Source organism: Durio zibethinus, chromosome 18 (genome assembly GCF_047325235.1).
Source record: "Durio zibethinus cultivar Kanyao isolate XHJ-2024 chromosome 18, ASM4732523v1, whole genome shotgun sequence".
Classification (NCBI taxonomy): Eukaryota; Viridiplantae; Streptophyta; class Magnoliopsida; order Malvales; family Malvaceae; genus Durio; species Durio zibethinus.
In genome coordinates, this window is record NC_143179.1 from 20731692 (window position 1) to 20875870 (window position 144179).

A 144179-nucleotide genomic window follows, 5' to 3' on the forward strand; every position below is an offset into this window, starting at 1 on the left:
ACTGGCCCCTGGATATTCACATGGGGAGTGAGTTGGCCTTAAACGTCTCCATACTCCATTTTACTCTTTTGTTCACATGCTCGGCTTTCTTTGCTTCCTCTCCCTTAGAGCACAAGTGCGGTGCATAATTAGAGGAGGCATTGGAAAAAGGTATGTTTGTTTGAGCATCTGATCGAACCTAAGTAAACAAAACAAAATGCGGTTTTGACCAAAGAAAATTTTGAGGGGGAGGGGCGGTCTTCCACCCAGCAAAACGTTTCTTTTCATGATCTTGCTCCCTTACTCCGTACCCTGGCTGCCCTAGTCAATATTTTCCCCTTCCACAATGATTATTAAACAAAATTTCGTGCGATACAAATTTGCTTGGTTGTGTGGTAGAGGTTGGCAACTTGTTCTGTCAATGACTCAATGGTGTACAAAATGTGTATTTCAATGAATTTTTCGTGAATAAATAATTACCACTTCAGTCAACAAAGGAATACTATTGTCATGTTCTTTTTTTTTTTCCTTATATTTTTGAGAACTTATTAGTTGGTTTTGCAACAGAGACTGGAAAAGCTGACGAAACGGAGAAAAAGGCTGTCAAATATTCCTTCACATTCTCTTTGTGCTGAAGAAGACATCCGGGCTTTTTACTTGCTCTTTAATGGCTTTGACCCTCTCTCTCTCTATCTCCTTCTTTTTAGAGTAATGTAGCATTTTAACTGCAACAGTTACGTTTCTCCACATTCATCCATAGAAGTTAGGTTTTTGAGCTTCTATAAAGTGCTCAGTTAATGAAATGGAAAAGAAGAAGAAGCATCAAAAACTTGCCACTACTTCTATTCAAGAACCTAAATCAAATGGCCTCTTGGTAAGTGACCATTTTCTTCTTTTCGATTGTTCTTAAAAGGGATTGTCTTGTTTTACTTGTTCTTTGTATTTAAAGATGGCGTCTTTTATTAGCTAAAAGCTTATTGATTGATAGGTTATTATTCTGGGGCTTAATTTTCTTTCCTTTTATTTTGTTGTGTTCTCAATGTGTTCTGATTGAAGCAAAACGAGAGTATTGCTAAGCCGGGGCACTACTTTTTTTTCCTTGTTTTAGATGACGAGAACAAGAAAAAAAATCTCAGTTTCAAAGTGTTGTCTTATTGTTTTGGATCATAAGAACAAGACTTTTCAGTTTAGCATATTGGAGTGAGAATTCGTGCATATTCTGTATGCTTTTGTTGCTATTGTTTGATTTCAAATCTTAGGCGATAGTGTTGAACAGGTAAAGCTGTAATAGTTGCATAATATTGACTGTATTATGTTTAGGTAAATTACAATGGAAATTAAATGTTATGAGCAATGACCAGTTCCTCTCATCCCTTGTAGCCAGCCATCCATTTCAATTCCGCAGCTGATGGATGGCTGTGATGAGATGAGTGAGGTTGGTGAGTGTGCATGCTGTGTTCCAATTTTAATGAGGTGAACTGGTCATGAACAGGGCAAGGAAGAACAAAATCAATCCAACGAGGCACTTGCTGCAAAGTATACCAAAACTGGTAGCCCTTCAGCAGAAAATCTTTCTCCCTTAAATGAGCAATATTCACATATTCTTCAATGGCAATATACCACTCAACAGACTGCAGAGCAGTCGTCCTTGAATACAAGACCATGTGCACCAAGCCAATCAACTCTTCCTATTCTTGTAAGCCGATGGCAGCAAGTAGCACCATTGCAGCCAAATTCCCCTAATCTTCCAGTCCAGCAGGGCCAACCCACAGTGCATTTAGCCCAATCGACCGCACCCTTTTGGCTGCCACAGGGTCCAAGTTATCATTTTCCCGGAGTAAGTGTGCCTGCTATATTTCAGCCATTTACTTCCATTGCAACAGGTGATGCTAGCTGGCAAGCTTCTGCTATAATTGGAGGAACCACCCCAAGAAGCCAACATCAAGTTCCAAATCTCTGTTACCATTTTGGCCCATACCCAGGTTTTTCAGGTAGGATTTCAACGAAGTACTTTAGTAAGGCAAGCCAAAGTTCTTTCTGATTGATGCATATTTATCGTCTTGCATCAAACTATGTGATTATTGTTAGTGCAAATTGATTTATGACATCTCACTTAATTGAAAACTGATTATCATTGACTTGTGCGGTGTTCTAATTTATGTAGCGTAGTTTCTAAATTAATCTTCAAGTTGTTGCTAAATGCGGGATAAATTAAGAGGCCATGGTTGAGTTTTCAAGTTAACAGGTCCTTGGGATCCCTCTTCTTGGTGGGCTCATGGTCAACAATCTCAGCCATCTTTCAACAATACTTTCCCAGGAGCTTATGGCTACTTTTCTTCAGCACCTCCACCAATGCCTAATTGGTCAGCAACCTTTGGAGAGTCCTCTCAAAGAGGAATTATCCGGCCAATGGCAAAACTTTCTCAGAAGCATCAACAACTTTGGGAAGCTCAAGTAGTAGTGTTTTCTTCACCTAATCTATTTTTTGGTATTGTTTCCACTCTTCTAACCATGATTTTCTGATTCCATATGCAGTCAATTGAGAATGTTCAGCTATGGAGTATAATTGGTCAGTTGCAATCAGAAATAGCCGATTACAAGAGTCGCTTAACAAAGCTTGAAGCTGAAGTTTCATCTGCGAAACTATCTGTGGAAGAACCTTCTGCTCAAGTTATTCGAACTGGCTTATCTAGAGCAGCAACAAAGAGAGGGAGACCTAAGAGGTCAGTTGCTTCAGTTGATGTGTCGGCTTCTCCTGATGAGTCTAATCCTCGAGCAAGAGTTAGAAAGCCTGCAGCAAGTAAAGTTCAACCTGAGGCTAGAGTTCTTGTTTTTGAGAAAGTTGTTCTGAACAAGTTGGAAAAAACAGCTCAGTCTACTTTGAGTGCCCAGAAAGATAATGGCGAGAAGATCCCATTTGCCATTACAAATAGTAGTGTTAACTTGGAAGTTAATGGAAGCAATTTATCAATGCCTGCATCACACAACCAAGTTCAACAGGAAGGTCCTGGCATCCAAATTTGTGGGGTTGATAATAATTCCTCTTTAGAAATTAAAAGTAATGGTGACAAGGTAGATAACTGTAAAGCCGCCATTCCTGGTCTGTCTCAGAAACTTAAAGAAAGCAACAAGGGTGTTTCAGTTACACACATGGGAGGGACAAATGGTGAAACTTTTACTTGGCCTGCTAGTGTCCATCCAGAAGAGCCACGGAGAAATATATATAATAGTATCTCCCAAAATTTCTATGATAATGGCTGTGTAATCAGACAAGCAGGAAAACTCATCCCTGGATGGAGTTTTGTAAATGAAGAGGATGATGCTTCAGTGGAGCTTGACGATGCTGCAGTAGCCTCAGAAAAGGATGAAAATAAAGAGGAAATGGGAGATTATGTTATCTCAGGAGCTGAAGAAATCGCTCAAATGAAAGATGAGGGTGCTTACAAGATGGATACTGCAGTAGGAATCAACACCAAGGATCTGCCTTAATATAATAACTGGTGATCGATTCTTGTTTGACATGAAGTGTAGTCGATGGTGGATGATTCTGCTCAATTGGGCCAACAATTTCTTTTTTGGATTGACATTTAAGAGAGGTTTGCCCAAAATTTTGTAGGAGAGCAGGCCAGGGTTTAGTTCACTCACAAATTTTTTATGTAAATTACTTTTTTTATTCTATAATTTAACTAAAGTTGTTTGGTAAGATGGAAAGAGAAAGGATGGATAATGGCGGGTGCAAAAGTGAAAAAAGAAAATAGTTTTTATTAGTGTTTAGTAAGAGAGGAAAATGCGAGGAAATAAAATAAAAAGGTCATTTTCTATCCTTTTAAATAGATTTGACAATTCAATTGTTTGTACCGAATTTATATTATATCAAATATATGTAAAATATAAAAAATTATCGTGTCAAATACGTATCAAAATATTAAATATTAAATATATTTTATTATTTTAATTAAATTTATATATAAGTTTTATTAAAATTTTAAATTATTTTTTTAAATTATTTTCATATCTTATCATTATATTATATCTAAAATTATCAGGCTAGCTTTAAGCTTCTCAATCTCTCTTTTTCATTTCATTTCATTTCATTTCATTTCATTTCATTTCTTGACAATCCAAACAAGGGACTTATTACGCTTCTCATCTCTTCATTTCATTTCTTTAATTCTTTTATCCTCTTACCTGTACTAAACCAGGAATCAGCCAAAAATTTGCCCCCAATCTTATCAGAGCATAACACGAAGACAAGAAATGTCCAAATCAGGCCCAACCGTGGTTCAACCGAGACCCATAAAATAATCTGTTGACCCCATTTAACCATTTTTGTATGGATTATAAATGGGCCAACCAACAGGCCTGGACTTTAGAAATTTTTTTGAAGTAAACTACATATTTTTTTTAATTTAAAGAATTACTATAAAAATCAAAATTAAAATATTAATTATATATGTGTAACCGTAAAATGAAAAGCTAAAATATTTGAGATTTTTTGAGGTTAAATTTTACCATTTGAATTAAGCCTCAAACACATCTCTAAATCCTTTAGTTTCATAGCATTGCTGGCTAAAAAGTTTAGAGTTTAGGTCATTAATTAATAACTTTAATCATATTTAAAATAAGAAAGAAAAAGTTTGAACTCTTTAACATATATACTAATAATCAAGAACAAGAATCCAAAATTTTAAATACCTTAATTCAATTGGTTCATATAATTATAGTGATAACGTATAAATCTGTGAATTTATCGCTAGATATGGATTAGAAGAGTCGCCACCAATCTTTTTTTTACCTAAGTATGATTGGTCATCTAATCGAATATGATATACGAAACCAAAATTTAAATTCAAGAGTATGATTACGTGTGAGGAATGTTATAGTACATTTACAACACCCATCCAAATGATAATACTAGTTTGATCTTAAATTATTCAAGTTTAAAAAATATTTATGTTTTACAAAAATATTTAATATTGAGAATTAATCTTAAAATTGTCCATATATTTTGGTAACAATCTAGAATAATTTTCTCACATCAAGAATATTCATGAAAACTAGTGTCCCACTCTGAAAGAGCTTTGTCTTCGAATTTATTGAAGTATTTTACTCAAAAAAATCAGTAAGTCTCTCAATAGTTTAGTAAGATTTACTTTGAGACAGATTTTTTAATAGTTTGGTGAGATTTTATTTGAAAATATTTATAAAAATTTTGTTTTTTAAAAAATTTATTAAGTCTTCCAATAACTTGAAAATACTTAATTTAAAAAGTAATCCTCAAATCGTTTAGAGGATAAAATTATTTTTTTATTTTATTTTTTATTATTTTTTTAAACTGATTTATGAAATTTTTTAATAGTTTGGTGGATTTCATAAACCTATTTGAAAAGATTTTTTTTATTCTTTTATATTTGTTTTATTTTTGTTGAGTTTTTAAATTTATTTGAAAGGATTTTTTTTGTTTATTATTATTATTATTATTTAATAATAATAAAAATTTATAAAATACTTAGTAAAAATAAACAATTAATAAAAATCAATAAAAGAAATTAAAAATAAGATACATTAAAAATAATAAAATAAATAAAATCAAAATATAAAATAAAAATGGAAAAGAAAAACCTGCAATTTGGATCAAGTTAGAGCGCAGGTCGACATGCGAGTCAACAAGTCAACGCACAGATCATGGGTTATCAAAACGATATCATTTTGGGTCAGTATAAAAGTCAAGCTCAGCGTTTTAGACCTCTAACACCATCTGCTCTCTCTTTCTACCCTAATTTTTTCTAACCTCTCTCTAAAACAATCCTTAAAAATTCAACCGAAATTTGGGTTTATCACTGATTTTTGAAAAATTGGTCAAAATCTGATTAGAAAATTCAAATTTCTATTAGAAAATTCATCAAAAATTTTAAAGCTCTTTAAAAAATCTAAAAAACTTAGAAAAACAAAAAAAAAGCCCAAAATTTTCAAAAAAACCTAAACCCTTACAGAAATCCCAAAATCCTAATCTTTATTCTCTAGAATAGAAATCCAAAACCCAAATCTTTTCTAGAAATTTCAAACCAAACCTAGAATTCCCAAACCAAAATCTCATAAACCTAACTCCCAGAAAACTTTTCCAACAAATTTAAATACCAAGTCCTTCCTTGTCAAAATCCACCATGTCTATTCCTTTGATCTTTAGTTCGATTTATAGGCAATTTTAAGATAGATTTTAGGAAATGGACAGAACCAATCTAGGCTCAAATTCTGAGATTGGGTTTTGTCCAAACCCCAATTTAGGCTATGTTTCAACAATTTATCCGATTTAAAATCAAAAAATCCTTGATTATGAATTAAAGCCTTTGATCATGTGGATTAAGTTCCTTTTGATCCATATTTTAGTTCCCATGTTCAATCGTAGATTAGAAGAAAAAAAAAAAAGAAAATAAATAATAATAATAATAATAAAAAAATAATCATATACAATAATATATCAGACTATATATAAAATTATGAAATAATTAAAACCGACTTCAATCAACCCCGGACATAGATGGATGTTTACAATTATCTTTTAAAAAAATATTTAATGGATTTAAAATTTAAATCATAATATTTTTAATCCCTTCCTCTGTCAAAAAAAAAAAATCATCTTTAGGTGGAGAAAAGCATATTTAGTATATCAAAAGTAAACAAAGAATGAAATTAATCCTACCTAAAGTTTGAATAAGGCAAAGCCTTGGATTCCAATGTTCAACATATTAAATTCATGGACCCAAATGTATATATCAATCCTCCTTAATTAACCACTCCCATCTCATCTGCAAAAACTAAACTATAAAATGTGGATGAAATTTTCCTTTTATTTTTTTTTATAAAATTTATAAAGCTGATTCATTTATATCACTTTCAGAAATGTAGAAATGAATAAAATTGTGTCATGTTCTGGTGCGACCATTTCTAGTCTTATGCATGGTGGGTTATTATTAAAATTAAAAATTAAAAATAAAAATCAATCTATTAGGGGACAATTAAAAATTATTGTAGGTAAGGAAAAAGAAAAATTATATCACTTGGGGGAATCAAAGTCAGGTTACTTGTTATTTGAATGGACAGGTGACCGAAAACTTATATCTTTAAGTAGCTATCATGAAAAAGCTGGTTTCCATTTCACTGTCTCAGAATTAATCATATGCTTGCAATATTTTGATTCTGTTCTTGTTTTTTTAATCATTCATTGCATTTTATCTATCATGTTCTTATCAACCATAGTTTTAACTTCAACTTCAAGTTCATGTATACTATATATTGTTTTAATTTAAAGAATACTTGATGCTTTCACATTCACATTTGGAGACATAATCTTAGTTGTAAGAAAACTTATCAGGCTTAACAAAAACAGCTCAAATGATAGTGATTTCTGAGACATACATACATATATATATATATATATATATATATCTTAAATTTGAATCATATCTAATATTTTTTTGTTTCACAAAAACAATGTTTTTTATCCTTTTGTTGTTCGGTGGAGGTGATAAAAATACCATCCCAACTGAAGGAATGGGGTGGAAAATTTATGCAATTCCAACCTTGCAAATCCAAATTTTATTTGAGCCATTAATTGAATGCAGATGCAATTGCGGGGTGATGACTGATGAGGCTTTTATATCTATATATATCTATATACATATATATATATATATGTATGTATGTATATAAGCCGAAAACAACATTGTCAACGAGGCTTCCACGTGACTTCCCCATTTTTCTCCGCCATGAAACTTCCATTTGTTTACTCCCTTACGTAATCCATCCCTTGCCACCCATGAGATGAGAGACGTTAACATTTCCCCTCCCCTCTCCCTATTTTTAGTCAAAACTGTTTTGTCTTTCTTTCCCGATTCTCTGATCAATCTCCTTTAAACACGCCCTTCAAAAACATCCAAAAAGAAGAAAAAAGAATCCAACACAAAAGACCTATCGATTTCTTCAGCTTAATTTCCAATGGCTGCAACAGCAACAACAACCCAAAGCCAACCTCCAAACCCTTTACTAAAAGCACCCAAAGGACCAACAAGATCAAAGCTTGTTTGTTTCTCTTTTGCTGCATATTCCAAAGCCCTTATCGACCATCTTAAATCTCTTGATATTCCGATTCTTCCAGGCTTAACTGACAAAGAATTCTCCTCCATTGAATCAACTTTCCACTTCACTTTCCCTCCTGACCTCCGCTCTATCCTCCAAGAAGGCCTCCCCGTCGACCCTTCATTCCCAAATTGGCGATCTTCTTCTTCTCAACAACTTAACATTCTCCTTAACCTTCCTTTATTGTCTCTTCCCAAGAACATTACGTTACACAACTTTTGGTCTGATTCTTGGGGGCCTAAACCTTCAAATTCCAATGAAGCCGTGGCTTTGGTTAAAAACTTGCTACAAAATGCGCCGCTTCTTGTTCCTATATATAGAAACTGTTATATCCCTTCGACCCCAAACATGGCGGGAAACCCTATTTTTTACGTTGATGGAGAGGAAGTTAGAATATTGAGCTTTGACATTACTAGGTTTTTTCAAGAAGTTGAATTCTTGAGAAGAGGTGGGGTTTTTAAGCCTTTCATGAGGAGGAAAACCAATAACAACAACGTGCCAGCTTGGGCGGCGACCGCGGCGCGGAGGATTGAGTTTTGGACGGACGTGGCGGAGAGAGGGGGGAGAGTGGGGGCGCGTGGGGTCACGCGGGGGTGGTGGAGTAGGGGTGAGGCGGAGGAGGACTTGGGGTTAGGGGGATGTTTGGAGGAAGTGTTTTGGAGATTAAGAGAGGGAGGGTGGAGAGAGGAGGAAGTTAGGGAGATGATGATGATGGACGGCTGCGATCATAACGACAACAAGGAAAAGAGTGGGACCCAATTGGTGATGGTCGGAGAGGATGCGGAGTGGAACGTGAGGGTTTTGTCTGTCGTGTTATTACGTGCGGGATGGAGTAGGGAAGATGTTGTGTACTCGCTAGATCTCTGTGATGTTATTGATGAAGACGATGATAAGGGTGATGTTATGTAGATAAAGACGATGACGAGGGTGATGTTATGTAGAAGAAAAGCCTTGTTTGGAACTTCAACGCTCAAGTAGTTGTTGTATTAAGGATGATGATCATCAAAAGAGGAGTATCAACGGTCAATTCAAGTGCACACACTTGAAGTGTGATTCAGATTTTCTTATAATGTTCATTTTAAAAAATTTAATTTATTTTGTAAATTATTTTTTTACATATATATATAAAGCATTAAATACAAAAAAAAAAAGCTTTAGTATATATTTTCGTATTTTATATTTAAAAAATAAAATTTTTATTTTGATATCCAAAATTTCATTCTTTTAAATATTTTTATATTTTAAAATTTAAACTACAGCATTAATTAAATTAATTACATGATATTAATACATAATAAATTCTTGGCACAAAGTATAAATGTTCATTTATTATTATATCGTTCATTTTTCATTTCAATATTTAAATAAAAAATTCAAAAAAAATTGAAAATATATATTTTTAATTAAAATTTTTAAAAAATAAAAAAAGAAAGGAAAAGAATAGAGAAAGGAGGAAGGAAATAGGAGAGCGAGAGAGGAAAAAAGGCAAAGGAAAAGGTAAGGACGATGTTGTTGGTCTGCTTAGGATCGAATTGGGTTGTCCTGCCCCGAATCTAATGGATCAGTGTCAATCAGTGATGTCACTAGGGACGGCAATCAAATTCATCCCTAACGGTTTTTGATTCGATTCGATTTTATGAGATTGATTTTTTTTTTTTTGAAATTTAGGTTTTTGATCGGGTTGGATTTGGGTTTGTCTAAAACCCGATTCGACCCGATATTATATAAAAAATTATTTTTAATTAATTATTTAATTTTTTATTTATATATATATTTATATAATGACATTTTTAATTATTTATATTTTAAAAAATAATATTTTATTAATTTCGAGTCAAGTTAGATTTGGGTATAAAAAAACAAAAAATATTTCGAATAAAATCGAATTCGAATTTAATAAAGCATAAAATCGGATCGGATTCGAGACGAGCAAAATTCACCTCAAACCCGACCCATGCCAATCCTAGATGTCATCCTTTGCCGTTCTCTCTCCTCTTTATCTATTCGTTTCCTCTTTCACCTTTTTTTTTCTTTTTTCTTTATTATTATTTTTTAAAAATTCATATTTTATTTTTTAACCGAAAGTAATAATATAATTATCAACAAACTTGATAAAATAAAAGTTAAAATATTAAAATGAATTTTTTTTCAAATATCATATGATAAAAAGTATATAATACAAAAACCATTTTAAATATTAATCCATCAATAAAAAAAGTAGATACATAATATATTTGGTCAATTTTGCCTTTATATATAAGTTAATAAACGGTCAATGGTCCTCTTTTATCTGCAAAAGCTGAATATTTTGAAATTAATGCTATTATCAGGAATTTAAAGGGGCAATAATTAAGGATATTGGAAACATAATACATTCTTAATTTATCGTTTATTTCGATAAAGAGGATCTAAGATTTTCTTCTTTTTTTTTTTTTGAAAGGAGGATATAATTTGTTAATAAAATACTAAATTTTTAGTTATAATAATTAAAATTTAATTTCTTATAACCTCAAATGTTTAGTTCCGAACAATCTCAAATTAGTTTGTTCAAATTTTACCTCTCATTCAATTTGATCCAATATGATTATTATGTCACTCCTTTTGCCTTCAATCGTTCTGACGATAATTGTTTTCATTGTTTTATACTTTACAACAAGTTTTAACTTCATTTTTCAATTTTTTTATATTTAACATTATAAAAAATTAATTATTATTATTATTATAATTAAAAATTCATCATTTTATCATTAAATCAAATTATTATTAAAATTTTTTAAAATTCACAATAATCAATTCAATTGATTATCATTTTTTTTATAAAATTAAAGGTGCTGTGATTGTGAGTCTTAACTCATTAAAAAAATGAAAAGAGCTTTCATTGAAAGTTGTGCTTACTAGTTAAGGTGTTATTTGAATGAACAGTAAATTTGATTAGGATAAAATTAAAAATAATAATAAAAGTTATTATAATTACGATCGAAAAAAATTATTATAGTTATGATTGAAAGAAATTTTTAATAAAAAATTAATTTTAACTTAATTTTACTATAATTTATATTTAAATTTAATTGAAAGAATGATAAATTTTATCATACCGCATAAAAAATACGATAAAATTTAAACAAGACTAAGTATCTACCAAATGAAGCTAATAAATTCAATGCGTTAAGAAACCCAACCCTTTCACTTTCTTTGTAGAATTGAACTCAATACAAAACCATTGTCATCAAATTGCATTTGTCTTGGCCCTTTCAAGGCTTCAATTCAAGACATAATTTGGTTTGAAATTGAGGGGTCTACGGACTATAGGAACATTGAATAAACCCATGTACATGGCCAAACCAAGACCCCCAAAAAATGACTCGTTCTTTCCCCATAAAAGGTTCAAATTTTTGGACGTCACTGACTTTGACGGTGATTTTGAAGCTTGGCATATTAGACAACGGTCCAAGATGTGCATAATTTTTGAGATTGTGTTAGGTGGGCTTGTGGAAAAAATTTGGGTCTTTTCCTTGGATGGAAGTTTGAAGCCGTAACTGAAATTTTTGGTTCAATGTGTTTGGAAAATAAGTCGATTTTCTTCATCTCTTTGATTTGGTAGTCAAATGGACGAGCATTACAAGATTGTCTGATAAAGCATTGACTTGAATATGTAATTGGGCTTTGTTTATTAGTCCCGTTGGATTTTATCATATTTTTTATGCGATGTGATAAAATGTAACATATTTTTAATATCCCTTCAAGCATTTTTATCGTATTTTTGGTACGGTATGATAAGGCTGTCATACTCATCCATTAAGCTTGGGCTCAAGAAATAAATGACAGATAGGAAAATTTTAGGCAATTCTCAAATTCAAAAGTGTAGCGTCAGCAGAAACAGCAGGATTTTTTTTTTTGCTTATGCATATGCTTTAAGTTGACAAACAAGTTCTAAATCTGTTATATGTATTATGTTTTGAGTCAACGCTAGCAGAACTCTTAACTCGGTTGTAACCTCTTTATGAGAAAGGTACTTGCCTTTTCTTTTTGTGGTTGAATTAAGCGTGTTGTTATCAAGCCTGATTAAAATGAGTAGAAAGATAAGAGATCTCCAGAAAAAAAAATAAAAATAAAAAAAGAGTGCCGTTTGCAAGGTTCTGATTATTTACAACAAGCACAGCTCCCGTTCAATTTTGCTGTTATTATTGTCATTTCACCATTATGTTAACAAAATTGAACTATTCTTTTTAATTATTGTAGGTAAACAGTTTATTTTTGGTGCTGGAGAAAATAATTCTGTGTGCAAATTTGTGTTTGTATCATTAAATATGTCTTTGTTTACAAGAATCCGTTTCCCATTAAAACCGTTAGGCTTAAGTCACAACATGATTTGCATCTATCCTCACGATAGCTCTCTACCCTAAAGAGCATTTGGTTTAGAAAAATCCAAAAAATTTTCTTTAAAATTTTGATTGTGAATGTTTGATTCTCACATTTAATTTAAGATTATTCAGTTTCTGAAATAAATATCATTTCTAACAATACTAAAAAATTTTGAAATAAAAAATTCAGTACTTCTCCTTATAATATTTTATGATTTCAAACAAAAAATTACTTAAATTTTATATTTGATTTGAATAAAAAAATATTTTTTATGTTATCTTTTTAAAAAAATAACATTTAACAATGAAATTAAAATTCGACATTTGAAATGAATAAAATGCAATAGTTGTTTTTTTAATTTATATTTCATATTTCTATTACTGTAATTTTTTTAAAGGTACGTGATAATTATTCTATAAGTATGGTTTCTTTTTTTAAAAAATTGCAGTAATTTATAATTATTACATCTGTGTATTTTACCAATTGAAGTACTCTTTTTATCACAAACCCTATAACTGCCTTAATCTTAACTGCAACTATATCTCCAGCACCACCAACATTGCTGATGAGCAACGATACAAAGATGACTGAACCATCAATCGTAAATTGAACGCCTCCTTTCCTACACTTGACTCTGTTTAAACCAAGCAATAAAATATTCTTTTAAGATGAGAAGCTTAAAGTAGGTTATATAAAAGAAAGGAAGAGTTTGTACCTTCGATACTGAACAGGCATGTTGCCAGCCTTCCAAATGGCGATCTTCTCAAAAGCCTCAATGGGAAGCACGAAGTGCTCGTTGGAAGGATTACAACGGCCTCCACCATCCGCTGTAAACCCATAATTGGGAGCACAGAAGTTGGTGGCTGTAACAATGATAGAGGTCTATGCACCACCGCAGGTCATCCACGCGCCTTAGCTCGAAGCATGCGCCACTGATCTGCCCACGCTCAAACAGGGCCTCGGTTAAAAAGATCAATTAGCGCGTTTATTTTATTTTAAAATAAACGCAATAATAGTTTCTGATAATTTTTTTAAAGATGTTAATGATTAATTATTACATTTTAAAAGAAAAAAACAATAATTGACTTAAGTTATTTTTTAAAACAAGATGTTTATTTGTTTATTGTGCAGTAATTGATTATTATAATATTTTTAATATAATTAATTATTACATTTATTTAAAAAATGACATAGTAATTGTTCATTATTATTTTAAAAAACATCAATTATTGTATTTTATTATATAAATACACTAATTGTACAATTTAAATTTTTTAAAAGATATTAAATACTATCTTCCTTTGAAGATAAACACAATAATTGATCACTATTTCATTTTATTTATTTTTTATAATTGGCAACTTGAATACTATATTATTTGTCAATTATTTTTTTTTAACAAAATGTTGTATTTGTTATGTTGTCAAAAATATTATGATAAAAATATATGATTTAATAAGCTTAGATTCACCCCAACCAAATATAAGAATTTGAAAAAAGAATGTCATGAAAATCATACTTTTCTCCGAAGATCACACTTTTTTAAATATCACATTTTCTTTCAAAATTTAATATTTTGCATATCAAACATCTTCTAAGAGGAAAGTTTAGCAAACTAAGGAAAGCAATTTAATTACACTTGAATTCATTAACTTCACATGATTGTAGTCTTTTAAAATTTTGGTGTATGCTTTTCGTGATTGACAACAAAGCATGCCATAACATTCACATAATCAGTATGATGGTATAGGTCTTCTGTCATGCATGTGTCTACATATCAAATGAAAAAGTTACAATTCAAAAATTATTATCTACTTTAATGTCATAATTATTTTATTACCAATTCTTAAGCTTATATTAAGTTACTTGTTTTTTTAAGGAAAATCTTCGGCTAGATAGCCTGCACCTGATGTATGGTGCTCAAAACACTGTATGTTAACCCTGTGGTTCCAATTGCAGTTTGGGTCCTAAGGTAAGTTGAGTCACTTGAACACCCTTACACTGATGACTGAAGATTAATGAGTCTTTTGTCTTTGATAAAAAGCTTTACATTATGAAGCAAATGTGGGAATTTTACATGTCTTGAAATATTTAATGCTAAATCCCTCATCTTCACCTTTTTTTTTTCACTAACCTCATAATTACTGCACAAGAAAAATCATTTTTTTACCCTTATCTTTAACAACCAGATTATAAACCTTTCATCCCAAATGTAGATTTTGAACCCATTTTTCCTATACAAAATCTTCTCATTGAAATCAAATAGTTAATAGCTCAAAAGACTCTTGAAAGTCATGCTAGAGACCTCATTTTCAAGTACCAAGCAATACTTATTGTGAAAAGAGGTGATTATGGTATCGGACCTATTGGATTATATCCAAAATATCTTTTTCTTTATCTTTTCCAAATACCTCACACAGCCAGATTGTTCAAAGAAGCACTTATTCTTTTATGGTATCTATGTTAAGTTTACACCATTACTATTAAGTTTGGCTCATTTGACCTTACTTGGGCTATCCATGTTCTCACCAATATAGAGTACCTAGAACCAGAAGACATTGCACTTGAAAAATTCTTACAATGGTTCAACATATTGAATAATTGGTTTAACTTCACCACAAGCCTTCTACAACACTATCATATCATTTTCATGTTTTATAGACCTTGTCAGATTCATCAAGATGGCTCAGTCAACTTTTAAGAACACTCAAATATCTACGTAGGTAACCCATATTCCTTGTACAAATCTATATTCTTATACTCTGATGAATACAAACTTTTCCTTAAAAGGCTCTACAAAGTAAATCATATGTCAATTCTGAAAAACTTTATTCTTTTCAAAAGAGAATCATTGTGGTGGTATCTCTCATAATACATCTAAGAATTACACTTCGATCTTGACAAATGGATTCTTGAACATCTTTTTAACATTTGGTGGAGTGATCTATCTTGGAGACTTGTGAATTTTGATATCCTAGACCCTGCAGACCTAGCTCAACTCCTAACAAACCCATATTGGTAAAATCCATGAGAGTTTTAAAAAATCAAAAAAAGATTTGAACATAAAATGTATAGCCAATTATTCCAAAATGATGACCGAGACCTAGTAGACCTGAAAAAAGAGTTATTTCAATGGGTAGACAATTATTTATCCATCTAGTACCTTGAAGATTTTTCAAATAAATAATAGCACAATGCTGAAGCCATAAGAAACCTCTTGTTCTAATCAACAGTATGTATAATTATGGGTGATGCTATTAAAGATGCTTTTTAGACTCTTCCAAAGACTCAAAGACAAGATGATGGTACATCAAGTTTTACTTTTGTCAACATTAACTTTTGTGCCAACTTTATAACTACTTTAGGTCGCATAAAGTCTACTTTATTAAAGCTACTTTAATAAAACAAAAAGAATCTTACCTTTATTTTATTAAAGCTATTTTATTAAAATTATTTTAAGTCTAGTCGATTGCTTAGTCATGAACCTTATGTAATTGTTATAGGTCTTATTTAGTTACTATTTACTTACTTTTTCATTATATAAATTTGTAACTTCTTTTTCGAGAAGGTAGAGTCACCCAACTTCTTCAAAAAGTTTTCTTTTATAAGAAAACCTCTTTTATAAAATATATTTGGCTAAAACCTCTCATTTCATTTTGTAATTCCTTCTTCCTTCTTCAGTTGTTAGGTTTAAAATCAGAAATAGTTTTCTATATCATGGTTTACAGTGATACAAGTTAAGTATGCTCTGTAATTATCATAGTATTATGGATCATCAACATTAAAAAGCCTTGTAGAGTTGTCAAACAGACCATTAATCTAATAGTTGTTTGATAAATTTGTTAGAATTATTACATTTTTTTCGCTATGGTAGGTATAACCTAGAATTTAACTTCCATTTGCATCCAAACACTAATAGTCTAATTTAGTTTAAGTATGTCAACTAAGGATATTCAAGCATTGTTTAACTATAAGCAGTAAAAAAAATAAAAGATTTTATTTTTTATTATGAGATTGCCAAGGTAATATATGGCACGCAATATAGGTGACCAATCTAAAAATGAGAATTGGATAACTTTGAGTGTTAGCCTAGGCATCAAAGTCCTATAAATATAGTGTATTTATCCTCTTAACTTCATAAGTCCATCCTCAAACACTTTCCTTCAATGTTTTTCTAATAGTTTATCAATGGTAGGATTGGCAAGCAAGGGCCACTTTAGGACTCAAATATGGATGAATCAAAGAACAGATGCTCGGTAAGTTGCTTTCTTTAAACATTGATCTGGCCTTTTTAAAAAGGCCAGCGTTGTTTTTTCTTCTAGTGGTAAGGTCTTTTTTTTTTGCCATCTTGGTGTTGACATTATTATAAGTTCACTTGCTAAATGTAAGAAGCTTGATTTTGATGAAATCCACCATGCTGAGGTTAATCAAAAGGCCACTCTTCATTAGCTTAACAAATAGTATTCTGATCTACTTGAAAAACTCAAAGTTAAAAAAATTCGAGGTGAATGACTCAAATAGATATGGATGGAAAGCCAAAGCTAGAGCCAAAGCTTAGTGGATAGACCACTTGATAAACTCAACTTGAAAGAGCTTCTAACACTAAAGTTAATGATAAAGGAGTTTAAAAATAAGTTTAAAAAAATTTAAGCATTAACTTTCAATCAAACCTGCTGCTTTAACTCCAATATCAATTGAAACAAGTAATATATCTTTTAGTGGTTCCACCAAGGGTGATTCTTCTATTGATCCTCATGACTATGATATTGGTTACGAACATTGATTTTCCCCTAATCATTTAGTTTTCAGAGGGTTTGTCTGAGGTGTCTTACCAAATGTGCTTTAATTTTGTGACTTGTTCTAGTCATTCCTCACTATTTTGAGCATGTTGGACTGAGGAATGGAAACAGAATAAATTGAAAATCAATAATAACAAATTGGTTTCTCCTATGTATACCATTTTTTAAATGACAGTAGAATGCGTGATAATACGATATCTTTTTTTTTATTTTTTATTTTTTTATGCTTCAATTCATTAAACTTTAGCTTTGTGATAGCATGAGAATCCATGATTGTTTCATACACAATCCTAAGTTTCAAATAGCATTCTCTTAACGGAATAGTAGTTGTTATTTAGCGGTAATGGCACCCTTTGCCATCATTTTTTACCGTAATAGGGGTGTGCAGTGTGAATTACAGATGTAACGGCTTTTAGCGACTATAAATAGTGGCATAACAAAAAATAATGGTTGTAACGGGTCACTAAAACTGCTGTTGTTGTTTTTATTTTCTGCTCTATACCAAAACAAAAAAAATCCACTCCATATTTAGTCAATTCAATCAAAATTAAATTAATTTAAATTGTAATCAATCAAAAAGATAGAATTGATTCAAGGTAACTAAAAATTACCATTTTTTTTCATATGTTTTAACATTTTAGTTGGGGATGGTCGTGAGAGAGAGCTTTGTTATGGCTTCCATGGGTGTTGGCTTCAGGTCAATTATCATCTCCAATCTTTACTTTTGAAAAATATAGATATGCGAGACTTTATGGTTGAAAAGCTTGAAAAAGAGATTGTGATGATATGAAATAAGCATTAGGGTGATTTGGCTAGGTTGGGTCATGGTGGTTCTGTTGGGGAAGAAAAGTGAAAATAACCAAGAGAAAAACAAAGAAGGGTGAGGAAATGGGCATATGGAAGGTTGCTTATCGATGATACAAAATCAAAAGTGGTTTTTTACTTCTATTGTTTAGGTGAAAATCTAAAGAGAGAAAGACAAATAGATGGTGAATATTGGTATTTTAATAAAAATTTTTTGATAATTTAAATGAAAATTAAAAGATAATTGAGTTGTTAATTATTTTAAGAGTTTAAGAAAGCAAATTTGGGAAAATAGGAAAATTTGAGAAGTTATCATTTTTTGGTTTTAAAAGTTAAAATTAATTTTTTATTTTTTCTTTTCTTGGATAAAAATTTTGAGAAAGAAAAAAAAATTTTAGGAGGGAAAGACACATGATTTGTGAGAAATGGAAATTTGAGAAATTTTTTTGAATATTTGAGAGGAAATATACATAATAAATAATGGATTTTATTTTCATAAATTTAGTATATGTTTTATTCTCATTTAAAAAAATTAATCTTAAATGATTAAAATTTGATATTACTTATGTTATTTTAATTGGTTTTATATTTTTTGTATTTGATTTAAGTTAGATTGACAAATATCTTGTTAATTAATATATTAAAACTTTCAGTTATCATTTTTCTAGTTAATTTAAAATTAATGAGCTTAATTTTATATACTTAAAAAAATAATTTCACATATGAAACTATTTTTTTAATCTCATGTATTTACATTTGTCATGATCATAAAATTCATGAATATGCATATTGAACACTTTTAAATATGCATATTGCCAAGTTATGTTATAAAAAATAATAATTTATTTTATCATATAAGTAAAGAAATTAAAATGTCATGAATTATTTTAGATAGCATAAAATAAGAGTTTTCATGAATAAAATTATTATTTAATCAAGTTTGGTGAGTCGTGCAAAAATAAAAAAAATTCACGATCGTAGTAAACGTAATGATCACTATTTTATTCGTTATATTCGCAACCGTAATAATTATTACGAAATTAAAAATTGACTATAACTGTAATTTGAATCTCTTACACGATCCTAATTCATCAAATAGAGTTTATCTTAATATACACACTCGAGGCAGACACAATAATGCTAGTTTGGCAGGGTAATGTCCGTATGAAATACTTGAGTTACATTAAAAAAAAAAAAGAATGGTGAGAAACAGTTATTGTTTACAAATTTTAAGGGATGAAATTTCCCTTTTTACTGAATTAGCTTGTAGTGAAAGACAGATTTGCAATGACTTTTCAGTGTTTGTTAAAAATGCATGCTGATTATCAACTTTAGTAGTTTGAAGTTAAAAATGTGAGGTTTGCATCTTGTTCTCATGCCAATTCATGATTTTTTTTTTTATTCAATTGCCCCCTTTATTTCACAAAAGTTAACTTCAATTTAAGTACTAATTGATTTTTTTTATTTGAGAAAAGAGATTTGAAAATCTTGCATCAATCAATTAAATCAAATGTTTGGGATGTTAATAATAGTTTTTAATAATTTAATATAATTATAAAGTTCTCCTATTAAAAGAAATTGTTTAATTGTTATTATAATTTTTATTAATGCATGTAATTTTATAAAAAATAAAATAAAATAAAAATTCTATTAACTTAAAAAAAAAATTAAAACTGAGAATTCTAAAAAGAGATAATAAATTTATTTCCTAATATGATCAGATTTTTAATATTTATCTCCTATTTATATTAGGGGAAAAAAGTTTATGTTTTTTTTGATGATTTTTATAATTTGTTAAAAAAACGAAAGTAAATAAGGGATAGGATCAAGAGCACGCACTTCGCACGTGCTAAACCCTTATCTTCTCATCGCTGACAATATAAGAAGAGTATAAAATGGGGTTTCCACTCTCATTTCATCAGAGAAAAAATCGAAGAAATATGGCGATGGCGAGCGTGAGATCTGGTCTCTTCCGAACCGCCCTTCGCGGTGGCTCTCGTCCTTCTGCTCCTCCCAAGCGAGGCTTCGCTTCCTCATCTTATAACGACGATGCTCGTACGCGAGTTTTTCTCTTTTTTGTTTTCCTTTTAACAAAAGTTCAACTTTTTTTTATCTGAGTTGAATAAGCTCTCTTTATTCATCTATTGATTGCTTATATTTTGATTTTTTCCTTTGTTTGGTGTTTTAGGGTTTATGTTTAGTTTACCCTTGAGATTTTGATGGAATCCGTGTTAGAAATAGAATAAGTAAAATAGATTTTAGATTATCAAAAAAATTGAAATATTTTGACTTCAGAAATAAATTTTTATAGTTAAAAATCCGATCAGCTAAAAAAAAAGGGACCTAATTATTCCTTTTAACATGAATTTATAATTTCTTTCTCAGATGAAACGGCAAAATGGGAGAAGATAACATATTTAGGCATTGCTAGCTGTACTGTTTTAGCGATTTATAACCTATCAAAGGGTCATCCCCACCATGAAGAGCCTCCTGTGAGCTTACTTTCTTTATTTTCAATTTTGATTATTTGTTTATTTTTTGTAAATACTTTTGTTATTAGTTATTGCTATGTTTTACATTTTACATTCACATTTAAAAGACGCATTATTTTTTATAGCTGATTGTCGGATTCTTTGTGTTGTTGGATGTTTGCAGCCGTTCCCATATTTGCACATTCGCAACAAGGAGTTCCCGTGGGGTATGTTATCCTAATTATTATTGGTTTCAATTTATTTAGGCTCTTTTTGAATGGTGTTTTTGGTATTTAGATTTTTCTGTTTAGGTTCTATGGGGTCTTTCCATGGCAATTTAATAACATATCTGGAATTTCTTTTCCTTTTCCTCCATTTGCTTAAAAGTCCTAGAATGGAAGGAATTCTAGACAATTTTAGAGAATTTAGGGTCTGTTTGGAGCCAGAACCAAATGGAATTTTGTTGGATTTGATTAATTGGAAATAAATTCAATTCATTTTTGTTCAAATCATTTGCTTTTGAAAGCATCCAAACACTATCTTAGGTAACTTTTATGGAGACTTAAGAACCAGCAGCTCATATTGACGTTGTGCGTGATAAGTAATATGGAAATGTGTCAACTGCCAACCAATTATGTTCCCTTTTTTAACTCAACTTGGTTACTGAAAATAATCAGTTTTCTATGTTCTACTTCCACCCATAAAAAATGGCTTTTTTTTTTTTTTTTCCTGGTCGTTCTCTCTCTCTCTCGCTTGTTCTTTGCAGTTCTATACTAGATTAGAAGTGAAAATGATGTTATTCAATTTTTACCTCCTAGTTTATTTAGATTATACTTTACAAATTACAACACAAGTTGAAAATTTTCTCAAATATCAAAGGCCAGGAGAAATTCCCTTTCAGCATATTTTACATTCGATGCTTTTAGATATATTACACATCTTTTTAAATAGTCTTTTCATGCCTAGGTCCTAATAAATTGCTAAGACTTCCATCCAACATAAGGCCTGATTTAAAAGTCATTTAAATTCAATCGTATAACAATTATATCAGTGGGTTTCTCTCGTTTTATATTGTTTTAACCTACCTAAGGATTTTGTAAACAACAGAGTTCAAGTTTTTGCTTTGTTCCGATATGTCTTTTAAAATTTCATAAATTATTAATTGATGTTTTTCTTTCCTTTTTCAAGATAATAGAAAGTTTAATTACTGTTACTTGCTGGTTGGAGAGTTTGACAATCATATTGCATATTACTGTAAAAGAATCACACTAGTTCTTATTCGTAAAATCGTTTGCCTAGGCCATTGCATATTTATAATAATTGGAGATTTTTTTAGCCTTGTTGTTGTCATCAACTGCTGGTGTGGGGTTGTCCCTCTGTAAGTGCATTTTGAATCTCAGAAAATATATTAGCATGTATTGTTATTTTTGTGATTGATGAACCTATTTAAAAGAAACATGCTGATGAGTGATCAATGAATGTAGTTATATGGTGTAATGTTATCATTTCTAATATGTAATTATGCTTTTCAATATTGGAAGTGAATGTCTGTTTGTTCAAGGACGGTATAAATTAAGTTTATCATTCGCATTTATTTATATTGGTTGATTCAATCCTTTTATCCTGGTATTTAGGTCCAGATGGTCTGTTTGAGGTGAAGCATCACTAGGACAACAGATGGCCTGTTGGACACATTTCTTTCCGAGTTTAGCCCATTTTCTTCATTGTTACACAGATCAATCAGATAACTGTGGATCTTTTCTTGGATGTTGATTTTAGCACTTCCATTTTGCTTTCTGGATTTCAAGACTTGCATTGCAAGTTCATCAGGCTTTCTGTATGGTTGTGCCCATACTCTACTTTTTTGAAATAAAATTGATGAATAATTCATTGTTTTCTTTACACCTCACTTTCTTAGTTTTTGTGTTGAGGCTCACATAAACTATTGGGAAACAAAATTTTCCTTTTCAACCCCATTTGATACATCAAATAACCATATCTGCCAAAAGGGGTTGTATGTTTCAGGTTTTGACCCATTTTTTTATTCATTGGGAAGATTGAATCTCTTTCAATTTTAGCTGCTAATTACTTTGTTAACCTAAATTATTGGTGACAATAAAATGGGATGTCGGGGTGTTGGTGGATGATGTTGGCATAATTTGCAAAGGCCCTTGCAAAGTTGGCAATGTAGTCGGGCTGCTTTTAGGGAATACGAAAGAGTGGAGCTTCAGGAGAATTGGAGAGTTGAAACTACCTATCAAGAAAGGAGGATAAAACGAAAAGAAAAAGATTGAAAATAAAACACTACCCATTGAGAGATGGGATATTGTTAGGATCATGATAAAATCATTCGAGACCGTTCTTATTTAAGGGATAAGTGTTGGATGGAAGGTCTTTTCATAAGCAATAATGTTGCTACAAATTTTATTTCACTGGCGAATTTAGCGACTGGCATGTGAAAACATTGAAATTGTAGCACTTGCTACACCAATTATTAATTGTCAAGTCATTTTAAGGAAGAGGTTTGACAAGTCTTTTATAAAATTATATGCATGTAACATTGCTTTTCTATCCAAGTTTTGTTTGTCAATATGAGATATTAAGATGAAAGTGAAAGACGAAGTTATATTGAAACTAAAGCAACTAATTTTGATTACCAATCGACCATTACACCACGGGAGGGAGGAATATAGAATGTAAGCTTGAGATATTCATCAACAGCCATAACCAAGGGGTTTTATGAATCCGAGCGGATGTTGGGATGTCAAAGATTAAGGTTGAGAATTGGTTTTCATATAGATTATGTGCTTTGCCAACCCCACTGGTCCTTGCAAGTTACACATTTATGGATTCGGAAAAAAAGAGGCTGACAGCCCTATTTCAGTATGATGATTTATGCAGCAACTAGACACATTTGCAGAAAAACTTGAGGATTTTCTATTGCTAAGACCTTCATTTTTGCGAGACAGTGGAACACAATTTAAAACTACATATGAGGCTTATGAAAACTTGGAACGTCGATCATCGTAAATACAAATCTGCAAGTACAAAAATAATATTTTTTAACAGTAATATCACAATAAAGCACAAGAAGTAGCCAAGAACTTACAATTACCTGATTATCTCGGGAAGAAGAAAACAAAAATTTAATGACAGTAATTGTCATGTACTGAACAATAAACCATTAGGGATTTCACTCTGCGGCTGCATTCTCACCGTTATTCCCCTCAATTCTGGTATCCGGTAAAGTCCTCAAATCCGCTTGATATTCTTTCACTTCTTCAGGAGTTGAAAAATTAGAAGAAACATTGGGATTATTCTGGCTTGCATCACTGTTTTCATCTGTATTTAACGATGCATCTGATGAATTTGAAGATGCAACTGATTCTTTTTGGTCTGAATTTACATCGTAATTAGCACTTCCATTGTTGTCGGTGTAGCTCTGTGGAGCGTTATTGTTCTCATTCGAATTTCCATTGTTGTCGCTGTAGCTCTGAGCAGCATTATTGTTCTCATTCTGACCTGCATTTTCATAATTGTAGGTCTGACGGGCATTTTTCTCATTCTGACTTGTGGATTCACTGCTGTTGGTGTTGCTCTTAACAGCATCGTTGTTCTCATTCTGACTTGCATTCTCATTGTTGTCGTTGTAGTTCTGAGAAGCATTATTCTCAATCTGACCCAAATTTTCATTGTTGTTATAGCTCTGAGCAGCAGCATTGTTCTCATTCTGACCTGCATTTTCATTGTTGTTGTTGTTGTTGATGTTGCTCTGGGCAGTACTTTCATTTTCATTGGAATTATTATCCTTTTGAGAAACATCTTCATTTGCGTTTGCATTGTTGTTGGCATTGCTCTGATTGTCAGCGCTGCTGTCTTTCCCACCTGCATTTGTGTCATTGTTGGTGTCACCACTATCATTCTCATTCTGACCTGCGCCAGCATTATCATTTGTGCTTAACAACAGAACATTTTCTTGTGTCCCCTGTCCACCAGAAATTTTGTTGGATTCCTCGCTGTGAACTGTGTTATCATTTTGGCTTGTAATTGAAGGTGCAGAATTGCTGTCTGATCCTGTCCATGCATTGAAGTTCTCAGTCTGTCCATTTGACTCAACAGATACAGAGTTAGTAGAACCTCCGTTAACTCCATCCACGTTCTTAGTTGATGTTGGAGTTGCATTTGAATCCGATTGCTCGTCATTGCCACCCAAGTCAGATTTCTCAGATTGTAGAACTATATCATTTTCATTCTTAGTTGTATTGGGTGTTGTATCTGTCCCATCCCCGTGCCCATTTGATTCTGTAGCTATAATGAAACCAGGATGGGAATCTTCTTTCGACTCAGCCTGAGTGCTCTCATTACCACTCTCTTGATTGTTTTCAGTTGTTTCATTTTCTTGCACATTTGAATCATCATGATGGACATTGGCTGCTTCAGAGTTATCTGTTTTGCTCTTTTGGTCAAATTCATTGTTATCTATGTTTTCCAACTGCTCTGACTCATTGGAATTTTCTGAACCGCTCGTTTCATTCTCAACTGCTTCATGTTGGATATCGTGGACTACTTCACTGGAAGCATCATCCCCCTTGTAATGTTCCTCTCTGGCTTCTGCATTATTCATGTCCATTCCATCCTGAACCTGATCACCTGAACTACCGGAATTCTCTATGTCACCTTCACTCTCTTCTGTCTCTTTCTCGTTGCTTTCCATTTTATTACTCTCTTCCCCAATCTGTTCATTTTCCTTTTCTTGACTCTCCTCCGTGTTTTCTTTCTCTTCATTATTGGCCTCTTGTGTCTCCTCAGTAGCCTTATTTTCACTGTCCTCGGGGCTGAGTTCACTCTCCTTGTTTTCGCTGTCCTCTTTGCTCTCTTCATTTTCTTTTTCTTTGCTCTCTTCTATCTCCTTCTCTTCACTGTCGTTGTTCCTACTTTCTTCATCAATTGAAATTTCTCTGCGCTCAGTTTCCTCCTCAGGTTTCTCATTATCATGCCCATGAATTGCATCGTCTCCTTCATTTTCAGTTTCGTCAGCCTTGTTCTCTTCGTCTGCATTCTTGCTTTCTTCCTCTTTGTGCCTTGCATCCTTAACAGTTGTTTCCTCCGCTTGAGGAAGGTCCTTTCTCCCCATCTTTATGACTTCATTTCCAGATTTCTGGTACGCCGCTTTCTTGTCATTGGAGTGCCTAACTTGGTAAAGCAGCCAGATGCAAACACCAACCAGAAGACATATTTGTAAAACATGCTTTACCTTGAAACCTTTGGATCTTTGGTTCCTACGAGGTGAAAGCCTGAACATGATGAACGTCCTTCAACTAACCTACCGGAAAAAACACCACCAAACATCAGAGTTCTTCAAGACACGTATAATCATTTATAATACTACAATATTTCATCAAAAAGAAGTTTGTGTTAAAGCAGCAACAGCATCACATGACAGAATGAATGTGAAAAGTCAAACAGACAATGTTTCGATTGTTCAAAGAAAATATAAGCAACGAAAATCCAGGTCATCCCATGAACTAAAGCTCAGATAGTAGTTTATCATGAACAAAACACAAAATTCGCAAGCTTGCATAAGTCATTAATGAAAAAAGCATAGATATTCAATTCAACTTTCCACTTATCATAAGAGAATATGGTTGAACACACTAACAAGAACAATTACAGCAAATCTAATCCAAAGGAAACATAAAGACATCAATGAGATCAAACCTTCAAACTAACAAAAACAAAGATCAGTGCATCAACGACACCAGAATCCAGTGCTCATTTAAAGCTTTAACCAAGACATAAAAATAAAATCTTTTGTCTTTTTACGGTAAAAACACACATAAAGTACGTTAAAAAGACGTGAAATGAAGAGACAAAGATGAAAAATATTACAACTTTGAAAAACTCCACCATTTGGCTCATTGAATCACTATAATAAAGTCCAATGAAAACCATTCATGTTTTTACTCCAGGTAGAAAAGAAATAAAATGCAGGATCAAAAAGCATTATAATCTGAAACAGATCAACCCTTTTATATTTCAAAGCAAACCCACTTTGAACACTTCAAAATTAAATTCAAAAGGCTTTGATATGGACTTACCCAGAATCCAAATGATCACAAAGAAACTAACAAAGGAAACTTCTTTTAAAAGTGGGAATTCCGAAAATGGTATTATTTCCAGGAATTTGCACAAAAGTAAGAAGAAAAAAGAAAACAAAAATACTTGATTTCAAGATTAAAAGCTATGGCATCGGTGCCAAAATGAGATTGGATCTGGAAATGGAAAAGCAGTGTTTCGATCACCATGTATATTGCGCTCCTGGGAACTCGTACTCTTTGTCTTCACTCTCTTAATGGCGCGTGAACATAACGACTGAATTACGTCGTTTTAAAGGAGTTGTCCGCTTCAGCGCTGTCGTTTTGTAAAAGAACTAAACATTGGTAGTTGGTAAGTATTATAACTAAACATCATTAAACCAAATTATTCAGACTTATTTCCTTAGAGCAGATACTTGCCACGTGGCATACGAGATCTTAAAAGTCGGCTATCGATAGCTTATCAAAACCGATCTTTACCCTAATTTGTTATTTTTCTACTTTGCTTCCCTGTAACGCCGATAAAAAGGGGAAAGTCCCTAGAAGAAAAGGAAAAAAAAATGGCCTCGAAGCTTCTTCGTCAAACCCTAACGAAAACCAAACCAACCAATGTCATCCGCCGCTTCTCCACAGCGGCTGCCATAGCTTCCCCTTCAGAGTATGAGGACCCAACAGGAATCACAATGAAAGGCGTGAAAATTGCGGGCCGTCCGCTTTACCTCGACATGCAAGCGACTTCCCCAGTGGACCCTAGGGTTTTAGATTCGATGCTACCGTATTACCTTTCCCGTTACGGAAACCCTCACTCCCGTACTCATCTCTACGGTTGGGAATCGGAAACCGCCGTCGAAACCGCCCGTGCACAAGTTGCCACACTTATCGGAGCTTCCCCGAAAGAAATCATCTTCACTTCTGGCGCCACCGAATCGAACAACATCTCAATCAAAGGCGTCATGCATTTTTACAAAGACAAGAAGCGCCACGTTATCACGACCCAAACGGAGCACAAATGCGTTCTGGATTCCTGCCGGCACCTTCAACAGGAAGGTTTTGAGGTAACTTATTTGCCTGTTGGGTCTGATGGGCTTATTGATTTGGATAGATTAAGAAAAGAAATCCGGCCCGATACTGGGTTAGTTTCTGTTATGACGGTCAATAATGAAATTGGGGTGGTTCAACCGATTGAGGAAATTGGTAAAATTTGTAAAGAATTTAATGTCCCTTTTCATACTGACGCTGCACAAGCTTTAGCGAAGATTAAGATTGACGTAGACAAATGGAATGTTAGTTTAATGAGTTTAAGTGGGCATAAAATTTATGGACCTAAAGGAGTTGGGGCTTTGTATATGAGAAGGCGGCCACGGATTAGAGTTGAGCCGCAAATGAATGGAGGTGGGCAAGAGAGAGGGATAAGGAGTGGGACTGTGCCTACTCCACTTGTTGTTGGGATGGGAGCGGCGTGTGAGTTGGCGTTGAAGGAAATGGAGTATGATGAGAAGAGGATTAAACGTTTGCAAGAGAGGTTGTTGAATGGGATTAGGGAGAAGATTGATGGGGTGGTGGTGAATGGAAGTATGGATAGGAGGTATGTTGGAAATTTGAACTTGTCGTTTGCATATGTGGAAGGGGAGAGTTTGTTAATGGGGCTGAAAGAAGTGGCAGTATCTAGTGGGAGTGCTTGTACTAGTGCAAGTTTGGAGCCTTCATATGTGTTGAGAGCATTGGGTGTGGATGAGGATATGGCACATACCTCAATTAGGTTTGGGATTGGGAGGTTTACTACTGAGGAGGAGATTGACAGGGCAGTTGAGCTTACCGTGAAACAGGTTGAGAAATTGAGGGAAATGAGTCCGCTTTATGAGATGGTGAAGGAAGGGATTGATATTAAGCAGATTCATTGGGCACAACATTGATCAAGTTTTGAACATGGTTGAGGCTGTTTTGATATGGATTGCATGTCAAAGGAATATTGGCCTCTGGCTAAAGCTGCTTAAGAAGAGCTGGGATCGTGTCACTTTATCCTGGTTTTCTTTTGTCATCCTTGTAAGCCTTGTGAGCTGTCATAGTTAATTTATATGGTTAGCAGATGGATCATCTATTGGGCTGGTGTTAGAGTAAAACATACTCAAACTCTTTAAACATAGGCATATCCTAATTTGATAATAGGAATAATAAGAGATGCTTCTGCTATAGTAACAAAATTGTTTTTTTTTCATGTTTTATTACCTCTGAGCTCACTTGTGTTGATTACAAAATACTCATTACTTATAATTATACTCCAATTCTGCTAGCAATGAAACTTTTGCAAAGTCTCAGATCAAAGCATTGTACAGTGGCTTATCAGTCCTCATAACTGAAGACCAAAATTGTAAGTGCAAATCATTTTACATTGGATTTATTCATTCGAGGTTTTGCAACAGTGCCTACTGTTTTGAATACATCAAAAAGGTTTTGGTTGTTTTACATTTTCCCCTTTTCCTTGACAAGTAGGTAATTTGGTCTCGCTATTGATGAATGCTGCCTCTTGTTAACCATGTTTGGTAGTTTTATTGAATTAAATTGTGGGGTAGGGTGCACAATGCTTGTATTTTAATGGTCTCATGCCACTATAGCTTGATAGTGGTCTCTAGAATGAAGAGTATGCCTGGATCATGATTGTCATTCACCCAATAATGTTGTGTTTTTAGATTGAGGAGTGTAACTTGGAGTGCATTTTCTGAGCTGATTGGGAGAACTGGGGAGACAACATGAACCCTGTTTCTTGAAATGTGCATAGAAGGCACTTGGTTGAATCACACTTTTAGTTTTCCCTATTTAGTAATGCATTAAGATCAGCTAATGTCATATTAGAACTGCCTCCCCTCGGTCCTTTAGGTTTAATGGTTGTCAATGCTGCAAGTTGTTGATGATGATTCATGCTTATAAGGCTCAAAAATTTCGTGAATTTGGCTTGTTGAGCTCCTTCCCTAGTGTATTAGTGTTTATGCTTGTTTTGAGCCTATGGATAAATTTTCAAGAAAAGATATGTTATGTATGCTTCCATATATGATGCGACCTGATCATTGATGACAATGAGTCAATGATGATGCAGTTGGTTTTCGGCTTTTATAGATTCTGAGTTGTGGAAACCTCCTTTTCTGAATATTAGCTGTTTGGATTGCTTTAGAGGACATAGACTTCTGTTTGAAAAATAAAAAAGTTTCTCAAAATGGGCAAGGTTCAGAGCCCAGTTCATCCTATCCTTGTCATTTGAGCTAACCTCAAGTGGCGGTTTATCACAAACTCTGCTTTTGAAGCAAACATAAGCCATTGTTAAACGTTGTTAATGAAGCTTCTAACTGGTTCCAAACTATGCTGACTGTTATAAATCTAATAAAGTCTGGTAAAGTACTTCACTGGGGGGGGGGGGGGGGCAAACAAAGGATTGTTTAGGCTGGTTCAGTCACAATCGCTATAATGAGGTAGATATTTAGTAATTTAGCCATAGCCAAGTACCTGACAATGCTAGTTGTTGATCTTCAGTAATACCTCGTTCCTTTATGTTCCGCGAGCAAGCTCTCCTTGTGGCTTCATGAAAGTCTGTTTGATCATCAGCTTCCTCGGCTGCAAGTTTGGAGAAATGCAAAGGCAGGGACCAAAGGTTCTGGCCCAGCAAATCATTGTGGCTATAGACAAGACTGGTTTAAGTGTATTCACCTGGGAGCTTAAGTGAATGTAGTAGTATTTGAGTTAATTATAATTTCGGTACCTAAATTTTGAGAAAACGTACAAATTAATACTTAAAAAAATAAAATATATAATTTACGTCTTAAATTTTTAAGTGATATATAATTTGTATTTTAAGTTTTTAAATAATGCAACATATTAATTTAGACTTTAATTTTGCTAACTAATACATGCAATATTCGATAAATGTTATCAAGTAATATATTCATTATGCATATTATTAATATTTATTTTAATATAAATTAAAAAATATTTTTTAAAATCGATTAATTATTTTTTATCATGGGATATCCACGTGAAGCCAAAGAGAAAAATATTTACTTTTTTACCTTCAGCTTTGTATCTCACTAGGGTTGTGCTTAAAATCAAGAGAAAAAGACGGGAAAAGTAGCAAGTTCTCAGGCAAATTATGAAATTGTGACTACAAACCATTATGATGAAAAACAGAATAATAGAAGGAAGCCAATGAGGCTTCCAAATAAGCAAATTTGGACACTTGGAAGTTTGGAAAGCAAAATGTGCAAAATGGGATAACAAAACAAGAATGGGGTTTCAGTGAATGAATGAAAGCATAACATAAGCGGTATACTAATTTTGCTACCGAATGATCTTATGAAACTCTTTATGGTTACTACGTATAATAATTTCTTTATTCAATGTATTGAAAATCATCAATAAAGTTGTCAATTATTGTATTACATAAGGATAATATTATGAATGATTCTAAATTATAATAAAAAATTTAATATGATACTTCAACTTAAAATTTTTTTAAATAATATTTAAATTATAAATTTATTAATTAATATGATAGTTAGAGTATTGTTTGTTTATTATATGTTATCATTTAGAATTAGATACATTAGAATGAATATCATATTAATTAATAAATTTATAGTTCAAATATCATATTAAAAATTTTTAAAATTCAAATATTATATTAAATATTTTATTATAATTCAAAAATAATTCATAACATTAACCCTATTTAACACAATATTATTACTATATTAACTAACCTTAAAAGAATGCCTAAAGACACTTGTCACATCCTAAATGTATTTCCCCAAATTAATGATGTCTATCATAAAATGCAAGGGGCTTATATACGGTGTGTTCTATTGATTATGAATTGATCAAATTATAATCATATTGCTCCATTTTAATTATTAATCAAATAACATTAATAGCGTTTATAAATAAAAAGATAAAAATAATTTTAATAAAATTTAAAAATTATTATTATTATTATTGTAGTGCAACTGATACACTTCTCAATGACTCGCTGGTGTGGGCTTGGCCGCAGTTTCTTTTGGCGTATGAAATGCGACGAAAATGTTATATAATATCTTTCATTTTCGAGACTTATTTTTGTATAGTTTTACATTGTGGTATACTATTTTTTTTATCAAAAAAATTATAAATATTAAAATTCAAATCATAAATTTGTTAAATATTATTTTTAAAAATTTGAATTTTATTTTTGAATTATTATTATTTATCGTTTGTGTTAGATTACGATGATTTTATATTTGATATAATAAAAAATCATAAATTTAAAATTATAATAATCCTCTTTAATTTCATAAACTTTTCCAAATCTATATTAAAGTTTGAACTCCAAAATTTCATTTCGGCAATGTCAATTTTTAGTTAATAGTTGAAACGTCCTCTTAGAAGTAGGAATCACATTACTGAATTTCACTCTCACCTCATAATCATGCACGTGAAATGGTATTACAATCTCATTAAAATTGATTAAAATAGTTTCCTGTTGGGAAAATTTTTGGTTAAAATAATTTGATTATCATTTTATCTAAACAGAGAAGTTGAAGTTAGATTTTCTTTTTCCTCTAACAATAATTTTTTTTTTTTAAGAAAAGAATGTATATGATACGTTGGTTCTGAAAAGCCCATTATCGAAGTTGGTTTTCAAAGTGAAAAGAAAGGAATTAAAAAGAAAGTTGAAGTTGAAATCCAAGTTGCGAATGGCCTTTCTTAGTGAGATTGAAACCTTGAAATGATAATGGATAATCCTCTCCAATATATGGACCACTTACAGAGACCCTAGGCTATATGTTTTAGGTGTAACTTTCTAATTTAAGGACTTGGGTCCCTAGCCTTGCCCCAACCATAGTTGTTCACGATAGAATTAACATCCATAGCATTAGAAAGGAAATCATATATCATATATCATATATAATATTATATTATAAGATATATGATTATCAAAAAAAAATTATTGATGTGGACCTTGTTTATATGGATAGTTTTTCTTTTTGACACGTACAAAAATTTCTGAAACTTTTTTTTATAACGATAATAGGATTTTTTTAATTTTAAACTATTTATCAAGAAATATATATTTGAAAGTTTATTTAGTTATGAAAAATTTTCAAAATTTAAATAGAAGACCAATTCATATATATATAATAAAATTTTATCATATTATCTATAATTAACTCTCTATTATTTTTTACAGCAATTGTTGTTCTAATTTTAACAATATCATTTTACAATAAGTTTTGATTTTAAATATTCAAGTGTTGATTTCACATTATCAACATTTCTTTCAACCAATTTAAGTTTAAAATAATTGAATATATAAAATTATCCATTTAAAATAAAAAGTAAACTATAATATAAATTTGAAATTTTAAAATTTAAAATTTAATCTTATTTAATTCATATTTCATTAGTTATGTAGATGTATCTCTTTTTTTTTTATTTTTAAAATCTTAAAATTAGATATTTTTACTTGCATAAATTCTTTTTATATTCTTTTATTTTTTAACATTTTAAAATTTAAAAAGATAAATATCACTTATTATATTTTTTAAATTCAAAATATATTTATCAATTTGAAGATTGTCTATGCACTTTAATTATCATGCAGTAAATCTATAAATAGTTTGTGCCACACCATTATTATTTTTTCAATTTACAACTTTTCTTTGAAAATACTTTTATAATTTTATTCTAATAAAAAAACTATTTATTTCAATTTATTTGTCTTTTAATACTCATTTACTATTTTTTTTCTTTCATATTTTGTTTAGGAGTTTTGATCAATTATCATAGAGAGATGGTATGTTTATAGATGTTTATTAAAATTCTTTTGTTTTCCAAAAAAAAAATTTATATTAAAATATAACTTTTTTTGAATATTGAAATAAAGATATTATTCATATAAAAGAGGTTGTTATAGCCAAGCTACAAAATCGTAAGATCCATGCATTCTCATCTTAGCTAGAAAATCTGCAAAATAATTAGTTTCTCTAAAAACATGTACGAAAGTGATGCTATATCAAAAGATAACTTACTAGATTATAATCCATGTGATGCATGAAATAATTTTATTTATTTAATATAAATAAGTATATATATATAAATTAATTTTTTTAAAAAAATTATATATATATACAAATTATTTTTTTTCAAAATTATAGTCAAATCTTTAAAACTCATAACATATATAAAATTTATATATATTGACTTGTCATTAAAAAATAAAATTTCTAAAAACAACAAGAAAAAAATTATGTCTTTCATTTGGATTTTTAAAAAAAATTATATTTATACACTTGTAAGATTATATTAAATAAAAATAAATTATGCTTTTCTTTAAAAAATTAAATATATTATTTAATGATAAATTAAATAATAAAAGAAATATTATCATACTTTCATATTTTATCTTTTAATACTCATTTACTATTTTTTTTTCTTTCATATTTTGTTTAGGAGTTTTGATCAATTATCATAGAGAGATGGTATGTTTATAGATGTTTATTAAAATTCTTTTGTTTTCCAAAAAAAAAATTTATATTAAAATATAACTTTTTTTGAATATTGAAATAAAGATATTTTTCATATAAAAGAGGTCGTTATAGCCAAGTTACAAAATCGTAAGATCCTTGCATTCTCATCTTAGCTAGAGAATCTGTAAAATAATTAGTTTATCTAAAAACATGTACGAAAGTGATGCTATATCAAAAGATAACTTACTAGATTATAATCCATGTGATGCATGAAATAATTTTATTTATTTAATATAAATATGTATATATATAAAATAAATTTTTTTAAAAAAATTATATATATATATATATATACAAATTATTTTTTTTCAAAATTATATTCAAATCTTTAAAACTCATAACATATATAAAATTTATATATATTGACTTGTCATTAAAAAATAAAATTTCTAAAAACAGTAAGAAAAAAATTATGTCTTTCATTTGGATTTTTTTAAAAAAATTATATTTATACACTTGTAAGATTATATCAAATAAAAATAAATTATGCTTTTCTTTAAAAAATAAAAATATATTATTTAATGATAAATTAAATAATAAAAGAAATATTATCATACTTTCACTTTAATAATCTTGACAAATTATTATGCAAAATATGAAAAATGTTAGAAAATATGTGAAAAAAGAAAAAATAAAATGAAAAAAATATTATTTTTCATAAGAATAAAACTGTAATAACAATAAAATATATCTTAGAAAAAAATTATAAACAAAAAGAATACAATAGTAATAAAATATACTTTGGAAAAAAGTTATTTAAAAAATTAAAAAAATTGATGTATAACACATTACATTTTTAGTTTTAAATTTGTAAAAGAATTCTTTAGTGGCAATTAGGATTAAATTGATAATTTTTAAATTAATTTTTTAAAATTTAAAATGGATATAGTAAGTGATAAAGATAATATTAAATTTTTTGCATTTATTTGAAATATAAATTTGATAATTAGAGTGTAATTGGATATAATTATTTCGATGTTCTTATTATTTAAAAATTTAAGATGCCATTTTTTTTTAAATTTCAAAATCTTATATAAAGTTACTTGAATTTTTAATATCTTATGTAAATTTTTTAAAAATATAATTTTTTAAATCAAGATAAAAAAGATTGATGAAAGATTTAGATAAACTTAATTTTTATAATTTTTAAATATGTTTGAAAGATTTTGATAATTAAATAATTTTTTAAATAAAATTATTTGATAAACAACTAAAATTATTTATTAAAAAAAATCCATATTTCATATTTTTAATTTTAGAAAATATATCTTTAAATTGATTTGATTTTCAATTATAATTTGAATAATTTTGATATTTGAATAAATTTAAAATTATCTAATTTGTAATTAAAAAAACTATCTTATTCTTTTAAAAAACTATCTCATGTGTCATTTAAGAGAGTTATTCACATAAGCACCCATGTGACAAACTTGTTTATGTATGTTATTATATAATATATATATATATATATATATATATTAGGATATATTTTTCTTAAAATTGTATATATATTTTTTAAATTCTTGGTGATTTTTTCCTAATTTTAACTTATTATCTAGAAATATATATATATTTTACTTTTCATTCTTTCATATATTTTAGAAGTAATTTTGTTTTGTTATAAATTAGTTCTTTAGATCATACAATTTGGCTATGATAAAATAAGTACTATTATTTCCAGAGAAAAAAACTCATTTTTTTTTATTTGTAAATAATTATTTTGAGTCAATTGATAAGGTACCAATGATAAAAATGTTATGTTCTTTGATTTTATTTTAAGATATATGACTCAAGAGATAGTCAATTTAATTGTATATATATTATTACCATTGGTGTAGATTTATGGTTATATACTTTCAATATTTTTAAGAATACTATAAGATAATTCATAAATCAGATAGTTTTATTTACCATTTTATATGTTTTTTTTTTCATTTTTATCACGTAAAAATATTTTTATACTTTACATATTTATTCAACCTTTTTAAATAATTCGTAATTCATGAATCAAACACTTTAATTTTTTTTCATTTTATACCATGAATGAAACGGATTATATATATATATATATATGCATTGTTTAAATAAAAACTTTAGGATCAAGATATGATAAATTATTAGTTTACAAATAAAAGATTAAAATATATTTTTTATTAAGATAATATAAAAATTAGAATAAATTAAAAAAAATTAAAAATATAAAAAATATAAAAAAATGTGTTAAAAAGCCAGTTAATTAGATAAAAAGAAAGAAAAGGATTTCCCCCCCCACCCCATAATGCTCGAGAAGTTGCTAATTTTCAAATAAATGATATTTGAAGAATTAGGTTAAAATTTTTAAGTACTTTCAAGAAAATTTTCTATACATATTCCTAGATTTCCTGGTTGTATTTCCTTTAACTTTTACAAAAGAACTATAAGAAGTTTTGAATGAAAAACTTCACTTAGCAGTTGTCGTACTGGTTTTGAGACCATCAGACATAAAAAGAGTTTTAAAATCGAAAAAAATAAAAAAAGAGTCACCACCAATCTTTGTTAAGGTGTGATTGATCACCCAAAAGTTTATCTTTTTAATAAAACTATAAAAACGGGTTTAAAATTTATCAAAAAGATAAATTTCGATCTACCAAAAAATCAGATTGGGTCAGGGAGTCGGTTACGTGTGAAAAAATATTAGTACCCCCACAATGTCCATAAATTGGTACCATTTAATTACACGTTATTTTCGGTGTTGGATAAAAATTGTTTTAATTTGAAATTTAACAATAATTCCCTTCATTTGAAAAAATAAAATTTTTTCTAAAATTTTTATTTAGAAATATTGAAAAAACCTTTAAGTTAAAAAATTATCTTAAAATTTTCCAACATTTAGGCAGAATTTAAAATAACTTTTTTCACTTAAGATTTAACACAATAATCCTTAAAATGAAATAACACTCTTTATAAAAAATTATTGGTGACTCTCCAACATCTAGGTAGAGTACTAAGAATTATTTCTTTCAAAATGTTATTTTTATTTTATTTTAAAATATTTTATCACCAAGTAATAAATAAAAATTAAAGACAGAATAATGTAAATAATTACTGATAACAACATGCTAACGTATGTATGTCAATGAATGTTATGTAAAATGAAATGCAATTTAAAAGTTAGATTCTTAAGTATAATGAGGTCACCCTGACTCTCCAACATCTAGACAGAGTTTAGGTACGACTGTTTATATTTAAGATTTCAATTTTTTTTATTATACTTTTTATTTATTAATTTTATTATTAATGCGAATTAAGAAATCGTGTGAAAAGACTTAATGAAGTAAAATTTTCTAAATACCCTATCATCTATGTGGCATTCAGGAACAAATTGCTTCAAATAGAATTTTCACACGTATCTTTAGGATTTTTAAGAGGTTTTAAGTAAGGGCTTAGGTAGAGGTTTTGAAGGTTTTTGGTTTTAAGGTTTAGAGGGTTTTAAAGCTTGAATTTTAGGATATGGAAGGTTTAGGGTTTTGATTTTAGAGTTTGGATGTTAAAGATTTTAGAGTTTGGATGTTAAAGATTTTAGATTTTGGGGTTTGGATTTAAGGGATTTTGGATTTTTAGAGGTTTCAGATTTTAGGATTTTGGATTTTAGAAGATTTTAGATTTTAGGGGTTTTAGAAATCTAGGATTTTGAAAATCAAAAATTAGTGTTTAAGGTTTCATTTTTAAGAAAATACGAACATTTCTAAAAATCTTCAACATCTAGGCAGATTTTCGAAGCAGGTTCGATTTTAATAATTTTTAAAAATTAATTTAAAATTTTCTTATATTTATTTTTTATGAAAATTTATTAAAAATAATTTTTCAACATCTAAGCGAAATTATTTTTTAGAAAAAATATTTTTTATTCCCTTCAACATTTAGGCAGAAAAAATAATAATAATAATAAATATTTTTTTGAACATTTTTAATATATATTTTTAATCGTTTTCATTTTTATTATTATTAAAATAATGAGACATTTATTCTAACAAATTTAAAAATTTATCATGCAAAAATAAATAAAACAAACTCAAAATAACAAAAATAATAATATAAAAAATTCAAAAATAAAAAAAAGCCTTTTTTTCCCTGAATCGGACTGGTCAATGACCCGATCAACGTTGGTCTGGACCGGTTGGACCAGTTCGACGATTCAATCTGTGGTTCAGGCAGTCCAGTGGTTCAGACCGGTTCACTAGCGGTTCGTCTGGATCGGTCAGCAGCTGTTGGAAGAGCGGGTCCACAGGTCGGGTTGCACGGATCTCGGGTTAGATCCGAGTCAACGCGCGGATCCTCCTTGGCCTAAAATGGCGTCATTTTGACCCTATGCCCAAAACGATGTTGTTTTGCTTTTAATGTTTTTTATAAAAATTAGATTTTTTTTCAGCTTACTTTTCTGTTTCCACACAAAAAATTTTTTTTCATAGTTTTGGGTTTTCTCCGGCCCCCATCGAAATCCGATCGCCAGACTGCTGCGTCGACCGCTGCTTGGGCCACTGCCGGTGGTGGTTGTCGGTGATCAAAAATTTTGAAATCTTTTTAAAAGCTCCTTTCGACGTAATCTTTCCAGATCTAGTCTCCTCTTCACTGAAAAACGGTCCCGATCGATATAGATCGGGTTCAAAATTTTTTGTTCTTTTTAAAAAAAAAAAAACTCAAACTAATAACCTTTCTTTTTTGTTGCAGGTATCTCCTCGGTGCTGGGTTCATCGTCGATTCGATGAGGACTATGGTTTCTGTTTTATGATTTTTTTGTGTTGATTTTTACGGTTTTGTTTGTTTTTCTGTTTGGGTATTTGAGGGGTTTGAGTTTTTTTTCGTTTGAGAGGTTGTTGGTATGGGTGTGTATTTTTTTGGCGTTCTGGTGAGGGGATATCCGAGCATTTTCAGCTTTCGAAAAGAGTGGTCCGAGAGAGCTAAGGAGAAGAAGTTGAGAATTTTTAAGGAGCTTCAAATAGGGGGATAGATGGTGGTCGTAGGCGTGGTAGGGTAGCTGTCTGGTCTGGTGGTTGGACAGGGGGCTGGTTAGGGGTTGTAGGGTGGCTAGTCGGGGGTGACAGCAGCACCAGCCACCCTACTTTCTTTTTTTTTTAATTTTTTAATTTAATTTTTTTATTTATAATTAATAATTATTTTTTAAAATTATTATTATTAAAATTATTAATATTATACTAAAATGAAAATAATAGACTTGGACAAAATCGATGTCTACAGCTGCCCCTCTTTGCACATACTGAGAATCAAGAATAAGGCAAAAACAAAGACAATGATTTTATCCGAAAGTAAATCGTGATTTTTTTTTAAAAAAAAACACAAAACGATTGGAATGACACCGTAAGTCAAAAAATAATGAGAGATAACATCGCGAATCAAATTTATGTCCGGAGGTCTTACAAATCATACCCGGAGGTCTTACAGAATTGACTGGGATAACATCGCAAATTGAAAAATAAAGAATCGATCGGGATAACATCGCGAATTGAATTTATGCCCAGAGATCTTAGACATCATGCCTGGAGGTCTTGCAGAATTATGTCTGGAGGTCTTACAGAATTGACTGGGATAACACTATAAGTCAAAAATAAAGAATCGATCGAGATAACATCGCTAATTGAAATTATGCCCAGAGGTCTTAAAAATCATGCCAGTGATCTTATAGAATTGACTAGGATAACACAATAAGTCGAAAGATAAAGAATCGATCGAGATAACATCGCGAATCGAATTTATGTCAGGAGGTCTTACAGAATCGACTGAGATAACACCGCAAGTTAAAAAATAAAGAATCGATCGGGATAACACCGCGAATCAAATTTATGCTCAGAGGTCTTAGAAATCATGCTTGGAGGTCTTACAGAATCGACTAGGATAATACTGCAAGTCAAAAAATAATGAATCGATCGAGATAACATCGTAAATCGAAATTATACTCGGAGGTCTTAAGAATCATGCCTGGAGATTTTACAGAATCAACTGGGATGACACCGAAAGTTAAAAAATAAAGAATCAATCGGGATAATACCGTGAATCAAAATTATGCCCAAAGGTCTTACAGAATTGACTGGGATAACACCACAAGTCGAAAGATAAAGAATCGATCGGGATAACATCGTAAATCAAAATTATACCCGAAAGTCTTGAAAGTTATGCCCAGAGGTCTTAGATATTCTGTCCGGAGGTCTTACAAATTTTAAAATCTTTGAATGCTCCTCATAATCAGAGGCAATGAAACTTTAAAATTTAAAAATCTTTTAATCTTAAAAGTCGTACGTAGAGGCTTTTAGAGATTATGCCCGGAGGTCTTAAAAATTTCAAAATCTTTGAATGCTCCTCATAATCAGAGGCAATAAAACTTTAAAATTTTAAAAATCTTTTAAAATATGGCTTTCGCCTTATTAGAGATTTTTGAGACTTTAAAGGTCTTTTCTAAAGAAGGTTCTCTCTAAATAGAGGTTTTAAAATCTTGATTGAAATTGGTTCCTCTTAAACAGAGGCTTTGAAATCTTGATTGAGAACGGTTCTTTTTAAACAGAGACTTTAAAACTTTAAAAACATGCCCCTTTTTTTGTTTTTAATACTTACAAAGTTGATAAATGCAAACATGATACAAATATCTATTCTCATCAAATGATGCTAATAGAAATGTCGATGCAAATATCAATGCCAACGTAAGAATGCAAATGCTTGATACATTTGACTTTTTCATAATGCAAATGACAATGTCCTTTTCATGTAAAAGCCCCTACAAATACCTTTTCTTAGGATGCAGATGCCATGATGCAAATGTAAATTCTTCTTATGGTGTGAATGCAAATGCGAAAGCAAATGATGTAAATAAAAATATCTTTCTTGTGATGCAGATGCAAGCGATACAGATGCAAATACAAAGACTCTTCTTATCTTTTTTTTTTTAAAAAAATTTTGTTTAAATTTTTATTATTTAATTTTCACCCCAATAAATGATCTCAGTATTATGTATAAAATACTCAAATAATCTTTAAAAATTTTAAAAGTGATAAAAATTACCCCACATAAAGTATCTTTGTAATTGAATGAAAAAATTTAAAACTCAAGACTTTTGAATCTCTTGAAAATTGATGATTACTATTTGGAAGGCTCATGGGTGAGGTAATTGACAATTCAATTTTTTTTCTGATGGTATATCTCATGTAAAGCTTGGCAAGGTTGCAAGGATTTCTCTTAGGCTCACAAAAGAGAAAATTTTTTTAAAATACTTCTTTTATTGAAAACGTGATACTCTAATGTGAGTCAAAACTAGCCATTACTTTTCAAACAAGATTTGAGAAGAAGATAATGTTGATTTTTCTTTTTAGGAAAGGTCTTTAATGGGTACTAGTCCTTCAAAAGGCTTTGCATCAAGACCTTTTATTTCGGATAGAACGTTGGAACTCTAAAATTTATTATGAGGTCTCAAAAATGACTTTAGCTCTAAACTGCCTTTTTGGGGTTTTCACCTTAGAGCTATATTTTTTTTTTATCAATGAAGACCTCAACAAGTATATACAAATTCAAGGATATTGCTCTTCAATCCAAGTATCCACATTTGATCAAAATAGACTTTTCAGGAAGTGTAATGTAGGCTGAGATTAGGGGTTCTGAAAGAATGGATAAATAGGCTCAAAATATGTTATTCAGGGTGATTAGGCCAAGGATCCTAATGAGCATTCTCTGACTTTCTTCTTTTGCTCCCTTTTTTTGAAACATTTGGATTTAATCTCAGTAACTTTACTCATCCTCTTTTTTTTTTTGGCCTTGAATTCCCATTTTCAAGGTACATATTTTTTTTATTTGATTTTTTTTCGAATTCTAACTGAAGCTTTAAATTCTTATCTCTAAGGTTTTTTAAAAATACTTAACTTCATTTTTGGCTGTTCACTTTCTTGAATCTAAAAATTTCAATTGAAGCCTTGTTGACTTTTTACCCCAGACTTTCACCTCCGAATGGCATGTTAGATGCTTTCAATATCGGATACTTTTCTTGAAGTTAATCTTGAATGTATCCTAATTTTTTCTCCTAATGTAAAAAATGATCATTGGCTAGGGTTTATTTTAGAATAAAAAATTTAATAGGCTCAAATGGGTAGCAAATGAATAATTTTTATGTATGAGAAGGATAGAGAAAGATGATCATTAATCATTTTAAATATGATCACTTGATTGGAAGAGCAAATCATTGAAGATGTCCTTTTTTTATTTTTTATTTTTTTTATGCCCCATTCTTTTTTACCCAAGGTTCTAATGACGATTAAGTCGTATAAGATCGATCGCATAGTTCAAAAAGGCTCTTTAGGCTTCAAAAGTTTTTGGCATTTTCTTGGTGAAAGAAAGAGAAAAGGTAGAAATGGACTCTTTTTTTTTTTTCTTTTTCTTAATGTGCCTTAAGACATGAACAAAGGTTATTTAAGAAAAAACCTCAAGCATTTTTGTATCTATGGTCATAGCAAAATTTTGACACACATTGAATTATCAATTAAAAAATTTGAAAGAGTATCTAATTTTTAAAATTCAAAACAAACTTTCAAAATTAATCTCTTTTGTTCTTTGCCCAAAAAAAATTATTGGCTCTTTAAGGTCTGAACTTAAATTCACATTCCCTGAAAGGTTATGGTTGATGAGTTCAATCATTTAAGTGATTAGGGTCATGAAAGTATTTGAAAAGGTGTGAAAGTATGTGATGAGCTTTTTCTTAATAGTAATCACCATTTCCCTTAAGAATCATTCTAGCTTTATTGCAAAAGAAAACTTTTTTTTCTTTTTTTTTTAAAGTTACTTATATGAGACTTTTATTCAAATAAATTCATAAAGAGAAAATTTCATGAAAAAGATCTAAAGTATTCAAATCTTCCAAAATAAGTTAAATAACTCCTAGAGACACAATGCATATGTCATACATATATAGTAAAAAAAAAATCATCATATCCTGATTTTTAAAACTTGACACCTCCTTCTTCATCTAATTTCTCATATTGGACAATTGAATGGAGTCAACAACTTTCATTGTTCTATTACCTCCAGAGTCAGAATACCATTCTTGATAAGATCTTCAACCTTTTCTTTCAATTGCCTGTATTTTTCAGTTGAACGGCTAATTATCCCCATATGATAATCACACTTGTCATTGGGATTGTAACTCCTTGTTGATGAATTTGATATTATTTTTAGAGGCACAAGAGTGAGATATCGACCTTCTATTAGCAAAGGTAAAATGTGAGAAATAAGGATGGATAATTTCTCTTGATCATTCCTTGGTCTCTTCTGATTTTTTGTCAGTCGGGTGGTGGATTCAAATGTAGAAACAAGATCATGAATGACCATTTAAGGATGAGAATTTACTTGAAAGCCCAAATGCTGGCTTGGTTGGCAAATATATGAGTTTGAGAGATATGACTTATGACAGGGTGATGAGGTTGATAAGCAAGATAAAGATTGTACGGGATAAAACTATTAGGTAGATGCCCTTCCATTGTCACTGCTTGCACCTCTTCTTTATTCTTTTGTGATGTACTTTTCTTTTCAACATCTGTCATTTCTTTTAACTTAATTTTACTACTTTTGATTGCATTTTCTATAATTTCACCAAAAATCACCATGTCCAAAAATTTTTTAGAAACATTTCTAATCATTTTTCCTCAAAAGTTGGATAAAGGCATAATCACAATCATTATTTTTTTTACAAGCTTTTTTAGACATCCAATTATTAAAAGTAGACAGATGCATCAATTCATAAAAAATTAGGCCAAAAGAAGTTTTCATTCATTCTCAAAAGTACCAAGTTTACACATCACGAACCATTCTAGGGTTTAGGCAAAAAAATGCTAGACCTATTCTTACTCCCTCTTGTTTCGCCTAAGAAATCCAAAAATAGTTGACTCTGATTATCGAGAAGGACAATCAAAAACTTTTTATTTATCATCTTAGCCAACTTTACTATTACCTATAGCACTACCTGCTATCTGAACATGGATCAGTGAAAGGTTCTTATGAATAACTGGCTTCATCTTCACATTAAAACTCAGATATCTGACTTTCATCAATCCCTGCACCCTATGTTTCAAAGCTATGTAGTCTTTCAGAGAATGACCCACAACACCAAAATGGTATTCACATTGGGCATTAGGGTTATACTATTTAGAAAAAAGTGGTTTGCGAGGTTCAGTAGGGATAGAGATAATGAGGTAGTTTTCTAGAAGTAGTGGGTATAACTCTGTGTAGGACATGAGTGTTAGATCAATAAGGGCATTTTCTTATAGTGTTGCTAGAGTTTTTTTATCCTATAGTTAGTTTGCTTTACTAAAAAGGCACTGATATAGTTGGTCTTGAGGTAAATTAAAAAATTTTAGGTTGAAGATTAGGCTGATAAAGTGGTGATTGGATAGCATATTGAACAAGCGATTGTGAAATATGAGGTGAGGGACATGAATTCAAGTGTGAAATTTTTGAAGGTTGCATGACACTTAGGGGTTTAATTCTAGGTGCTTGAAAAAGATGTTGAAAGTAGTCATAAGAAAGATTTAGGTACGAGTTAGGATTTGAGATAATTGGTGATGGTTGTTTGAAGCCAGGTGACTCCTTATTGGAAATCAAACTCTTAAGCTCAGTCATTTGTGTGGTTAGTTCACCCATTTCTCTCTTGAGTTTGCCTAAACTTCGATCACTATTCAAATCATCTAATGCCTTAGTTTGTTCTGAAAAAATGCTAAGACTAACATGAGCCGATTGATCTTAACTTGATGGAATCGAAAGTGACAACGATCCTTGAGGAGGAACAAACTCAACTCCACCATCACCTTTAACCATTTCTATTAATTGAACCATCTGTTGTTTCATCTTTCGAAGTTCAAGCTATAACTTTTCTTGATTCAACTCCAAAGCACTAATCTTTGCTTCCTATTGATCTCTCATTTTTGCCATTCTAATTTCTACCATGACAAACATTTTATTTCGAGACTTAGACCAAAAATTCTAGACTATTACCCTTATTGAATGAATATCACAAAAACAAAGACACACAAAGTATGTTTACATAAATATGATAGCTAAAAAATGTCATGCAATGCATATATGCCTATGACAATGGATTTTTATATAAATAAAAATTTTCATCAACCATGAATGTGTATGCAAAGAATATAGTGTTATACTACAGGGATAGTAGGATATGAAATGCAATGTACGTTTCATACGACCTTATTATTCATGAATCTATATGCATGAAATGTAATGACATATTTACATGAATGGTGAGATGTATTCTAATCACTAATGCAACATACTTGTATGAAATACACGAACTTACTGTATGTATGATATATGTATGTATGAAATGCAATACATGTATTGTGCTGGCTTAATAAAGTAAACACTACCTTAAGATAGTAACGAGATAGAATGTATGCACTACTTATCAAGAAGTGCATAAGATGCATGTGCATGAAGTAAAATGCATGTGCTACCTATTGATATGGATAGGATGGAATGCACGTATTATCTTATTATAATACGCATGATATGAGATACATGTATGATGTATGAAATGTGAAAGATGAAATAAAATATGATATTTTTTTGTTTTGAAAAGGAAAAAAAAAAAATAAGGCTTGAAAATTAGTCTTTATTCGGCCAATAAACAAAGAATTTAAGAAAAATCCTTAATCTTTGAAAATGTTCTTTTACCTTTTTTTTTAATGATTGACCTAAAATAAATACCACATATTCAAATATAATGCACACAATCAAAATAAAATAAAATAAAATGACTCAAGAATTCAAAACAAATAATAAGAGAAATAATATAATAACCATACGGCAAAATAATATAACGTATAATGTCTTAATTTTTGGTAATTTTCTAAAAAGGTGGCATGGCTCTATCCTAAGTAGGCTTCCTATGGCTCACGATATGCTGGGTTAGGATTTATATGTCTAAAGGTTCTCAGACTATTCCTTACATCATCACCTATTATAGACTAGTAAGGTTTTCTGATCCTCGCCCATTATGGGTTATTAACGGAAAGGGTTCAATCTGAGTGAAAGTGTTTTGCTAGCAAATGCGGAGGTTATCACCTCACGAGAGCGTAACTACTTCACTTCCTCCTAAAAAGGATGGAGCCTGAGTATAGAGCTCATGTATGCGAGTGAATATACAAAGTATGTGCAAAATAATGTATTGATCAAAATAAGATGAATAAATCATAACCAAAAACAAAATCAAAATGAAGTAATAACTAACACATAATTTATTTTATTTATTAACATGAATGTTTTCAAAAAATAAAATAAAAGAAATTAAATTAAATATCAAATAAAATCAATTAAATCCAACCATTATCAATAGTGCATAATTAAAATTTTGGCCTGACTCTCAAACAAGTCCTCAGCGGAGTCGCTAAGCTGTTGTAACGATTTTGGGACCGTCAAACGTAAAAGAAGTTTTAAAATTGAGAAAAATAAAAGGGGAGTCACCATCAATCTTTGTTAGGGAGTGATTGACCACCCAAAAGTTTATCTTTTTAATAAAACTATAAAAACAAGTTTAAAGTTTATCAAAAAGATAAATTTCGATCTACGAAAAAACTAGATTGGGTCCGAGAGTCGGTTATGTGTGGAGAAAGATTAGCACCCTCACAACGCCCATAAATTGGTACCATTTAATTACATGGTATTTTCGGTATTGGATAAAAATTATTTTAATTTGAAATTTAACAATAATTCCTTTCATTTGAAAAAATAAAATTTTTTCTAAAATTTTTATTTAGAAATATTGAGAAAATCTTTAAGTTAAAGAATTATCTTAAAATTCTCCAACATCTAGGCAGAATTTAAAATAACTCTTTTCGCTTAAGATTTAACACAACAATCCTTAAAATGAAATAACACTCTTTATAGAAAATTGTTGGTGACTCTCCAACATCTAGGTAGAGTACCAAGAATTATTTCTTTCAGAATGTTATTTTTATTTTATTTTAAAATATTTTATCACCAAGTAGTAAATAAAAATTAAAGACAGAATAGTGTAAATAATTACTGATAATAACATGCTAACGTATGTATGCCAATGAATGTTATGTAAAATGAAATGTAATTTAAAAATTGGATTCTTAAGTATAATGAGGTCACCCTGACTCTCCAACATTTAGGCAAAGTTTAGGTGTGACTGTTTGTATTTAAGATCCCAATTTTTTTATTATACTTTTTATTTATTAATTTTATTATTAATACGAATTAAGAAATCATGTGAAAAGACTTAAAGAAGTAAAATTTTCTAAATACCCCATTATCTAGGCGGCATTCGAGAACAAATTACTTCAAATGAAATTTTCACACGTGTCCTTAAGATTTTTAGAAGGTTTTGAGTAAGGGCTTGAGTAGAGGTTTTGAAGGTTTTTGGTTTTAAGGTTTAAAGGGTTTTAAAACTTGAATTTTAGGATATGGAAGGTTTAGGGTTTTGATTTTAGAGTTTGGATTTTAGAGATTTTGGATTTTTAGGGGTTTCAAATTTTAGGATTTTGGATTTTAGTGATTTTAGAAACCTAAGATTTTGAAAATTAAGAATAGTGTTTAAGGTTTCATTTTTAAGAAAATACGAAATCTCTAAAAATTTCCAACATCTAGGCGGATTTTCGAAGCAAGTTTGATTTTAATAATTTTTGAAAATTAATTTAAAAATTTCTTATATTTATTTTTTATGAAAATTTATTAATAATAATTTTTTAACATCTGAGCGGAATTATTTTTTAGAAAAATATTTTTTATTCCCTCCAACATCTAGGCAGGGAAAATAATAATAATAATAATAATAATAATAATAATAATAAAAAAAAAAAAAATTTTTGAACATTTTTAATATATATTTTTAATCGTTTTCATTATTATTATTATTAAAATAATGAGACATTTATTCTAATAAATTTAGAAATTTATCATGCAAGAATAAATAAAACAAACTCAAAATAACAAAAATAATAATATAAAAAAATTAAAAAAAATTTTTTTTTTACCTGAACTGGACTGGTCAACGGTCCGGTCAACGCTGGTATGGACCGGTTGGACTTATTCGGTGATTCAATCTATGGTTCTGACAGTCCAGTGGTTCAGACCGGTTCACTGGCGGTTTGTTTGGACTGGTCAGTAGCTATTGGAAGAACGAGTCCACGGGTCGGATTGCACGGATCTCGGGTCAACATGAGAATCTTCGATCGGATCCAGGTCAACGCGCGGATCCTCTTTGGCCTAAAACGACGTTGTTTTGGTCCTATACTCAAAACGACGTTGCTTTTAATGTTTTCTGTAAAAGTTAGATTTTTTTTCAGTTCACTTTTCTGTTTCCACACAAAAAATTTTTTTTCGGAGTTCTGGGTTCTCTCCTGGCCCCTTTGAAATCCAACCACCAAACTGCCGCGCCGGTCGCCACCTGGGCCACCGTCGGTGGTGGTCGTCGGTGATCAAAAATTTTGAAATCCTCTTAAAAGCTAATTTCGACGTGATCTTTCCAGATCTGATCTTCTCTTCGTTGAAAACGACCCCGATCGACGTAGATCGGGATTCAAAGTTTTTTGTTCTTTTTTTTTTAAAAAAAAAAACTCAAACTAATAACCTTTCTTTTTTGTTGTAGGTATCTCCTCGGTGCTGGGTTCTTTGTCGATTCGATCAGGACTGTGGTTTCTGTTTTATGATTTTTTTGTGTTGATTTTTGTGGTTCTGTTTATTTTTTTGTTTGGGTATTTGGGGGGTTGTTTGGGTTTTTTTTCGTCTGAGAGGTTGTTGGTAAGGGTGTGTGTTTTTTTGGAGTTCTGGTGAAGGGATATCCGAGCGTTTTCAACTTTCGAAAAGGGTGGTCCGAGAGAGCTAAAGGGAAGAAGTTTTGAGTTTTTAAAGAGCTTCAAATAAGGGGATAGATGGTGGTCATAGGCGTGATAGGGTGGCTGTTTAGTCTGATGGTTGGACAGAGGGCTGGTCAAGGGCTGGTCAGAAGGTTGTAGGGTACAGTAGCGCCAACCACCATACTTTCTATTTTTCTCTTTTTTATTTTTTATTTTTATTTATAATTTATAATTATTTTTTAAAATTATTATTATTATTATTATTATTATTATTATTATTATTATTAAAATTATTAATATTATATTAAAATAAAAATAATAGATCCGAATAAAATTGATGTCCACGTCACCATGAAGGTGTTAGAGTTCATGAGTTGGCTGGAGGCTGTAAGTGAGTTCTTAATTGGTGTTTTTTCAATGGCCAAAACGGTTATAGGCCAATGATTGTTTTCAAACTAAAAGAAGAAAGAGAGACTGAAAAAGAAGCAAACATACGTCCTAAATGATTGGCCAATTTTTTTAGGCAAAAGTCTTCGTATGCATGTAAGACTAAGAGATGTTTGAGCGATCTCTTTCAGGGCTTATGCATGCCTGCCTACACGTGCAATTGCCATGCAACATTAAATGAGACTTAGCCACTGTTATTCTTACTCATCCATAACGAATGATGAGGAAGAAAATTATTATTTTGGGAACTACAACTTAATTTGTTTAATAAAAGAAATAAAGTGTTTAAATCTACGAGCTTCTTCCATTATTTTCTTGTTGGATAATGCCATTGATCTGCTTGAGAGCCTCTCAAACAGACCCCACTAATTATTTCGTATGAATTTTATGATTATATGATTACTATAATTATTTGAATTAAGATGAAGGGCATTTACTATTACTTGAATTTGAAATTATGACACTAAAGTTTTGTATGTAATCATTATCAGAACGGTCCAAATTATGTGATAGCGATTGAAAAGGGAAGATGAGAACCTTAATTGCCATTACCTGCCTCTAAGATACGTCTTATTGTTGTTGCTTTGTCAATGCCAGCATGCTCAATTACCGGCAAAAAGCAAAGACATTAAACCTTCTGTACAACCCAAGGTTTTATTTCGAAATTAATAATTGAGCCAACTTTTGCATAATTAATCAAGTGATGGTTAGATCCATTGCATTATTGGCGCAGAACTGGCCAAACCTAATTTGCATTGTCGGTTTGGAAGAGATGAATGATATTTTTGTGCCATCAAATTTATTGTCTTTCAAAATCAGAAACGAAGATATTTAAGAAAAATTAAAATTAATCCAAATAGAGAAAAAAGTAAGAAAAGCTTGTTTGAGATGATTTGGACATATGAAATATAAGTTTATCTATGCAACAATCAAGAGAAATGAACTTTTGAATTTAAGAAAGATAAAAACTTCTAGAGATAAATCACAAAAAACGTAGATAAAAATAATAAAAAATGATAATAAAATTAAATAAGTAGATAAAAATATTATTTTTGATAGAAATAAGTAATGTAAAAAAATTTAAAACTATGATCTAATATAAATTTTTTTTTTCCTTTCATACCTTTGATACTGAATTTATGGTATATAAAATTTAATTTATTGTTGTTGTTATCAAGTTTATTATCTTTATCTTGGTATGTATTTTTTCCTCTTATTTTACTTCATAAGCATTTGTTGAGCCTAGGTATATAACTTGCAACTTCGTAACCTTGGACATTGCTTTTAAAAAAAAAGCATCGTACAAGAGAGAAGATCGATAATGAATGATATTAATTAGCTTGATTTTCAAATTATACCTGAGTTTTTTAATTTTTATATGATATGTTGATAGAGTGTTAAACATTTAATTTTAATAATTAAACTTTAATTTTTATAACCTCAAACACAAAAAAAATAGATTATATAAGATATGAAAATCCGATGGCTCTTTTATTTAAAAAAAAAAAAAGAAAAGAAAAGCTGCCTAGCTTTAAATTAGAAACCTAATTTTGAAGAACTAGTTCATGTTTTAAGTTTTTTTTTATTTTTAAATCAGTAATGTACAATCCTGCAAATTAAGTTTACTCATATTAATTATTCATAATTTTAATCAAGCAGAAAGAGCCAAATTTATTTGTCGTCCTATCTTCTGTAATTAGGAAATCGCTACTTCATTGTAAGGACTGAATTATCATCACTAGGAGTAGATGAAAGTAATAATAATAAAAATTAATAAATGACCAATGTTCTTTTACCACGTGACGGTATTGGGTAAGGTTTTCTCACCTTTGCAACATGCACATTAATTGAGGTCCCCCACTATTTACAAACCACAGTCCATGGTTACCGTTCCAAGGCCTGCTTCAAATCAAAACCCTCCACGTTATAAGTTAAGTTCTACTAGTTTGGGCTCCGAAATCAACAAAAATGGTGAGTGGAGGTCGAAAACACGTGGCATCCAGCGTTTGGTGAATCATAGTATTCTTCCAATTCAAATTATGGAAAGGAGAGAAAGCAAAGAATGATCGCTTTGTCCCGTAGATTTTATTAAGTTCCATATCATTTAGACGGAGGATGAAATTTATTTTGATTGAGTTTAAAAATAATAATAATAATTATTATAATTATGATTAAAAATTTTATTATAATTATGGTTAAAAAATTTATATTAAAATTAATATTTAAATTTAATTAATAATAATTAAAATTTAATTACATTTTATAAAAGGTATAATTGTGCCAAAATATAAATAAAGTATTTCATTATTTATTTTAAACTTAATTTAGTCTCATGGACAAAGATTCGAGATATCATTTTATAATTGAATTTTCGTAATTGTTACGCCATAAAAATTTCTCTCCTGCCACTATTAAATGAATTCTCAATCAATCAAGTTTTTCTCAATTCGGTGCAAAATGTTTTTCAACAAAAAAATCACTATAAACAGTGCTATATTTAAAAGACAACTCAAAATTATCCTAGTACTAATTGAATGGAATTCAATTTGCCACGTGTTAGATATTAAAATTTTTAATGTAATTTGAATTATCAATTGCATCTTCAGATTTTGTTTAGAAGCTAGCATTTATGTGCAAACCAAGTCCAGCCCTTGTCCACCTCCAAAACTTGGTGGCGGGGTCTGAACTGAGCGGATCAGACCAATCGGCCGTTCAATATCAATCACCATCTCTCGGCTGGCAATAGCTTTATAAGTCCATGGCTGGTTGACCAAAATTTTTAGGCACAGCTTGGTATAGTACAGTGCTAATTGTCTAGACTTTGTCGGGTTCATGTCCAAATCAATTTCATAAATGAAATTTCGAAGCATAAGTTATGAAGAATTAGAGATCAGGTTCCCAGAGGAAAAAATAGAAACAGTTAAGTTGGGTAGGGCCTAATGACTGCTTGCAATTAGCTGGATCGAAAGCTCAAGCTGGTGATGGCACGTTTCATTTGAATGCAGCAGTCTACATAAACCTTCTCTCTTTAATCTGCCGCCTATATATGTACGCAATACACTCACATTTCATCTCTAAATCAAACTTAAAACATGACCATGGCTTTAAGGAATGCTTTTCTTTTGCTGTTCTCTTGTATTCTTGCAATTTCCTTCTCTGTTTGGGCGCGACCAGCCACTTTCCTTGAAGATTTTAGAATCACTTGGTCTGATTCACATATTAGGCAAATTGATGGAGGGAGGACCATCCAACTTGTTCTAGACCAAAACTCAGGTTACCCTTTTGTGGGGTCACTTATTATTTTAAGTAAAACTCTTTTATAGAAATTAAACCTTAAATTAGATAATTATGATTAACTTTGTTATTCAAATTTTTTTCAGGATGTGGATTTGCTTCCAAAAGGCAGTATTTGTTCGGACGTGTCAGCATAAAGATCAAGCTCATCCCTGGTGACTCTGCAGGAACAGTCACCGCCTTTTATGTATAATACATAATCTTCAATACTTCACTTCTCCATTTTCAAATACTGAAAATAATTAATTCTTTAACGGTACTAATGCAGCAGTTTTTTCGGACTGCAGATGAATTCTGATACAGATACTGTAAGAGATGAACTAGATTTCGAGTTCTTGGGAAACCGTAGTGGGCAGCCTTACACTGTCCAAACCAATATCTATGCTCATGGAAAGGGTGACAGGGAACAAAGGGTTAACCTTTGGTTTGATCCTGCTGCAGATTTCCATACTTACACAATCATGTGGAACCATCATCATATTGTGTAAGTTCAATAGCTGTAGAAATCAGAAACATAGCCGACACTTGTACATGGTCATGAGATGAGAGGAGGAAAGCGAGAGATAGAAAAAAAATCTTTCAAATCAGTAAAAGTTATATCAACTTTTTATCAGACACTATAAAGTTCTATACATAAGGTCAAGCATGATCAATTTGGGATGACTTTAATTTAAGATATACAAGTATTAGTTGTGTTAAATTGACAAATGGTTATTAATTATTTGGTTGGTGTTTTTTACAGGTTCTATGTTGATGAAGTGCCCATCAGAGTTTACAAGAACAATGAAGCTAGAAATATCCCATATCCAAAATTGCAGCCTATGGGAGTGTATTCAACACTGTGGGAAGCCGATGATTGGGCCACAAGAGGAGGCCTGGAGAAAATTGATTGGAGTAAAGCTCCTTTCTTAGCTTACTACAAGGACTTTGACATTGAAGGATGTCCGGTGCCAGGGCCAGCAAACTGTGTCTCAAACCCGGGGAACTGGTGGGAAGGCACTGCTTATCAAGCCCTCAATGCCATGGAAGCTAGAAGATACAGGTGGGTTCGTATGAACCACATGATCTACGATTACTGCACCGACAAGTCCCGATACCCAGTTACCCCACCGGAGTGCATGGCTGGAATCTGAATGCTATCCAAAGTTTCCATATCCAACCCATCAAGTGTCCAGAATATTGATATACCATACGTTTCATGTCATAGACGTACATGCCTCGCTTTGTACGATAGCGATATGTATGTTGTAAGAGAGCCATGCAAAAATTGGGGTTATAAAGGGTAATTAGTTATCCTTGTGTGCATATAATTGTGAAGTGAAAGGTGTTGATTCGTGGAATAGGCAAAGTCAATTTCTATTTGTAGACATGTATTTGTCTGTATTTGGTGCATATTATTTTGTGCCCAATAAAAGCTTTCGTCAAAATGATAATTTATTAATTTAACTTTAATTTTTTTTATTATTATAGAATCTCTTTTTTTATATATCTAAAATTGTTCGACATTAAATCTTTATCATTAAATTAAGATTTCAAGACAACAATCAGACGAATTTTTATTAATTTAATAATCTTAATTCAAATTCCGACAATTTCAAATGAAAAACATTTCACCTATCTCAATTTTCTGGCCAAAGGCAAAAATCTTACTGGTTTTCCAAAAAAAAAAAAAGGTTGGTTTATTTTTCGGGTACACTTCTGTAAAGGGTATCCAGCAAACACCACCAATGATGATGCAAAACAACAAAATGGATTTATCGGAATGAAATGACAGAACGCCTGGAAATTCAATGGTTTTTGAATATTTGCTTCGAATTGATTTGTAAATGGTCCCCCTTTCTCCGATGTATTGTTTTCACTTGAATGTTTGGCCAGTTTTTGATTCATTTGGTCAAGGAAATGCTTAAAAGCAGGTTCTTGATTAAGAATGTGATTCACGGTCCCAGGGTGAAGGATTAGTCGTCGGTTCATCCTTATCTTGGTCCATATTATTTGTTTCGAAGGTCCTTCATTTCTACGTGAGGTCGAGGTTATGGTCTTTCTTTTTTTCATTATTCGGAAAAGATGGAATTTCATGCTCGAAACAGCTAGCCAAAGCTGTAGCTGCTGATAAAGTTTTGCATTAATGACACATTGATCAGGAAAATACTTAAATGAAATTTCTTATTTGAAATAATTAAATAAAAATTAAAATTAAAAATCAAAATAAATAGGTTAAAAGATCTCACCATATAGATAAAGTATACAATTTTTTTAAAAAATTTTAAATAAATTTTGATATATACTTTTAAATAAACATTTAAGAAAAAATTGAATAAAATTTTTATCGTTGAATAAATATCGATCAAATTTGAATTATAAACAATATTTTTGATAATTTTTTTACATATTATTAATTTTCACATTAAACTCTATCAATATATTGATTTAAATTTTTTATTAAAGATTTTATTAAATCATTTTTAGAAAAAAATTTTATAAATTTTACCTAAAAAACTTCATGTAAATTTTGCCCCATGAATTGAGAACAAGAACGAAAACGTGAACATCCAGTGCCATTGGCTTAATTTTTTTGGTGACTTAATTTCATAGTTTGATGCCCTGCATTTTGGTCATTCAATCAAGGAGTTGTAATCCATGTGAGCTGCTAACATCCATAAATAAATAAACAACTTGTGCAGAGCCAACTATCTTCATTTTTTAGGTGTATTTACTAGGATTTACAAGTCTAGGGCTTAACAGGCATAAATCATGATACGACCCCAATCAAATGCCACGGGGCAGCAAATTAAAACTAGAGAGCAGGTACCATCTTGTGAAGCAGCAGCATAGCAGCAATATCTTCTGCAACTCCATTCCATTCAATCAGATTTTAACATGCTTTCAAAAAAATAAAGTGCGGAGATGGAAATTGTTCTCCAAAACATGACTCAATTCCCATAAAAGAATCCCCACTGTGAATTAGTCATATGAATCTTGATTTCGCTGCCTAAGCTTGGGATCTTTGATTAGAACTAATAAGATTTCTAATTCTTTGTGCTATTGATTTTGACTGCAACTGGCTCTGAACAGCACGGGTAATGCCCAAAATGAACATTGAATGATCTGCAACACAAGCATTCACAACCATAAATCAAGGAGGCAAGTTGCCAAGGAAAAAAAAGAGAAACCCCATGGTAAACATGGTACGATATGAGATGAAAAAGACCCCTAGTGCTAGTTTCGCCTTTCAACACCATTGAAGATCAATTTCTGCTAAATTTTTTCCAGAAAGTAATTGCAGATAATCTCATGCATCAAAATGTTGGGACAAATTCAGAAAATTTCTTGGGAAACTTGTTTGTGTGTTTGGAAGAGTGAGAACATATAATAACATCATACGAATCTACTTATCAGATAATCAAAATGTGGGGAATGCAAAGCCAATCTGGTTTACAATGTATGAAAAGATTGCATTTTGAATCATATAACTGAAAGAGATATTTATAAAATGTCACAAAAATAACAACCAAAAATGTTCCATGTCATCAGCTTATCAAACCTTAACACCATTCAACCTAATGGGTGAAATTAGCTGCAACAATTTATAGGGCAATTTTGTGGATAATGTATTTGTGCCTTTAAAAGCTTGGTAAACATTGCAGATGCATCCAAATCCCAGAGACACCCACATTACATCCAATCTATATTGCCCCTTCAACTTTCATGCAGGTCCCTTCTGATTAGAGGTAGTGCTACAGTACCGAGATGAAACTGAAGAATATGAAGTCAGTAACAGACTAACAGTGGGTCCTACCTCTAGGCAAGGGCACTAGGTGTACTAGATCAATGAGACATAAACAAGGACATGAAAAAGGATCAGAGTGACCCAACTTGTTTCCAGGATTGATCATTCAAGTAGATGGTTAGCCCTACGCCAGAAGCAGGAAATGCCACAAGCATACAATTTTCAACTGATCACAACATATAGTACATAGGAAATAAAGTTATACTGTGGCATGAACTAGATTGAAAGATACAAGCACAATAAGAGCTCAACATACTGCCTTGTCATTGTGATAGAGAGCAACCAGTCCACTACGCACATGCTGTGGAAAGCCTTACTGCAACTTTTATTCTCACTAGTTTAATCAGTTGCACTTCCACTATTAGATCCAAGCTCATCACCAACATGAACATTTTAGAGTTAAGTCTATAAACAATAGTTGAGAAGCATCTAAAGCATTACCAATGGAGAGATACTGAGCATAAGAGATTCCACATTCAATTAGATGATTGTTCTTCTCTTCATCAGGGGGCCTTGGCAGTTGGGTCTCCAGAAGACACTAAAGATTTTCCAATAAGGGTTTATTCCTCATTCTATACAATCAGACTAAGTAAATATAAAATAAGTACATCATATTAAATACACTTTTTATCAAAAGAATAACTGCTTTATAAGAGGTTCAGTAATTCTATAATTACAGTCCTTAGAGGGACAGAAAAGGAATAGCTCACTCTTTCCTTAAAACACAAGAAATATAAATTACTACAATGGAATGAAGCCTATTCCTCATCCACAATGATTTATAAGGTCCCATCCTCTTAATATCAAAATTAGCTGAAGCCTTCAAGAATCTAATTGAGCCATAGTTTGTACTAGATAAGGAATTAACCAATTGCATGCAGAAAATTAAGCAAGTATATCTGTATTTTTTTTCCTCCTCTCTTAACCACACCTTATTTAACAAGTGTGAAAGTTAAAATCTAAGATGAGACTCAAGGGCATACCATTTACTGCTATTTCTTTTCCATGTCTTTCTCAAAGAGTTCAAAATAGTACCTGAACCCATAAAACGACACCAACTACAACTTGAAAATTCATTACTCATACATACAAAAAGCAACCTGCTAGCAGCTTTTAATATAAATTCGTATGAATTCTTACTCCGGAAATGATCTAGGGTCATTGATATTAATGGACAACATGACGATGCTATCATTTCCTGAGAAGCAAATAATTGAACACATATGAAGGCGTTGAATAATAACAGAAGGGGAAAGAACAAATTAATATACATAAGACGTTGTGCGATGAAGTAATGGCTCACGTATGTAAATTGGGTGACAAGACATGGCACGAAATGTGTGCTTTGAATCAACAACCCAAAGAGACCTGTCAATCTCATCCAAAGTAGACCAGAATCCTTGAAGCTTCCCTAGATGCTGGATACAAAGTGAAAACTCCCAAGTACTACCAAAGAGTAAAATATGCCATTGCACAACAAAGAGATTTTAAGTTCAATGGAACTATATGGCGTTCAGAACTGTTGAAACAAATACTCCTTGAAACTGTTCTACCAAGTTTTTCAGTCTTGAGTTCGTTGACCATTCTAAATTGAAGTATAGGAGACGTCCTGAGGACAGAACAAAGTATAAAAGACATCTAGGCCTTCATTGGAAGAATTAGGACCAAAAAAGATAGGAGACAAACTGCTGAAACCATTGGTGGAACTCTAGGATAGGCTATATCCAACTGAATTTCGCTAATATGCACACTTCCCTTCTTATCTCTAGCACCAAAAAGGATAAGCAACTACTAATAAATAGGATAGAGCATGAAATATAAAAGGAGAGCTAGATCAATGCTTACAATAACAATATTGACAAATATATTGAAGTTCCAAAGATAGGAATACATTGTCAAGTTGAGAAATATATCCAAGACTTCAATATAGTGGCCGGTGTGTCAAGAATATATTAAAGATACAAAAATACATGATTATAACATGTACAACTATGGAGGAGTACAAAACAGCTAGCAATTGATATTGTAAGAATAATTAAAGACATCAGCTACATATATATTGCAGGTTCATTACGTAACATTGGATTATCATCAACATGTTAAGATAATCAAGATACTATTGGTTTCCGGAAAAATGAAAGATACTTACAAAACATGAAAGCTCAGGAAAGTTAGATAGATCTCCTCGCAACCTCACCAAATACTCCCATCCAACCTGTTCTCTCTGTAAATCAAACCAAACCAATAAAATCCTTTACGTTAGAATGAATAAAAGGGAAAAAAAAATGTTTTAAGTGACCTCTGAGTATACTGCGTGCTAAATGAGGACGACTTTGCCAACTCTCTACATCTAGCCTGTTCATTAACTTCCTGTAAGCAGAAAAAGGATGCATAAATTTGAAGCACAAATTTTTAACAAAATTAAAAAAAAAAGTCATTTCTAAACAACCAAAATATAAAAAATATTGTTTCTACATCTTGTTTATTAAATAAATAAAGTGTAAAACCACAACGTATAAGACCCCAAATTCGTTCAGACATTTTCACAAACAATTTGTCAGAAATTGTGAAGATGGAGTAACGCACGCCGAACTAAGAAAAAGCTGAAAGAAAATGAAATTACCATTTACCCCTTTCTCTAGAAAGAAGAAATGGAAAACGCTGCTTTATTTTTTTGGCTAAGGTGCTGAAATGATGACGAGCACTTAAGCAGCGTTTGTCGCGGCGGTTTCAGGCGTTTCCGCTTGTCTGTTTGGCACCGTTACGTTCAGTTTGTTTTGGGCGGGAAAGGAAGTATTAGATTACTACTACACCATTTTTCTTCAGAAAGGTGCGTCTTACATTTTAAAATATGCATATAGTATCGAGCCATGGCCCAAGTTTTAAAGTGCTCATTTGTCGAGCTAGCCCACGCAACCATGAGACCTCCATCGTCCCACTCAACCCCGTTTGAGGGAAAAACGTAGAATTGGGCCACTCAACCTTGTGCTTCTTCTTCCTATGCCCAAACTCAATCCAGTGGTATTTACCTTCTATTAGTAGTAGTTTATTAGATGCATTTTAAAATTGGAGAAAATGCATATACATATATATATATATATATATATAGACACACACACACACAATAGAAAGCAGAAATTAAACAAGGCAATTAAGACATAATCAGAAATGGAGTGAGAAAAAGGAAAGAGAGAGTGGAGCAGCACATGAATGGGACTTTTAGAGCTTGTTGGTCATAATTAAGCGATTACGTCTAGATAATTAAATGGCAGTCAAAAGATTTTATCAGCTTGATTATTGGTTCTTTCTAAAAGCCATGTTTGATTTTTGACGCGAATCATGCTAGAAATCTCCACCAAATCTAATTGCCTTTTAGCATACTTTTTCGAAGTTTTTTTTTTCTTCTGCGATGCAAAGTTTCCTTTTTACATTGGGCCAAAAAGTTTGAAAAAAAAAAAGAAAAGAAAAAAAAATTCATTCTTACATCACTTTTTTGTTTGTTTAATTTTATTTGTAATGGGGATTGGGTTTTTTTATATATATATAAAAGAAGTTGTAGAATAAAAATTAAAAAATATTACAAATATTGAGATTTTAATTTCAAATCTGCTTAATATCATTTATTAAATATAGTTTCATGAAATAACTAACCTAATTCCTGGATCCAGTTGTAGTGAAAGACTGATTCAAGGTATATATTAGTTAGATTAGTTTCTTTTTTTCTTTCTTTATTCTGTGTTGGTTCAGGTCTTGGCAAGGTGAGTCTTGGGGCCATCCAAATGTTATTCATAAATGATTAGGTTTCCCTTTGGATGATGGCATTGATATCAAACATGGCAAAGCTACAGTTCCCCACCTGTCTTTTGGCTGTTCATGTGTTTGATGGGGTTTAGCTCGTTGAACTAAACTTTACAGGCCTCACGTTCATGACTTGATTAGGAATGCTCACATGCCATGCTGATCTCTTTTTTTTTTTTTCTTTTATTTTGATTTTCTCATTTTGCTCAGTGCATTTTTTCCATTCTTAATGTAAATGCAAGAAATTTTGGGTTAGGTTTGAATGACTGAGTTTCTCTGGTTTACTTCTTTTACGGGTTATATAGACCAAGGAATTTTCATTGACAGTTGACGCAATAATTGGAAATAGCTAAAGAATACAAAACATGAAAATCAAGACAGTTGACACAGTAAATGGATCTGGGATGTTACATTGTAATGAGTTTGTTGCGATATGTTAATGATATTAAAATTTTAATTTTAATGATTAAATTCAATTATTTAATATCTGATGGATTTAAAATATAAACATATTGTGTATAGATAATAATAAAAAATTTAACAAAGAAAATGTTCACTTATATGAATTGAAGAGAGAACTAACGCTGCCCAAAACATCATAGAAGAAGAGAGATCAGTTCCTAAAAATACCATGATGACTACTACCAATAAAAAGATATGCCAAAGCCAAGCATAATTCTTCGAACTTTTTAACCTATAGAGAAACTACTGTATAACTTTATTTTTAAGTATAATTAGATTAAAACCTTATTAAACTTTACCAAATAAATAAGTTAAAGCAGATTCTTCATGTCTGACGAAAGGCAACAAATCACATGTTACTGATATCATTGGGTTTGATTTCGCATCTTAGATTTATTTAAGTAGGGCATCATTGTTGAAGCAGAATGGACCTTCCCCGATTTCCTTTTGACTTTGCTGTGCAATCTTATACGCCATAAATGGGAATTTGACTAAGTTTGGCACTAAGTCATTTTAGCCTTCAATTATATTTTTGCTTGTTACTCCTAGTCTCTTAAGTCGGCTCTTTCCCCTACTTGAAAGAGCCGATCAATCCCACTTGTAATCACGGATGAGTCAGGTCAGGTCTATAGTTCAATCAATAATCATGAGCTAATCCCCTGCCTAACCCTAATCAAAATCTGCCCCCATAATCCAAGACCAACTACCAAGTTTGTTTACGGTTAAAGCCTAGTATTGTGTTTATCATTTGGCACCCATTTTTTCCAAGCTTATCAACCTAACTAAATATAAATAATTTGATCTTGAAAATATCTTTTTTTTTTAAATGGCTCACGAAAGCTTGAATGGTGCAGGCGAGAAATTGACTCAAGCTATCCATAATTGGAGGGGGCATGGCATTTAAAAACAAAAATATATGTAGGCCAAACTATGGCATAAAAAAAGCTTCATGGACCGACAAAATCGCGAACACAAGACACATGTCTTTTGGTGTTGCTTTTTTTAGGGACAATTAGGTTATGTACACACGTAATGCAAATCTTTAATCATTTAAAAGAGAAGATTATTAATTAAATATATATTATTACTATTAGAATTGAGAAAAATTTTATTATGTGTCAAATTTTCCCACTCTAGAATTTGCTCTTTCCCCCTCTTGTTTTATTTATTACCCAAGACAAGAAACAATTCTTTCTTTGAAAGAGCCAAAAGGAGTAGTAATAAAGTTAACAATCAAATGAACAATTATTTTAATGTTTGAAGTTCTAAAGAGGGTTGAAGAGTTCATACAACGATGATGGCGGCGGTAAAAAATTGGTGATGTCAGTGATGATGAAAACGAGAACGAGGGAGCCGAGAGAGTAGTTTCCTGGAAAGTCGAACCCCATGAATCAGTACCTTCTACTTGATCAATTGATGAAACCTATGATACGTTCCATTATTGCAAAGTGAAATATCTAGCTTTTGGGGCCCATCTAATAGAAAGAGTCTGACTGTCTGACTCCTATGAAAAATCTCCATAATGAGATTGTGAGGAACAAAAAAAAAAGAAGAAAGGCGGTTTGATCCATTGGGACATCAAGTAGGGTATGACACATCAGGTCGCTTACACAGAGACCATCTCACGGGACCATCGCTGGCAAGCCGCCTTGCCTCCAATTTTTCTTTTGGGTTTTAGGGTTTTTCAACTGAATCATCCATTTCTTTTAGGAAGGTAATTAAGTGGATTTTTTTAAATATTTAAATTCGAATACAAATTTATTCAATATTTATAATATCTAAATTTATTTAAACATTATTTAAATTTAGTATTATTATTATTAGAATTTAAATTCAATCCATTTAAATAAATAATATTTTTTAAATATCTAAAAATATTATTAAAATATTTTATTATTAAATTTTTTTATCAAAATATAAAATAAATTGAAAATGACCATTTGATTAAAAAATCAATAATTAAATTAATTTATTTTTCTTTAAAAATAATTAAATTAATTAAAATATTTTCACTAACCAATCATAACTAAACTAACTTATATCATATCGGTTTAATCATTCAATTAAGTAAGAAAAATTCCAAAAACCACAATCTTTCTACCACTTTCACCAACCATATTTAATATATGAAAACTTATAGGATATGCAATGAAACTGTATTGCACCTATAAATTATATTTTATTATCTAATTTGAAAGTGTCAATCAAAGATAATTATATATAAATCAATCCAACAAAACAAAAAAAAAAATTTAATCTAGAAGCATTAATATCCAAGTAAACAAAATCCATCTTTCTTCTCTTTTTACGAGCCTTTTTCCATCATTATCAAAACCACCATGCTTCCTTTGAATAAGGTCATCATGATAATCTCCTCCACCTGTTTTCCAAGCTTGGATCCCTTATATTCAAGGATGCTACTTCACCAATCTCCTCCAACATCTCATTTCTAGTCATATCTATATCATACTTATTGATCTCTTTTTGGACAATGTAATTTTTGGGTGTACTACGAAACAACTCACATGATTATTCAAATCTATAGTTATTTCACGGAAAGCTAATCTGGTTTGGACCATGATCGATCATGGTGGAAATTTACTAAAAAGGAAAGTTTAAATCTCTAGAAGAAAACAAAAGTGCAAATGCAGAACAATGGTGGGAGTTAGGAATTGAGGTTTTTAGATTTGGTGGCGAATGAGAATTGGGGATTTTAGATTTTATATTGGGGTCGGGATATGGTTTCTAGTGGTTAAATTTTCTTTTAGACGAGGATAAAATTACAACTATGCCAAAAACTTATTAAAAGAAATCGATTAATTTAATTGTCAATTTTAAAAATCGAAATTGACCAATTCAATTAATTTAATTTATAAAAAAACTTGAATAAAATTAAAACTAATTAAATTGAATCAAGTTAATCAAAATACAATCGATTTCGTTCATTAAATTGGTTGAAATTAATTTTTACTCGCTCTTAAAATAAACAAAAATTTAATTTAAAATTTAATTTCATTATTAATTAATAACAAATCAAGGTCACTTGCTAAAGTTCAAAACATTTCACATAAAAATTTATATATTTTATATATGTAAACGGATAATAAATTCATATACAGAATTTGGACATTTGTTACTATTAATTAAAATTTAAACAGATTTAGATATTAGACACTATTAATATCATTTCCAAATATATCATGGATATAATAAATTATCTATCCAAATCCATTAATCATCTATTTATAACTATTTAAATCCAATATAAATAGATAAATAATAATAATAAATATTCATTTATTTACTATACATTCCAATTGCTAATTCCTTTCTTTGTCAGTCTACATGCCTCTCACCACTAGAAGTGAGAAAAAAAAATGGAGAAAACCAAAAACTAATTTGAACTCATAGTATTTAGTTTTGTTTGAATCGATTTTTTTTGTTTAATTCGGATTAAATTTAAATATTAAATATATGTATTAAATTTAGATTGAGAAGTGAAAAACAAAAAAAAAAGAATTAAATTACATATTTTTATTAGTTTTTATACATTTTTTAAATTTTTATAAAATAAAATAATTAATTTATACCTTAAATCTATTTAAATATATTAAAAATTATATTAAAATATTATATGAAAAAAAAATTAAAATTTAAAAATAAATGAACTAAATCGAATTGATAAAATTTAATTTGAATTGAATCATATACGTAGACACCATTTTATTTATTTATTTTTTATTATTTTTTCTTTTTCTCTTTTCCTTTTCATTTTCTTTCTTTTTCTGACAGCGACTCTGACAACTTCCTACAGCTGCGTTGCCAGCAACCCTGATAGCTACCGACAGTCGTTCTGACAGCCGGTGGCTGCCCTAATCCTAGGCCACCAAAATCTTAGATTTTCTAAGATTTTGGTCTTCTTTTTACTTTATAAATAGAGCAATGAAACCGGTGATAAAGGAGAGGGAAAAGAAAAAAGCCCAAAACCCTGCAAAAAAAAAAAAGAGTAGACCCAAAAAAAAATGTTTCCAGAATAAATAAAAAAAATTTTCTACCAAAAAAAAAATCGAAATAAAAAACACACAGTCCTCTCCGTAAAGAGGAACATCAACGCCAAGCCCCTGTAACAAAAAAACAAAAAAAACTCAATTTTGGTTTGTCAAAAAAAAAAGAAGAGAAAAAATTGAAACTTTGAGCTCCGATCTACGTCGATCAGGGTTGTTCCTGATGAAAAGGAAATCTGATCCAAAAAGGGCACATCGAGGAGAACATTTTGGTATATTTTAAATTTTTTTACGTCGACAATGGCTGTCAATGATAGACGACCTACACAACGACTGACGATCGATCGATCGATCTAGAGAGAGAAGATAGGGAAAGGGGTAGAAAGAGAAAGAAAAAGAAAAAATGAAAAGAAAAATTTTTTTTTGGCCTTTATAGAAGTCTGAAAGCCAAAACGATATTGTTTCATTAAACGACCAAACAATGTCATTTTGACTGAGAAGGATCCGTGTGCCTGACTTGACCGATCTAATTGTACCAGATTTACCCTCAAACCAAATCAGATCGGTCTGAACCGTTGGACCCAATTAGATCGTCGAACGAGCTGAATCGACGTTGACCGGACCGTTGATCGATTCAATTTAGGTGATTTTTTTTAATTTTTTAAATATTATTTTTGTTATTTTAAATTTTTGTTATTAATATTTATGCTTGTTAAAATGTTTAAATTTGCTAGAATAATTTTTTTAAATAAATAATGAAATATATATTAAAAATTTGTGATAATTTTGTTATTTTTAAATAAATCTTAATAATTATACAAAATAATAAAAAATAAGAAAAAAAAATTTTTATCCTACAATAAGATTCAAAGATACTTCGAGTAGTGATACCTATGAAATCTATATGTGAGAATATTTTTTTTAAATACTACCAATGTATTGGAGTATTTATAAAAAGTTTTCAATACAATAAAAATTTTCTTTTCTTTAATAAAATAATAAAAATTAATTAATAAATTAAGAATAAGTAATAAAAATGAGAAAAAAAGAAATTTTATCCAATGATGGGATTCTAAAAATATTTCGAGTAGAGATACTTTAAGAAATCTCTATGTGAGAAGATTTTTTTTAAAATATTACTAGTGTATTAGAATATTTATAGAAAATTTTCAATATAATAAAATTTTCATTTTCTTCAAAGTTTTAAATGAAAAAATTAATAATAATTAATAAAATTTCTAAATAAAAAATAAAATATGTGTATTAACGTATTATCATTTGTATTGCATGCATTGCATAGTTCTTTTGCAAAAAATAAATTTGAGCCTCCGAGAATGAGATTCTAAGGTATTTTGAGAAGCAATGTCTAAGAAATCTCTAGATGAAAAAAAGTTCTTCTAATGTTACTAACGTACTGAAACATTTTAAGAATTATTTCAATAAAAAGGTTCTAATTTATTTTTATTGAATAAAAATAAAACAATAAATAATAAATAAAAAAATCAAGAAAATTATTTTTTAAACACCGAAAATGGGACTATTTTTTATCAAAATCAAAGGACAACACGTAGTTAATTAGTACTATTTTAAACGAGTACTGTGGGGGTGCTAATCTTTCCCTACACGTAATCGACTCTCGAACCAGACTGTTACGCAGACCCTAAAATTATCCTTTTAATAAATTTTAATTAACTTTAAGATTTCATTAAAAGGATATGTTTTAATAAGTGGTCAATCGCACATAGCTAAAAAAGATTGGTGACGACTCTCATTTTTTATTTCGTTTCCAAATTAGTCAAGCGGACATAAAACTGTTACGACAACTTGACGACTCCGCTGGAGAAACTATTTGTTTTCGAGAGTAAGGCCAAAATTAATTATTTGTTATCCTTAAATTTTGATTTAAATAGTCCTAATTTGTTTCTTAGATTTTTATTTTTTGTTTTCAATAAAAAAGAGTTAAAAAAAAGTAAAATAAATCGAAGACAAAAAAAAAAAATTCACACATGTTTCTTTTACTATGCCTCTTATTCTTTATTTTTCTATATATATTACCCTTAATAAATTAGGATACATTTGCACACATAATGACACGCTGTATCTCATGCATGAGCTCTATCATCAGGCTCTATCTCTTATAGGAGAAAGTAAAGTACCTATGCCCTCGTGAGGTGATAATCTTCGTAATAGCAAGCGAAATACTTTCACTCAAATTGAACTATTTTCGTTCGTAGCCTATAATAGGTGAGGATCGAGGTGCCTTATTAGTCTAACATGAACAATAGTAAAGAACAATTTGAGAACCTTTAGACGCATGTCAACCTGAGCTAAACATGTAATAATCTATAGAAAGCTAACCTTAGGTAGAGCCTTGCCCACCTTTTTGTAAAAAGTACCTAAGTCTAAAACATGTAGGAATAAAAGTTGTGTGTAAAAAAAAAACACAAACAAAAAAAAATCTCTTAAAATTTTTTTCAATATCAAACCACATCCTCACACTAACTCAATTTTATTTTCCTTTCTTTTTTTTTTTACATAAATCATATCATACAATTTTTACATCGAGGTATTTGTTCTAGGACATCTTTCTCTCAAGAAATTCTTCATAGATCCCATAAAACTATAGATTTGCTCAAATCTCATGAATCAATGAAAGTTTTTAGTGCTAGAATTTGTCTAAAGCAAATATCTCTCACTTGCATTCATGCATCATGTGCATCATTTTTTTAAAAAAATTAAAAATTAAAAAAATTAAATTTTCAACACATGACATTCTGATTTTAAAAATTTATGATAATAAAGGTTCAAAAACAGCTCGTCCCCCAAAAATTTTGACTCAACTTACCTGTTATTCATACAACATTAGAGCTCAAACAAGAATCATAAAACAAGAATAGGCTAGTCGATTTGAGAGGATGGAAAAGGCTCAAGAAGAACTAAAAGGGGATATTGATAAGATAATGGACATGCTTAAGAAACTTGATAAAGAAAAAGCGATGGAAAAAAATCTCAGCTTTCAAGAGCAATTACCAAACATGATGGATTTTATTTGTTCTCCAGGATATGAGCCACGACCAACCCAACTTTTTCAAAGAACCAGAATGCAAATTCTTACTCCTTGAGGATATTTTAATCTTTACCCAAGAATGACATCCACACCTGCTCTAAGATAATTTCAAAATTTTATCAATCATGTTATGATAAAAAAATCACCCGAGCCAATCTTGGTTCTTAATTTGGATTGTCCTAAGGAGAGAAAAAAAATAAGGATAAAGAAACTTAAGAAAGTAGAATATATCAGTACCTGAGAAAAGATAAAGTTATTAGAAGAAAGGCTTAAGACCATAGAAAAAATGGATTTTTATGGCTCCAGGATGTCATCGACCTTTGTTTAGTCCCAAATGTGGTCATTTCACTAAAATTTAAAGTCCTTGAATTTGAAAAATATGATGACATAAAATACCCAATGACTCATGTCATCATGTATTGTCATAAGATGGTGACACATGCTCGTGATGAGAAGCTATTAATGTATATATTTCAAAATAACCTTACGAGATCTGTAGTCATATGGTATGTTCAACTAGACAAGACTCATATTCATTCTTGGTAAGAGCTCACAAGAGTATTCCTTATATAATATTGATAAGAATCTAGCTTCAGATCGTCTATCTTTATAAAATATGAAAAAAAAAGTAACAGAAAGCTTCAAAGAGTATGCACAAAGATAGAGATATACGATTATACAAGTACAACCTTTTCTCACTGAGAAATAGATAGCTGTCTTATTTGTGAATACTCTGAAAGTACTATACTATGAGAAACTAATAGACAATGCAACCAAAAATTTTACAAACATAGTGATATCTGATGAAATTATTAAAAACATCATAAATAATGGCAAGCTCGATGTATGAGAGACAAGTAAAGCAAAAAAAGATGAAGTCTTAAAAAAAATAAAGCTCAAGCAGTGAACTACATGAGGTAACAATTTAGAGGTTTCACTTCATACCCTACATCAGTGTACCAAATCTATTACCCTTTCATAAACAATGTTACATCTATCATTTATCCTTATCAATCATATCAGTCACTCCAATAACCAGCTTATCCATCTTATTTTCAGTCATCTTTTCAAATACCTACTAAATCAGAACAAAGATCCAATCTAAGTAGTGGTTCAAAAGCCTCAAGAAATACTAAAGAAAGAATCATTTTTTACTCTATTCCTATATCTTACATAAAATTATTACCCTAACTTATCCAAAATTAGCTTTTAGAGCTTGTACGTCTAGAACCACTTCAACCCTTTACCCAAAATGGTATGATCGTAATACAAAATGTGATTACCATAGTGAAAATCAGGGTCACTTGATAGAAAATTATTTTGCATTGAAATATAAGGTTAGAGATCTCATTAAAGTTGAAAAAATAAAATTTAAAACTAACGGTGATCATTATGTCCTTGATATATTGGAAAAGAGGTGAATCGGGGGTGTTAAAGCATTGATATGAATAATTTGGATGCAATGGATAGATGAAGAATTAGAGAATGGTTATGTGAGTTTTCTGAAAAAATGATGGTTTGTTGGGTGTTGCAAAGAGATGGATTGATTCAAAAAATGTGTCGCTTTTATTTTTTTTTTCATTTTTGTATTAGACATGTGTATGAATTTCAGAACTTGTATGAAAATTGAATCTGAATGCTAATTGAGAGAGTTTTTTTTTTCTTTTTTTTTTATCTTAAGTTTTTTAAAAAATAAAAATAAAAATCTTTTCTCTTCGTAATAAAAGTCTCAAAAAATTGGTGGTCGTTATTATGAATCTACCAATAAAATATTCTTGTGCCCTTTTCATGTCCTAAAATCACTTGAAAAACCTTTATGTTCCAAAGGATACAAGTTTGAACTTTGTGATACTCTTGTCAAGGTAACAAATACTGAAATGATAAATTTAGAAAAACCTTTTGAGTTTCTTGAAAATCAAACAAATATGATGCTTTTTTTTATCTAGATATTGGTGAATTGATAGGTGTCAAGAACATGCTTCAAACAAAAATCATTCAGATAACCACAAATATACAAATGCGCCTTTTTATCTAGGGGCATGTTGACAGAAAAGAATGATTTTCAATTACCATAAAATTATCAAGTTCATGCCACTATCCAATTTGGTGATGATGTGCACAATTAAGACTTAAATAAACCCTTTCAACTTGATTTTTATTGTCACATAAACTCTGTTGACTTACCAAGATAGGATAAAAATTTGTTGTCATATGAGTTGTGAAAAAAAAATAACAACAAAAAATAAAAATATTGATGGTTACATCGTGCACTATGGATATTCAAACGATCCCAAAAAAAGAAACAAAAAAGAAAGAAAAAAGATAGGTGATAAAAATAAATTTTAAGTTTTTCAGGGAATCACTCTTCAGTACAAGTGATCAAGCTTGAGATGACAAATCGTCATTTTTTTCATCCTTTCATAAACAAAAATTATCCATTTGCTATCCCTTTGAGCCTAGTTAATTCTTCTTAAATGAACCTTGATCAATGATCACTTTTCACATTAAGAGAAAAAAACAAAGAAAGATTCATATGATGAAGTCATTCTTCGATAATAAAGGAAGAATGCCTTAAGTTGTAAGGGCAGATCTCAAACAAATTGAGTTTTGAACATATGCAAAAAAAAGCAAAAGTGAAAGCAAAAAAAAGTGAAGAAAGAAAAAGGAAAAAAGAATAAGATGACCAGATGTTATGACTGAAGAAACAAAAAGGAAGAATGTCCAAAAAAAAATCCTTCACATGAAATGATCTTTAGTCTGATCAACTTCAAGCACAAGTTTTGGCCTATTTATCCATTCCTTCAGAACCTCGAACCCTGGCCTATGTTACATACCTTGAAAAGTTTATTTTGATCAAACATGGACATTTGAACTGAAGAATTTGTTCCTTGCAGAATCTTTATGACCAATTGCACTTTTGTCTATTTTCTTTACAAGATTTTTTTCTTTCACAAGAGTACTTGAATGTACGATGAAATAGTAAAAAAAAAAAATAAAGAGAAAAATGAAAAATAAAGCTCTATGGTGAAAACAAAAAAAAAGGTACAGTCTAGAGCAAGAATGAGATTGCAACATGAAAGTTCATTGCAACTAATGATTGAGATAAAAAATCTTGGCATTTCCTAATATGACCTTGAATTTACTACAACTAGTCTTGACATATATTAAAATACCATATTGTGATATTAAAAAGGTGTTAAATCTGATTTAACCACAAAAGAACCTTAAAAAAAAATTATTGTTAAGCTTGGATAAAAATTCAATTTTTCATATCAAGTTGCAGACCTTAATTTGACAATTAATCATCCAAGCCATTTGAAAAGATGAAATTGCCATTCTGTTCAGATATCTGTATAATAATGATCACCATTTTTTAGAAACTTAAGAGTCACATTATTTCATAAAGGTTGACTAAGGTAATTTTTTGTAAGAATTTTGTTATTAAAATAAAATGTTTTTAAGAAAAAGGAAAAAAAATTTTTGAGGAAAATAAATGGCATTATGGGAAACACTTTTTAATACAAAAATATGTTTAATCAGTTAAGTTTCACCACATTTCGATGCTTTATTTTTTTCATTTCATTTTCACCAAGTTCAAGTTAATTATATGCATGTTTGATTTGAAGATGAAAAATAGAAAGAAAAGATGAGAAATCCAAATTGTGAAGAAAGAAAGTAAAAATTAATGAAAAATGAGCAATAAAGAAAAGGATTTGCAATTGAAATGAGATGAATGATTCGAGTTTGAAAGAAAAAGAACTTTGAAAAATTTAAGAAAAGAAGATTTTGGGCAGTTGCATATCTTGACTTGGCTATTTTTTAAAAGAAAATTTTGAGCATTTGAATCTTTGGACTTTGTATTTACATCATTAGCTTGTCTAACATTGATAAAAAAGTATGTATTAGTATTTTTGGAAAAGACATTTGCATTTTATGTGCATCTTCTAAAAAAAGATATTTTCTTCTCATGAACATCATTTAAGAAAAGACATTTGCATTTCATTTGCATCATAATGGTGTTCACTAATTTTGGAAACATTAAAAAAGAAAAAGAAAAAAAAAGGGTAAAAACATATTCCAAAGATCAAAAATTTCAATAAGATGGCATAAGATGAGAGCTTTAAGACCAATCTAGCTGACAAAAAAGTTGTTAACTCAATAAAATTGGCAACATTCAAGAAAAATATTGTGATAAATTGCTTTCAAAGTTCTCGGTGGTGATATCCGAGTAATAAATATGAATTTCATTTTTTCAATGGTGATATCCGAGTGTTAAAACTTCAATTGCATGTTTTCGATGGTGATATTTAAATTTTTTTCGATGGTGATATCCGAAGTCATTTGAATATCTTCGGTGATAATATCCGAGTGATAAGGTTTGATTTACATTTTTTCGATAATGATATTCGAGTTTTCTTCGATGGCGATATCCGAAGTCATTTGCATATTTTCGGTGGTAATATCCGAGTGATAAGATTTGATTTACATTTTTTTGATAGTGATATTCGAGTTTCTTTGGTGGCGATATTCGAAGTAATTTACATATTCTTAATGGTGATATCTGAGTGTTAAGGTTTGATTTGCATTTTCTTGGTGGTGATATCCAAGTGTTAAAGCTTTAATTACATTTTTTTATGGTGATATTCAAATTTCCTTCGGTGGCGATATCCGAAGTCATTTGCATATTCTCGGTGGTGATATTCGAGTATTAAGGTTTAATTTACATTTTTTTAGTGGTGATATTCAAGTGTTAAAGCTTCAATTGTATTTTTTCGATAGTGATATTCGAGTTTCATTCGATGACGATATCCGAAGTCATTTGCATATTCTTAGTGTTGATATCCGAGTGTTAAGATTTGATTTACATTTTCTCAGTAGTGATATCCGAGTGTTAAAGCTTCAATTACATTTTTTCCATAGTGATATTCGAGGTTTCTTCGGTGGTGATATCCGAAGTCATTTGCATATTCTCGATGGTGATATCCGAGTGTTAAGGTTTGATTTGTATTTTCTCGATGGTAATATTTGAATGTTAAAGCTTCAATTGCATTTTCTCAATGGTGATATTTAAGTTTCCTTCGATGGTGATATCCGAAGCCATTTACATATTCTCGATAATGATATTCATGTGTTAAAAGTTGATTTTCATATCCTTCGATGGTGATATTCGAGTTTCTTTCGGTGGCGATATCCGAAGTCATTACATATTCTCAGTGGTGATATCCAAGTGTTAAGGTTTGATTTACATTTTTCTCGATGATGATATCCGAATGTTAAAAAATCATTTATATTTTCTTTGGTGGCGATATCCAAAGTTATTAACATCTTCTCGATGGTGATATTCGAAGTTATTTTTGGTGATTTAATTTTTTTTGAACCTCTACCTAGGACAGCTTTTTTCAAGATAAGATTTTAAAGTTGTTGAGCCTCTGCTGAGATGAGCTTTTTCAAGATAAAAATTTTTAAAGTTATTGAGCCTTTGTTGAGAGGAGCTTTTTTTAAGATGAATTTTTAAAGTTGTTGAGCCTCTGCTTAGAAAAACCTTTTTCAAGATGAATTTTAAAGTTGTTGAGCCTCTGTTAAGATGAGCTTTTTTCAAGATAAATTTTTAAAGTTGTTGAGCCTCTACTTAGATGAGTCTTTTTTAAGATGAATTTTAAAGTTGTTGAACCTCTGCTGAAATGAGCTTTTTCAAGATGAAAATTTTTAAAGTTGTTGAGCATCTGCTTAGAGGAACCTTTTCAAGATGAATTTTAAAGTTGTTGAGCCTCTATTGAGATGAACTTTTTTCAAGATAAATTTTTAAAGTTGTTGAGCCTCTGCTTAGAGGAGCTTTTTTTCAAGATCATTTTTTAAAGTTATTAAATCTCTGATTTGAGGAGCTTCTTAATTTAAAAAAAAAATAGTTTTATGTACAATGTTTCTTTTTTTCGAATAAAATGATTGTCTAATTATCTTTGTCTTATTCTTGATTCTCAAAAATAGGCAAAAAGGGACAGCTATAGACATCATTTTATTTATTTATTTATTATTATTTTTTTTTTTTTCTTTTTTTTCTTTTTCTGACAGCGACTCTGACAGTCGCCTACAGTTGCGCTGCTAGCAACCCTAACAGCCATCGACAACCGTTCTGACAGTCGGTGGCAGCCCTAATCCTAGGCCACCAAAACCCTAGATTTTTTAAGATTTTGGCCTTTTTTGCTCTATAAATAAAGCAATGAAACTGTTGAAAAATGAGAGGGAAAAGAAAAAAGCCCAGAAACCCTGCAAAAAAAAAAAAGAAGTGACCCAAAAAAAATGTTTCCAGAATAAAAAAAATTCTTTCTATAAAAAAAAAATCAAAACAAAAAAACACACAGTCTTCCCCATAGGGAGGAACCATAAACGCCAAGCCCCTACAATAAAATACAAAAAAAAAAATCAATTTTGGTTTGTCAAAAAAAAAGAGAGAAAAGATTGAAACTTTGAGCCCCAATCTACGTCGATCAGGGCTGTTCCCTTTAAAAATGTGATCGGATCCAGAAAGAGCGCATCGAGAAGAACATTGTGGTATATTTTAGGATTTTTTGATGCCGACAACGACGACCGATGACTGATAACAAGCGATTAACACGAAGACTGACAATATACCGATTGATCTAGAAAGAAAAGCTCTTTGAGAGGGAGAAGGGTAGAGAGAGAAAGAAGAAAAAATGGGAAATTTTTTTTTTTTTTTTTTTTGCTTTTACAGTAGTTTGAAAGCCAAAACGATGTCATTTTGACTCAGAAGGATCCGCGCGTCAGCCACAACCCAACCTGAGGTTCGCGCGCCCAACTTGACCAGTCTAATTGAACCAGACCTACCCCTAAATCAAATCAGATTGGTCCAAACCACTGGACTTGATCAGACAGTCGAACGAGCTAAACCGGCGTTGATCGGTTCGGTCTAGGTTTTTTTTTTTGAAATTTTGAAATATTATTTTTGTTATTTTAAATTTTATTATTAATATTTATGTTTGTTAAAATGTTTAAATTTGCTAGAATAATTTTTTAAATAAATAATGAAATATATAGTAAAATTTTGTGATAATTTTGTTATTTTTAAATAAATCTTAATAATAATACAAAATAATAAAAAATAAGAAAAAAAAAATTTTATCCGACGATGAGATTCAAAGGTATTCCGAGTAGTGATACCTACGAAATCTCTAAGTAATACCTACAAAATCTTTAGATGAGAACATTTTTTTTAAATACTACCAGTATATTAAAGTATTTATAAAAATTTTAAATACAATAAAAATTTTCTTTTCTTTAATAAAATAATAAAAATTAATTGAATAAGTAATAAAAATGAAAAAAAAAATTTATCTAATGATGGGATTCTAAAAGTATTTCAAGTAGAAATGTTTTAAGAAATTCTTATGTGATAAGATTTTTTTTAAATATTATCAGTGTATTGAAATATTTATAAAAAATCTTTAATATAATAAAATTTTCATTTTCTTCAAAGTTTTAAATGAACAGATTAGTAATAATTAATAAAATTTCTAAATAAAAAATAAAATATGTGTATTAACATATTATCATTTGTATTGTATTCATTACATAGTTTTTTTACGAAAAATAAATTTGAGCCTCTGAAAATGAGATTCTAAGTATTCCAAGAAACGATGCCTAAGAAATCTCTAAATGAGAAAAAGTTCTTCTAATATTATCAACGTATTGAAACATTTTAAGAATTATTTCAATAAAAAAGTTCTAATTTATTTTTCTTGAATAAAAATGAAACAATAAATAATAAATAAAAACTCAAGAAAATTATTTTTCAAACATTGAAAATAGAACTGTTTTTTATCAAAATCAAAGGATAATACGTAGTTAATTGGTACCGTTTTAAACGGACGCTTTAAGGGTGCCAATTATTCCCCACATGTAATAGACTCTTGAACCCAAACTATTATGCAGACCCTAAAATTATCTTTTTAATAAATTTTAATTAACTTTAAGATTTCATTAAAATGATATATTTTAATAGGTAATCAATCGCACCTAATAAAAAAAAGATTTGTGGTGACTTTTATTTTTTATTTCGTTTTCAAATTAATCAGATGAATACAAAACCGTTACGACAATATAAAAATTTATTCAAATTCGAATCAAATTTTAAAAATTTATAATTTTATATATTATTCAAAATTAAACTAAAATAAATCTAATCTAAATTATTATCACCTCTATTTACAGCTTTTTTTATTTTTTTTTTTGTCTACTGAAATCAGAGACAGATACACGTGAGCTAACCTCCTTCTCCCCACACCCTTTCCCTCTCTCACTTAATCATAAGCTCGAACTGATTTATCATGACCCCAATTTCTTCTTCATTTGAGACACCCAAAAAGGTGGACATTGTGGGATGAGCAGACCCATTTGTACTATGCATTCAAGAATTACAGTCTTACTATTTGGTACTGCTGATTTATTCCAACAAAGACAGATAAATAGATATTAATTTGATTATTGATCTTCAATTATTCCAACAAAGAAGTTTCGGAGCAAGTGCCATGTACAATATACAAGGTTGATTTCAACCAACACGTCCAACAAGATTTCTAACTTTTTCATTTGAAAAAAGCTCGAGAAGAAAGTCAATGTGAACACCATTATTTTTCGTCTATTTTTTTAAGAACTTTCAACAAATATGAGGACAAATTCTTTTAGACAGTCAAATTGAAAAATAAAAGGGTCAAAGCAATGTTGTCATCCTTGTTCATCCATATCCATATAATCAAAGGTAACAATAAAAATTTATGGAGAAATTATCAAAACAAGAAGGCTACCGTCAAACATGGAATAACAGTACTAATCCCTTTATAGATACATTATCTTTCTAATGATTTACAAACATATATTTATATATATTTAAAAAAAAGATGAGGAGATTGATCAGTATATAATTATACTATTTTTTCTACAAATTAATTAATTTAATTAATTTTAATTCACTGCAAGCCTTTTTAACCAAAAATAGAGGGGTTGAGGGGTTGTGGGTCTAATTTTTTTTTTCCTTTCTTTTGCTTGCTAAGTTCTAATAAATTACTTTATCAACATGCTGCAGAAGGATTGGTGAAGGGATTATAGAAATGAGGCTTTGAAGCCATTGAAAATGGGTTCTTGGAATTGCCATCGCCAACGCCGCCAATCTTTTCACAAGATGGGCACAGGGTGAGAGTAGCTGCTGGCATGTGCATGTAAAAGAGTTGTCCCATCTTCAGTGCTCTGAATTCTTGAAGTTCCTTTTGCAGTCTCTTGTTTTCATCTTTCAGCGTCTCACAATACTTCTTCAAGAACTCACAGTCCACCTCAGTTTGCTTAAGCTTTGTCCTGTCAAGAAGAAAGCAGAAATTTTCATGATTTGTTGGATATTTAAAAAGTAAAAGGCAAAAAATTTCTAGACATAACAATGAAGCTTGGATTAATTAATTCACCTGGCTCGCCTGTTCTGAAACCATACTTCAACTTGTCTAGGCCTCAGGTTTAATTGCCTTGCTAAAGCTAGCTTTTGCTTCTGTTGGGCGTTGGCATCAAATAAAACAAAAGATTGATTAGTTTATTACTATAACATAACAAATAATCAAGAAAGAGGCGACAGCTTACAGGATTGGGAGTGTTACGATGTTTGAAGCTGTCCTCGAGGAGAGCAGATTGTTCTTTGGTGAGTCTGAGTTTTTTTTTAGCATTAACTCCGTCTTCATCTTCACCACTAACTGTAGAAGAATTCTTCTCTACCTCTAATTCTTCGCTGCTAAGGTCTCTTTCCCTCTTAACCATACCACTAGAAAACGAAGAAACAGCACTATGAGAAGCTTGAAGATTCAAAAAATCACAGGTGGCAGGTTCCTCATGGTGATGTTGATAACCGCCTTTGTTCACATCAATCTTTTTGCTAGCAGCAGTAACGTGGTAACTGTCACCAGAAAGCCCCAACGTTAGCAACGGTTCAAAACTTGTTGCTGCCATGGTTGTTTGTTCAAACTTGAGACATGATGACTTCTTGGGCGTTTGATAATTATTTGCCTTGGATGGGATTTCCAGGGTCGACGAGAAGCCTAACCCAAGAACAAGGCTTGTATTACATGCATCATCAAGATCCATCAAGCTGAAATTTTGTTTACCAATGGAGTTGGACGGGTTCTTTTGTTATGAAATTAGAGATGAAGCAAATGAAGGGAAAGAGGGGGAGAGAGAGAGAGAGCGAAGGGAAAATAGAAAGGGGGGAGTGGCTTGAAAGATAATATGGTGGTGCAAAGGGGTCTTAAGACTCTTTTTAGAGGGGGGACTGGGGGAGGGAGTTGGGTGGGTGGGTCATGGGTGGCTATGATTACTAATCGAGGTTTGGTTTTTTTTTTTTTTTAATTTATCATGGTCATGAAATTATAGAGATGATTATTATTTTATAATAAAACATAATTAAATTATTCAATTAAAAAATATATTTATTAATAAATAAATAAACTTTTATAATACAAATTATATAAAAAAATTTAAATTAAAAAATAAAATTAATTTATTAAATTTATAATCAAAAATAAAAAATTACATTATTTATAAAATACTTAAAAAAATAAATTATTTTTGGACTTATTAAAATAGATATTCATTTTAAAATATAAAATTTATAATATATAATAATTATAATTTTAAAAATAAAATTTCAATTTACATATTAAATGAATAATATTAATTACTATTAATTTTATATATGACTCTCACTTGATAAAAATTTTTTACCTTTTGAATAAAACTTAAATCATTTTCTAATATAATGATTTGATTATTTTTAATGATCTAAAACCACCATTACATAAAATTATAGAGTGTTTATTAAATATAATAATCTAATTATTATATATAAATTATCATAAAATTTTTAAAGTGATCTTCCCTTACCTTATATCAGCTAAAAGAATGAAATGAGTAGGGAAACGAATATGGAAATGCGAGAACTATGAAAGCTTCTCTTTGTCTTCCCTTTGATGTGGTGAGTTTGTTTGGGGCCTAATGCCCCCCTCTCCTATACATTTTATTTGTATAAAGTACTTCCCAATAATCTTTCAGGCTACACTGACTAGAAATTAGGTCACCCATTAAACATGATTAGAACTCAAAAATAATACAAAACAAAACAAAACGTGCAAATAACACGAGATCAAGCTTTTGTTAGTTGTTACTAGCTAACCCCAAGAAAAAAAAAAAAACATTAATTAAAACATAATAATGATAGGAATTTTGCTTTCATTCGGGGACTTTGATGGTCCCCTGGAGCCCTGGACCCGTCATCTATCAGGAAAGTGTGGTGCACTTGTTTCCACGAAATATTTGGTATTTTTTAAAATTAATTTTCAGCTGATCAAATTTGAAACTGGATCAAAAAGTTGTAGTTGTGTTTGGAAAGGAATTCTGTTGTCTGATTAGTCAGTTCGATTATGCTTTTTCTCTGGTGATGATCTTCGGATTAGGCTGTTTTTAATATTTTTCTTTTTTGGAAAACTAGAAGGAAATAGTCAACCTAACAACCAAATGACACTTTAGTTTAATGACATGCTATTACCCACAATGGAAAAAATTAAGGTGAAGATTTTTTTTTTTTTAAATTAGAGTATTAAGTAATCTTTGAATGGGTGAAACAACATAGACCATATTATTAATTTATCATGCTTGGATTGAGCTAGTCAACAAAAAGAAATTCATAGAAAAAAAAATAAAGGGAGACAGGAAAAATAACAGTTGAATTTTTAAGTCTCAAATTGGTTTGTGTACAAATCTTGAATGAAATAAATTTTTGAAAAAAAAAAAAACATTATGGGGCTTTCTTTTTTATAAGATACAAAACTATGTAAAAAAGGTCTATTTTGGTCATAAATCCTAATTTGAAGTCATGGTGAATCGAATTGATGAGAGTTTCAATATTCTTTAGTATCCTAATGATGAAGATGTGAATTCAAAAAAAAAAAAAAAACTTGGGTATAAAAATGATTCTAGAAAAAAGAAGAATTAATAGGCACATTTTCCTATTGAATTAATGAAAAAAAAAAAAAAAAACTAATAGCATGATAGACTTCATAAAGGCAGCTTTGTTTGCTGAACCTTTTTCTTGTTAAGCTACCTAAAGATGAATTTTCGTAGGGATTAGAAGGGTTGACAGTAATGGTGTAGTTGACATTTGCCATTCATCTTCTTTTCATCCATGGGCTTAGGCCCCTGCCTAGGTTTTTCTTTTTCCTTTTTTTTTTTTAAACTAAAAATGAAATTCGAAATCAAAATCTTCAATTTAGAATCCTTTTTCAATATCATTAAATTAGCATATCATTTAATTAATAGTTCATTGATCAGACCCTTATCTCTTTAGGTATGCTTTTCCCTACATTATTTGAACATATTACATTAATCATGATGTATTGTTCAAAACTAACTAAAAGAAAATAAAATTAAAAGAGAATTTTTTATAGGGAAATCTATTTGTATTTACGTTCAAATTAGACGAACAAAGAGTTTATTTTTACCATTTAAACCTAAATGTTAATATTTTATCCCAAGATCCAAACATAAGAATTTTAAATTATTCGAAATATCAAGTTTTAACTATTCATTTGTCCCCTTAAAGCTCTACTTAATCGGTATTAGTATATGGATGGTTGGATCATGAATGGCACTCTTTTTTTAAGGAAAAACAAAAAAGATTAAGAACACATGCAGGTAAACACAACAAACATAATTTTACATGAAATCAATCTTTGAGGCGTCAATGATCACAATGGGAATAATTTACAAAAAGAAAATCTTATACATGGGCTGAATTTTTAAATTCCAAAAACACTATCAAATGATTCATATATGTTTTATATATTAGGGTATATTAAAAAATTAATAATTTTATACACAAAGTATAGTAAAAAATTAATAATTAAATAAACATGTAAGATTATTATAATTATATACAGTTTAAAATTTCAAGATTGGCATATGTTTTTTAATAAAATATGTGGTTGACAATATAGGAAATGCAAATAATAAAAAAAATTATTTCGTATTTCATAATAAAATTTTAAAAAATAGACCAATGAAAATAAAATTAAAGGGTTAACCATATCATAATAAGGTATATTTAAAATAATTTATAAATTAATTTAATATAAAAAGACATTGGAGGGCCTTCTAATTTTATTTTAGAATTTAAAATTTTCAGTGTTAGTGATTATGTACAAAATAATAATCCAACAACAAATCTCAACTTTTTAAAAAAAAAGATAAAGAAATGGAAAAGGAGAGTGGGAACAAAACCCGATTTTATAAAGTAAAAGATATGTGAAATGGGATTTTGGAAAATGTGGTTTATGGAAAGCAAATTTGTTTAAAGGTTGAGTTATTTGTTTAAGTTTTAAATTTATTTAAAATTTGAGAGAGTTTAAATAAAAAATTAAAATTTGTTAAATAATTTAGATATAATTTTTAAATTTGTTTAAATTTTGAGTCGAATCTTAAATGAAATATTTAAAGTTTAAATTTGATTTGATTTGATTTGAATTCATATATATAAAATTTTTTATTTTTATATATACATGAATTATAAATAAATTAATTCACACATATAAAAAAATTAAAAATAAATATTATGTATATTTTCTTAAACTTACCTTTTTATTTTTAATTTATATGTATATATGAATTATATATTGTTCTACTAAACTTAATTTAATCACATTTTTATATATATGAATTCACATATAATTCTATTAATTTTTATACATATGAATTAAATATGATCCTATTAAACTTAATTTAATTATATTTTTAAATTTTTATTATATAAATTAAATTTAATAAATAAGTTTAAATTTTACTTTTTTAATTTAAATCAAATTTAAAAAAATTTTAAATTTTAAAATAAATTCAATTTAAATAAATATATAAATTATTAATAATAAATATCAACCCGACCATATCCTCCCATAAGCACTTTTAATGTAAAGATTGAGTCAGTGTCAGATTATTATTATTAACCATTATTTTTGGACCCAAGCCAAGTAGATAGACATTGACTTTGACACAGTCCAAAAAAAAAAAATGTAAACAATTATCTATCTAATTTATTAATTAGTTAACCAATTAATTAAATGTGATACCTTCACGGTCCTATCCCAACCCCAACCTTCACTTTTGCAGAGAGATTTAAAGGACAGGTGGGGGCCACCAATGATTTGGTACGATGTGGCAATGATGAGGTAAGAATTTGGGATTTTTTTCCTTTGCATTTGTTAAAGTTTAAAGTTTGTTAAAGTTTATTTGAAATTATTAAATTTAAAATTAATTAAAATTTTTAATATTTTATCAATTAGTTAACATATCTCAACATTCCTATTGAGTCACATAAAAAATAACGAAAATTTTTTTCCCATGTTTAGCTCTCATGTTTAAGCCCACCATTGAATTCCAGTCAATTCTCACGTTTAAAATAATTTTGTATGTTTTTGAAATTATAAAAAAGATAAATGTAATTTAATTTTATGAGATTTTTTTAAATTTACCTTTATCTTTTTTTTTTTAATATTGATCTATATTTGTCAATAAAATTTTGGCTTTAATTATGTTATAATTCATTAAATTAACTATTAAATAATTATAATTTAATTGTGATGTGATAATTAATTATATAATATAATATTTAATTACAAACATAATTTTAAAAAAAAATTAATCGATGTTTCCAGCAGCCTAAAAGCTCAAAGTCCACTAAACACGTGATCCACGTGATCCACATTGTACTAGAGTCACAAAAAAGATAGCTGTCATAATTTACTTTATCCCCCTAAAGTGTTCAAAAGATTATAATTGCTTGTTTAGATGTAATTAAAGTGGTTAGAAGTTTAGAAATTGTACTTTTTTTTTAATTAATGCGAATGGGGATTTATATATCATCTCCCACTAACCTTTATTAGTGTATGCCAATAATTCTAATATGAATGATGTATGTCTTAATTAATTAATATTAGTATGATTTTAACACAAAATGAAAAATAAATTTGAAGATTTAATTAAGAGGTTTTTATGAGTTGAATTAGGTTAGATTAAGTTTGATTGACTATGTTAAATGTTAAGTTTGATTTGGGTTCATTTAAATTTGTTTATATATTAAAAATAAAAAAATGCTTTTTTATTAATACAATATCATTTTAAACTTGATCAAATTTTGAAAAATCATATTTAAAGTTCAAACCCAACTAGATTTTAATATATTTCATAAAAGAAAAAATTTAATTTGTTTCACTTTTCTTGCATCATTGTCTATGGAAATTTTATTTATACAAGGGTATTGATTATTTCCTTTTATATAGTTCAATTTCTACTAGACTTTCATGTGTACTTAGCATCATTTTTACAACATAGAACCTTAATATTTGGAATCTAAAGTGTCTTCTCTCTTGAGCCAAAAATGTCATTGTCCTCTACATGCACATGAACTTTTTAAGTGAGATTGTGGTTGCAATGGTTTAACCTTTCCCCTCCTTTTGCATCCAGTTGAGGCAGGGACCATTCCTAAGGTGGACATATTGCAACTACGATGTGTGAAGCTTCCTTCATGTACTAAGTTCCCAATTTTTGGTTGGATAATTGGATTCCACCTAACCTTGGTAAAGAAATAAAGAGATAGAACCAACAAAATGCATGCCAATAACACAAATTCAACATGATAATTTTATTTTATATTTCAATTTGTGATAGAGTAATATATCAATTAAACGAATGATTTGCCATCAATAATGTCATTATTATTATACTATTTTTGGATTGTAAACTTTCTCTTAATTTCTTGCCCCCACTAATTTATGCCAAAGGTTTTCAAGCTTCTTGTTCGTATGAACCATGAACTTGAAAAAGCAGAGGGCGGCACGCGAAGGGCTAGATAAAGACAAAAGCATGCCCATGTGAGCTTTGAACCCCCCACTCCCCATCTAATCCTCTTGCCATTCAAGGCAAACTTAAAACTTATTTAAGGAGATTATCAAATTGCCCCATAAATACATTTTATATCAACTAATTATCTTCTAGTTCTTGTTAAAGTCAATGCACTTGATTAAAATGAAGATGAGTGGCCTTATCTTCTTTTTTTTTTTTGGTTTAAAGGGGGAGGCAAAGCCCTATTTCAAGGAGAGAGGGAGAGAGGTTTAGTTGGAAACCAAACTTTTATGTCTTCTTAAAGGATTTTTTGTCCAAAAGTGGCTTTATCTTTTTTCTATAATGTTTCAAAACTAAATTGAATATCAAGATCATGCTTTCATATTGTGTAGTTGTTTGGGAGATTTCCATTAATGACATGATTTCATTTTACCTCAGTTAAAAAGAATTTCTTATGTAATTTTTATTAGGGTTAATATCATCAATAATCCTTAAATTACAGTGAGATGTTTAATGAATATCTAATTTTAAAAATTTTTAATATAGTATATAAATTATAATCTGTTAACTAATGTAATAATATAGCACATATCTCTAATGTGGTTAATTTTAAAAGATGATATGCGATAAATAAATAATTATCTAAGTACTACATTAGTTAATAAATTTATAATTTAAGTATTATATTACAAATTTTTTAAATTTAAATATCACATTAAATATTCTATTATAATTTATGAATCATTTATAACATTTAACCTTTTTCATTGTTATGAAAGATTTTATTTTTTATTCAATATTAGGGAGTTGTATTAATGCTTAACAACTGACATTTCATTTTGCCTTAGCCCGCCTTGAATTTCACCATATAGATCTTACTTATCAAGTTTTTCAAGATTATATATATATATATATATATATATTTTGGGTTAATTAACACTTCTAATCTAAACTTTTTTTTGGGTTATTTTGAAACCCAAAGTTTGCCCCTTGAGTTGTTTATCTCTCTAGGCCCAGCCCATAATCCAACCCAGTTTGTCACAAACTAATGATATGAAAACACGATATTGTCAATCACATGAAAGAATAGAACTGACAGACCACGCTCTTCCCTGCTCCCGCAAGCACCTGAACATAACCTCACCCACCTCCAAGCTTTGCAACTCCACACGCAACAAACCGTAATGTAGTTGAGTTTGTCCGACAAAACTCGACCGCAGAAATGGCAAGTCCCACAGTCTCCTTCCTCCTCCTCATCATCACCGTCCTTCTACTATCCCCTTCATCATCCCTCACATCACAGCCGTCCAATGTCTCTCCCTCCAATAAACTCCCGCGCTTCCTCGGCAAACACTCGCATCCAATCAAAACCAACCACCAACAATACTATTACGAAACCTGGTACTTCTCCCAACCGCTGGACCGCTTCAGCTTCTCGGATCTCCCGAGGTTCCGGCAACGTTACCTTATCAACACCGAACACTGGTGGGCGCGTCCCGACTCGGTCCAATTTTCCTGTATTGCGGTAACGAAGGTGACATCGAATGGTTCGCAGTCAACATAGGTTTTTTCTGGGACATTGGCCCTCTATTCGGTGCCATGGTTCTGTTTCCTGAGGTAAATTAAACTCAAATATTAAGTTTCCCTTTTGTTGTTAGGCTCTGTTTGGTTGAAACTAATTAAATGTAATGGTAATGGAATATTGCCAGCATCGGTATTATGAGTAGTCAATGCCGTATGGAAGTAAAGAAGAGGCTTGTAAAAATGCCACTACTCTTTCATATATCACAACAGAGCAAGCGCTTGGTCATTTCGCAGTTTTAATTACTGATTTGAAGAGGAACTTGTCTGCTGAAGGGTGTCCGGTTGTTTTATTTGGCGGCTCCAATGGAGGGAGTAAGCCCATGATTTTTTTTTTCAAAGAAATATTTAATTTGGTGTCTTGGGTGTTTCTGAAATGGTGTTATTGCTATAGAAATTGGTTTTTGATAATGTGATTGATCTTTATGGCATTAATGAAACAGTGTTGGCGGCATGGATGAGGCTGAAATATCCTCACATTGCCATTGGGGAGGTTGCTTCATCAGCACCAATTCTCCAGTTTGAGGATATTGTGCCACCAGAATCATTTTATAATATTGTCTCTAACTCATTCAAGGTTTACAATGATGTTCTAAATTATTTTGTCTTTGTTAATTTTTGTTTATAGTGAAGTCTCTATTGCAACACTGGGCACTTTTTTTTGGGCTTCCGATATAGCGGGAAAGCAGTAGCTGCTTTGACACTATAAAACAATCATGGATGCGCTGACATTTGAGGGTCTGAGAAAGGATAGCCTTCAGCAAGTGTCCAAAACTTTTCGCTTGTGTAGGTGAGGACAATGGAAGAAATTTTTATATGTGCATGTTGCTGTAATAGATTATAGCATGATTCAACAGGGGCATATCTATATATTTATATATTTGATTTAGTTTGAAACTCTTGGCAGGGAACTTAAGAGTGTCCAAGACCTTAAAAACTGGTTGGATTCTGCTTTTAGTTCTTTGGTGACGGTTAATTATCCATATCCTTCAAGCTTTTTAATGCCTTTACCTGGACACCCCATAAGAGAGGTTAGTTGGGATTGTTATGACTTGAAACTTTTATCATGGCTTGCATAAAATCATGTATAATATTGTTGCTACTTGATTTTGATTACTAATATTTTATTTTTTAAAAATTTTCTGAAGTTGTTAAAATTGAGGATAAGTCAAAATTGGTGATAAGATTAATTTAGTGAAAGTTATATTACGAAATATGTGATAAGACTGTTTTAGTAAAGGTTATTTTACGAAACAGCTATTCATGGAGCAACTTTTTTACAGAATTGCTGTTTACGGAACAACTATTCAAGAAACAACTCCTTCACGGAACAACACTTTCATGGAACACCTGTTCTCGGAACAACTTCCTTAAAGAACAAGACTAACACCTTTACTGAAAACTCTTGAAACACAAGCTGTTTTACTAAGAGTTATTCCACAAAAGACACTTCACCGAATGTTATTTTACCGAAAGAAGAAGTGAAAATAATCCTTAAATATGGCAGGGATTTTGGGTTAATTCCACTATTGAGATGTTTTGGAGAACTTGACTTGACGGATCAAATATGGAGATAGTTAAGAGATTTTCACTTAACTTTTCCTTGAAATATGAGTGCTTATCCATTTTCTTTAGAATATATAGTGAACTTCTATATTCATTATGTCTATTACCAAAAAGCTAATTAAACTTCCATTAAACAATACATTAATACCTTTTGTAATGGTCAATTCTTTCATTATTTGCCATTATTTCTATTCAATACTTAATATATGTAACTCCTATTCTTAAAACCTATAAATAGAAATTGCCACAATACATTGAAGGACTTTTGGGGGGACTTTGACAGATTTCCCACAACTTTCTCTCAAACTCTCTCTATAGTCCGCTCTTCCTAAATCCTTCTTTGAGCTTTATTCTCTTCTCTGCTCAGCTTTAATTCATCACCTACCACCACTTGCTTTTGCACTCAATACTTCAGGATCTGTTCCAATCTTCCTCTTCGTCGTCTCCCGGCACATCCTGTTTTACTTGTATGCAATGCCTCCTCACCTTAACAAAAAACTTATTTACAATTTGGCGACTCCACTAAGGAGGAGTGATTGCATTAAGCAAAACAATTTTTTATCTTGCTTTGCTTGAAAAAATGGAGGATTCTATTGGAAATCCAAATGTCAGACCCCTGCCTACATCTAAGAACTGATGAAGATGATTCAAACTTCCTAAGAGAGGATGAAAAAGTTGAAAGAGACTATCTCCCAACTTACATCTTTCAATGCCACAACCTTTTAAGTCCAAATTACTATTGATCAGAATAGAAACACTTCTGACGGAGTTATCCCTTCTGTGAATGGCAATGGAGAAAACACTTCAAATGTGCCAAATCTTGGTTTTAATGAAAATCTTGGTGTGAACAACACCTTAGTTGCCGGTACTTCCATTGTAACTTTTCCTTCGACCACAACTCAGGGTTTTGTCACAAAAGAAGAACTTTAGAAGTTGCTTGAAGAGAAGAACAAAAGTTTGAACTTTTCTAAATTTGATCTTAAGCTACCTTATCCTACTAGAATGGCTGCTAAGCCATATCCCAAGGACTATACTAGTCCTAAGTTTAAGCAATTCATTGGCAAGACTGGAAATGCTCTTGTACATGTAATGAAGTTTGTGGAAACTCTTGGTGTAGCTGGATTAGATGATGATTTGAAGTTGAAAGAATTCTCTAAATCTCTTATTGAAAATCGTACACCTGGTTTGTTAATCTTACCCTTGGCTTTGTTGAATCTTGGAGTCAAATGTGTAGAATGTTTGAGGAAAATTTTTTCTCTAACCAAGAAAAGGTTACTCTGATTAACTTGGGAAGAGAACATCAAAAGTCATGGAATGATCTTATGGAAGACATTCAACGTTTCAGGGAAAGAGTGTTAGGTATTCAAGATTCTCATGATGAGAAGGAACTAGTGAAAGTATGTATCCAAGATGAGTATAGGGTGCGCTTGGAGAATCTACCTCTTCCAACCTTTGCAACTTTGGTTGAAGTTGCAAGAAGAACCAATAATATGGTTCTTAGGCAATGATGAGTCAGTTGTTTCACTAGAAGGAATACTCTTACAGTGATGCAATTCAAGGAGGAGCAAGAGAAAGGAAGGGACTTTCTTGTCCTAATATGCGCCCTAGAAGAGATAATCAAATAATAAGACAAGATAATGATATTGAATCTCTACCATTCTCAGTACCAATTGAGAGAGTGAAGGCACATTTTCAAGAATGGATTAGGGATGAAAATGTGAATCTACCCTATGTTTCACAACCACCAACAGTAGAAGAAAAGTCCAACCCAAGGTATTGTGACTATCATCGAATAGTTGGTCATCCACTTGCTGAACGTAGAAATTTTTGTAGAATATTCCATCAAAGGGTGCAAGCAAGAGAAGTGCTAATTGGAAACAATGGAGTTCAGAATAATCTACTTCCAACTCATCATAATCCTCGAGGGCATGTGAATGCAATAATTTATGCTAACTATGAAGATCCTTCTTCTCTTTAGAGAGTTTGATATATTAGTTATTCAGTTGAAAACTATCAAGTTTCAAACATTTTTACATTTGTTAGCACATTTTCCATCGTAGTAACAAGGAGGAGGTACTAGAATAGTTCTGATCCAACCAAGTAGAGAAGTTGATTCCTTGAAAGAGAGTATTGAGTTAAACTCCTCTTATTTAGGTAAAAGAGACATCACCTTGGATGAAAAGGCAAGAAGAGAAAGATGCTCTTTGATTTGGGTTTAGAGTTAAACTCCCTGGAATCAGGTAGAGAACCTATCTCTTTTCGCTAAACTATTTTAAAAGTTTTCTTGAATTGTACATGAGATTAATCTTCAAAATCAAATTAAGATACAAAGTTGATATGGCCGTTGTGTTGAATCCACTTTTATTGGCTTCAATTTAATAGTTCATGCTTTGAATCAAATTAATCTCCTTGGTATTAAGTTGAAAAAAAAATTATCTTTTTAAATACATGGCGGAGTTTGATCTTTTTCTTTCTGGGTTGAGAATTCACCTCATTTGTATGAAATTGAGAATCACTTCTAGGCTGCTGTTTGATCACTCATTATTTGGCCGCTACTCTGTTGTTCATATTTACCATCAAATAAACCTCTTTAGTACCAAGTTGAGAATTATCTCCAAATTGAAAATTGTTCTTTGGCTGCAGTTATATCTCCTATTCTTTGGCCGCAGCTTTATTGTTTATACTTGCTATCAAATGAGCTTTATTTATATCAAGTTGAGAATTATCTCTTTCTTATAAATTGAGAATATAATTATTGGTTGCAGCTTTATCGCATATTTCTTGGCCTTAATCTCTTAAGTACTACGATGAAAATTATATGAAAATCTTTTGACCGCAGCTTTAATGCTTTTTAAAAGAACTGAATTAATCTCCTGAACAATGAGTTAAGACATACTCTCTTCTTAATGTAAAGTTGAGAAAAAATCTCCTTGATCACATATAAGTAAAAATGAAGAATAATTACTAGCAATGGAAAAACAAAAAAGGATGTCCATATCAATAAAACAACAAGTGTTCAAGCAACACTAAGATAGAAAACTTAAAAAAAAAAAAAAGATGTTGAAGTAAAGAAACAACAAAAGAATATCTAATTGACTATGTAGATCCATGGAGAAGAGTTAGTCTTGCTTAATTGAGAAATAGCTTACAATTTCTTCTATAACTTAGTCTGAAGATCTCTCTGCAGCTTTAATTCTTTTTGAAGTGGGGCAATCTTTTTTGTAATCTCTTCCGATTGCACTTCTACTTTAGTTTTCTCAACTCCTACAAGAAGAAAAGCTTTGGCTTTAGACATACATGTGTTCATACACCCAAGTCTGAATCCAGCTTTCAAGGCATCATCCATATATTGTAACATTAATCACAGTTTTTCTGAAAAAATATTAGACAATGGAGCATTTGTAATCAACAACTTTTTGCAAAACATCCAAAGTGCAAGAGATAAAATTTTTATTTTTAATGCGAGAATGCCTTTTTCTTTCTTTTTAGGTTTTCGCAAATGATGGAAACCTTAGACATATAAGCTTTATTAACTCTTGTTGCTAATATTTTCATTTGCTGTGTTATTGCACTCTTTGCATGATATTGCTGTTATTTTGGAACTTGGTTTTCTTTTGGGATACACTTGGCTGTTGTCCCTGATCTTGTTTGAATAAATATAATTAAATTGTAGGTATGCTGAAAGATTGATGGTTCTCCTGACTGGTCTAGCATTCTGGAGAGTAATTTCAATGGAGTAAGCATTTACTACAATTATACTGGAGATCTTGACTGTTTTCAACTTGATGATAATCCTCATGCCATGGATGCGTGGAACTGGCAGGTATTGGAATGATATTAGTTTTTACTCCTATATGAGTTTTATATATCTCCAGAGCATCATATAGTTATGCATTAATGCTGATTGTTTTTGTCATTTCTGGTTCTTTCTTTAGGTGTGCACTGAGATAGTTATACCAATGTCTAGTGATAGCAATACAAGCATGTATCCAACGTATGACTGGGATTACTCTGCTTACCAAGAAGAGTGCAGGAGGGATTTCCAGGTGACACCAAGGCCTAGATGGATAACAACCGAATTTGGTGGACATGTAATAGAAAGATATATTACTATATGTTGGCTAGTTCCTTCAATTTACATGGTTTATCTTGTGCTGCCTTAAATGACTGATTATATGTTGATATGAAGAATAATGAATAGGCCTTTGTTGTTATATGAAGGATATCGAGCATGTATTGAAATTCTTTGGAAGCAACATCATATTCTCAAGTGGTCTATCGGATCCTTGGAGTGGTGGCAGGTGAGCTTCTTATATTGATTTTTATCAAAGTTTTAGTCATGTAGTTTCTGATGAATGTTGATATTATTCTTTGCAGTGTTTTGAAGAATATATCTAAAACAATTTTTGCTCTTGTTACGGAAGAAGGTAATCCTTTCTGAAGTGATCTTTTACTTCATCTTTTGATGAGTGTAATAAATTGGGATATAAGGTAGCTGATCAGCTGGTATCTTGAATGAATAAGAGGTCATCTATAACACTATCCAATCAATTAATGAAGGCCCTGAATGGCTAATTGACTCACTTTATGGATTCTTTTTCTCATTTCTGCTACGGATGGGCCTCCTCTACGGTCTACATATAGTCTTTAGCTGTAGTTCAGACCTGACATTTTGTTGGCCTTTTGTCTTGTCCTCATTGATCCTTTGTCTTCAATATAAATTCTGTCTCAAATTATAGCATGATCCTAAGATTTTTCACATGTAAGTAAATCTTCAATTGTTGCTGCTTCTAACTTCCATTAATGCAGTTCTTTTTAGTTTTTAACTTAATTTTATAATTTGTTAATCTCAATGTCCTAATTTGAAGGCAACAAATCTAGCAAGCATAAGATCAGATCACGCAAAGAATCTTACACATTTTCAGTTATAGCTTTCCTTTTCCTTTTGTTTAACAACTAAGACAACCAATCCATGAACACACAACAGCAACCTAAGTTTATGAATTTATGAACCCTTTCTTTTGGCCCTGTGCTTTGTTCTGTGGTGGACATTCAAGCATCATATCTACCTAGTCTAACAATTATAATCATGGAGTAATTAGTACAAAGCTTCAGTTTGATCTTATAAGATTTAGGAATAGTCTATTGATCAATACCTATCTGATGGATTTCCCACCGAATCCACTTTTCTAAATTTTCATGAGTATGTTTTGTCTTGACATCAAGTAAATGAAGGTTCCTGCTCTTGTTTATTTTAAGTTTTAGTTTTGAGCATCTTCAATGATAATTCATTGATTCTTGCTTGCTTATAAGCCAAATGAGATTGATGTGGAGGCTAGAATTAGTTTAGATAACATGATTTAGCATTAGTTATCTGCTAGCAGATGAATTGTTAATTATTATAGCTCTTGACAGAACACTTTTTAATGCTGTTAATAGCACAATTACAGGAAGGCAGTACATGTGGAATACAGTTAGGGACATTAACTGATGCAATGTTTTAACAAGTTGTGTGTTCTGTGTTTGACAAAAAAAGGGATTCTAACAGATTTTACTAATGCAATGTTTCAGGTGCTCATCACATAGATTTGCGTGCCTCCACGACTGAGGACCCTGATTGGTTAGTGGAACAGAGGCCAACTGAGATCAAGCTGATCGAAGGTTGGCTGGATAACCACCGTAAGAAATTGAAAGCAACCTTCAACATGTAGATGTGAAAGATTGTTGGGGCATCGAAGTCATTGTAAATAACTGTGTAAATAGCTTCCAAGTTCTGCTGCTTCTGCACATTTTTTCCATTTGCAATTGCCTAATAAACTTTTTCCCGTAACCTCTTCTGTTGGTTAATCTCACTCATGCAATGATGCACGCGCATGGAAGGAAAACTGATACTTTCTCAAAGCCATGAAATGTTGTATGTTTTATCATTATGATAGATCAATCTTGACAGAAGCAGCGTTGGCATTCCTTTTTGGGTGTATTGCAAAATAGCATTAGTCAGTAGTATATACTTGGAAGGGATCAATTTGCCTTACAGCAATTAAAGATGTGAACAGCTTTAACTAACTCGGGTCTTGTTGTAATGCTTCTCCATCCTCTCTGTGTTTGTGTGTGTGGGTTTGTTTAATGTTTAGTAGTTGGTTTCTGATATTTCTAGTTTCAGCGGCAGGTGTGATAGGTTATGTGTTGGTTTATGGGTTATATGACGACAAAATCAGATAGATTTTGCTCAGTTTTTTTTTTTTGGCACGTAGCCAGAGAATAAGATAATTTGGAGAAAAAAAAAAGAGATTGGAAAGGTTGAAATTTAAATTTTAAATATATTAGATGTAATCTCTTAAAATAAAAAGTATGAATAATAATTAAATTTAAAATTTAAATAATTGAATTAAGTTTTGAAGTTTAGTAACAAGTGTTTAAAAATAGATTTTATTTATTTATTCAAAAGAAAAAAATTTACTCGATAAACGGTTGATTATTCATTTATACAATAAAATTGTGAGACGTTATTGACCATTTAAGAGAATTTTTTTATGTAAAATAAAAAAAATAGTTGGTTAGAAATAAACAACAATAATTCAATTCTGTTTTTTCAAATAACACTGAAATCTTCGTAAAAAAAAAAAAAGAAAATTATTAACATAAGTTGGGCCCACTGGCGGCTGGGTAGACTTCTACAGTGGGCCCAGTCATGGTGAGTAATTGTCTTAATGAGTCAGTTCTAATCCTAAAACCGAATGTTAAGTAGAATCCATTGGTGCTATTATTTTTTATTTTATTTTATAATATCCTTTTCGATAGTCATATTTCATTGTTTTCGGTTGTAATTATATTTATAATTTTATTTCAAAAACAAAAAAGTAGTCCAATTAAATTTTAATTATTTTAAGAGCAAAGTCTGATTTAGTTTAAATTAGATAAGTGCTCTCACTTTGCTTCATGGACATAACTAAAATATAATCTTCATATATAATTGTTTTTAATAATAGTAATATCATAAAATTTAAATTTTAAAGTGAAGAAAAATATAAAATAATAATTTATACTATTCAAAGTATTTAATATATGCATATATACACTATAATTTTCAAAAATAATTTATTTATCATATGATTGATTTACAAATGATAGATTTGAAACTTTACAACCTTTACCTTGTACATTTGAGGCAATTGAATATATAAAAATCAATAAAAAATTTATCAAATAGAAACAAATATTTTTATTTTTCTCAAGCTACTTGCTTTTTAACAATCTAAATTATAATATATATGCTTCAAATCTTTTTTCATGAATAATTCACAAAAAACACTTTTTTTATGTAAATTAAAAAATCATTTTCTTTATATTTATAACCCATTAATTCTTACAAAACAATATTATTTCTTAAAAATTGATAAAAAATAAAACCATATACTATCATTTTTAAACAAAGATCGTAATCTAAATTATTCACCAACGATTCAATGACCTGAAACAATTAACTTTTAATATTAAGTATTTGCTTAATATTTCTTACAACTAAAAATTTAATTTTTTATGAATCAATTAATTTCTTATCGATTCAGTTATTTTTAATTATTAAAAATAAGTAAATCATTTTAATTATATTTTTAAAAGAATTCAATTATAAATAATTTTTGATTTTTTAAAAATCATATCCATCTATCATTGTCTTTACATTTTTATTATTTTCCAAACTTAAACATTGAAACACAGAAACTTATAACCTAATTGACTGACAAATGGCGTGTAATTAAAATTTAACTGATCCAGTTGTCCTTCCCAAATTTGCTTGGGAACAACTTCGATAGTATGTATTGATGTGAGGCAGATAGAGTCAGCCCTCTTCTGCAGCCTGCAACACAAATACAAAGAGAAAAGGAAGAGAGAGAAAGAGAAAGAAACGAAAATTAGCTTTGTAGCAGAGAGAAAAAAGAGAAAGAGAAAATGGGGAGTACTGCCGTCCTAGCTGGTCTTCAGCCATATTACCTTCTTTGCCCTTCTCGCTCTTCCTTCTCCTCCTCCTCCTCCGTCGCCGCCGCTACATTTCTACCTCTTTCCTCTTCTCATCGCACGTGTCTCTCTCAGCCGCAAATTCTCAAGGTAACTTCACTTTTCTATTCTTTCCTTTTCTTCTTCTTCTTCTCAGTTGCGTATTTGATTTTGCTTATTTTGCTACGCGTTTCTTTTGCAGTTACAGAATCAAGTTTTAGCTCCTGCTTCCTGTCACAATATTAATCAAATTAGCTCTCCTTTTAGGAGTGCTGCTGTGTTATCCGATTCTTATAGGTGCGTGCTCTTTGTTTTCTTTATATGATCAAATTGCATTTGATTTGTTCAGTTTCATTGCACTTTATTTACTTTTTTTTTTTTTGTCATTTAGGCTCCTTTTGGATACTTCTTTGCTTTTGCATTTTTTTTTTTAATAAAAGTTTTAATTTTGATATAAAGTGAAAGAAAGGTTCGCATTAGCAGGTGTAGGTATCATTAATTATGATATTGTTAAATTTCATCCGTTACTTCTCTTATTTGCTTAAAAAAGTTCTCTGCCTGTGGGTGTCATTATGATATTGTTAAATTTCATCCGTTACTCTGCTTCTTTCAATCCTAAATGGTAATTTTTTTTTCTTCTGTGCATGTGACTTCACTGTGTTGAATGCAGCGCTGAAGCATCTGAGTTAGCTGATATAGAGTGGGACAATCTTGGATTTGGGTTTATTCCTACTGATTATATGTATATGATGAAGTGTACGCAAGGTGGAAACTTCTCTAAAGGTGAATTACAACGGTTTGGAAATATTGAATTAAGCCCCTCATCTGGGGTCTTAAATTATGGACAGGTCAGATTTTTTAATTTTCATGCCTGAATTTTATCTTCAGCTTTTGCTTAGATTTCATTTTGCTACTTGGCCATTACAGTTAAATGATGCTTGCTGTTCAGTATACATGCATCTATTCTTATTTGCATATGCTTACAAATTAAGTTTGTCATATACCTACATTATGTAACATGACCTCCTTCACCACCTTCCCGCTAAAAGAGACAAAGGAAGAGAGATTTCATGATGCGTGATATCTAAGCATATTGCTCTAAGATGATTTGCTGTTAGAACCCCATTTAACTTTTCTACATAAAACTTATTTTTAATTTGTCTTTAGGCATCGTGATGTAGTAGTTCTTTTTTCTCTCTCCCATCATCATTTTATTGTTTGTCTATAGGGATTATTTGAAGGTCTCAAAGCCTACAGGAAAGAAGATGGTAATGTTCTTCTTTTTCGTCCTGAGGAAAATGCTCTTCGAATGAGGCTGGGTGCAGAGAGGATGTGCATGCTGTCACCCACTGTTGAGCAGTTTGTGGAAGCTGTAAAGGAAACTGTCCTGGCAAACAAACGTTGGGTAACTATTAACCTTGATTGGAAGGATGAGTTTGGTTACCATTTGACTTTACCCGTTTTATGAGTAAATTATTAATTTCTGATTTCAGGTTCCCCCACCAGGTAAAGGGTCCTTGTACATCAGGCCATTGCTCATGGGGAGTGGAGCTGTCCTTGGTCTTGCACCTGCTCCTGAGTACACCTTTCTTATTTTTGTCTCACCTGTGGGAAACTATTTTAAGGTTCATTATCTTCATTGTTTGATTTTAATCATGCATAAGCTTAAACATGCTTCCTTTTCTTTGGCCATGCAAGAGGGATACATTAGCTATATAATTTGTTATAGGTTTAAAGTTATGTCTTTATACATAACCTTGGAGGAAAATATTAGGCATGACTTTGTATGCAAAATAACTTTATCCTGAAAGCAATACAACACATTCGAATTGAAAAACGAATTGCTATTTTATGTGAAATATTTTCCTACATGTGTGTATCCTCGTTGAGCCAGAGACTGGTTTACTATAAACTGTCATAATTTTACATATCAAATATTTTAGAAAGATTTTATTGGCCTTATGTTTATAACTGCCATAAATTTGTACTCAATGAAGGTGTTTGTTGTTTTGTTTGTATGAGATAAGCAAGCATTCATGATTGTTCTCTGTTAAGTCTAAAATCCTTCTTCCTTCAACCATGTTCTTCTTACTTAAATGAAGGTTTATAATATCAAGCTATTAACTTTCTGTTTGGAGGTATAATCATTTACATTAGGTTTTTTTGGTCAAACGTTTGCATGAGGTTTACTCTTTGGTATTCCTTCTATTTCCTTGTTTTGATAGTTTTGGCAAACTGTCATATGATAATTATTCAATCACCATGATTTATATATGATTCCAGGAAGGTGTTGCTCCAATTAATTTAATTGTCGAGCATGAATTGCATCGTGCAACTCCTGGTGGCACTGGGGGTGTTAAAACTATCGGGAATTATGCTGCGGTAAGCTAGCTTTCTGGTGCTTGGTGAATCCATTCACCAATTTTTATGCCTTAGACAGTTGAAATGTTTTTGGTAGTGAAACAATGAAACTCATTAATTTCTACAAGCTAATGCTTTCTCTTTATATCATATATGTAGGTCTTAAAGGCACAATCTGCTGCAAAAGCCAAAGGATATTCCGATGTCCTCTATCTTGATTGTGTTAACAAAAAGTATTTGGAGGAAGTTTCCTCTTGCAACATTTTCATGGTTAAGGTATTACGGTCAATTTATTTGTTGCTAGTTAATATATATTTTTTATCATCTAGAATTGTTGCATTACTCATTCTATCATAGAGAGAAGAAATGTTAAACATCAATCTCATTTTAAACAGGATATTGCCCCAGCTTTCTGCATTCTTCCTTCTTTGAAAATCTTGTTCAATGTGTTCAACTGATATATATGTCTTAATATCGAAACTTCATAACCATGCTTTGTCAGCGGACCATTTTCTGTTACCATGATCTCCTTGCTTTATCTTCACCTTGAATGTTTACGTCATGCACTAGAATAAAAAAAAAAAAAAAGATTCCCACCATTTTAGCCTCTCAGCGGCTCTCAACTAGAAAATGGGGCTTCCGTTATTGTCATATTGTTTTGACTTTGACTGAATGACTCCTACATATATCTGTGTTACTACAGCCACTTATTAAAACTTTTACTTCTACTATGATTTTAAAACTTTTACTTCTACTATGATGCAGCTGCTTAGAATCCATATTTGTTAAATCTAGTATCTCTAAATACTTGTGCAGTTCAAGCAATATGTAAGGATATTTTGTTTAATCTATTTACGATAAAATAATTGTGCTTGAATGATTGAATGAAACATCTTGAATTTATTCTGTCTCTAAGATAAAATTCTGTCGAAGAGTTTAGATTTCTGAGTTAAATAAGGCTTGTTTCAGATCCTTCTACACTCAACTGTGGTTGATGAGCTAAAACATATTTAGATAGTGTAGTTGTCACTAATGTAATCCCTTTTCTTTAACTTAAATTTTGTGTTTTTAGGGTAATGTCATCTCGACTCCTGCAATAAAGGGAACAATCTTACCTGGCATCACAAGAAAGAGTATAATTGATGTTGCTCGAAGCCAAGGGTTCCAGGTACTTGTTCTATAGTTTGGAAGACTGTTGATAAATTCATTTTGTCAAAAGTAATGCTACATGTTTCCGGGAATGTTTATATAATTCGACTGGCCATTCTAGTTATGCTATGGTTTTTTGCCCACATCTGTTGTTCATACACCAATTCTAGGCATAGCTGACTTAGTTGGAGTGTTGCCATGTGATGTTTGTAGAAAGTTAGACTTGTACTTAATTTTATGCAGACATAGTTCAAATGCTTGTTGCCTAAATATTAGTGTTCCAAGTTGTCACAGATTCTCATATGATAAAGTGGGCTTTACAAAAGCCCTATTGCTTGAAAATGGAGGGCAACTGAGGTTCTTATCAAACTTTTGCCTGCAGTCCTTGCAATTCCTTTTTCAGATTTTTTGCTGAAATAATAGAGTTGTACATAATATGTTCATTGAAAATATAGTATTCTTTGTTGCCTGCCTATAAGAGTTCCCATACATCAATGATTCAGGAATCAAAATATGGCCAGGGTTCTTACAGGAGCCCTGTGGTTCTGAATTTACATATTGGATCATGGAGAATGTCTAGTGTTTGATTTCTGCAACTTGTGGAATGTTGTTGTGCTAATGTGGATAAGGGTTTTTGGTGTTTGTTGACCATGTTTTGCTTATGAAAGAATGTCTCAGAGTGGTTATTGGTACTTAGAAATTAGAATTACATTTTAGTGATAGAGGCTTGCAGATCTTAGAACCTGGAGAAAATGGGAAAAAGACAGTGAGCTATTTTTTCTTGTTAATGAAGTTTTTTCACTTGTTCATATCTTCTGAATACATTAGTAGGTATTCTGCAATACTCTTTGATGCAGCCACCTTTTCTACTTTTATATGGATGGTTTCATCTGGATTTAGTTAATAATTTCTTTTTTTTTTTAATTTCATATTGTATGAAATCATAATTGTGGCTTGTCTGCATCAGTGAGAGTATGTGAGGGAGCACCTTGGATTACTTTCTGATGCTCATCTGCTGATGATGCAGGTTGAGGAACGCCTTGTGCCAGTGGATGAATTACTTGATGCTGATGAAGTTTTCTGCACAGGGACAGCGGTTGTAGTGTCACCCGTTGGCAGCATTACTTCTAAGGGTAAAAGGTAAATTCTCTATGCAGTTGAGTAAATGAATTTTTGTTTAACTTAATAATTTTGACTCTACATGTTCTGTTTACATCTTCCATTTTTAGTTTTGTCTCCTCTTGTGGGAGATAGAGATGGTAAGCATGTAGTGTTTATTAGTTACTTTTGCATGCGGCAATTATTTTAGTCAATGGAATTTTAACATTCCAAAAATATGGAAAATTAAGAGTGGCGATTGATGATAGTGGAGCCTAACTTTTAGATGGACATTGATTGGAAGAAAAAAGAAAATATTTTGTTCAACAACACTCGATAACCTTTGTAAATAATTGCACCTATTGTTGTGAACAGGGCTGTTCACAATTCGGTTAAAATTGAATTAATCTGTTGAATTAATTTGGTTAATCAGTCGGTTATTGAAAATAATTTTAGAAAAATTTTGATTTTCAGTTAATTTAAAATATAACAAAATCCTATATAAAATTAAAAATACATTAAATAAATTATTTTATTTTATAAGTTGTTAGAGTTTTTAATTTATTATTTTGATAATTGAATATTATTTTAGATCATTTTGTTTAATTTATTTTAAATATGAAAAATTAAGAGTTTAAAATATAATTTAATTTGAATATATTTTATTATTCTGTTAATTAAAAAAATTAATCGAACTAATTCAATAAATTCGGTTGATTAATTTTCAAAATTAACAAATTTGGTTTGATTAATTAAACTAAAGCAAACTAATTTGGTTAATTTGATTTTAGATAATTTAATTTAAAATTAATAAAACCTACCAAATGAAGCTCAACTTGTCTCCTTTTCCTTTAATTGAAAATAAAACGCTTAGTTAAAATGTGTTAAAAGTCATAGGAGCTACATCTTGTTGAAGCGAGAGACTGCTATTCTCGCTTGCCTTGCCTAAACGCTGAAGTCGGTTGCATATATTCTTGGTTTTGCATCCAGTTATGACAAATTAAACTTGTTATAAAATTTAAATGTGCAGGGTTTCATATGGAGAGGATGGTTTTGGTACTGTTTCTCAGCAGCTATACTCGGTGCTTACTAGACTCCAGATGGGTCTTATAGAAGACAAAATGAATTGGACTGTTGAGTTGAGTTGAGTTAGGCATACACTGTAATCACATCTGGTTTGCATTTAGGCCTCAGTTTTAGTGTTTTTGTTTACACAAGGATATTGAATTTATCAGTATAATCTTTTCAAACTTGTTTTAGAGCAGGAAAATAAAGATGGAAATAGATGTTTCGACATTTGCTACATTTTGTCGAAGGTTTGGATTGGTTTTCCAAAGCAATTTTTTTTATTGTAGTTTCTTTCTTTGCCCCAACTGATGGGCCCTCGGGCTCTTGTGTCGCTCGCCATGGTTGTTTCCCACTAACTACTAGAAAAGACCGTTCGGCCTTTGATGGGTCAGATCAGAGCTCGTCATGTCAAATCCAGCCCACAACATCACCCATTCGGCCTATGATGGGTCAGATCAGAGCTAGCTAAGTCAAGTCCAGCCCACAACGTCACCCACTATTAAGTATAGAAACCCTAATCCATTAATTGCTTCTTTCCTTCATGTGATGTGTCCAAAAACTTTCTGAAAGATTTCTAGTATTTGGTTTAAATCACTTATTTGGATTGACATTGATACACACTTCCAAAAACATGCTTTTTTTTTTTTAGTTATTTCTCTTTGGCTTCCAGTTTGTGATGAACGATTGAAGACAGTACATCAGAATCTATTGGTAGATAATTTGAAAACACAAGACTAATTAAAGCCAACATGTTTCAAGACTTTCCCTTCATATTCATGTTCTTTCTTAAAAGGCAATGCAAGTCTTAGGCCTCCGTAGCAGTGTAACATTTGTCAATGTTTTTATCTGAAATTGAAAGATATATATGCATGTATATAAACCTTTGAATCAGTATAATAAATGACATTGAACTTTAATTAATTTCCTAGCGTTACAGTAATTTGTTTTGAAAAATTAACAAAGGTGCGTGTATTTATATTTATAAATATTTGATAATTAAATATTTCACACGTTTCTTGGCACTCAAACTAAGCCACCCTCAATATATCTTTCTAGGTGTCATTCTTCATTTTCAAAATCATTCTTCATTTCTCTATAAACACGTCTTTTTCACTTTAAGGTTTTCTTTTTTATATTTAAATTAAGAGAGTGTAGTGTTTTTCAATTGTATAGAGTCCATTAGAGTTTTCCAATCTTGCGGAAACATACCCCAAATATGGCAACACAAAGATGAGAGAACAAAAATGAAAGAGCAAATCTTTAAAAGAATAGTTTATTTGCTTGTGGACTAAACCAAACATTGATTGAAATGATTTTTAGGGTATCATGAACACAATTATGTATCCAATTATCTTGAATTTGGCAATAAAAGAGAAAAAAAGTTTGAGGAGTTTGGTACTAAAAAGGTCTTCTCTCATGAGATTCAATTCAATTCTTTCCCAAATGATCAAGAGAGTGAAACAAAGAAAAAAACACTTAATTATTAATATAAATAATTATTTATTTTTACTCTTTTCTTTATGCTAATCTCATTCCTTTCTTTTAAATTGGAACCCAAAGAGATAATATATAAAGTTTTCTTTCTTTTTCTATTCTCCCATTTTTCATTGTCTTTGATTGAATTATTTCCTCTTTATATATAATATAATATGAATTTACTAGCTATCTAGCTTTAAGCTTTAGCAAACCTAAAATGAGGCACTACAAGACCAAACGCCTAGCATCATTATCTCATCATTATCCCATCATTAATTCATAATGAGATGATTTTCTCTCATTACCTAATACAACTCAAGTGGCTTTCCCTGTCTTTGGGTTTATTTTAATCAAAATATGAATGGCAAATTTCTTCCCGCAACCACAAGTTTCACATTCTTTTTGTGTCTTTTCAAACAATTTCAAACTTGCATTGGCCAATGTCATTAGAAAAATACGTAGAGGCATGCAAAAGCATCGTTAGAGAAAGATGCCTTGAGGTGAAAATGGAAGGCTTTGATCTCAACGCTGTACAGCTTGAAAAGACTGCCAAAGAGACTCTTTCAAAGTGGTCTCCAAATCAACACTCTGTGAGAAAGAGGGAAAGTTGATCAGCTAATGCTGAGCTGTGGCCTACCAAGGAGACCATCTCCCTTTGGTTGCGTGTTGAAAAAGTTGTGTACTTTCACTTTACTTTTTTCTTTTTATATATATAATATAGTAGAATTATTTTCTTTTACATTGTCAAGGCTTTGGCTAATGCAACCAAGGGATTAAAATTCAACAAAGAAATCCAACCATGTGAAAAAGTTTGAACAGCAGTTTTATATATTGCCATATTTTGACTTTCACTGATTGTCATTTTCACCTCAAAGTCAAGTCAGCCATTTTTGGAGGTTTTTCTTTCTTTGCATTTATGTTGGCCTTCTTTCATTGATTCCTTTAAGAATTAAGAAGTCTGATTATAACCCTGTAATGCACTATAAAGTATAATATAAATTAAAAAGGAGAGAGTTGTTTTCATTTACGGCAAATGAAGTTTTTAGATTTTACAAATGAATTTAATAGAGTGACATATATCTTTTAAAATATATTAAAAAATTACAAAAATTAATTCAAAAAATGAATTACTCTTTAATTTTATTTATAGAGTTAAAAAATTATGCTGATAATATACAAAAAAGAACTTTCTTAAAAGCAATTTTGGGCTGAGGAAAATCAAAACATCCTCCAATCTATACAAGATTTTGTGTTCCAAATTGATGATACCTATTGGAGGCTAACAGCATAATTAAGATTTTGAGTTTTGAATTTTTTTAAAAATTAAACTTATAATCAAGTGTTGTATTTATATAATTAATTAATAAATTAAATTCACTTAAGCAACTAAATTTATATACAGTAAAATTTGAGTTTAAAACTTCGAGATTCTATACCATTTCTTTGTCGCTAAACCTTGAACTTTGAAATGAAAGAAGTGGGTAGTAAAAAACGTGAAAAGATACAATGACTAAAATTTTCATTCAAACAAGAAAAATACAAATTTTGTATCATGAGCATTATATTATTTTTATATCCCCTCTTTAAACAATAAAAAATTAGCTAATTGAATTAGGGCTCGGAATTTGCAGCAGATGCCTTCTATTAGTGGACAAGTGTGAATATCACGTGGATTGTTGAGGGTACAAAATTTGACAAAATTTGGAAATATAAAAGAGCATATGAGACAAGCAATAAGGCCAGTTTCGTGACGCAATTGACATGATAGTGGGCTTCCTCGTTCCCTGCTTTCGCTACTGAACTTGGACTACTAATTTGTTTAATTATTGTATTAATTAATTCTTGTTTATATTTATGACCCACTTTGATCATTGGTCAATTGTATGATTTAATTATATAATAATTAACGAAATCTATCTACCCTTAAAAGGCTGAAGCCGTATCTATTGTAGCTATCTTATTGCTATTATTTTACTTGGGCCTGCGGTAAACTCTAACCATCGGCTAGAGTTTCCTCTTCAAGATCATGGTAATTTTTTTCTTGTTTGAATTTAGATTTTGACTCGTTCAATTTTTTATCTCTAAATTACAGACTTTTTTATCAATTTTTTTTGGTTGTTTGCCATCACAATTTGGTCACCTAACCAAACAGAATACCCCTTATATTCTGCATTATTGCGGGTTTTTTTTACAATGTCTATGTTTCTAGATCACCTTTTTTCTTTAACCTATGTTAATTCTCTTATAATACCAGAAACTAGATAGGGTAATTTCATTTCTAAGATTACTTAGGGCATGTGACCTATTTTTTTGGTAAAAAAGTTTATGTAATCATCCTCTAAATTTAGGAGGTCAAATGCATATATATATATATATATGTATATAATCAATTCAACTTTAGCCTATCTTAGAAAAAGTGATAAAGAGAGAAATAGAGAAAGAAAATAAATTTCAACTTTAAGTTTATCTCATTATCCTCAATTAAATATAAAGAGGTTTCTTTATAATTGTCCTAATAATTTTGGGGACAGACGAAAATTTTAAAAGTTTTAAAATTGGAAGCGTTATCATCAATTTTTTTTTTTATTAGGTATGAGTGATCATTTAAAATGTTTATATTTTTAATAAAATTTTAAAATTAATTAAAATTTATTAAAAAGATAATATTTGATTTACGAAAATAAAGTCGTGTTTTAAAATACAATTACGTGTAAAGAAAGATTAAAACTCTCACAATGCTTATTGTAAATAATAGTATCAATTGATCACGTGTTATCTTTAGTTTTGATAACAATGGTATTAATTCTAATATTTAAAATAATTTTCTTAATTTTTTATTTTTTACAAAAATCTTTTTAAAACCTTTTATTTAAGAATAAGATGAAAATATTTAATTTTAGAATTTTTAAAATTTTCAATATCTAGGCGAAATTTTAAAAGATATTTTTTCACTTGGAATTCTCATTAGAATCTTAAAATTTGGAGTAATATTCTTTTATAAAAAATAATTATTAAGATGCTCTATAATATTTACATAGGGTTTCAATAATTATTTTTACTTAGAAATATTCGTTTTTATTTAAAAAAAACTTTCAAAATCACCATTTATTACTTTATATTTTTTGACAATAATAAAATGCATGATATAATATGAAAAGGACAAATGATGCAAATACAAATTAAAATATGCAAATACAAATGATCAATTAAATTCATCTTATAAATCTTTAATTTTATCCTTTCTTATTTTTGTTTTTTATCATTTATTTTGCAAAATATTTAGTGATAAAAGAAATTTTATTTATTATTATTTTATTTTGTGTTGGAATCTTTTTTAATTTTTCGATATTTTTTCGATATCTAGGCGAAATTTAAGAAAATTAGTCATTCACTTAAAAAAATTTCAAAATTAATTTTGGGTAAAAGTGAAAATGATGTTAAAAAAATATGATTTTGTTTTTTATCATTTATTTTGAAAAATATTTACTGATAAAAGAAATTTTATTTATTATTATTTTATTTTGTGTTGGAATCTTTTTTAAGTTTTCGATATTTAGGCGAAATTTAAGAAAATTGGTCATTCACTTAAAAAAATTTCAAAATTAATTTTAGGTAAAAGCTAAAATGATGTTAAAAAAAATATGATTTGAATTTCCTCCAATATCTAGTCAGGGTCTTCAAAATTATTTTTTTAAAAAATATTATTCTATATATTTTTTAAAATTGGGATTTTTCCATATTCCACATTTATTACTATAAAATATATATGTGACAATATAAATTAAATAATGCATGTAATTGTATATTCTTCTAAATAGATTCTATTTATAAAGGAAAAAAGATTTTTGATGTTAAGAAAATATAATTTTATTCTTAATTCTCCAATATCTAGGTAGGATTAAAAGAATTTCTTTGTTGGAGAAATTCATATAAATATTATTATTTTTTCAAACTAAGATAATATTTCTTTGCAAAAGTAATTATTTGAATTCCTTCCAATATTTAGGTAGGAATTCCAAAATCATATATACTTAGAAATATCATTTTATTTTTTATTTTCAAAAAATTGAAGTGATTTCCATGCTCATCAATACTTTAAAAAGAAAATAAAAATACATGCAATAATTGATAACATAGACCCAACACTATAAAAATGTATACTTCAATTGGACTTGAATTGAAGCCTAACAAATCAAGTTATCCAACCAACATAAGATTTTAGGTTAGGAGAGTACGAGTCAGTTCAGGCTTTTTGGACTTGGGTCAGGTTGGTCGTTTATATTTTCTCATTTTTTTTATTTGTACATATTTAAAAAAAACACCCCTTGTTTGACTTTTCCAACTTCATTTTCTTTCTCTTCTCCTTATTTTTTCTTTTTCCTTTTCTTTCTTTCTCCTTTTAGATGTCGAAATCAATCTCTCTCTTTTTTTTTTCTATTTTTCTTTTCTTCTCTTTCTTCTTCTTCTTCGCCACTCATTGTTGCCTTTTCCAGTTGAAACCTATTCTCTTTTTTTCTTCTCTCCTTATAGCCAAAACTCTAGCCAAAACTCTTCTTTTTTCTTGGCTTTCTTTTTTTTTTTCTCTTTATTTTTTCATTTCTTACTTTTTCATTTGTTCTTTTTTTCTGTTGCTGAATGATTTTTTTCTGTGATTTTTTTTATTTATGGCTAATTGGGTTCCTTACTTTTTGGTGAGGACTGTGTTTTGTTTTGCTTTTTAACTTTTTTTTAAGGAGTTGAAAGTGGTATAAGATATTTTTTTTGGATTTTAGGATTATCTTAGGTATGGATTTTGGTTGGTTTTTTAGTGGTTTTGGGTACTATGATGGTTGGTGGTTACTATGGTTTTGAAGGGGACTGGTGATGGCAAATGGGTGAAAGAGGTTGGATTTTTTGCTTAATGTTGAGAGTTTTTCCTTGAAAGATGCATGTCGAATAGGTGTTATGGTTTTTTCAATTTCACATGTCATTTTGTTTTAAGGGAACTAGCTTCATTTTTAATTATTTTGAATGACTCTTTTTAAGTTGGAAAGAGATTTTGTGTTTTCCCGAGTCTTCCCCAATTCATGAAGTCTCTGCCTTTTTTTTAAAAAAATTTTTAGCTCCACTTTCAATTTAAAAAAGGCTTTACTCTACTTGATTAAAGATTTTAGACTATAGTTGCATAATGTAACTATAGCTACTGATCTTGTTGCCTGCTAGATTTTTATCATTGTGTCTTCAATGAATTTATGTTATAAGTTAGTGAGATAAAAATAGAGGTAAAAAGAAAGAAAAGTTGGAAATAGTGAGGCAAATTGGGGGAAGGGAAAGTGAAAATTTAAGAATAGGAGAAATAAGGGGGGAGGCTGCAGATTGGTAACCAAACCTTTGAAGTCTTTTTTCTAATTAATTATTATTTTTAATTAATCACAAATTTTATGAAATTAGGCTCTTAATAAAATGACTTGAACCATTATCAGGTCTTCAAACCTAAATGACCCAAAGTAATTAGATCAGGCCTTAACCCATGCAAAATGATCCCAAATATTTAATATGAAATTAAAATGAGTCCAACTTAATTAAAATGCTCGAATAGCTTAAAAATGATATGCCCAAACTAAAATCAAAATTGAATATGATCAAATTATCCCAAACAAAATTAGATGTCTGCAATAATTACAATAAATTTTAGTGTTCGTCACTAAACTTTAATCAAAATTTCAACTAAATCTCTTAACTTTAATTTGTCTTGATAAAATCATTGAAGTTTATTAGTTGTACCAAATTTAATCATTCTAATAGATTCCATCTTTTCCATTAATAGAAAAATGACATGGTAACCATGTAACCTACCATGTTATTTGCTACATAAGTTAAAATCCATATTAAAAATTATTTTTTTCTTTATTCACTAACCAAATGACCAATAGACCTCTTCATTTCATTTAATTAGACCCAAACTTAGGGCTCCTTTTGAGTGAACATGTCAAAAGCTTCCCCGTCGATGTTGTTATCGGTCACTATTTGTCACTAGCCAATAGCAAAAAAAATGAAAAATCTTCCACTTCTTTTTCTTATTTTGCTTTTAATCTTCTTAGTTGGATTAAATTCCTTCAAATCTTCTCATTTTCTTCCAAAAATCCAAAAAAATTGAAATTTAAAATAATCAGAAGGCCAAAAATTAAAGAACTTAGATAACCTCTAATATCAAACTCAAACAGGCTTCTTTCAAGATCATCTAGAAAAGGCACAAGGTAGTTGCAAATTTAATTATTGTTTTTATTACCTAGACACAAGACATAATACAGTCATATTACCTTGAAATAAAACTCTAAAGTAATATGAAATTTTTTTTTTTAGTCATTCTAAAATTTTTTAATAAATAATCTGTTTAAGTAAAAATCATAACTTTAATTCAACTAATGATAAATCTCCATATACCAAAATTTAAACTAATAAAAATATAAGATCATTTCGTAAGATCTTATTAGTCAACAATGTCTCAATGCCCATGTAATCTTTCCAACTTGATTTTCTACCTTCTCACAAACTAAGTAAACTTATCTATAAAGAGAAAGTAAAAAAGGAAAATAAGTAAACCAAAACTCAATAAATATAAGCTTACATACCTTACTGGATTAAGTATATATAGATCATTCAAAAACATTATTCAAATTATGATTTCAAAATAATTAAGAAATCATTCAAAAAATAGATATCATATCAATACATATCATCAATTATAAATCATAAATAATAAATTATGGTCATATACATACTTAACGCAAATCATGGATCAACCTTCAAAATCTTAAATTTGTCATAAATCATCATTATTATTAGTTTATCATTAACTATAGACATTACTATAACCTGTGACAATAATCATATTGATAATTTTATCATCATGATTATTGCTAACTATTATAACCCATTAGCCAAGTCCTTATACTAATTACTATAACTCGTTAGCTAGGGCTATATGATCATGGCTATGCAAACTACTATAACTCATTAATTAGGACCATAAAACTAGTTCTAGTGTTGATAATCTCACTTTCTAGTGATGTAAATTTGTAGCTATCATAAAATTGTTCTTCAAATATAAATCAATTTCTCATTTCATTCATAAGTATGATCCATCATTTATATAACCAAATGCAAAATAATTGTATGCTTAATCCTATTTTCATGTATCAAAAATAAAGAAATAAAATTTTCGCTCATTTAGAAACACACACACATATATATATATATATATATACATAAGTTCAAAAACAAGTAAAGTGTGTGATATTCTACTTACTTTCTTTCAATTTCACCATTTAGTTTTCTCCCAAAATAATTAACGTCTATTTAATGTCATTTCAACCTTTTTTTTTAGATAATTTTTATTAAAATAACTAAATAATACAAGAGTTAAATCAACTAACTAATGTTAGTAGCTTACGCTTATTTAACTAAAATAACAGTATCTTAATATATACTACTCAAAATTAAGATCTTTTTAGTGTGTTTTAAACTAACTCTTTGAAATGTAGAGTTAGTAAGCTTTTCGATGGTTTATAATACTTATAGTAATATTTTATCCCTTAGTATAGAATTTTGTTTTTATCCACTATTATAGATAATAATATCTCATACATCCAAAACCAGAATTTCTTGTTCAATCTTTAAAAACCCAAATTCTCATTTTAGTTTTTCAAATTCACTCAATAATCATCACTAAATCTTAGTAATGTGAAGAAAACAAAACCCAATAATTTACCCAAATAGATCATGAAGATTAATGAGAGATTTCATAAATTTTCTAGAATTTTCTCTTATAAACTTCAATTCCAAATAATAGTAATCAACATAATATTTTTCTTAAATTAAAAGAGAGGCATATTCACTTTTATGAGATTAATCCTATTGTAGCCTCTGATTTCGGATCCCAACTTGATTTTTAAGACACTATTTTTAAGGAAAATGAGGACTAATAACTCTTATTTTCTTTTTTATTTTATGTTAAACAAAAATGTTTAAATTTTCTCTCATATAATATCTTAGCCATTTTTTTAGTAATTAATATATTAAATAAACTATGAATTTTAGTAATATAGCTCTAACATAAAGACCAATTGATTCAACTTATAAAAGATAATACTAACCTGTTTGCCCAAACACCATCCGATATACTCGAAATTGATACTAAAGTGATGATCCACAGACTACACACTAATTTCGAGGTAAAATTAGTTTGGTAAAAAAAAACTTTTATCCCAGAAAAATAACAGGCTATTGAGAAAGAAGTTGATAAATTATTACGAGCTAACTTTATTAGGAAGATCTACTACCTTGAGTGGATAGCCAATATGGTCATGGTAAAAAAACATAATGAAAAATAGAAAATGTGTGTGGACTTTACTGACCTGAATAAAACTTGTTTGAAAGATAACTTTTCTCTCCTTAGCAAGATCGGTTAGTAAATGATAATATCAAGCATGGTCTCCTTAACTTTATGGATGCCTATTCTGGCTATAATCAAATCAAAATGTTGAAAGAGGGCGAGGATAAAATGACCTTTATTACTAAGAAAGGCTTTTACTATTACAAAGTCATGACCTTCAAATTAAAAAATACAAGGGCGACCTATCAAAAATTGGTGAACAAGGTATTTAAAGATCAGATCAATCGTAATATAAAGATATATATAGATGACATGATGGTCAAGAGCAAGATTTTAACCGAGCATCTAGATGACTTTAGAGAAACCTTCAACACTTTGAAAAAGTATAATATAAGACTTAACCAGAGTAAATGAACTTTTAGGGTTACATCAGGCAAGTTTTTTGATTATATGATTAACTAAAAAGGAATAGAATGAATCCCTAGGCAATCCTATAAATGAATGCGCTAACCTCGGTAAAGAAAGTATAGAGATTAACAAGCAAAATAACTGCGTTCAACTGATTCATATTCAGATTAACAAAATGATGTCTACCATTCTTTAAAATTTTTAAAAATGTTTTTAACTTGATATGGACTCCTTAATGACTAAAAGCTTTTAATGAACTCAAAAAGTTCTTATCCTTCATAAAACACTGTACCTATACTTAGCTAGTACAGATTAAACTGTCAGTTCGATCTTAATCTAATAAGAAGAAGTAAATAACGATTGATTTATTTTGTAAGTAAAGCATTGATGAGCCTAAAGTTAATTACAATGGCATAGAAAAAATTGGGTTACACCATTGTCACCTCAACTAGAAAACTCAAATCGTACGTCCAAGCCCATATGATCTATGTTTTAATCGATCAGCCATTAAGGTAAGTTTTACAAAAGCTTGAAATGTCAGAAAGGTTAATCAAATAGGTAGTAAAATTTAGTGAATTCGATCTACATATTTTACCCAGATCGACATTAAAATCATAAGTGCTAGTAGAGTTCATCGTAGAGTGCACCTTGATATAATTAGAAAGGTAGTCTGAGAAAAAAATGAAAACCCTGGATAAGGATGATTGGAAGCTCTATGTCAATAAATCAGTTACAAGCCATGGCAAAGAATTTGACCTCATTCTGATCACCTAGAAGGGCTACAATACCCATATGCTTTGAGATTCAAGTTTATGGCATCTAATAATGAGGTAAAATATGAAGCATTGATAGCCGACCTAAGGTTGGCAATCGAGCTGAATGTTTAATATATAATCTCTTATGACAATTCCTAGCTGATGGTTGATCAGATAAATGGAGAGTTTGAAGCTCAAAAAGATGAAATTCAAAAGTATTTTAATAAAGTGCTAGCCTTGGTAGCTGGCTTCAAGAAAGCTGATGTGAAAAAGATATCAAGGTCAAAAAATTTAATAGTAGACTCCCTGTTTAAGTTGGCTTTAGGAGTAGTAATGGAAAGTCCTGATCAAGTTATAGTAGAAGAATTAACATATAAAAGCACTAAGGATAAATTCGTAGGACATGTTACGAAAAAAGAAACCTGGATGATGCTAATTAAAGCATACCTAACCATGAGAATGTTACCCAATGAAAGAGTCTAGGCTAAGGCACTAATGAAAATGGTCACCTAGTACATAATGATAAAAAAAATTATACAAAAGATTCTTTAGTTTACCGTACTTAAGATGTGTTAATGAAAAAAAAGGTAGAATATATCCTGCAAGAAATTCACGAAAGAATATGTGAAAGTTACATCGAACCTCAACCTTTGGCTTATAAAGCGCTGAGGCAGGGCTATTATTGGCTTACCATCAAGAGGGATGCAATCAAACTAGTGAAGAGATGTAACAAGTGTTAGAGACTTGCCCACGTGTAATATCTTTCCCCAACTAAGCTCACTTTTATCATCAGCCCGTGGCCATTCATGTAATGGGAAATAGATATCCTTGGACCATTCACCCTAGCCACGGATTAAAAAAGATTCATTTTAGTGGCAGAAGATTACTTTATAAAGTGGTTAAAAGTCGAAGCCTTAGCCACCACCATGAAAGCACAGGTCGAGAAATTCATGTGAAAACATATAGTCTGTAGATTCGAATTACCTCAGTCTATAATAACGAAAAATGGCAAACAATTAAAAAATCTAAGGTTCAAGGAATGGTGCTCAAATCTTTTAATCGATCTCATGTTCACGTCAGTTGCCTACCTTCAATCTAACAGGCAGGCGAAAACTATAAATAAGATAATATTAGAAGCTCTAAAAAAAAAGCTCGAAGAAGTAAAAGGAAAGTGGGCTGACAAACTATCGAGAGTTTTATAGGCTCTAAGGACGACCATGAAGGTGCCCATTGATGAAATCTTCTTTCACTTGGCATTTGGAATAGAGGTTATAGTACCAGTTGAGATCAACCTGCCAAGCTTAAGAGTTGAATTGGCATTGAAATAAAAAAATGAAGAGGTGCTTAGGGCCGACCTTGACCTCACCAAAGAATAAAGAGACATAGCCTTAACACAGATTGTAACTTACTAGTAAAAGGTAGTCAATTATTATAATAAGAAGATCTAGTGCAAGCACATCAAGAAATGTGACTTGGTACCTAGAAAAGTTAAAGTTTTAAAGGTATATGATCGATGTGGCAAATTAGCTCTGACGTGAAAAGGACCATATATTGTTAAAGAGGTCGTTCATGATGCGACCTACAAATTACATAATCTAAATGGCGATGTCATATTTAAGACATGAAACGCAGATAACTTAAATATTTATTATTAGTAGCTTGTTATAAATTGAGCTCACACTTGTATTATTTATGAATAACTTTACCATCCCAAGAATGTAAAATGTAAATCAAGTCTATTACCAATAAATTGGTACAAATTGAGCTCACACTTGTATTATTTTACACTCAAACACATGAATTAAATTATCTTCAATAAGCTTGCATTTAAATGATTTGAGAAATTTTGACCTAGAACTTGTAATTATATTTATCTTATCTAAGCAATAATGTAAGTCTTCAATTCAATTATCCATCTTTAGATCAATTAACCATTCTTAAACTTATGTAATTAAGAAAAAAATGGTTGTAAATTTGAGTTAAAATTTGAGAAATTTTTTTTTCTATTTCATTGTAACAAAATACATTAATTAAAGTATAAGAGGTCATTACAAAAAACTGACTTTAAAGTCAAAAAAATTTACAAAGATAAAAACAAAAAATTATAGAATTTATCATCAGTAGTAACAGCAGTAGGAGGAGCACTATCATCAGTAAAAGCAAGAGGGACAACCTCACCTTTGATGACCTTTACATCTTTCTTCTCGATCCTCAAGATGGCCTTTAACTCATCATTTAGGGCTTTATCTTCATCTTCATCCTCTTCTTCTTTTTTTTTATTTTTTTTGGGTTAATTTGGATAAAGCCTCGATTTGATATTGCTGATGTCAATATCAAAGAGGTCAAAAATGAGAGAAGAGAATTTAAATTGTACCTTATCATTGACCAATTGGAAGGCACCAAATATGTTTTTTTTTTTAACTTTACCTTTACCCGAAAACATTTATCAAAGGCCTTACACTTTTTTATAGCCTTTACTTTCATTTCTTCCTCCCTCTTATCTCGAGCCTCTAGCTTGGACCTCAACCTTATGATTTTAGCCTGAGCATCAGTAAACTTCAGATCGATCTATTTCTTCATAGATTCTATTGAGGCCTTGTCAATCGATACAGCCTTCAATTTCATTATCAACTTGTTCATCTTTTTTTTTAACTCAGCCTCTTTCTTGTAGGATGTACTAAGACTCGACCTGACATTACCCAATGCCTCTGAGCTCTTTTTGTGCTCTTTGGCAAGGGTAGCCATAGTTTTCTCAACCTTCAACATATGCCTCATGGCAACATAAACATGATAAAGAGCCTAGCTGCTGTTTTTCATAAGTTGAGCTGGTAACTTTTTTTAAACTACATGAAAAAGCTTTAGACTTAGAAAAATAAAAACAAAAATAATAATAAAAAATTAAGCTGAAGTCATGAGATACTCACCAAGAAGAGGAATTGTGATCTTACAGAACCTCATAAAAAATGTTAGAGATGGGCTTATCCATTGGAGCATACTCTAATCTTACAGATATTCTCTTCGAGCTAGGCCTTAACACCTTAGCTTTAGGGTTTTTAGGAGTAGAAGACAAGGTCTCCACTGGTGGTCTTTTGGTTGAAAGAGGTGTGTCAATACCAATGTGAAAGATAGGTCTCGACCTGTCTTAGCTTTTAACTTTTAACCTGAGAGAGTGCGGGGCATAGAGGTGTTAACCACCTTGTCGTCCTTACGAGACGGGGCCTCGAGCTAGATTTTTTTTTTTTTGAGCTTTAAAGTGTGTTGGTATAGTAAGACGTTGAAGTATTTGCCATTGGCCATTTCTGTAAAATTGAGGTAACATTTAGATAAAAATTAACTTGAAACAAAATCCTATGAGGTTACTTCAAACCTATCATAATACTTTATCCTGTTTATCATTTTCAGGGAGGTTAGCTTGTGGGCATTAATGACGAGCTCTTTTTTATATGTAAAATCTAAAATTCTATCTCAATTTGATAGATCAGAGATGGAGAGGGTCATTTGTACCTCTACAAAGGAGCTAGGTGTACTTTTTATTTCTCAGGCCTTAACCTTGGGCTCACTATCTTTAGTTACCTTTTGTTTCTCAAAGTATAGGAAAAATAGCTTTCAATTCTTTATTGAGCTCAAGCAATTGGCAAGAAGTTTTTTATTTGATTGAGCTATGATATAAAATCACATGCTGTTACTAGGATATTTTTTAAGAAAGAAGAACTCTATGAATAGAGGGAGAATGAAGAATATATAGTTATTGACAAAGAATAATAAAAATGACTATGTATCGAATAGAATTTGGGGTAAGCTGAGTGATTGTCAAATTATAAGAATAAAAAATTGAAATGAACAAATGATGAAGTGAAAAATTTAGACCAGCCATGAACAAATCTCAATATATGTAAAGTCGATGTGACTTTAGTCTATAGGTAACCTGGTCTAAGAAGTTCGACATTATTATACTATAGCCCTTTTTGAGAAAAAAAAAGTGATACCCAGCACAAACGTGATGTGCCAAGCACATATTAAGATAGTTTTTTGGATTTGCCCTGCCTTTTAGCTTGCTTATTATGTATTTGGGGATCACGCCAAGGTTACACGGAGTATATATAGGGATCTTGGCAAGTTCGTCTCACTTTACAGGACTTTTTTCTTTACCATCACTTTCTTCAGTTGAAGTGTTCCCTCTCTCTTGTTCCTCATTGGAACCCTCATCGTTAGAAGAATCTAGCTTTTAAGTAGGAGACGAATCTTGAGGAAAAACAGTGGATGAAAATAGCTTGATCCTAGATAAAGAAAGATAAGGTAAAAATCTCTCAAGAGAGGATGAGATATCTAAAAAAAATTGATTGAAAAGGAAAATAGAAGTGGGAAGAGATGAAAAAGATCGTACTGTAAAAAGGAGAATGACTAAAAAAAAAAAGGTCAACCATAAAAGATGGATCGACCTGAGAGATAAAAATAGTAGGTGGATGTTGAAAGTCGAAGTTGATTTGAGCACATAGTTTTTTCGTGTTCAAAATTCGTTTGCCTCTTGTCTGAGCATTCTCTTTATTGCGCTGTTGCCCTTCTTTGGACATTGGGTTGAGCCAATAAACTGTCTTTGCATAATTACGACCCCTAATAATAAGGGGGATTAGGTCGTCATCTTACTACCCTCGTTGACCTCTCATTGGCTCTATCTTATAATCTTAGCCTATCCAAAACTCGTACTAGAGGATATAGTTAGAAAAACATATTGAAGTAGGTGTAAAAAAAACTTTGAAGGCTAGAAAGCTATTGAAATAAAAAAATTTTAGGTCAGATTGAGAGCAAATAAAGTAAAAGGTGGAAAACTGAAGCCCTACTAGCCCTTTTTATAGACATGCTGCAAACCAAATGGATGACACGTTCCACACCACATGTCAGAGCATGGGCGGGTATATGTTTTTTCACCTTTTTACTTTAAATTTTTTGGCTCAAACCTCCTCTCTTCTCATTTAATGATGTCAGATCGGCCTAACTAAATGAATCCTAGGATGTACCACCTAAACTGAACAACCGTTAAAGGTAAATCGAACTCCTGATTTACTTTTATGGTCCAAAATAGAGGCTTAGATCCAAATTTTCGAAAAAAAATACAATTCTCACCATGACCAGATGAACTCCAACACTAATCTCGAATCACCCCATACAATTATCACATGGACAATCTTTAAACCAATTATGCACTCAATCTAGAACACACGCACAAGATCGGATAACCGTCAGGTTGGACCGTGGCTCAAAGCAAGTCATCATCCAAAATCAACCTCCTTGTGCAATGTCGGCCTTTGATGAGCCAAGCTGCCAATTTTTTCCTTCAGCCAATCCATCCCACGTCTTAGATGTCAGTAATAAATTTGGTGATTTGATACTCAAACCTCCCGATGAAAGGATAGAGTGTTAAGGGCATTTGATGATTAAAAAAGTATAATAGTCTTTTCCCTTCTCAAAGCCTTCAGTAGACAACCAGGGATATCTTTGTCATTTGTGTCGACCTGATCTTACATGGTTAGTGTCACCTGAGCTCGATCCTATCCTAATTATTCCCTTATGATCTTTTCAGTTTACCTATAAATATAAAACCTCAGGCATCATGAAACCAAATTTATTCCACTTACTTCTTTCTCCTTCTTACCTTCTTACTTTCTTTTTGATATGATCTTTACTAACTTACGAATTGGAATGCAAACCCAAGAAACACTTCCTATCTTTGACCATAATCATTCTTTTTTTTTGTATTTACGAAAATATCCTCAAGTTGGAGCTCAACACTAACATAAAGCAATAAATTTCTAGTTACTTTTTAAATCTCGAAGTATAAATTAACGCAAAGTTGAGATTGGAAATTTAATAAAAAATTAAAATAAATCCGAAAGGAGAAAACGAGATCAAGAGGAGTTTCAGGTGATTTTAGTAAATTTTCGATGTTGCTTGGCGACAATAACAACGGCCGATGATGATACTACATCGGAATCTGGACTTTGAATGGTGGCAGGCGGTGGAGATTGAAAAATGAGAGAGAAGAGTGAGGTTATAGAAATAAGGAATGAGGAAACAAAAATATAGGCTTTATAAGAAGCTGATCTGGCAATAAAAGTGGCATCTGACGTGGAAGCTACATCGTAAAGTGATTGGATTTATAATATTAATAAATTTCAATAACCTTGTCGGATTAAGTGATCTGGTTAGGATTTTAATTAGAGTTCGATGATGAATTTTACTCCAATAATTATCCTATTTATTCTAACTTTTTTTTTGGGTGGATGGTTGATACCTGACGAGTGACAACGGTTCTGAAGGTGGGAAAATAAAAAGAATGCGAACTGAATCAAAATTTCTTTTCTATTTGTTAGGAAAAAGTTATTGTTAAGAGAGAGAGTATAAAACTATAAATCCACTAATCAATAAACCACATTAATTTTTTATCATAGAAGAAGGAAAATTTGAGCCTGTTCTTTAAATGAAAAAAATACATATATTATTATTGAGTCGAATGTTTATATAAAATTATATATATATATATATAATTTTATATAAACTCTCATACTAAATATCATACTAATTACACAATTGCTGGGTCCACTAATTCCATGATCATCATCACCTTCATATTGCATAGAAGCCTTTGATCCTGTGTCACAGGTACAACGGAGAGAAAGAGTCAAATTATGCAATGTAGCAAATGATAAATGTAAATTTAGATCATCATAGACTCTGGAGGTAGCAGGACAATAAGAAAAATCCTGGTCTCCTGTTCTGGCACTTTCATTAATCCTGGTCTCCTGTTCTGGCACTTTCATTTTCATCTATATTTTATGTATAATGGTTTAATCTTTTTTTTTTTTTCTCATTTCCCTTTTTGAATCCTGCGGGAGGGGGAGAGAGTTCCATCTCCAACTGTCTTCCTCTGGCCATTTTAGTCCCCCTCCCTTTTTTTTTTTTTTTTTTTTCTTTTCTGCGTATATATATAACAATACAACTCTCATTATTGTCAAGTACTGACAAGAAAAAGAGCAGCCAACTTTCAAACTCTCTCTCTCTCAACTCAACCAACATACACATAAAAACATGGGGAGAGCTCCTTGCTGTGACAAAGCTAACGTGAAGAAAGGCCCATGGTCGCCGGAGGAAGATGCGAAGCTTAAGGCTCATATAGAGGCAAACGGTACCGGTGGCAACTGGATTGCCTTGCCTAAGAAGATAGGTTAGCCACCTAGCAGCTAAAGTTTAATTAAACCAGCTTTCAACTTCTTAGATATCACTATGTATACTTTTTCTATTTTCTTTTGGTCTAAGTTTAATTAAACCAGTTTTCAGGGCTCAAGAGATGTGGCAAGAGCTGTCGTCTTAGATGGTTGAATTATCTTCGACCCAACATCAAGCATGGAGGGTTCTCAGAAGAAGAGGATAACATAATCTGCAGTCTTTACATAAGCATTGGAAGCAGGTAAGCTGAGTATAGTTAGGATATTTTCTTCTTAATGTAAACAGAACTCGAGCTCTAATTTATATGTTTCTTTTGAATATAATGCACAGATGGTCTATAATTGCAGCACAACTGCCTGGGAGAACTGACAATGATATTAAGAACTATTGGAACACGAGGCTTAAAAAGAAGCTCGTTGGTAAACAGCGAAAAGAGCAACAAGCTCGGAGAGCTAGCTGCCTCACCCTTAAGGAAGAGATGAAGAGAGAAAGTGAGAATTATGTGATTCCTGGAATGGTGAGCCAACCCCCATACTGGCCACAGCTACCAGCAGTCATGCCCTTAACAAGCACAAGCCAAGATTCTCACCTCAAGGAACAAGAATCCCTCAGGAATTTGCTTATAAAACTAGGAGGAAGATTCTCTGACGATCATCCACAATCAAGCGCCAACACCACCAGCAACAATCCCATGAATTTTGGATACCCTCTTGGTGTTTCCTTTGTTCAAGATCAGTTATATGAGAATTCCATAAACATGCTTTCATTTTTATCTGCATCTTCCATTAGTCCCATAAACAGTACTTGTTCTCAAGTGACAAACAGTACCCACTTTAATGTTAACGAGGCTGCTGGTCCTAATGATATGTTTCAAGGGATTGATGGTTTCCCAGCTGAGCTAAGTGAGCTAATCTACAGTAACAATAAACAGATATTGGATGGATTAGAGGGTTTTTATGGAACGGACAACATGGTCGATGGCAGCAGTACTGGGACTAGTTCCGTTGAAAGTAGCAGCTGGGGAGATATAAATTCACTATGCTATCCTCAAATTGTCTCTGCATTTGAAGCTTGCCAACAAAGCATGCCACAAGTTTCTACCTTTGATGAATCAACCTATTTCGGGCCACATTAACTGCACTATACATGGGTGGTGTAAATTTGTATCAACTAGCGAATTAATTTGGTGTCAGAGAATTTCAGAAAATTTTCCTAATGAATAAATGCAGAGAATATTGTTTAGTTTTGTAATTTGATATATTTTTATGATTTTGCCATTTCCTTTCTTCTCAAAAGTTAATTAACTACTTTGATTCATGGATATAAACAGCTTCTCTTCTAGCTTCTCTTTAGCTTTTAACATTTAGACTTGTTTGCTTTTTTTCAATAATGGTAAACGTTGGATTTCTAAATCTGCTTTGTACTTTGAATGCAGTCATATATTTGTAACCTCAATTTGCTTTTATTAAATTTCTGGTCTCCTGTAACAGCACTGTCTGAGGAACTTTATGGTATATTTCTTAATTACAATGCAAAAAGTACAACTTTTTTGTCTTCTTTGCAACACATGGGTTGAATCGCATCTGCTATAAATTAAGGCCCTCCTAGACATCCATGAAAAGGTACAGTACTAAAGTCGCTTTGACGTTTTGGCCACAACTTACTAGGCTCTAGCTAGCAAATTGGGGTATCTGACTGTGGCTTCATTCTTTTATTTTTATTTTCATGTCTGCAATTAAAACATTTGGGAGCTTTGAACGCGTGCTCAGTCCACGTCATGTACTTCCTTCCAACTAGAAGTAAGGCCAACTTGTAATTCAATTTACTCCGTAATAGCAATTTCTACACTGTTTTTCTGTCTGGTGGGGCGATATCAAGTATATCTGCTAGACAATAACAGAGTATCCATTGTCTTATCTCAGTAAAACCCTTCCTTGCTAGCTCTTGGATTATTACATTGTTTTTCTCTGTAACCTTCTTTATACGATTTATCTTGTCTCGTTTGCTTGATGGTAATTATTTCATAGCTAGCCAGACTAACCATTAATACTTGGTCATCTTCTCAACGAAATTTCTTATGTTCTACCAATTATGTATACCCTTAGGAAATGAAAGAGATTTAGCCATAAAGAATTAATGTAGGAAGACTTCAAGATTTAATAAAAAATTAATTTAATCTCATATCTTAAATCTATTAAAATCAATGTTTAAAAATATATATATATATAATTAAGAAAAAATACACTGTATAAGTTAATCTCTTCTCTGTATTTTATATGTACATATATATCACTTTTAAGGTTATGAATCTCCTGAGATCCTCCACTCCTTGATTTATGGCATGGATTTAATTAATAAGAAAGAATAAAAATAGAAAAAAAATATTGCACCATTATTTATTTCCAAAACAAAGTTACTCCCACTAAGTTAAAAAGATTATACAAAACATTTGAAACATGTCTATGTTCGTATTCTCAAGGCAGTTTACGTACTAGTTGAGGTGAAAAATTAATTAAATATTCAAAAAATATTAATATCTCTCTTTTGATCTTGGTGAAAAATGGCAATTTGTTGCATTACTTCCTTTGTTGGGAGCAAAATCTAAAGCAGAATCTTTTTCGTACAAATATCAATCAGTGTTTTATATATCTTGCAAATATAATACTATATAACAAATATATGTCGGATACTCTCTCTCTATATATATGTAGCTAAAGCATGCATGCACTTTCTTTCAATAATTTTTTTAATGGCCATCCACCATTATCCACTCACCAAGAGAAAGGTAAAGAGAAAGAGGGACGATGGGGTTTCCTTTTCTTTTCTTTTTCTTTTTTTGTCAAAACAAGCTTGGTGTTGGTATGAAATGAATTTCCCAATAATGATAGCTAGAGAAATTTGGACACCAGGGTAACATAATATGAAAGGAAGAAAAGAAAAAAAAAAGCACCCAATATAGATTTAATTAATTTGATTCAACGCATGTTGACTGTGATGACTTAGCATAGCAGCTCATTTTTTTTTTTCTATTTTTATATATTATTGGGAGAATTGTAAGAGGAAAGAGGACTGGTACGTAGGAGAAAGGAAAGAAAAATGAAACTTTGTAGATTTGATAATTTTAAGTATGATAAGGTGATACGTTATTAAAATTATATGAAAAAAAATCATATATTTATTAAATTTTTTTTTTTGTGTTTATTCGTGTTATTACAAATTTTGACATGAAAAATTCATATCATATATGTGTTGACACATATAAGTATGAAATACGACACAAATAATATATTTAATTTAATCTTATCATACGGGTATACGTTTAATATATTTAACATGTTTAATACATTTTTTATGTTTATTTTAATTTAATGTAAACATATAAAGATAATTTTAATTTTTAATCTTTTAATAATGATACTTAATTAACTATTTAATATCATATAAAAATTATTTTAAATATTTAATTATGATATTCATTTAATAATTATTATAAAATTATTTTTTATATTAATAATATAAATATTAATATTAATTCTATACATTATTATTTTATTTTTTAATCTTTAATAGTTTTCCATTTTGAATTTATGCTAAAAATTAATATAGTTATGTAATATAAATATAAATATATTAAATATATATTAAATGAGTATTACATTTTTATATTTTTTTAATATGTAAGTACTTTTTTATATTATTAATATATTAAATTTATTAAGCTATAAATAATGAATAATTTATGATTATTTATTATTTTAATTATATTCTTATATATATTCATGTTAATCATATTTATTTATATATATATTCGTATTAATCACATCTATATATAAATATTTTTATTAATCGTGTTTATATATATAATATTTAAATAAATTAATTATATACGTATTATGAATTTATAATTTGTGTTGTGTTTTAAATGTATCAAAGAAACGAAACAACCTTGAAACAGGAATTGCCAAATCTCCGTATTTGTGTTTTTGGGTCTATGCTAAAGTCAAAAAGAGATAAAAAGAGCAGCACCATATAGGTTAAACAAAATTGACCGGATTCTTCCTAGTCTTGCCAGCATTCAAGATTTAAGTGTTTGCTAAGTCAATCATGCATCACTTTCAAATTAAATGTCAAGCAATTACGTAGCCATAAAAAGAAGAAAATTAATGGAAAAAAAATGTAAATTTTTGTAAGTAGACTTTTAGAAACCTACAAGTTGAGTAAAAATCTCCTTTCCATAAAACCAGGCATCATTTGAATTATTCACTGTTCACAAACTAAAATAATGCAAACATCAATCAAATTTTAAATCGTCAAGACTACGTGCTTACTTTAAGGTCAAAACCGGACCAACGCAATGAATTGATAATTGATTTACACGCAGCTGTTGCAAATTAGATGAAATTGTTTTTACCTTTATCTTGACTTTCCTCTTGATTTCGTTTGGTAAGCCAAGATAAAATAACTTTTCTATTTTATATTAGAATTGGTTGACAAAATCGGAAGAAACTGTGATTTAATTTTGCCCATATATGTAGAAATCTTGAAGTCTGTTTGCAAAAGCCAACTCTCAAATCAATCATTCAGTGCAAAATCATTAGAAGCTTTTTTGTTTTTTAAGTTAAATGTCGCTTGCTTGCTTTATATATGTCAACATGTTTAGTTGTTGCCATCTATATAACCCTTATTTTTCCATCAAAACATTTGTATTATTGTACCATTTAATGTAAAATAAGGTGCGTGATTCAAATCATGCTTTTGAAATACTGAACAAAGGACGAGATTTATAAAATGAAAGAGAGTGATCGCATATTATTTTGTTTGAAATAACTCAAATTTAATAAACTTTGAATGGAATGTAGACATATAAGTTGAGTTGAATCTTTGTTAAAAATTACTAGTTCCAACCCACCTAGCTTATCATTGGCCCTTTTGAAAGTAGTAAACTTAATTATTTCTATCTAATTCAATAAAAAATTATGTTAATAAAATGATATTATACATGTAAGCAGTGACATCAGCGAATGAGAACATATATTTGGACTGCATACAAGGCGCAAGCCGTCACGTACCATATTGTCAAATGCTTTCAAATTTTAATTTGTTCAAGAGTCAAGTTTCAACAACAATCCAGGGTACCAAGTTTTTGCCTAGAAACTCAAAACATTTCCGACTTCCTTTTTTAGTATAATCAAGGTTACTGGTATGCATGAATTGAAAGAAAATTTTATGGAATAACTCCAAAAGCAGAGAAAAAAAAGTAGTCTATGTAATTTCCAGGAAGCTCCAAGACTTTTCCACATGAATCACGATTTGGTTTCAAGGAAGCTTCAACAAGAATGCTATATGGCCTGCAGGTTGGCTTATGGAGAAATTAAGTGGGTGACTGCCAAGCATTACAACTAACAAAATAAATTTGGAAAAGTGAAAGGAATAATCCTTTAGAAGAAGAAGCAAAAGAGAAACAATCTCCAAGGATACAACCAAAAATTCCAAAAATTCAAGTATAGTTTTCAAGGGCGCATTCTGTCAATCCCATGACAATAATTTTTTTACTTCTAAAAAAATTATAATCAAACTCTAAATGAAACCTTGATTGAAGGCTTAGGTCACCCATGCCGCGACAAAAGCCACCCGACGACTTTCTTTTATGCTTTTTGCTTTTCAATTTGGATTAAAATCTAATAAATTAATCAATCCCACTTTATCTATTTTATAGTATATTTAGTGATATGGACACTCACTAACACAAGAATAATATAATACATAATTTTTTTTTCTAAATTTCCCATTGTTCTGATCTTCAAAGTTAGCTAACTTGTTTTTATTAGTTAAAGAATATTGATTGTTGCCTTGTGGAAATGGGTGTTTCTGTTTATTCTTTTTCCATGAAGTAGTTTGGCTGGTTTTTGTGAAAGGATAGTAGTAAAGATTTTTATAGCTAGTGTCGTTAATGGAATAAGAATACTCAAATTTCTGTTCAAATTGGCAGTATCTGGGTGAATATATGTTGTTGTTTTGATGGCTAACTTTGCTGTTTATTGGGATCAAATTTTAATTTATTAGTAGTCTTGAGATAAGAGTCAAGTATAATAATCAGTTTGCAAAAGAGAAATGATCAGTGGGCTGGCATGTGTGTGTGTGAAAATATTATAGGAACGTGATTACAAAAGGTAACTGAATCTGGAAGAACAAAAACAAATGCTTCAAATCCCGGAATCCTAAGGCCATATTCTCTGTGACCCAAATCAGTCTGAATTAGTTTGTAGGCAACCACCCAAAGTCTCGGCCAGTTCGTAAACAGCATTCTAATCATATAGGACTTAACAACTCATGGTGGGCCATTCGATATTAATCATTCGTTTGTGGACTCCAATAGAGATATAGCCACGGGATGGCCCGAAATTATAAAGAATTGAGATGGGCTTCCAGGCTTGGAGTAATGGCCGGCCGATGACACCATAGCCTTGGCCCATTGGAAGCACCATCAGTGTCTTAGAGCCGATAGGGTGACTGCGGACATGTATAGTATCAATCAAGCTAAATTAACTGGTTCTCGGCCCTAATTCTCATGCCACAAGCCACCAAGGCCCAAACTGATTGGTAGAAAGTTGAGAATTGGAAACCAAGCCTAGTATCTAAGTGTGGTTATATTGGACAAAGATGATCCTCGTTAATTTGATAAGAGTGTACTGCAACGTGTTATAGGGTGGAAGGCCAAGTAATCTTAGCAAAAAAAGTATGATTCGAAGGGGACAGGAAAATTGGAACCTGATTCTTTAACAAATATAATTGTACTACTGATTTAGACAGATGATTAATGGACATATGAGCCTTGTCATATAACCTCAACAGGCTCATAGAAGTTCGAAGCCAGCATAACGTTAAATCCTTTTTGGTTCTTGTACAAGTAAATTTCAATTCCATGGATAGTAAAATGGGGAGAAGTTCATTTTGAAGAGAGAATTCGGCAGCTTCCTTATTCAAATACAAATACGAGTAGCATCAATGAGTTTTCTCTGAACGCTAACCTATTAATTAGTTCAAAATGTGATCAAACTTTTACTTTAAAAAGCTTGAAAAGATTGTTAATGGTGGATTGTCTTATAAACGGCAGGCAGGTAGGGGCCAAGACCAACTTGTTAAGCAGAACCAAAACCCAATATCATCTCATGAATGCATTTACCAAACCTCTGCTTCTTTTATTCTATTAGTCTTATTGATTAATTATAATGTGGGGTAACTACTAACTGCTCCTCTGATTTGCCAGAAACCCCAAATGCAAAGAAGATACTTTTACTAGCTAGGGTTGGCTACAAATTTTCTTAAAGCAAGCTAAGTAAGAACAGAAGTTTAGGTCACAAACTACATGATGACTAAGCGGGATATTAGGGATATCTCTCCACTTTTGGATGCAAAAAAGAGAGCTAAATGTTGGTAGAAAGGAATGCAAGTTCCAAAAGGGATTTCACTCTATCAGCAGGTACCCAGAAAATGTGTGGAACGGAATTGGGCACCATTTCTGAGCTGAAGTTTCCTGGAAAGAATCCCACGCAAATTAATTGCAATTAACCACTTGAATCAGGATGACCTCAACAGATATCAATTTGCTTGAAGATTATTATAATTATTGCTATAATATAATTGCTAGGGTCATGTAAATATTCTATTTCCATGAACATAAAAATATTTTCCCTTTCTGCTGCCTTGACTTTGTTTCTGGAGACAGTCAGTCCAGAAACAAGAATATTAATCTATCAAGAAGTATATTAATACAATTATTGTTGCAAACTATGACCGGCTTTAATTCTTGAGTGCTGATGTTTGTTAAAATGAAGGCAGGATATTAAGCAATAAGAGCCAACTTTTGAAAAAGGTTATTGGCTGTTCATTCACAACCAAACATGAAAACAAATATTTTTCCAGACAAAGCGCCCGTGTGTAAAAAGACATCATCCCTTTTTTCTCCATCCTGCAAACGTATGGGTTGGAAAAAGAAAATTTTGTTGACTTCAAAACAAAATTCTTAAATCTTTTGCCTTTTTGCAGGCACCGATATTAGTATATGTATCAAATTAGATATGGAAGGAATCCTAAAAGCTCCATATATAGGGATGAATAACATGCATTGCAACAATGCTAGTCCATCATCTGATTAAAGTGTTCTATATTCATTAATGCTAGACTTGGATTCGGTATTTCTTCAGCCAAAAAAAAAAAAAGACATGGATTCTTTATATCTTTTTTTTTTTTTAAATTTAGAAGCAAATCTTTTAGTAAAATAATTTGACAGTTTTTCCTTTTTAACTAATACTATGTTTGGAAAGAAAATAGAAGGAATGAAAAAATGAGGAAAGAAAAAAAAGGGACAAGAGGGAGAGGTTTTTTTTTCTTTTGAAGGGTGAAAAATATAGAAAAAAAAAAGAGATTAAGGCTAAAATTGAAAATAAAATAATTTTTTTTTCATATTTAAAAGGATTAAATTTGGAAGAAAGAAAAAGGTGTAAATCCAATTAATTTTTCTCTTTCTTATTTCTTTCGTTTTTATCAAAGGAAGTAAAATGTTGTGGATATTTGATGGTCAAAAAGGTATAATAATTTTTTTTTTTCATTAGGAACCCTCAGCAAAAAATTAAGGGTAATTCGAACATTTATGTCAACCTGACATATCAGGTCGGCTTAACATTCTTAATGTCACATCAGTTTAGCCACATCGTTATTATCCCCTAATAGTCTTTTGTCTTTTATCTCTAAATACAAACGTTCAAGCATTACTAAGGCAAGTTCCATCTAATCATAATTTCCCATATTACTCTCATTCCGACCTCACTTATTCTTACTTACGTGTCGGAGTGTAAATGCAGGAAACACTCCTTCTTTTTGCCTCTAATCGTTTTTCTCTTCTATCTTTCCAACAATGTCCTTAAATCGGAGCTTGACACAAATATTTGGCACGCTAGCTAAGGGACTTTCCCACTCACTAATCAAGCACAAAATAATGCCATCTAGGAAGAGAATTTTAAAGGAAAGACAAATAGCCATCTTGGCTAGGTAAGAAACACACAATAACCAACACTTAGATTGACCTACCCCACTACAAGCTGGTCCAATCATGGAACAATTCCAGGTTTTGACCGAACAAATATAGGCTCTTAAACAAATGTTGCAAATCAAAATCCCACCACAAGCTTCAAAAGTGTCAGATTTAGTTACCTTCGACTTATAGGCTGTGGAAAAACAACCAAGTTATGAAAAGATCGAGGCTTCATTGATCTTAAAAAAAGAAAAGTGTAACACCCCAACGTGCCACTACCTCAACCATAACACGATGCATGCTATAACCTAAAAATCCAAATAGATAAATTTTGAACTCCAACTAAACAAGGATGTGAAAGCTCAGATATAGGCCATAGTGAAAAAGCTGAAAACAAAGGCAATGTTATTCGAGGATGAGCTCAAATCCTTAGAGTCCTCAGCTTTTACCAAAGAGATTGACAAAGTCACGCCTCTTAAGGGATTCAAAATGTCAACCTTAGAAACTTACAATGGTATTTCTAACTCTTTCAATCATCTAAAACTTTATAAAACTAACATGATGATACAAAGCGCAGACAAAGCTTTAATGTGTAAGCACTTCGCTACCACCCTTAACGGCATAGCTCAATCCTGGTACAACAGCTTGGAATCGATGTTGATCACAATGTTTAAAAAACTCAACCACTCATTCTGTCTTGATTTGTAAGTAGCCAAAGGACGAAGAAGATGACCTTATGTCATAACGTATAAATTCGAGGACTTACCACTAAACATAGACTTTAGGAGTCGTCATAAATATTTTTTATTTAGGTACGATTGATCACCCGAGTCTGTTCCATTTTAAAGGTGAGTATCAAACTTGATTCGGGTATATTTAAAAGGTAAATTTTAATCTACGAAACTAGATTTTAGGTCGGAAGTACTTTTACGTATGAAAAAGATTATAGCATCCTTATAACACATTTACGCATAAAGAAGATTATAGCACCTTTACAACACTTATCCAAAAGACAATACCAGTTTGATTTCAAGTTATTTAAGCTTTAGAACATTTTTATAATTTACCAAGTAATTTAATTATTAAAAATTGATCTCAGCATTACTCTAATAGTTTGATAGTAATTTAAGATAATTTTCTCACCTCAAGAGTATTCATGGAGACTAGTATCTCATTCTGAAGAAGTTTTATCATCGGTATCATTTAATTTTGCTTCTAGAAATGAATATCTATAAACCAAGATTATAATAAAAAAAAGTCCTCCAATTTATTGGTAAGACTTTCTGTTAAAAATTATCCTCCAATCTGTTAGTAGGATTGTTGTTTAAAATATTTTTTAAGAAAATTCATTAAGTCTTTCAATAGTTTGATAAAACTTAATTTAATATTAAAATCTTCCAATAATTTGGTATGATTGAAATTTTTTATTTTTTGAAAACATCATTTTTTTAATTTGAAAGAAAAAAAGAAAAAAAATCAATTAAAATAGACAAAAATTATCATGCAAATAATATTGTGCAACAATATAATATATCATACAAATATATTAATTATCATTCAATTAAATATAATTATGCAATTATGCAAAATATATTTAATAAATTATTTAAAACAAAGATAAAATAATCATGCAATTAACTATCATACAATTATGCAAAATATAAGGTAATTACATAAATATTAAAATATAAATATAAAAAATATATATAAAAGACAAAACAATAAAATAAAATAGAACTTAAAAATTAAAAAAATAAAAGTGAAAAATAATAATAATAAAAAAATATACGCTATCGGTCGGGTCAGAGTATAGGTTGGCATGCAAATCAATGAGTCACATGCGAGTCAAGCAACTCCTAAAACGATGTCGTTTTGCCTTAATATAAAAAGGCACTTTTCAGCTTTTTTTTTTTTTTAGAATCAACTTTTGCCTTATCTCTGTAAAATCTATTTTTTCTCTCTTCTCTCTAAAGCCTCAAACAAAAACTTCATAAAAACCCAAACCTCGATTAAAAACCCAATTTTTGGTGTCGTGAAATTTAAACGACCATCAAAAACTTCAAATTTCTTTTCAAAAAACCCTATAAACCCAGAATCCAGCTACCTTAAAAATCCTTCGACTACCATGAATCTAACCTGAAAATTCAAACCTCTGCCATAAAAATCAAACAAAACCTAGAAATATGAATAGAAACAAAAAAAAAATCCAAAATTTCAAAAAAAAAAACTTCAAACAATCTAAATTTCAAAAACGGGATCAAAATCCAAGAATCAATTCTAAAAATTTCCAAGATTCAAATAGAACATTAAACTTAGGAATTCAAACGTTTCCAGAAATCATATAAATACCTTAATACTACTTTCAAGACATTAAGAATTGAATCTCAAACCTAATTTCAAAAATCTCATAATTGAATACCTAGAAGCCTAAAAACTCAAGAATCCCAAAATCCAGAAAATAAAAACCCAGAACCAAAAAATTCCCACATTTCCCTTCTTGTTTCTGTCCTTCTCTTATCCAATTCCATTCTTCTGTTTATAAGGATTGAATCCATTTAATTTGGTAAATCAATCAATGCTGTGAATTGAATTCTGGGATTTGATTTTATATGATTTCCAAAATCAAATCCAAGATCGAATTTGTTAGTTAACAATAATTCCCTATTTTTTTTTGGACTTTTGACTATTTTGTACTTGACTTTATTTTTTTAAAAAAAAATATTAAACCAAAAATTAAATCAAATTAAAATTAAAATTAAAAATTTTTTACTTGGCCTGAAGCATCCCAACCAAGCCCAATTCACAGTCGAAAACCCATTTTTGATCTCAAAAAAATTTTGGATAAAATAGGATGTCTACACCTTGAGCTTAATGTTGATCCACCAAGGTTATTAAAAAGCTATGTCACACATTTTAACATAGAAGCTCTGTAGGTATAAGAATTGGAACAAACGACTATTGTAGTTGCCTTGATAAGTGAACTCAATGATAAAAAATACCATCTGAAGTTGACCACACCATTAAAGCCACTTAAGATTCTGGCCGACATCCTATTTATAGCTGAAAAATACATAAATGCTGAAGTTACAATGAGAAACAATTAAGGTAAGAGATGTTCATTCCCCCTTCCTCAACGATTGAGGTAAAAAAAGCTCATCCCCTCTCTTTGATCATAAAAAAGTAAAGATTTTTACGATTTTCCCTAAAGAGAAAGATGACATAGGGCTAGAAGCCTTAGTGGAAAGAGGAATTACATAGTACTGAATACCTCCCGATAGAAGATTTTGATACAAATTAAGAGGAATCTCGAGCTTAAATGGTCGAAACCATTAAGACAAAACATAAGAAAGGATCCAACCAAAATATATGTTTTTCATGGGACATAGACCATAATATTAAAGATTACGTTGACTTAAAAAAATAAATCAAAGTGCTGATTATAAAAGATCAGCTAAGAAGGCTTGTAGAATAGTGAAGACAATGCTAAGCTAGACTAGATTATAGATAAACTCAAAGAAAGCCCACTTAGGGCAGAGAAAATAAGATAAAAAAAATAGAATGAGAAAAGTTTGAAGAGATGAATAGAAAGAGAAATAGGCCAAACTGATAACAATAGGCTAATCATTGGAGTAATTAATGTGATTACTAGAGGCAACTCAACCTCAGCTAAAAAAAAGTTAAACCTAAGCATGATCATGGCTGTAGGTACCTTATAAAAAAAGACTAAAAAAATGAATTGATCTCATTCAGTTTGAAAGACTAAAAAAGAATTCAACATCCATATAATGATGCTATAGTAATCACGCTATAGTGTATAATTATATAGTTAAGAGAATCATGTTCGATAATGGGAACTTGACTGATGTCATGTACTATAGCACCATGAGAAAAATGAAAATCGGTGAAGACTAGTTGCAATCGATCACTACAGCCCTGTGGGATTTGAAAATAAGTAGGTACTAATAAAATGAACCATTAAGCTATCGATCTCTCTAGGGATAGAACTGAGGAATGTTACTTTGGTCATAGAATTTATAGTTGTGGATGTTTCATCTACTTATAATATGATATTAGATTGACCTAGCCAATTTGTTATGTAGCTTATAGGCTCAGCTTCCCATCTGAAAGTAAAATTTTCAACACCCTAGGTGGTTGGAGAGGTTAAAAGAGATCAATTCATGGGGTAATAATGTTATATCATAATAATGAAATGAAGGACTGGGAAGTAGACTGGTAATTTGATCGAGACTAAAAACACTAAAGAAAAGTAAATAACAAAAACCATGAGCAAACACACACGACGTAAGATTGACCTAATAGAAGTGAACTTTTAAGTTGCTTTGAGCTTTTAAGCCCAAATGAAAAGACATCTTTTATTTCATTTTTTGAATTTTTAAAGCAACTCTGAAAATGATTGGACTTTCAAGTCGGTGCAAATAATTACATGTTATTTGGATCGAGCTAATACGCTAGTCAAAATATAGTTTGAAATGAAAAATACATACCAATTCAACCATATATTTTAGTAAGTTACCAATAATATACTAATCATTGTGTTAGGATCTATCTTAGTAAGAAATGATCCCGACCTAACTGAACAAAAAGAGATAATTGATCAAAGGCTAGACTTGAACGAAAATCACCCTGAACCGATTGAAGATCTCGTAGCTATACCATTCTAGGATAACATCCTTGAAAAACATATGTAGATTGAACTAAAACTTTGGCACAAGGATCAATTAATTCAATTTTTGAGAGATTATGCCAACATGTTCACTTGAACATTATCTGCTATGCCTAGAATTAATACCAAGGTAATGGTCTATGGGCTGCACACTAATCTCGATGTAAAACTAGTTTGCCAAAAGAAAAGAACCTTTATCCCAGAAAAAAAAGGCTATCGAGGAGAAGGTCGATAAATTATTACAAGCAGGCTTCATCAAGAAAGTTTATTACTCTGAATGCATAGCCAATATAGTCATGGTAAAAAAGCACAGTGAAAAATAAAATATGTATGTTGACTTTACCAACCTGAACAAAGCATGTCCAAAAAATGATTTTTTTCTTTTTAGTATAGATCAACTAGTAGATGATAGTGTTGAACATAGTCTTTTTAACTTTATGAATGCCTACTCTAGTTACAACCAAATCAAAATGCTAAAGGACAATGAGAAAAAATGGCTTTTATTATTAAAAAAAAGCCTTTTATGTTATACGATGATGCTCTTTGAATTAAAAAATGCAAGGACAACTTATCAAAAGCTAGTTAATAAAATCTTTAAACATTAGATTGACTGTAACATGGAAGTATATATGGATAACATGATAGTCAAAAGTAAAAGTTTGGCTGAGCACTTGAAAGATCTTAAAAATACCTTTACACCTTGAAAAAGTATTATATGAGGCTTAACCTGAGTAAATATGCTTTCAGAGACACATCAAAAAAGTTTTCAGTTACATGATTAATGAGAGAGGGATAAAAGTAAACCTATAAAAGGTTCAAGCAATCCTAAACATAAAAGCACTGATCTCGATAAAAAAAGTACACAGATTAACTAGAAGAATAGTCAACCTAAGTAGGTTCACGTCTAGGTTGACAAAACAATGTCTATAATTCTTCAAAATTTTTAAAAATATTTTTAACTTTAGGTAAACCTTTTAATGCCAAAAAGCCTTTGAAGAACTCAAAGAGTTTTTATCCTTTTTACCTATCATGTCTAAGCTGAGATTTGGTAAAATCTTATACTTATACATGGCCACTATAAACCAGGCCATCAGTTTAGTCTTGGTTTAAGAAAAAGAGGGGAAGTAAAGACCTATTTATCTTGTGAGTAAGCTATTAATGGGACCAGAAATAAACTACAATGGTATAGAAAAATTAACTTACATAGTTGTCACTTTGACCAAAAAGCTCTAACCATATTTCCAAGCTCACATGATCCATATACTGACTGATCAACCTCTTAGGTAAGTCTTACAGAAGCTAAAATTGTCAAGAGGATTAATAAAATAAGCGGTAGAGTTTAGTGAATTCGAACTATATATACTTTCTAAGTCAGCCCTAAAGTCTCAAGTGTTAGTAGATTTCATTGTAGAGTTTACCTCAGCCTATCCTAAAAGATAACCTGAGAAAGATGAAAAAACTTTAGACAAGGAAAAATGAAAGTTTTTTATCGATAGATCAACCATAAAATATAATAAAAGAGTCAACCTTATTATGATCAGCTCGAAAGGATTATAATATCAATACGCTTTAAGGTTTAGATTTAGGGCATCCAACAAAGAAGCAAAATATAAGGCATTGATAGTTGGCTTAAGATTGATAGCTGAGCTAAATGTTTAATGTATAACTATGTATAACGACTTTCAATTAGTAATCAGTTAGATAAATAAGGAGTTTAAAGCTCAAAAAGAAAGAATTTAAAAATATCTAGAGAAAGCACCGGCTTTGACGATCAATTTTAAGAAGAAGGCTGAGGTAAAAAAGATATTAAGGTTCAAAAACTCACTAGCAGATTTTCTATTCCAGTTGGCTTCAAGAATAACTACAGAATGTTCAAATCAAGTTTTGGTGGAAGAATTGATACAAAAAGCATCGAGAAAAATCATGCAAGATAAATCATAGAAAAAAAACTTGGATGACTTTGATCAAGACATACCTGACCACAAGAATGCTATTTGAAAATAAGATCCGAGCTAAGCATTAATGAGGAAAGCTCTTTAGTTCACAATAATTAATGAAAAATTATACAAAAGATCTCTTAACCTACCTTATTTAAGATGTGCTGATAAGAAAAAAAACATATTATAACTTACAAGAAATCATTAAAGGAATATGTGAAAATCACTTTAAACCTTGATCATTAGCCTAAAAAATGCTCAGATAAGTCTATTATTAGCCCACCATAAAAAAGGATATGACTGAACTGGTCACCCACATAAACATTTCCCCTCTATTGAGATCATTTCTTCATTAGCCCATGGCCCTTCATACAGTGGAGAATGAATGTCTTTGGATCATTCACCCTAGCCATAGGTTAGAAGAAATTTATCTTGGTAGCAGTAGACTACTTCATAAAATAGCTCAAAACTAAGGTCTTGACGACTATGACAGAGGCTTAAGTCGAGAAATTTATGTGAAAGAATATAGTTTGTAGATTCAACCTACCTTGGTCTATAATAACTGATAATGACAAACAATTTAAAAATTTGAGGTTCAAAAAATGGTGTTAAAACCTTCACATTGACTTGAGATTTACGTTGATCACCCACTTTCAGTCAAATGGACAAGTCGAAGCAACGAACAAGATAATATTAAAAGCCCTAAAAAAGAAATTAGACAAAGTGAATAAGAAATAGGCCAACGAACTACTAAGGATACTATGAGCCATGAAGATGACCAATAAGGTATCAATAGGTGAAACTTTATTCCACCTAGCATTTTGAATAGAGGTCATGGTACTTATCGAGATCAACCTTTCAAGCCTAAGAGTCAAATTAAGGTCAAAAGAAGAAAATGAAGAGGCTCTAAAAGCTGACTTAGACTTCATTAAAAAATAAAAAGATGTAGCCCTAACACCGATAATAACTTATCAATAACGGGTATCCAATTATTATAACAAAATGGTCTAATGTACGAACATCGAGAAAGGTGATTTGATGCTTAAAAAAGTTAAAACTTCAGGAATGAATGACTGATGTAACAAATTAACCCCGACCTGGAAAGGGCCATATATAGTCAAGGAGATTATCCTTGATGCAACTTACAAGCTACAAGATATGAACGGTAACACTATCCCAAGAACGTGAAACGTAAATAACTTAAAAGTTTATTACCAATAGCATGGACTAAACCAAGCTCACACTTGTAACCCAAAAATTAATGAAGTTAAAACAAATTATGTTCATCCGATGACGCATACGTTTACTTTGGGCTCATACCCCAACCGATCTAACAAAATCTAACCTGAGACTTAAATAGATTCTCAAGTTAATTTAATTCGAGATATTTTCTAGTAACTAGGTAAATCTTTATTTCACTTAACCAGCTTGACCAAATCAATTTCAATCAAATCAAATACTAGTTGACTTTTTCTGAATGACCTGAGGTAAATCCATAAAACTCGTGTTACGATGATTGACCAAACTTAAACTTGTTTGAATAAAGGAAAAAAATAAAACCAAACTAAATTGAAACTTAAACAAAATATATTTAATTTTTTATTGAATGATATGATCAGTACAAAAGATTGTTTACAAATGATTTCTATATGAGATCACAACAAAAACCAACCTTATACATCAGTATTTTTAAATAAAAATTTATAAAAAGTTTTAAAAAAGTTTAAAAAAGAGCTATGTGTCAGTAATATCAGCAGTAGTAGAAGTAATGGCACCCTTATCAACAATAGCAATAGCAACAACCTCAACCTAAGCTTCCCCAACCTTATCCACCTCAGCCTTGACTGCCAGAGTGACCTAAAGCTTGGCATCTAGTGCCTCTTTTTCATCTTTTTCCTCTTTCTTTTCATTAAGCTAATTCAAAAAAGGCTTCGATCTAATATTATTGATATCAATATTAAAAGAAATCAAGGTTGAAGTAGACAAAGTTAAATTACACATATTCTTTGGCCAAATCGAAAGTGTCGAGCATATTGTCCATAGAGAACTCCACTAAAAGTTAGAAGAATTCACTAGAGGCCTTAAAGTATTCAATGGCTTTCATTTTCAATTCTTCTTTCTCCTTATTCCTATCCTTCAACTTTAACCTTAGCCTTACTATCTCAATTTAAGTGTCATTAAGCTTCAACTTGGCTTGCCCTCTCATAGAATCAACCAAGGCTTTTTTAATCATGACAGCCTCCAGCTTGGTTGTCAACTCATCATTTCTCTTTTTCTACTTAGTTTTCTTCTTATGGGATACACTAAGACTGGACAAGATGTTACCTCAAGCATCTAAGCTCATTTTATGCTCTTCGTTAGAATAGCCATGTCTTTTTAGGCCTTGAGCAGGTAAGCCATAGCAAGGTAGATATGGTGTAAGAACTGGCTACTATTGTCAAGAGGCTAAAGTGAAAGCTTTTGTTGGACTACATAAGAAGAGCTCTGACTTAAGTAAAAATAAAATAAAAATTAAAAAAAAAAAGCTAAACTGAAGTTAAGTAGTTCTCACTAAGAAAGGATTGTGACTTTGCAAAATCTACTTGTCACGTTGAAGTTTTTCGTGGGATTGTCAATGGGACTATACTCTAACCTTGTGTAACTTTTCTCTGAGCTAGGCCTTAATACCCTTACCTCGAAATTCTCTAAGATAGAGGAGGAGACCTCAACCTTTAATTTTTTAATAAGACGAAATGTTACCAAAAAAAGCTCTCACTAAGCTATTTACTTCATCTTTTGATCGACCAGGGAATGCTGGGTTAATCTGTTTAGTGGTCTACCCATTACAAAATTGATGACCTTATTTTCCCTATGAAAAGGGGCCTCAAGTTGAATCTTCTTACTTTAGGCTTTTTTGGGCCTTAGTTCATGCTGAAATAGGGAAAAGTTGAAATCCTTGTTGGCATACATCTTTGCAAAATCATGCTAAGAATTAGTTAAAATTAGGTTAAAACAAAATTCTATGAGGTTACCTCATACATATCCCAATACTTTATCTCATTTATTACTTCAGGAGAGGTCAACTCGCAAGCATCTATAATGAGCTCCCTCTTACAAGTGCACTACATTATTTTATCCCAATCTAATAAATCCAAGACAGAAAAAGCTACTGACACATCTACAAAAATGCCAAGCTTATTTATTATCTTTCAGCCCTCGACCTTGGCCATGATCTCGACCTCGATTTTACTATCCTTATTTATTTTTTACTTTTAAAGGTAAAAGAAAAATAGCTTTCAATTTTTTATAAAGCTCAAATAATCGATAAATAATTTATTATAAGATCGAGCTATTATGTAATACTACTTCATATCACTAGGATACTTTTTAATGGAAAAAAATTTCTTAAATAGAGTGAGATTGGGAAGAATATCTAAATATTAACAAAAAATGATAAAACCTACTATGTACCATATAAAATTAGGAGTGAATTAAGTGATAGTTAAATTATAGGAATTAAAATTTGAAACAAATAAAGAATGAAATGGAAACCTAAGACCGACTATGAATGAATCCAATATACATAAAGCTAATGTGGTTTCAGTTTATTAGTAAGTTGATCTAAAGAGTTCGACATTAATATACTATATCCCTCACTGAGAAAATAGAAGGTTGTCGTCAAGGCATGGATGTGATGAGCTAAACAAAGTTAGGATAGTTTTTGAAATTAGCCTTACCATTTAGTTCCTTCATCACATCCTTGGAGATCATAACGATGTCACAATGAGTATATATAAGAACCTCGATCAACTTATCTTGCCCTGCAGGATTCCTCTCTTTGTCATCACTTTCTTCAGCCAAGTTATTTCTTTCTTTTTTTTTCTCTTCAGAACCCTCATCATCGTTAGAATTTCATTGTTAGAAGACTTCAGCTCCTAAGTAGGAGTAGGATTTTGAAATGGAACCATAGCTGAGAGTAACATGATTTTGAAAGAAGAAGAACGAGGTGGAAACCCCCTCGCAAAAAAAAAAAGTAATCGCAATAAGAGTTAATTGAGAGAGAATGAAAGTGACAATATGAGCATCTATTGATGAGAAAGCAGAAGTAAAAAAAAAAATTAATGAGACTGGACCCTAAAAGAAAAAACAGTCAAAAATATGAGAAAGTCAACCATAAAAGATGAATTGACCTAAAAAACTAAAAAAAAAAATAGATTTTCTAGCCTAATATCTATCTAAGCATACAGCTTTTCTATGCTCAAGACCCATTCGCATCTTGCACAAGCATTGTTATAATTTCGTTGCTACTTTTCTTTGGGCATTAGGTTGAATCAGTAAGCTATCCTCTATAATCATGACTTTCGATAATTGATGGAATTAGGTCATCATTATCTTGCTTGAGCTGACCCTCTTAGGTTCTACCTTGAAACTTTTGACTTTTTCAGAACTAAAACTAGAAAACATAATGAAAAGTAGGTACCAAAGAAAGTGGAGAGAACGAACGAAAAAAAAAGAATAACTCTAAGGCTGGAAAGCTTTTGAAATAAAAAAAATTTAGGTTAGATTGAGAGCAATAAAATTAAAAAAAAAATAAAAAATGAAGGCCCCAATGACCCTTTATATTGCCACACCTCATATAAGATAAACAGCTTATACTACACCACGTGTTAGAGTATAGACAATAAGATATCTTTTTGTATATCCATTTTAGATTTTCTCCCTCAAACTACCTCTCTTTTCATTTAATGCCATCAGACCGATCAAACTGGATGGTCTTTCAAGTTAGATCGACTAGACTAGATAGCTCCCTAAGATAAGCCGAGTAGATTTTTTAGCCTAAACCAACTTAACAAACTAATGCCCAGTTCACCACCAAAGTTCAAAATAAAAACTCGAATCCAAACTCATGAAGAAAAAATGCAAGTCCCACATTGACTAGATGAATTCCCATCATAATCTTAGATCATCCTAAATAATTGACACCTTGACAACCCTCAAGTCAGCTATACACTCAACTTAAGGGATACGTGTAAGATTGGACCCCTACCAGGTCGGACCATGACTTAAGTCTATTTGTCTCCCAACGTTGACATCCATAATGACGTCTATTTCAAGGAATCAAACTTCACATCATCTTCTTTCGTTTATTTGGCTTGCATGAAATGTGTTGACCGCATACCTAGAAATTTGATATTCAAACTACATGGTAAAGGGATAGAATGGTAGGGGTATTTAATGGTCCAAAAAGTATAATGGTTTTTTTCTTCATTAGAGGCCCTTAGTAGATAGTCAAGAGTAATTTGGACATTTATGCCAATCTGACATGTTAAGTCAACCTAACACACTCAGTGCCATGTTAGCTCAACCACGTTGTCATTGTTCCCAATGTTCCCTTATCTTTTATTTATAAATACAAACGTTCGAGCATCACTAAGACAAGTTTCAACTAATCTCAATTTCCCATATTACTCTCCTTTTGACTTTATTTATTTTGACTTGTGCGTCGGAATGTAAATGCAAGAAATACTCATTGCCTTTACCTTTAACCATTTTTCTCTTCTATCCTTCCACGAACATCTTTAGATTGGAGCTAAGCACATACATAAAAGATGAAAAGAAAATAAAATTTTCATTCGATCCTTTCATTTATTCTTATTTCCTTCGTATAAAACACAATATAAAAGATGATGTACTAGCATAAATTAATTTATTAGATAAATTATATGGTATAAATGTTAGTAATTGAGAATATTTTTTTAGGCTAAAATCATTTTATTTATAAGATGATAGTCAAGTAAAACATCAAATATGATATACACTTATCTGATCCAAAAACAACAAAGCACAAAATAACATCTAACAGTATAAATGTATTATATAGTATGATTTTGTTTCTGTTAAGTATCTGAAGTAACTTTAAAGGGCTTTTCAAGATTGTTTTCATAACGAATATAGTTTTGGTGTTTGAATATATTGAGTAAATATTTAATTAATTAATGAAGAAGATGTACATTATCTATGAGATTCAAATTGCCTTTATCTCACTTACAGCTTTGAATTTAAAACATTTCAATTTAAATTCAAATACTTTATCAAAAAAATCAAGACTAGATCATAATTTGATCTCCTCTATATTTGAAGTTCTGATCCCATGGACTTAATTTCATTGGATTTACCATAAATATTTATCATCGCTCAACAATAATCATCAAATATTAAGTTTTAATAAATAAATAAATAAATAAAATTATCTAAAATACTTCAACAAATTTGACTTTTTATTTTTTATTTTTAATTTCCACGGAAGAATCATTTATATAAATTTTCCTTTTTACTGGTTAGATTTTACTTAGTCAATTTGGAAGAGTGAAAGTTAATGTGCATTGCCTTTCCCACACCATATCCTTTGTTAGTTGGATTTTACTCCATATTATGCCAAAAAAAAAATTTTTTTTAAATGATTACTAGCTATTAAGTTACTATTGTTTAGGATTTTCAATATATTTCTTCAATTTTTTTAATTTAATGTTTAAAAAAATTTAAAAATATATAAGATGAGAATTTAAATATCATCATTTTTATTTCCCTTGATAAAAAATTTTTAATACATTATTTTTCTATCATGCATTAATTTTTTATAAGATTCTCTTTTCAGGTTCTATATCAAGAATCCTATGACAATAAAAATTTGTGATGAAATTATAATACTAATGGACCTTATTTAATTAGTTCAACACTTAAAATAACAAATTTAACACACAAACATCACACATATGTAATTAAGGAGTTTTAAAATATTTTTTAGGTACTAGTTTTTCTTTTTAAAAAGAATTTTTTTATTTAAAAAATATAAATTCAAATTCTATTCTTTGAACATAAAATATATATATATGGGTAAATTACATAAATATATTGTGAGATTTAACGCGATTTGAATTTGCCTCCTGAGATTTAAAAAGTGACACTTAACCACCCTAAGCTATATATTTGTGACATTTCATTAGTTTTCATTGATGCCATTAACGCCTAACAATAAACCCTAACTCTTTCTCCAATTTTTTTTGTTTGTTATTTCTCATATTTAAACATTTCAAAAAAAAAAATTGGGCTAGAAATCTTCAACAAGTGGGGATCAAATGTTGAAAAAGTATGCTATTGTGGTGTGTGCTGCCGGTTGATCTTTTCCCTTTTCCTCTTTCTATCTTTGTTTTAAAAACTCAAAAATTCCCTAAAAACTCAAACCAAAACCCACAGAAAAAAAAACCATTGCTGATGAGTTGTTGTGGCTATTATGTGAATTTATAGTTGCTTTGTGGGTTTACTGGGTGTCAATAATTTAGGATGGATTCAAGTTCTATGAGTTTTCCTAGTGGCTGCTAAGTTTGTTTTTGAGTTTCCTAGGCTATTGGTTCTGTTGATAGTTGTCTCTGAAAATTAGTGTAGCTACTGAATGGAAATTAGTTGTTTGTTTGATGCTTGATTCAATTTCTAAGAGCAAAAATGTTATTCCTAAAAAGACACAAAACCTAAAATATGCATACAAACAGATAAGCAAAAAAATTGAAAATCTCAACTACGAACAATCAACACAACCAAAGAACATCATTAGTAGAAACATCCAAAATTAAAATCAAAATTTTGAGTCTTGGCTTGAAATTGCTTTTCTAGGTTTGTGAATAAGAGTTTTTTGGTGGTTTTGGGTTTGGTTGTTTTCAAGGGTTTTATTTCAAACTAAAGAGAATGAGGCACTACTGGCAAAAGAAAGTGTAGCAACATAGTAGACTCTCAGATTTTAGCGTTGGGTTTCCATTTTTGGTTTATGGTGGTAGTCATTGGTGAAGAAAGATGATAGCGGCAGTCGACAATGATAGCGTAATGGACGGTAATGATGAGTTTCGACGAAATTTGGGATCGAGTTTTCTTCAATTCTAAAAAAAAGACAAATAACATAACTCATGGAGAAAGAGCTGCTGAAAAAAAAAAATTAAAACATTAAAGAGAGGAAAGCCAGAAATAAGTTTTGTTGAAGATAACTTTTATAGAGAGAATTCATCTAATTTTAGAGAAAGAATTCATTTGATTTTAGAGAAAGAAAATTAATTAAAAATGAAAAAAAAATAAAATTAAAAAAAAAGTAAAGGCATTGAGGAAAAATATAATAAAATAAATTATAAGGTAATTAAATATCACATCTTAAATTTTAAAAACAAACTCAAATCACGTTTAATTATAAGATATATATATATATATATATATATGCACTATCTATTTGATTCAAATGCTAGAGACATAAAAAAAAAATCTAATCGCAAGTACTGAACGACTGACGACTGTCAATCTTGCATTTTTTATGAATTATTCTTTTTATTATGTAGATAATAATGGAGTAATAGTCAAGTTGATGGGGAAAATCAGAACGTAATTACTAAAAGGCTTGCATACTAGTATATACATTATACTTTGGGTTATGGTTGGGTTACGCGTTTTCATAAAAAAAAAAAAAAAGAAAATTTCTATTTTCCTCAATTATGGTCCTAAATAAAGACAAAAGCAATAAGAAGCTTCAAATCAAAATTAAATTCCCCAAATCAATAACACCAATCTACACCTGGAGCCCACCCTGATGGGACCTAAATTCTGGATTCTAAAGTTTTTTTCTTTCAATTTCTTTTTGGCGGTATGGGAAGTGGGTTAGGGGGGCATCAGCACTGAAAGGGGAAGGCAGTGAGCCATGTTCAGCCGGGCCCCCTATGTAACCGGGAGCCTGAGCGGCATCCAAGAGAGTGCATACCAGGTTGCTTGCTCCGTTCACTGAGTCAACCAATTAAAAAATTGTATATACATTGTGGGATTGTGCGGTGCAGGTGGTTTCTATGTTCCCCTTTCGGCTTTTGCATGTGCTGCTCTGCCTTTCCTCACGTGGCACCCACATGACTCCCATACCTAACTTGATCACATTTCATATCACCCCATTACATTTGCCTCCTAATTCTCCTCGATTTGCAGTAAAAAAACACATCTTATCTAAATCTCAGGGTATTTTTTCTTTTTGGATATAGTCACATCTTTTTTCTTGTCAATGTCCCTATGATCTTGGTTTTCTTTAGACATTACCATAGGGAGGTTTCATTAAGGTCTGATTTTGATGTTGGTCTATAACAAGTTGTGGAGACAAAGATTTCTTAATCAATGGTTTTCATGTCTCTCTTTCTTTTGTTTTCATCTTTCAATGTCTGCAAGAAAAGCCAATTAGTTAGCTATTTCTGTCCCATAAAAACTGCTTTATTAACCTTTCTTGCCTCTATTTTCCCCCCGGTAAAAAGGACATTTCAACAATTTAATTTCTCCATAAAATAATTATGTATTTATATTTGATTCATTATCAATATATAAAATTCATACAAAATTTATATATCGATAATACATTAACTATAAATTTAATTTTTTTATATAATTAGAATTCTTTTTATATATAATTCAACTGCTCCTCAAAGCTGAAGACGTGTTGAACAAATTAAATTAACTAAAACCGTGTTATCATTCAACAAAAAAAATATATTACTACTAGCTAATAATCATTAATCATGTAATATAAAATAATAACTAAATTAAGTAAATTTTAATTCCTTAGGCTCAGAGTTTTAAAAGAA

The 144179-nt window shown here is 30.7% G+C and overlaps 7 protein-coding genes, 1 long non-coding RNA gene and 3 pseudogenes across 19 annotated transcripts; 8 read left to right on the forward strand and 3 right to left on the reverse strand.

The window, feature by feature from the left end:
* Positions 1 to 553: 553 nt before the first annotated feature.
* Positions 554 to 3756, forward strand: LOC149513862 (uncharacterized; annotated as a pseudogene). The gene is made up of 4 exons (XR_016329535.1): positions 554 to 853; positions 1472 to 1970; positions 2225 to 2433; positions 2515 to 3756. The product of XR_016329535.1 is annotated as an uncharacterized LOC149513862 (transcript).
* Positions 3757 to 7736: 3980 nt separating this feature from the next.
* LOC111301037 (uncharacterized) lies at positions 7737 to 9329 on the forward strand. The gene has a single exon (XM_022896556.2). The coding sequence runs from the start codon at positions 7975 to 7977 to the stop codon at positions 9022 to 9024; it is 1050 nt and encodes a 349-aa protein (XP_022752291.2). The 5' UTR covers positions 7737 to 7974; the 3' UTR covers positions 9025 to 9329.
* A 10648-nt stretch (positions 9330 to 19977) lies between these two features.
* On the forward strand, positions 19978 to 22453 carry LOC111299914 (cytochrome c oxidase subunit 6a, mitochondrial-like). Its single transcript, XM_022895437.2, has 4 exons — positions 19978 to 20135; positions 20466 to 20572; positions 20736 to 20778; positions 22186 to 22453. The coding sequence occupies exons 1-4, from the start codon at positions 20021 to 20023 to the stop codon at positions 22218 to 22220; spliced, it is 300 nt and encodes a 99-aa protein (XP_022751172.2). The 5' UTR covers positions 19978 to 20020; the 3' UTR covers positions 22221 to 22453.
* Positions 22454 to 23544: 1091 nt separating this feature from the next.
* On the reverse strand, positions 23545 to 27361 carry LOC111299912 (uncharacterized). 5 transcript variants are annotated; one of them, XR_016329983.1, is made up of 3 exons: positions 26854 to 26967; positions 23667 to 25874; positions 23545 to 23589 (listed from the first exon to the last, which is right to left on the reverse strand). XR_016329983.1 is itself a non-coding variant. In XM_089747865.1 (2 exons), the coding sequence occupies exon 2, from the start codon at positions 25851 to 25853 to the stop codon at positions 23745 to 23747; it is 2109 nt and encodes a 702-aa protein (XP_089603991.1). In that variant the 5' UTR covers positions 25854 to 25874; positions 26854 to 27361; the 3' UTR covers positions 23545 to 23744. The 5 variants fall into 5 exon arrangements, 3 of the variants coding, with proteins under 3 accessions (XP_089603991.1, XP_022751169.2, XP_022751167.2); XR_016329982.1 differs by lacking the exon at positions 26854 to 26967 and adding an exon at positions 26650 to 26825; XM_089747865.1 differs by having other exon boundaries at positions 23545 to 25874; positions 26854 to 27361.
* Positions 27044 to 28968, forward strand: LOC111299913 (cysteine desulfurase, mitochondrial pseudogene; annotated as a pseudogene). The gene has a single exon (XR_016329984.1). The product of XR_016329984.1 is annotated as a cysteine desulfurase, mitochondrial pseudogene (transcript).
* Positions 28969 to 52555: 23587 nt separating this feature from the next.
* LOC111300704 (putative xyloglucan endotransglucosylase/hydrolase protein 6) lies at positions 52556 to 54247 on the forward strand. The gene is made up of 4 exons (XM_022896321.2): positions 52556 to 52774; positions 52882 to 52982; positions 53083 to 53279; positions 53538 to 54247. The coding sequence occupies exons 1-4, from the start codon at positions 52594 to 52596 to the stop codon at positions 53926 to 53928; spliced, it is 870 nt and encodes a 289-aa protein (XP_022752056.1). The 5' UTR covers positions 52556 to 52593; the 3' UTR covers positions 53929 to 54247.
* A 1188-nt stretch (positions 54248 to 55435) lies between these two features.
* Positions 55436 to 59633, reverse strand: LOC111299915 (uncharacterized). Of its 5 annotated transcripts, none has more exons than XR_016329985.1 (8): positions 59206 to 59633; positions 58882 to 58952; positions 58732 to 58806; positions 57886 to 58347; positions 57566 to 57780; positions 57024 to 57167; positions 56839 to 56916; positions 55436 to 55900 (listed from the first exon to the last, which is right to left on the reverse strand). It is a non-coding gene; the product is annotated as an uncharacterized LOC111299915 (long non-coding RNA). The 5 variants fall into 5 exon arrangements; XR_016329987.1 differs by having other exon boundaries at positions 57024 to 57120; positions 57566 to 57640; positions 57723 to 57780; positions 58732 to 58952; XR_016329986.1 differs by having other exon boundaries at positions 57024 to 57120; positions 58732 to 58952.
* A 17108-nt stretch (positions 59634 to 76741) lies between these two features.
* Positions 76742 to 78186, reverse strand: LOC111300705 (homeobox-leucine zipper protein HAT22-like). Its single transcript, XM_022896322.2, has 3 exons — positions 77550 to 78186; positions 77381 to 77460; positions 76742 to 77276 (listed from the first exon to the last, which is right to left on the reverse strand). Exons 1-3 carry the CDS (start codon positions 78045 to 78047, stop codon positions 76997 to 76999), a joined length of 858 nt encoding a protein of 285 aa, XP_022752057.2. The 5' UTR covers positions 78048 to 78186; the 3' UTR covers positions 76742 to 76996.
* Positions 78187 to 84979: 6793 nt separating this feature from the next.
* LOC111299916 (uncharacterized) lies at positions 84980 to 93059 on the forward strand (annotated as a pseudogene). Its single transcript, XR_016329989.1, has 10 exons — positions 84980 to 85463; positions 85556 to 85742; positions 85871 to 86004; positions 86106 to 86217; positions 86335 to 86458; positions 90667 to 90816; positions 90929 to 91084; positions 91215 to 91294; positions 91371 to 91420; positions 92565 to 93059. The product of XR_016329989.1 is annotated as an uncharacterized LOC111299916 (transcript).
* Positions 93060 to 94747: 1688 nt separating this feature from the next.
* Positions 94748 to 100969, forward strand: LOC111299918 (branched-chain amino acid aminotransferase 2, chloroplastic-like). Its single transcript, XM_022895440.2, has 10 exons — positions 94748 to 95099; positions 95191 to 95285; positions 95659 to 95836; positions 96217 to 96393; positions 96482 to 96613; positions 97272 to 97370; positions 97509 to 97625; positions 98422 to 98517; positions 99526 to 99638; positions 100627 to 100969. Exons 1-10 carry the CDS (start codon positions 94944 to 94946, stop codon positions 100742 to 100744), a joined length of 1281 nt encoding a protein of 426 aa, XP_022751175.2. The 5' UTR covers positions 94748 to 94943; the 3' UTR covers positions 100745 to 100969.
* A 17532-nt stretch (positions 100970 to 118501) lies between these two features.
* Positions 118502 to 120835, forward strand: LOC111301039 (transcription factor MYB87-like). The gene is made up of 3 exons (XM_022896558.2): positions 118502 to 118896; positions 119010 to 119139; positions 119229 to 120835. The coding sequence occupies exons 1-3, from the start codon at positions 118761 to 118763 to the stop codon at positions 120031 to 120033; spliced, it is 1071 nt and encodes a 356-aa protein (XP_022752293.2). The 5' UTR covers positions 118502 to 118760; the 3' UTR covers positions 120034 to 120835.
* The last annotated feature ends 23344 nt before the right edge of the window (positions 120836 to 144179 follow it).

Coding starts and splice junctions, on each gene's coding strand:
- LOC111301037 (XM_022896556.2), top strand. CDS start 7,975: ATGGCTGCAACAGCAACAACAACCCAAAGCCAACCTCCAAACCCTTTA.
- LOC111299914 (XM_022895437.2), top strand. CDS start 20,021: ATGGCGATGGCGAGCGTGAGATCTGGTCTCTTCCGAACCGCCCTTCGC. Junction 20,136..20,465: donor ATCTTATAACGACGATGCTC/GTACGCGAGTTT, acceptor TTTCTTTCTCAG/ATGAAACGGCAAAATGGGAG. Junction 20,779..22,185: donor CAACAAGGAGTTCCCGTGGG/GTATGTTATCCT, acceptor CCTGGTATTTAG/GTCCAGATGGTCTGTTTGAG.
- LOC111299912 (XM_089747865.1), bottom strand. CDS start 25,853: ATGTTCAGGCTTTCACCTCGTAGGAACCAAAGATCCAAAGGTTTCAAG.
- LOC111300704 (XM_022896321.2), top strand. CDS start 52,594: ATGACCATGGCTTTAAGGAATGCTTTTCTTTTGCTGTTCTCTTGTATT. Junction 52,775..52,881: donor TGTTCTAGACCAAAACTCAG/GTTACCCTTTTG, acceptor AATTTTTTTCAG/GATGTGGATTTGCTTCCAAA. Junction 52,983..53,082: donor GAACAGTCACCGCCTTTTAT/GTATAATACATA, acceptor TTCGGACTGCAG/ATGAATTCTGATACAGATAC.
- LOC111300705 (XM_022896322.2), bottom strand. CDS start 78,047: ATGGATCTTGATGATGCATGTAATACAAGCCTTGTTCTTGGGTTAGGC. Junction 77,461..77,549: donor ATCGTAACACTCCCAATCCT/GTAAGCTGTCGC, acceptor AACGCCCAACAG/AAGCAAAAGCTAGCTTTAGC. Junction 77,277..77,380: donor TTTCAGAACAGGCGAGCCAG/GTGAATTAATTA, acceptor TCTTCTTGACAG/GACAAAGCTTAAGCAAACTG.
- LOC111299918 (XM_022895440.2), top strand. CDS start 94,944: ATGGGGAGTACTGCCGTCCTAGCTGGTCTTCAGCCATATTACCTTCTT. Junction 97,626..98,421: donor GCAACATTTTCATGGTTAAG/GTATTACGGTCA, acceptor TTGTGTTTTTAG/GGTAATGTCATCTCGACTCC. Junction 99,639..100,626: donor ATTACTTCTAAGGGTAAAAG/GTAAATTCTCTA, acceptor TTAAATGTGCAG/GGTTTCATATGGAGAGGATG.
- LOC111301039 (XM_022896558.2), top strand. CDS start 118,761: ATGGGGAGAGCTCCTTGCTGTGACAAAGCTAACGTGAAGAAAGGCCCA. Junction 118,897..119,009: donor TGCCTTGCCTAAGAAGATAG/GTTAGCCACCTA, acceptor ACCAGTTTTCAG/GGCTCAAGAGATGTGGCAAG. Junction 119,140..119,228: donor TACATAAGCATTGGAAGCAG/GTAAGCTGAGTA, acceptor TATAATGCACAG/ATGGTCTATAATTGCAGCAC.